General features: G+C 45.2%; 2 protein-coding genes across 2 annotated transcripts; both read left to right on the top strand.

Moving 5' to 3' along the window:
- The first annotated feature begins 12,911 nt into the window (after window positions 1-12,911).
- Window positions 12,912-39,357, top strand: WDR44 (WD repeat domain 44). Its single transcript, XM_086619611.1, has 20 exons — window positions 12,912-12,988; window positions 19,654-19,687; window positions 22,990-23,064; window positions 23,556-24,186; window positions 24,808-24,938; window positions 25,030-25,122; window positions 25,883-26,019; window positions 27,060-27,143; window positions 27,446-27,552; window positions 28,534-28,685; window positions 30,168-30,306; window positions 30,402-30,466; window positions 31,713-31,826; window positions 32,704-32,826; window positions 33,657-33,848; window positions 34,017-34,118; window positions 35,580-35,695; window positions 36,976-37,103; window positions 37,775-37,906; window positions 38,279-39,357. Exons 1-20 carry the CDS (start codon window positions 12,912-12,914, stop codon window positions 38,371-38,373), a joined length of 2,727 nt encoding a protein of 908 aa, XP_086475737.1. The 3' UTR covers window positions 38,374-39,357.
- Window positions 39,358-53,591: 14,234 nt separating this feature from the next.
- Window positions 53,592-137,744, top strand: DOCK11 (dedicator of cytokinesis 11). Its single transcript, XM_086619890.1, is given in 61 exon segments — window positions 53,592-53,693; window positions 72,935-73,051; window positions 73,277-73,366; window positions 73,768-73,850; window positions 75,011-75,080; window positions 77,312-77,407; window positions 80,590-80,724; window positions 81,986-82,163; window positions 82,612-82,691; window positions 83,431-83,514; window positions 85,517-85,657; window positions 87,352-87,561; window positions 87,912-88,034; window positions 89,026-89,108; window positions 90,638-90,760; window positions 90,942-91,018; window positions 92,175-92,359; window positions 92,462-92,527; window positions 92,696-92,788; window positions 93,192-93,315; window positions 93,985-94,106; window positions 94,558-94,644; window positions 95,887-95,976; window positions 97,466-97,584; window positions 99,804-99,873; window positions 99,955-100,080; window positions 100,651-100,722; window positions 101,107-101,253; window positions 101,716-101,799; window positions 102,232-102,343; window positions 106,446-106,490; window positions 106,493-106,516; window positions 106,519-106,622; window positions 108,591-108,641; window positions 108,643-108,708; window positions 109,406-109,445; window positions 109,448-109,480; window positions 109,944-109,961; window positions 109,964-110,046; window positions 112,056-112,167; window positions 112,298-112,364; window positions 112,861-112,902; window positions 113,103-113,164; window positions 113,382-113,543; window positions 114,184-114,299; window positions 116,304-116,441; window positions 121,258-121,440; window positions 122,118-122,231; window positions 124,252-124,467; window positions 124,548-124,605; window positions 126,126-126,232; window positions 127,190-127,312; window positions 128,204-128,317; window positions 130,206-130,302; window positions 130,305-130,351; window positions 131,813-131,942; window positions 131,945-132,022; window positions 132,360-132,550; window positions 133,214-133,314; window positions 134,788-134,926; window positions 137,463-137,744. Coding segments are annotated over 61 exon segments (6,273 nt in total). The 3' UTR covers window positions 137,586-137,744.
- Window positions 137,745-142,498: the final 4,754 nt, after the last annotated feature.

The raw sequence follows: 142,498 nt of genomic DNA, 5'->3' as shown, positions 1-142,498 counted from the left end.
AAGGTCACTGCTGTCCTGCATGCTGGGACACACAGAAAGGAGCGTCAAGTATGCTGCCTTCCTGCTGGGAAGGGCATTTCCCTCCCGTACTAAATATGGGAGCAGACATAAGTAGCTCTCTTGTTCTTCCCAGGGTCAGCTGGGGCACAGGAAAACCTGGAGGAGGCTTTTCCTTAGCCTCCGTTCCCAGCTGCTTCCCTCCCACTGCCGGCAGGGCCGGAGCCAGTACGGCAGGGAGTGCTGGCCTTTAACACCCCACTGCTTCAGGAGTTTTAATTTTCCCCTGAAGGCTCCCCTGAGAGCAAGTCTTGCCGAGATGGCTCCATGCAGAGAGCATGGTGAACAGTCACCACCAAATATTGATAGAGGATTTTTTTTCACTATAACCAATGAACGTTTGCCAAAATTCTGACCCTGCGATGCAGTAGGACCGTTGGCAGGGTAGTGATCGCTACGGGTGTGAGCTCCTACATGGCTTACAGCAAGATAGAGGTGATCGCACTGCTTCAGCAGCTTTGCTGGGAGCAGTAGCAAGGCCAGTCCCACCAATTCAAGCACCACAGGATGTCTGGGATGAACATACCACATCCACGCAAGGTCCAGGCATCCTCCATAGGGTGCATCTGCAGCTCCAAGCCACCAGAGCCTGGACCGTAGCAGGTGCTGCTTCTTTCCAGAAAGCTGGATCTAAAATGCTACGTCTCCTTCATTGTTTCTTGGCTCCAGCTTTTAAAAGTTCAAGCTGGTTTTGTTTTTCCTGGTGTTAGTCATGCACACAGGTTTGGAGCCTAACCTGTAATTCTGGCTTTGCTGCTGCTATAAAACATTCACACTGTGCTCCTCTAAACCAGGAGCAGAAACCTTTAATTTAACTCCACTAGAGGAGTTTAATCTAGGACTATGACATTTCATTTACTTAGTAATGCATATTTAACATTTAGCTGCACACATCTAAAATTAAACCGAGAGAAGGAAAAATGTTGTATATAAGCAACTTCAGGGATTTTATTTAAAGCCAGTAAAAGCTGTAAACTTAGAACAAAGATCTAAACAAGGACCTTAAAGTAACCTCTTTTGCCTATTAGGTGGCATGATTTATGGAGCTTTTTTCAAAACTAAATGTCTGAGATTTTCATTTCTCTCTAGTTTAAGATTTTTGGCTAACAAGGGACAGAAAGGTCTAAAATATTGAAAATTTCCCCAAGATGGGAAAACCATTTTTGCGGGATGCTGGTCCTAGTCTGGAGCTCACAGATGTTCCCCATCCCCAGGGGTTTGGTGCAGGAAACCACTCGGGTTTGTTCCCATTACCACCGAGGGCCAGGTGTGCTGGTTTTCAGCCTAGCAGTCCATAAAATAACGGGGTAAACAAAACGTTGGCAGATTTGCCTCTCCCACAAAAAACACAGGGTCATTGTTCCCTTCTTTGGCTTTGTCTCCTGGTATCTATAGGTCCCCTCTTGGTCTTTGGTGAGTTGTCTAGGGCAGGGTGTTTCTTGTTGTCCCATGATGGTGCAGATGCTGGTCCAGCGAGGTGGCTCATCTAGAGCTCGGCATTGCCATGCCGCAGTATGGGAAGTGCTCAACACTTCAGCTTTCTCAAGTAACTGTGTCAGTAAGAAATATCTTCAATTTTATATTCTTTAACATTGCTGCTTTCTGCGTGCCCATGGATGATTGTTTATTGCCCACTGCGAGGGAGGTGTTGGCTCCTCTATAAAGTAAGCACAATAAATCAGGATCTTTTTAGTACAGCCTCAAGAATTCCCGGAGCAGTTTCAGCTCCCCCAGGCCCATAGCATGACTCAAAGTGATGAACAGATAACTAGACTTTCCCAGTCAACCCCTGTTTCTACCCAGACATTATTGCTGGATATTGTTTGTTTTCATTTCCATGGTGGTGCACACTGGGAATCTCCAGCCTCTGGCTTAGCAGGGCATTGCAGGGGAAGCAGAGAGTCAGCCATGGCCCTGGAGAGCGCATACAGTGGGTGTCAGGAAGGTTGGAGCAGTGGGTGAGCAGGGGAGAGCTGATGAACAGCAAAGGAAACCTGGGGATAAAGGAAGAAATCCTGCCAGACTGCAGCGGTTTGGAAGCAGCCCCACGGGGGCAGCTGTTCAGGGGCAGAGGTGCTTCCTGGCTTGGGCTTCTGCACACACACTGGCCCACCACGCGCAGGACGCAGGTGGGTTTCTGCACTTCCTATATGTTTCTGAGATTATTATTTTTTTTTCAATTAATGCAGGAAACTAAGGGAGGCGAGAATGAAAGCGCAGGTGTCAGCAAAGGAAAAGCTTTGTTATTTCTCACCCAGGGCACTGCAGGGACCTGGAGCTACTGGATAAGACACAACAATATCAACACTAGATTCTTGGAGCTGCTCTTACAAATGACTACTGATGTCTGTATTAGCTTCCACAGCAGATATCAACACCTGTAGAAGGAAAGAGATTTATCCCTGCTAATAATCCGTTCTCTGCTAGCAATGGAGACTAAGTCAAACATTGTTAGCTTTGTCTAAGAATGAAACGTGTAGGCCACATAGTGCCCTTTTAGAGCTCAGATGTGATGATTGTGCTAAACTCACCACCACTGAGATAGGGCAGGCTGCTCTCCTGGCTGCCAGAGCATACAAGGAGGTTAATGTGGTCCTCAGCAGTCTTTAGAGGAAAAGTAAATACTCTCATTAAATATAATAACAGGTAATAACCTGATAGTTGTTTGCTTAATGTTAACACTGTAAATAGCAGATATTGACCCAAATGTGGGAATAGCCTTATCCAATGTTCTATCATCCACCATTAATCCTTATCAGCTTTGTGGTCGTGTTCAGAGATCTCCCTCGGGTATATTTCCTGGACATCACTGAACAAATAAATTGCTTCTGCTGGCTAGAGTTAAAAAAATATATTCAGCAGCAAAGAGGAACAAATGGCAGTGTACGACAGGAATTCACTGCACCCTGTGTTATCCTTCAAAGCGAGTGTGAAGGCAGAATAAGGCACACTCTCTGCTGGAAAGGAAAAAGCAGAAAAGAGAATGAGATTACACACAGACTGGCTACAGCCCAGTCTCTGAGGTGCCCTGGAGATACCACAGCAAATACTTTGCTGATCTGGGAGGGCTCTGGCTCATTTGACCCCAGCACCTCTGCTGTCCACTGCTGCTACTCCAGCTTTTAGTACCACCCTTCATGGGCACCTCCCTGCTACCACCTGGTTTTCTCTGCCTCTCTCTGTCCTGTGCCAACATTACTTCTTGCACCAGAGAATACAGCTCATCTCCAGGAACAGGGCAGGTGATTCAATTATTGTTCTTTTTCGTAGATTCTTTCCATAAGAGCTCAAAAGGCCCATTTCATAGAATCGTAGAATGGTTTGGCTTGGAAGGGACCTTAAAGATCATCCAGTTTCTAACCCCCTGCCATGGGCAGGGACACCTTCCCCTACACCAGGATGCTCAAAGCCTCATCCAACCTAGGCTTGAACACCTCCAGGGATGGAGCAGCCACAACTTCTCTGGGCAATCTCTTCCAGTGCCTCACCACCCTCAGAGGGAAGAATTTCTTCCTTAGATCTAATCGAAATCTCTCCTCTTTCAGTTTAAAGCCATTGCCCCTTGTCCTATCACTGCTACATACCCTTGTAAAAAGTCCCTCTCCAGCTTTTTTGTAGCCCCTTTAGGTACTGGAAAGCTGCTAGAAGGTCTCCCCGAAGCCTTCTCTTCTCCAGGCTGAATCCCAACTCTTCCATTCTGTCTTCATTTCAGACTGTTCTCCCACATCTGGCCGGCCAGGTTCACAAATATCCACCATGTGCTGTTTCTGGGCATTGGAGAGAGCAGCAATGGACTATTTCATTTCCTTCAGGACCTGGAATCCATCAAGAGAAAAAGCAGCAGAATAAGGCACTAGAAGTAAATAGTAATTATCATCAAAAGCACAGATATATATATATAAACTGGAGTTAAACTAATACTAAGGTTGAGGCAGAAAACCATGAAAGCAGAATTCAAAGCTGGGGCTGCCATGGCAACCCTGACTGACACCAGCACAGTTGGGCGTTACAGCATTTCCCCAGGACCTCCCAGCAAATGTCAATGTTTGCTGGGCATTTTATAGACATTTTATGGCAAGGTAATGGAGCTGCTGGAGAAAGTGGCTGGTGCGTTTTTGGAAGAGGTTGCAAATTGCGAGGGAAGATCTGGAAAACCAGTACTGGAGGGTACAAATACACACACTGGTAAATCTGGGCTCACAAGTGAGGTCACACATGAACTCCGGAGCCCACAGCCCTAGCAAGCTATGAGACCACTAGAAGTTGGTCAGGAAAGCAAAAGTTTTATTAGTGAAACTTGGAATACTGAAATCCCAGCTGCAAGCCCTAAATGTGAGCCAGCTGCAGCACAGGTCCTGCCAACAGAGCTACCAACTTCCAGCTCGTGCTCTGCCCAGCAGATACCTCCGTGCAACAGAAACAGTTTTATTTTTCTCCAAGTAAAATTCCTTACAGCCATTCTTCTCTTCATGCGACTGAGTGTCGTTTGCAATTGTTCTGCAGAAGAACCAACTCTAAACCAGAGAACAATAGCAGACAAAATCTCTGTTAAAAACAGTTCGACCTGCTGGTTGTTGCTCGAGAGAGTCTGGGCTCTCCCTGAGCCACATCAGAGAGGCAGCATTCAGGCAATCAGCTACGGGTTATTGAACACAGACGTGACGACCAGGAGCCAGAGAAGAAGTTTTCTTAGTACTGACAGGCTTCGTTTAATGGCATATATAAAGTTATAACTTCCAGACACCACATTATAACTTCAGTAATTTAACTGATTTTTTGAGCATTTTTAGAATGTAGCTGTTGTGGTGTGAATTGGGATCCAATACAGAAAATGTATGCAATATAATTTCTTCACTGTAATGTTATTATATTTTCTATTCCTACTTTCCTTTCAAATATGTGTACTGTAGAACCACTTTAGTAAAAGCTACCTATTTGTTTCTCATTCCACACTATTAATTTTGGATTTTTTTTGATCTCCACAAGTAGTAAATTACCTTTTCAAACCTGACAAAATTCAGTTCAAAGCAAGCTGCTCACAATTCTTCCTTAAGAGAACAGCAAATGCACCCTCTTTTAGTGTGCGTTGCTTTGATCATGACTTTTGGTGAGCTGGAATGAAGAACAAAAGTAGATCTCCAGAGGAAAGCATAACTCACAGCTCCGCTACACAGTGATGCACCAACTCTGATTCATCAACCAGCAGCACGCTTTTAGGCATTTAGAGATGGAGCATAGAGAAAACAAAAATGTAACAATCATATATGAAAGCATACGCATCCACCGAGCATCTTCAGACAAAAATAAAACATGGAAGTTTGGAGGACAGAGCATTTGCATTGGCAAAGGCTGAGGCACAACTCATCTGCACATGCAGAAATTGTCAGCATGCCAGGAAGAATGAATAAAGAGCGTGTCTGTGTAATTAAATTGGTTTATTTGTGAGAGCAGATGATGTAGCGCAAGTCAGAGCAGCAGGAAAATTCTCTGAATACAAATCCATGCGCAGTCTGTGTTTTGGGAGGACACCTCAAGAGACAGACGGGGCTTTCTCAACTGTTTCTTATTCCATTCAACAGGCACTGAGTTTGCACCTCAACTTCCATCTAGTAGCTGCGCTCCATCCTGTTTCACACTTTGGGTAGCCCCCATAAAAATAACAAGGCTATTTCACTTCCAACAAACCAGTTTGATCCTCTGGTTCTGGAAGCACGGAAAAACCCCAGACATTGCCAGTTTTACTCAGCCTGTCCTGGCTCCTCCTTGCGAGGGACCAGCCACCACTGCTGTTCAGCTCCACGCACCGTGTCCCCGCACCTGTGGGACAGAGGCAGGGATGGTGGCAGAGACAGAGGCAGGGATGGAGGTAGGGATGGAGGTAGGGTCCAGTCTGGGCTTACCCTGTGCTGGGAGAAACAGGGCACCGTTCTCCTGGCAGTCACTGACCCCTTTTCCTTGCACCTCTCAGGCCATGGGAAGGTGACTCCCCACTGCATTTTCCCAGGGTGGGACTGGCCTTTGCAGAGAAAAATCAAGCCAACAACTTCAATTGCATAAAAATACCCTGCTGAGCAACTCCGGGTGTGGGAAGTGCAGCCCTGACCACTCCTCTCCTCGTGGCTGCAGGGCTGTGCTGGGACTGCTGAAGGAACAGAAAAGTTGTATTATGGGAAAGTCTCACCACCTATCTGGAGTCATCTGTGCCTCAGGTTATGTCCTTCTGTGACACAATTCCTCTAGCCCATCACCTCAGGAACAAAGGGAAATCTGCCTTTCCTGAAGACCTGCTACTTCATCAGAGCTGCAAACAGAAGAAAACTAAAGAAAAATGCTGCAGCCTGTCTTGCTCACACAGTTCAAGGAGCCTGAACCCTCCAACATAACCAATTTGGCAAAATCTCTTCATGTCAGAACACCTTTTCCTCTTAATCACGACAGGAAAAGACTACCCAGTCCATTCAGGGAAAAAAATTTCCATATCTGCATTTCCCAGCTATGTGGGATATTTTCTTTCCTACAGCGTGACTGGTGCTGAGCCCTTCCCATGCTCCCAGAAAGGAAAGGCACATGTTACAGCACCGTGTGCTCTCTGCCAGCCTCACAGCCTGCATGAACACAAGCCTGTTTCGTCGCTGCTGGTGTAAACAGCCCAGGCACAGGTCTTGCAGCGTGACTTAGTGATCAGCAGCCGGCAAATGCCGTCGTCTCTGTTTCCACGCCTGCCACGCACAGCAGCAGCCACAGCCAACATTGCCACGTTTCTCTCCCTTGCCACACCTTCTTCAGGAAACGTTTTGCTTGATGTATTTTTGTTGGTGTGTCTGCAGCGATCTCATTTGGTATTTAAGGGGTTTTTGTCACTGTTGTTAACCTGGATGCCTGGAGAGCCTCAACTGGGTGCGAAGCACTTCCCAGAGCAGGTTTTCAACTCCTCCGTGCCTGGAGGTGGATGCTGAACCACATTTCACCGGTTGCCCCCATGTTTGCATTTCTCAGCACATTTCTTCACCCCCTTGCAGGATGATTTGTGCTCCCCCATAGTGTTTGGCTTCCTGCTCACAGGGATCCTCCCTCCCTCCTCCAGTTTCCCATTTCCTCTCATTGCTGATACTCTCCCGAAGCTGCTCGCCCCTCCTCATCCTTCTGTGCCCCTCCTGGCTCTCCTGCACCATTTTGGGTGGTGGCAATTTCTGGAGGCTCTACGACAGCCTGCAGCAACGGGGTTTCAGCATGCTAGGATAACACCAGTGAGCATCGTATCTGCTGGGCCGCCACCTGGGACCAAGGTGGAGGAAAAAACAAGGGAAGGCAAAAGGAGATACAAGGGATGGAAATCCGGATGAAAACACACAAGCACCTCTGAAAACAAGCTCTGTCCAACTGCCCAAGCCGTGCACAAGTAGTGGTTGGATGGTTGTAGCTGTGCTACAGCTCCTCATGGTCTGCTCAGCCTCTGCTGTGTCCTGCACCATGCTGCCTGGTTCCCTGGCATGCTTTCCTGGCGTGTCAGCTGTAACAACACACCATATGCACACGTGGCTGTGTACTTACACGTGTGTGTCTGTGTGCCACTATGCCTGTGCACACACACTGGTATGGGATGCTATTTGCTGCAGCAGAAGGCACAGGACACCTCTAAGCACAGGGCCAGGCTGCTGTTAGCTCAGTACATTGTTAAACCTTACGCAGTGTGACTGCCTGTCCTGGTTTCGCTGGGACAGAATCATAGAATCAATTTTCTGTTGAGAGAAGCTACCTTTCTAAAGTAAGCTGCATTTTTAAAAAGACTGCACCACCCAATTCGGTGAGAACAGAGTTGATAAGACACTTTGCTTTATTTTGTAGCCAGCCGTGGGATGTGGGTATCTGTAGTGCTCAAGGACTTTCCGACTTGTTTTTTGCTAATGACCCAGACTCCAGGAACCTGGGAGGAGCATGGTGACTGACACCTAAATTGTCAAAAAGGTATTCCATACCATGTAATGTCATGCTCACTATAAAATGGAAAGTTTGTTGGGGACAGGCTCTCTTCACCTGCTCTTGTCTCTCTCACTCTCTCTTCCGCAATGGTCACTGTCCCTGGAGGGTCTTGCCTGCCATTCTGCTCCTGAGACCTACTCTCACTCTCTTCCAGGATTGCGGTTTTGGGACTTTCCTGCTCTGTGATAGCTGTCCGGGAAAAGGCTGGACATTAGCCAAGGGGTGGTGAGCAGCTGCACCATGCAGCACTTGTCTGTATATATTATTATTGTTACCATTATTATTTTCATTTTCATTTTATTCTATTTCAATTATGAAATAGTTCTTATCTCAACCCAAGGGTCTTCTTTCTTTTTCCTGATTCCCCTTCTCGAGTGGGGAGGGGTCATTGGGTAATAGAACTGCTGGCTAGTGTTTGGCCCTGGATATGGGCTAAATGGAGACACAGCCATTCGCACAAAGCTGCCTGTGCAAGACAGCTGTGACCCCAACAATCCTCCTAGTGACCCCTCTCCCTGGGACGGAGCAGGGCTGGGGCGTCACAGTGTGACGGTTCTGGCGGTGGGTGCTGGCGGTGACTCAGTAGCGGTTTGCAGTGCTGGGAAGGAGTAATTTTCACAAACAGAACCAGAAATCATTATTTACATCAATGGGCTGTCAAATGAGTTGGCAACGACAGATGTTCCTGCATGTGTGCTCAAGGTATGCAGCTTTTCCTGTTTTCCTGCTCCTCGTAACCAGCACAGGTTTGGTGCTCAGGACTTTAAATGAGAAGGAATCACCCTCATTTATCTGACCATTGATGCCATTCCAAAGCCACACCGCAGCTCCACATAGTCATCACCTCTGGTCATTTTTTTCTCTCCCACTCTCACCAAACTCCATATCCCAGGGGAACAAAGTCACACAGATGAGGGCATCTCCAAGCTCTGTGATGTGATGCAGGAGACCTCGATGCGATTCTTGATTCAGCCACATGTTTTGGGCTTGACTTTGACGCTACTCTCTTCATGGGTGATATGAGACCAGCAGTTCTTCCAGCACATCTCTGCCTTGCCTCTCCCAGCACCCAGAGGGCATGCAGGAAATTGTCCACTGACTGTGCTGCAGGAAGCTCCAAGTTCATAGAATCATGGAATGGTTAGGGTTGGAAGGGATCTTAAAGATGATTTAGTTCCAATTCCCCTGCCATGGGCAGGGACACCTTCCACTACATCAGGTTGCTCAAAGCCTCATCCAACCTGGCCTTGAACACTTCCAGGGCTGGGGCAGCCACAACTTCTCTGGGCAACCTGTTCCAGTGCCTCACCACCCTCAGAGGGAAGAACTTCCTCCTTATCTGTAATCTAAATCTCCCCTCTTTCGGTTTAAAGCTGTTGCCCCTTGTCCTGTCACTACACACTCTAGTAAAAAGTCCCTCTCCAGCTTTCTTGTAGGCCCCCTTTTAGTACTGGAAGGCTGCTATAAGGTTTCCCCGGAGCCTTCTCTTCTCCAGGCAAGTTCTCTCTAAACATACGTCTTGCCCTTATTTTTTTTTAATGTAATGATAAAAAATAATTTTGCTTTAAAAACTTATGTCCCTAGGTGACCAGATGAATCAGGAGACTGGTAATATTTTGCAGAGGTTGCAAATCTACCCTATATCTGTTTGCAGAAAGTATATTAAGATTTAGTGGGAGCAAGACCTACCTGCCAACATCAGCACTGCTAGCAAATGAGCTAGGAGACAACTGAAAGGGACTTCTGTGCTTTCTGGGCCTCTGAAGTAGAAAAGCAGCAGCACACTCACTTAAGCAGACACAACCCTTCACGGCAGAAGTCAGTCTGGTAGTGGCAAAAGAGGAGGAAACTTCCACACATCAGTGGTGATTTTGGTAGGACGGTCCTGCTGACACCGCAGGGTTCTCGGGACAAGCTGACATGTGAGCTCTGATTCACAGGAGTCCTTGGGGGAAGTTGAAGTTCATTTCTAAGCCAAAGATAAAAACTGTCATCACCTAGTCAGGAACAGAGCAGGCACAGGGCTGAGCCACTGGGTACTGGGGAAGCACTGGGACTTGGGTGTGAAACGCGTAGACACTCTGTTGAGCAGTACCTTGAAGCCAGAAAGTAATTCAAGTCATTAAACTGTGTATTATTTTATGTTAGAAAATCCTAGCAAATGTACTATCTGCTATGCCAAAGAGTCTGCCATTCATAACGATTTTTACCTATGACCTCGTCTTTTTCCTCACATGGCTTTGAATTTTGGAACAACTGGCCCAGGGGTGATTTTAGGTATAAGTTTGAGAATTTAACAGCCTAGTTCTTACAGAGCTGGCCACCACAGCCCCTCCAAGCCCAGGCATACCACTTTTCATCAATGCATGCAAGGCACATGCTTTCAAGGTGAGACCAGCCCTTGCTAACACCCACTGCCAACTCGGTGCTCATCCCTGGGAAAGGGTAGTGCCAACCCTGGGGAGAAAACACCCAGGTCATTTGTAAACACTAATTATAACCTTTATCTTCTATCTCTGGAAACTTTGTCCCTGCTACACCCAGTTGTCCTCTTGCTGATCTCTACAAGCAGCAAAGAGAAGATCAGCCAGCCCTGGCAACCAACATTCTGCAAAGCCCCAGCAACACTCTGCAGAGTGAAGAGCGAGCGAAACCCCGCCGGCACCTGCCACCGGCAATAACACCGTCCCGCTCAGGCTCTGTCTTGGCCAGTGGGCTTCCTGGTGCTTAGTGACACTAGAGGAGACCTTCACAGCCAATATTATATCTGTCTTCATGGACAAAGGCAGGCTGGGTTGTGTCACGGTGGAACTGTAGTTATAATTCTCCTGGTCTGGAGGCTCTAACAACTTCTGAAGCCACTCTGATGCAAAAGGCAAGTGGGTTTGGAGTGGGAAGGTCAAGATCATGGCAGTTAGGCTGAATTTTAATCATCACGCAGACCTGACTAAATGCCAGAATTGGGCTTTTATTTGAATGTTCCTTAATTCTGCAACTAAATAATTTCCTCTGCCTAACAAAACATGAAGTCGTGCAGCTGCCATCAGTTACTGACACACTGACAAACAATTCAAGATGCTTTTCGGCAGCATTTTTTTCCCAGTTTCTAGAGCCATCCGCCTTCCCAGCTAAGGTTACATCATTGTTGTCTTTAATAATTTAGAAACCACACTACTTACGCTAATGCAATCGCTGTGTTTGGCTGTCAGTTAGAGCAGGAACAGTGAGCAATGAATCACAAGTCCGTAATTTTCTGTGCTACTTATTTGCCCAAATTCTTCAACATTAAAAGCTTCAGGTGTACGTGAGGCTCCCACTTCCTTGTTTTTAAGAGGAATCAGAGGAATTGTTCACGTTTGAATTCACTCCTTCCTGTCATCCCAGCCCTTCTGCTGGTTTGGCCGAGAAGCTTCATGATTTTTAAAGGGCGCGGGAGGACGTGGCCCCACGCCACGCACGTGTGCGAGGTCCGGTGTGCGGGTGCTTGCGTACGCACAGCACCGCTGTCGACTCATTTGGCAACGGTAGCTGTCCCAAATATACTAAGCTTTCACCCATTTTACAAAAATAAGTGCATAGATAGAGAGGTCTAGTTTGTGTCGCTGCTTTGGGAAACTCCGTGCTCGTCAGAAGTCTGAGAGGACACATGACAAGGAGCTGTAATCCAGCGAAGGGTGCCGGAGAGCGACGGGGACAGGAGGTCAGCACACGGAGAACACTGAGGGAAGCCTAAAATCATTATGATACCATAATGATAGTAATCAATCCGTTCTGTCACCATCACACATGTCGATGAAGGAATACTGCTTTGCCTCAGAAACAAGGACTTATCGCTGTGCAGATACTAAAAGGAAAAGCATTTCAGGTTTCAAAGGGAAGCCTCTTTCCTCCATTGCTGTCTGACCGTTCATAATTCCATGGCAGAAGAAAAATGACTGGAAGATCAAATGACAGTTAATCGGAAAGAAAATACAAGGAAAAGCAAATACAGAACCGTATAATTTAATTCCTGCCAGTTTCAAACATTCATCACAGAAGTTAATGAGAAAAAAGTCCTTTAAAAATATCCTAGCAATTCGTCTAAAAGAATATCTTAATTCTCTGTCATCCGATTCCCACTATTACCTTCGTTCTGGTTTCCCTCTATGGGCAGACTGGTGAGAGAAAAAATCAGACCTTCTCCTTTCATCTTTGCCACCGTGTATTTGCTCGCCTTTATTAACCGAGTGTGTGGACAGTGTTTAACAGCAGGGGCAAATATTTGCATCTGAGTTACCGATCTGTTTGCACATCACCTGAGGGGGCACAGTCAGCACGGGTTTGCTCGGGTAGCTTCCTCGACAGAGGAACCGTCAGAGAAGCAGAAAAACGCGCCAAGTGCCGCAGAGCCCCGGGAGCCCCGGCCACGGGGCGGGGGACGCGCGGGGCGCTCCAACAGCAGGACGGTCACCCCCCGTGCTGAGGGCTGCGCGCTCCCGCCTCCCAAAGCAGGCGGGGGGTGCTGGGGTGCGCGGCGCTGCACGGGGCGCGCGGGGTGCACGGCGTTGCTCGTCGACCCCCGGCCCCGCGCGCGCCGCGAGGTGGCGCCGCAACCGGGGCACGCGGCGAGACGGCCCCGCGCCCTGGCGTCACGTGACGGGAGGAGGCCGAGCGCCGGGCACCTCCCTCCCCTCTCCTCGCTTCCCCCACTTCCGCCCGGCAGGGGGCGGGGCTGGCGTACTCTCGCGTGAGTCGCGCGGCCCCCGCCTGCCTGCCCGCCCGCCCGTCCTGCCCTGAGGTGGCGGTGGCCGCCCTGCCCTCTCTTCCGCTGCGCTGCGCTGCCCGCGGCTGGGCCCGGCCCGGCACGGCTCGGCCCGGCCCGGCCCGGCGCCGTCATGGCCTCCGACAGCGACACCGAGGAGTTCTACGATGCGCCCGAGGACGTGCACCTGGCGGGCGCCTCCCCCGCGCCGTGAGTCCGGCGCGGCCGCCACCCTGCCGTCCCCTCCCCTCCCTCAGCGCGGCCCTGAGGGGAGGTGCCGCCCCCCCCCCTCGCCGTTACGGCCTTTGGGGAGCTCCTGGGGGGAGGGAATGGGGTCTGCCCGGAGCCTCGCGTCCCCCCGCCTGGCAGCGCGGGGCTGCGCGCTCGGGGAGCGGGGTGCCCGGCCGGGCTGGCCGCGGGCCGGCGGGGCTGCGCTGCGCTCGGTGGTGCTTTGCTTGAGCGAGCGGCAAGCACGAAAGTCAAGAGGCTGTTAAGAAATCGAGCGCTTCTCGGTGTACTTTCTAAGGCTTGTGGGGATGGCAGTAGCCATTATCTTGATGAGATCGTATCTGCCTTCCTTGGGCTGACAAGACGTAGTTTTTAGAAAAGGCGTGCGGGGATGAAAGTGAGACTGACAGAACTAACCCCTGAAATACGATAAAAGTAACAGATTTTCTGAGGAAGGAGAGCGAGCTTCTTCAGCAACAGGCTGACAGTTGCTGTGTGTAAAACAACTTCTAGCGTGCTCTGTCATTTGTTTTTAATGGTGTTGCTTCGATGCTTCTTATATTTCGCCAGTGTATGGTTCTGTGTAGTAAAGTTTTAACAGCATTTTGTAACGTAGATTCCCGGTGCTGTTATCTCACAGCTACCTGTGTCACCATATTGTTGTTAGCCAAATATGCTCCCTCTTTTTAAATTGTGAACATCTCTTTCTGGTTGTGTGCTAAACAGGTTATGGCTTGTGTCAGTTCTGTTTTTTCATGTGTCTTGGACCAAACCTCTTCCATTATTTGACCTTGCAGCATGAGGTTTCATGTAGCTTGTTCTAAGAGCAAGAAGATATGGATTGCGGGATCCATCCATTTGGAGCTTTAATAATTGACTAAGGGCTTGCTTTAATCTGTGTGTCAGTGGTCACTGGATGCCAAGAACAAAGGAAAGACTAGATCTGTTCTCCTCTCCCACACATCCTGTATCAAAGCTTTTCTGAAGTTAGCTTTTTATGGAGCCTGGTGAAAAGCGCACCTTGGCATATAGTTCCGTGAGATGTGGTAAGCCAAATCAACAGCTCTTGTGCTGAAATGAGGTTTTGCTCTGACTGCTTACCTTTCTCTGGCACTAGTGCTTCTAGGAATTGCTTTAACTCAAAGTAATTGAAAACAGCTGAAAAAATGAATAGTTTTTGCTGTTTCTAGAAGGTAAAACGTCTGGAACGTGGCCGGGTGGGGACAGAAGAGGGTGAAGGTGTGGGGTTTGTGTGGCTGGAAGCCACAGGCAGGAAGGGGGAACCTGACCTTTTGGTAGAAGTGAGCCTTTAAATCCGTCCCAGCTGCACATCCTGTCTTTTATTTGATACAGATAATGCCACAGGTCCTGGCTTTGCAGGTCTGCCTCACCTGTATCTAAGCAGAACTTAGTAATATGAAGTCACTCAATAGAAATTAAAATGAAAGATGCTTTTAATTTTTCTAGTGCTCTTCCATAACCTGTAAGGATGCATCATTGACTCAAGTCAATACCATCAGGTTGAGTCAAGTAAGAAGGTGGTCTCAGAGAACTTAATTTGCCATACAGATACCAAATCTCTAATTCAGTCTGCTGTTGAATCTTTGCTAACGATATGGAGAGTATTTTCTCTCAATAAGCTTTGAGATTTCCTAAGAGCTAATTTCACATTTGCACTGGACATTTCTTGGAAGCAGCCTTGTGAATTATAGTTTTGAGACCAGTGCATGTGTAATTGCATTGAGTTGGGACCCACAAAAAAAAAAAATCTAAACCTTCTCGTGGGAAGAAGGGCAACTGAAAACAAGTGCGTATTGCCCTCTGCAGTTTGAGGCATTTCCTTGTGCGTTCAGTGTTGTGACGATCAGCAAAAACATTTGGGAATCCTTTCTCACAGTACGTGCTATAGCTAGATTTTAGCAAAGCGGTGTAGATATATTTGCCCTCATTAAAATGTGGGTTTTGTAGCTTCCCGCCCCGAGTTCTCTGTGGGGAAGTTTAATAACTGCTGATACGGAAATTCTGAAAGTGGTGACAACTGTTTGTGTAAACTTGCTAACTTCTTCGCTGTTTATTTATTTTATTGATTTTCTTATGTCGTATAGAAGAGTGGAATTTTCAAGTTGTATGTAAGCTCCCAATTCCTCCTGTAAGTCAATAGGTACTGATGCTTAAGCCCTTCTGTTAAGGAAATCACCATGTCTGTGTCCTCAAGTACATATATAAATGGTGCTCTTTAAGAATTAATTAGCAAAAATTGCAGAACTTGTTACAAAATGTTTTTCAGATGATAATGGACTGAGATAGCTCTCCTGCATTGATGACTTCCGTAAGATGAAGTGTGTTCAAACCAGATGTTTGGAGACTATTGTATCCCCTCTGTGCTTCACTTCTGCTGTAGATCTTGCCTTTGACGTGTAATTCTACTTTTGACAGGATGAGCGGAGAGTGTCCATCTGTTAGATAACTAGGTCCCAAACAACGTCTTTCTATATGCTTTTCTAGACCCCAGAAAAAAGATCGAGGTGCCTTTGTGGACTGGTCAGTGAAGGCATCTATTCATTGTGTAGCCAGAGGAGTGGAAAGGGAGAGACAGTGTGACAGAAGATGCCCTTATTTAACCTCTGTCACTCTACTTTCAACAGACTATAACCACGGAAGAGATTCAGAAAAAGACCTGACATTTAGAGGCATGAACTGTCCCGTGAAGGAGGATGTCAATTTTGAGAGAAGGGAAGTGTGAAGTAAAGCACACTTGTTTGGATGCAGGCATGTGACAGACCCTCTTATATTTTATTTATAAGAAAAGTGATCCACCCACTCTGAAATCAAGAACTGCCAAACCAAATAGTTTCAATGACATGTGCCTGACAGTAAGGGGCAAGTTTGTTCCTAGTGTAATTGTGTCCTGAAGATTGTTATGAGAAACCAAACAAAAGGCACTGGATTCAATAGATGGTGTAGACAATGAGAAGTATCCTCTAGCACCTTCGTTTAAATTCTTGAATTCTAACCTGTGTAGTCCTATCTTCGTTGAAGTTTCTTCAATGCTTTTCCCAACGAATCAAGTTTTCTTCTGTGTAGGAAGCTAGATAACGTTAAGTTGTGCCCTGCTGACACAAGGACATGCTTATTACAACTTTTTTGTTGGTGTGTATTTTAGTAAACATGCAAAACTGATCTTGGCAGCAAACAGATGGAGTGTGAAGTGTTGGTTATGTTGCTGTAGTGACTTGCAGCACTGCAGACAAGTTTCTGCATTCTGAGTGAGCTGAAGTTCCCAAATGCTTTCCAAGGGCAGCCCAAACAGTGCACTGCAGTGATGAATCCTTGTGGTTTTTGGAGGTGTGGGCTGCCACAGAGAGATACGTCAGGAATAATTGTAGCTTCCAGGCCAGCCATAGGTTGGAGTGAGGAAGACATCGTGTGCCTCTGCAAGCTGCAGGACAGCAGCAACTACAGGTGGTGGGCTGGTTGCTGAGCCTGGATGTTCTGTGCAGTGTACTGCTGTTTAAACCTCTCTTCATCTGTTAGCACATCTGCTTTGTAACGTGTGCATCCTCCCAGGAAAGCTGGCCCTGTGGTTCTGGGATTTCACCAAGGCCAGTCATTCACATGATTGGGGTTTTTTTGATAGGCTAAATGTTTTGGTTTCTGTCACAAAACTTAGCAACAGTGTGTTGAAAATGAGAGGTTTGTTTCGAATAGGTACTAGCCTGGAGCTACCTGGTAGTGGGAATGACAGCTTCCTATAGTCTGGTCAGTATTAGGATGAATTTGACACCTGAATAAATAAATTAAAAAAAAAGTCGTCTTTTAGGAGTTTATTTGACTTTCAGATAAATCAGGCATCTGGTTATGTTTGTACAGGTGAAGTGGGATTTTTCTTTGAATTTTGTTTGATCTTTGTAGATAACCTTGAACTCCTCCTTTGTTAAAGGAGGTACGGTGGTACCATGTAAGAAAACTTGTTAGAAGTGTTTCATGTGAAATGCAGTCTGCAAGATCTATCCTTACCAATTTTTAAATCCCACTACTTACTAAACAATCATACTAGACAACAAAATTAAGTTTTTGCCTTACATTTTCTGTGGCATATCCCAGTCTTGATGTTCTGCCTGATAACCCTATAAAGCTACAGACCTTTCAAAGCAAAATCAGTATTTGATCATTGGATTTCTGTTCGTATAAATCTTTTCAGATGCTTTTGCCAGTATTTATACTTTAAAAAAATGCAAGCATTTCAGATACTGCATCCGTAAAACTCGTGGCATTACAGTAAAACCGAGGAGTGGAGAAGGCTGGTAACTTCAGGTGCTTGGTAAGGTGAGACCATTCCCGAGTAATGTTGAACTACAAGAGACTTCAGTTCCTAAACTTATTCTGTGACTGACTTTGTCTTTATAAATGTAACAACAATAATCAGCAACGGAGGGAGCAATGGTGCTTATAAACTCGTCGCGCAGATAATCTCAGGCAAGCCACTGAACTGCTTTGGCTATCCAAAAGTGGTATTATTGCTAAACAGTTATGGAAGTTTTGCAATGTTTTTAAAGCATGTAATTTCAAGGACAGAGCTTCAACTTAACAGAAGACATGTACGTGTGCTTTATCAAGCTATCAACACTATGTTATATTCTTTATCTGCTATCTCTGTAACCTTCATTACTTGAGCAGCTTTTCCCCAAGGTAAAACATGAGAGTGGGAAATAACATCTGTTTTAGTTTGAGTGTGGATTTTCCATGAAACTAATTAGCTGAAGAAGTCTGAAAGGGTAGCAGTGTCTCTTGAACCTCCTATTTTGTGTTACCAGTGGAGGAATGATTTGCCTGTGCCAGAAGTGACATGCTAATTGGTGGTAAGCGTCACAATAGGAAACTAAAGCATCTATTTGCAGTTGAGGGATTCGCATTTTATTTAGGTTCTAAAGCCTTAGCAGTGTCTCGTATGATAGGACCTTGCACCTTGCTGAAGCTTAGGCATTAGTGTTGTAATTATAAATATATTTCATTGTTAAAGTCATCTTGTGGATTTAATGAAGTGACAACACGTTTCTGCTGCTATTTCTAAGGAAATCCAAGAGTTGATAGTGGAACTGAAAATATTTGAGTAACCAGAAATTAAACACAGGCTATGGCCTTTCCCAGCAATCTATTTTGGAAGACAAAAGATGTGGTTGTTTTTTCAGGTCAAAATACCAGTTTCAGTCTTTTTTGCATGCTGGCATTAGCACCTTCTAGGAGGATTACGCCTTGAAACAATGTTACGGATATTGTGCATCTTAAGTGTCAATATCTGGACAGAAACATCTAGGTTTAGGGTGTTAAATTAGTTACAAATGATACAATCTTTATATACCAATCCACTGTGCTTTATTGTTTACTCAACTCTGCTGTATAAATGTGATTTTTTTTTTTAATGAAAAACTTTCATATAGTAAAAAGAACTGAAATTCTTAAAAATGAAATGGAAATAGTTTTCTTTTTCAGAAGATATTGTCCCTTGAAACCATTGTTTTGGAGGCAGGAGGGGCAAATTAGACAGAGATCTCTGTATTTATCTGTAATGTTGGTACAAGATGATGCTCAAAGTTGTCAAGTATCACTGACCTTGGTAGCCAGCTGGGATGCTGGTACAATCCAGGTTGTAGTTCAACTGGTAGCAAGCTTTTAAGGAAGTAACCTGTAACGTGGTCTCTGCTTGTGACTGACCAGCTAATAGAATCATAGCAAAGCCCTGTTTGGAAGGAACCTCAAAAGATCATCTGGTCCTGCCTTTCAGTGGGTTTATATTTGAGTGAGATCCTGTAGTCAGAGTCAGCAGTGTGACTCAACATTTAAATGTCTGACAGAATTATGAAAATCTTGTGGAAAATATAAGTTCAGGATATAATAAGAGTTGACTGTTCACTGGTTGGATTGAGTGGTGGCCTGAAGAGAAGTAATTATTTGATACCGCTCCCCTAAGATGCCTTGTTCTTTCATGTAATTAGTGAAATGAGAGGTTATGTGTGAGTGGACGATATCGCAAATTCACTGTTTCAGAGTATGCGTTTTGGAAAGTAGTGCAAACCTAGTTCTCTCCTGTTCAAATGTAAATACTTGTGTTTATACCGAATGTTGTGATGATAACCAAGACCTTACATTTACGAGAGAGGCTGAAGGGCAGAATGGCTGTAGTAGGGTTGACTCTGCAGTTCAGGATTCAGGCACTTGATTTGCAAGCTGCTAGAGCGTTTGTACTTCTGTTTTCTGAGAGTTTTGTTTTCTCTTATGTCCACCCTGTGCTCCCTGTATGTGCTAATTTTAAATTCTCTGCAATGCAAAATCTTTTTAAATCGGTACTTGGAACAGCATCAGTGTATTAGAAAAGGGTGATAGAAATATGACGAGTAGACGATTCTGCAGAGAAACTTTCAGGGATTGGAGAAGCTGTGGATCTATGTTGTAGACAATTGAGCACTTTATTTAGAGCCTGTTGTCTAAAAGAGTGGTGTGAAAAACATTCAGTTTGTTGCTGGTCTAACGTGTCAAGTGTGCATTCACTGTAAAGGAAGACAGTATTATAGACTCTTTAATATGAAGTTTACTGTCAAGAGATTTTTTTCCTTGGAACTCTACCTAAGCCTGTCTTCTCTTTCTAATAGGTCACCAACGAAAGATGGATCCCATGTATTAAAGGTCAGTTTTTTCTTAAAATCCATCAAATGCTTGTTGATGAACACGATCTTGAGCATTTCTACCTAAAGGAGATGTGCTACAGTAGCCCTGACGTCTACACAGGCAGGAAATTACAGGCTTTTCTTGTTGTAGGTAGCAATTGTTGTGCTTAGGTCTCTTGAAGTTCCAACTTCGCTTTTATTTAGGGTATGTTAACGCGTCTTGAAGCTAATTTTATTCTGAAATGTATATGTGAGATTTAATTGAGCTCTACTTTATTACTAGACTACCCGCTTTCAAATGATTTGTGAGTAGTAAGCAAGTCTCTGTAGCAGTTGGGTTTTGGTCTTGATTTATATGAAATAGTTGACTTTGCTCTCTTTTGTCTTCAAAATAAGAAAAATCTTAGTGTTTGCACTTCCAAAGCCTCCCCTCTAGGTTATGTGAAGATGAAACACTATATTTAGCTTAATGAGGCAGCGCTGCCACTTCCCACGCAGGTACTTGGTATGCTGCATCTGTGGATGGTGACAGTGCAGCTGAATCTGGCACACATTAAGTAAGTGAGGAGTTGGAACCTTGCACAAATAACACGTTTCCTGGTCTCAGAAGGGCCAAAGGTGGTGCTGTGCAACGCTGTTACATTTTGTCTGCAAAGTGTTGGGAAATCGTACGGAAAATAGTGTTTCTGATTTGTCATCAGCACTCTGTTCCGAATCAATACATTTTACAGTGATACTGTGTCTTACGATATCTCTTATGGAACAGAGACCTATCCCCTATTTTGTGTTCTGTTTAATATCCCTTTAATGATTAAGTGTTACATATGTAAACCTCTCAAGAAATGTCCCTCTATCATTCTGACTAAACTCAGTGCAATCAGTGAACTTCAAAACTAACTTTATTAATGTCCTGTTGACTCAGTTATTAGCTCTGAAGTTCTGTGTGTTGCTTGTAGGTTTGTTGTTTCTTTTTTTTAAAGTATCTTCCTAAGTCACTTGTTCAAAGCTAAATTTTTGAAGGTGGAAAAAGTACTTGCTTCTCTGCTTGGTACTGTATCAGTTGAGTGAATGTATGACTCATGTATAGTTTGTCTTGGAACGGGTGAGAAATATTTCCTAAGTCCAAAGTTTAACAGGTGTGTGAGTTCAATGTCAATAAAATTAGAAACTAATACAATGGGCTTCCGTAGACACTGGTTACACTTAAGTCGTTGGACCTTTGAATGTAGATTTTAGTGATAATGCAAAGTAGAACTTGCATTTAGATTAGAAAAAACTTTGTAGAAGGAGAGGGAGGAAGCATTTTTCTCTAATTGCAGCTGTCTCTGCACGCTATGCCATTTCTTGAGTTCAGAACTCTCAAAGATCGATGTCTATAAGAGTTGTGTGGTGTTTTTCGAACATATTATAGTGTGTTAGTGTGCTATAAAAGTTCCGTTTGACTAGCTGAGTGTCTAAAATAAGTCTAAGGAGAAATTTCTTAGTTATCTGTACAAAACAGTCACTTTAAATCTTGTCAAGGTCCAAAAAAAATGCAGGATCTTTTAAAATACCTAATCTCCATATTAAATAGGTATCTTGTGCATATCCAAAACTGCATGAGCAGAATTAAATTAATAGCCTAACAAAAATAGTTTATAATGCTAACAGCTAGCCTCTGGGGGCTTTAACATGGTGGGGAGAGTTGAGGCGTGCTGACCTCAACAGAAGAGTTTCGTATCTGTAGACAGGAAGGAGTAGAACAGCAGTTCTGTTTCTTAACTCAGGGAATTAGTTGAGATCTGTTTGTTTTTTCTTAATGTTTTAAGCTCGAGAACTTAATTCTTTGAGCCAGTTGTGAGGAGTTTTTCTCTTTTGTGAGACAAGTGCAGCCTTTTGTCTGCAGCTTTACTCACCAAATAGACTGTACAGAGTAGGCACTTAGTGAAACAAGTTGAACGGAGATGATGCGTGGTCTCCATCCTCAGATATAGTCAGAACCTGACTGGATGCATCTCTGAGCAACTTGTTCTAGTTGACTCTGCTTTGAGGAGTACAGAATCTCCACAGATCCCTTCCAACATCAATGATTCTATCGGATTCCCCGTTAGGTATTACTAATATATATGCTTATAGGCAACGTGATTAATAATTCATGTAGAACAGAAGGCATATGGTGAAGGTCCTACTGGACTATATTAACTGAGATTAAGGCAGACTTCTGGCTAAAGCAGTATCCTTCTGTCGTATAAACTACTTGCTTTTCTGAACCCAAGATTTGTCAGGAATTGAGGAATATGTTCACTCACAACTAGAATATTTGCAGTTCTGTTTTAAGACTTTGTATAGAATATCCATACTTAACATGCCCAAAGTGTAATCTAATTTTAATATTCCTAGGGCTGCCTATCTTAAGTATGATTTATTTAATAATTTTTTTTAAATTAAATAAGACTTAAAACTATTACAAATACTTACTACGTTATTTTGGCACACCTTGGTGAATTGCTTTTATAAATTCTTTGGTAGAATACACCAAAGTGTAGATGCTGTTTGCACATCTCAAAACTGTACTTCATAAACTGCAAGCTGACTTCAGTAGTATAATATCCTGGTAGTGTTAATTATACGTATATAAAGAATAAATAGTATACCTAGCTTTGAATATTCATGCAGTCTTTCATCCAAATGTTCTGAAAATGTTCTTGGTTTTGTATTAAATCCAGTCATTTGATTTGTTCTGCTGCAGTTTATTTAGATTTCGTAAGGATCTGCATGAAGATGACTGATGGCAAAAATAGACAATGTGCACTAGGAATAAATTATAGAATGTAAGATTCTGTTTCAGAACCTCAAAGGCATATTTGTGACCACTTGATAGATCTGCCTGACTTACCCTGGAAATTTCTAAAAATGATTCCATTATACATCGTGGTAATGCAATTCTTGCATCCTTTCCCACAAGAAAAAATAAAGAAAAAAAATATTTTAATATGGATTTTCCTTGCTGTGGATTATTAAATACGTGTTATTTCTCTAAACTTCATGCTGCCTTCAATTTTATCTTAGTTGAGGTTGAAGCTTCTTAAAGACAACTGTCTTTTTGGTTTAATAGCAAAGGCTATTAAGAATAGCAGGGTTTTTATTTTTTGTAAAATGCTCTTCATGTGTACTGTGTGCATTCCTGTTTAAACATGTATCTGACAGCAGTAATGTGTGAAAATGTAGCAAAATTCTTGTCCTTTATGCTATTTAATTTGTTGTAGCTGTGTTTTTGTTAGATCATCTTACTGAAGGACTTACTACCATCATCTTATGGTATCTACTGTCTTCTTTCCATAGGATAAAGACAGCAAGCTACACAAAGCTGGAAATGAAACCTTTGTACAGGAAATGAAACAAGACGATTCGAAAGAGGTTCGTTAAATATTACTTTGCGTTTTCAGCATCACACTAGAAATATTAAATAATTTAATAATCAGTCTTCATCCTGAAGCTAACATAGGTCAGAATTTGTCATTCGAGTTGGTAAGAGTGTCCACCTAAAGGATAAATGTGAAGGAAAGTGTTCTAAAAACATATTTAGGATTTACCAGTGCTGAATTATTTGTGTAATATACAGGGTCATATTTAGCAGTGCATGAGAACTCTGATGAGTGTACAGCTCTTGTTTCCTACCTTTCTCTCAAAGTATATTAAAAAGGAGTGGAAATTAGTCCCTTTTTTCTGTTTTTCAGTATGCCGATTTCTGCACCTAGGCCTCTAGATTTTTTAAATCAAGTATGTTTTGTATACCAAGCAACTCTTCAATGGAGGAGTTCTTGTGGGTATTGTACAGACCGACTGGTAAGTGTGCCCTAGAAATGTCTGCTAGTTAACAGTAGAATGGTTTTGGTTTTATTTGTTAGATTATTGACAGTATTATTGAAGAAAGCCAGAAGGCACAACAACTGGATGATGATTCTTTAGCTTCTAGAGGAAAAGAACTGACTGTTCCGACTTCAGATGCCAATGCTTGGATTTCTGGAGCAGGTATTGTTAGTAGTATTCCAGAAGTATTAGCTGCTAAAATATCGTTACAAGAAGACCCTAGAGAACCAGAGTATCAGAGTGTGTGTAAAGACACTGAATTGGAATCAGGAAAGCTTTTGTTTACTTCTGAGCAACAGGAAACTCATAAGCTACCAAAAGTAACAAATGCAACTGACCATAAAATGGATGAAACTGAAGCACAAGAAGAAACATCAAAAAACGAGGACGTAACAGACAAGAAAGAGGCAAATACTTTAGAACAAGTGGCTTCAGATTTATCTACCAAAGACCTTTCTACAGCTGAAGAAATGCCTCCAGCAAAACCACCAAGGCAGCTTACTGTAGAACCTGATATAGTTGCTAGCACAAAAAAGCCTGTTCCAGCACGACCACCACCTCCAACGAATGTTCCTCCTCCAAGACCACCACCACCTGCACGGCCAGCTCCACCCCCCCGAAAGAAGAAGAGTGAACTGGATTTTGAAGTGCAAAAACCTGTTTTAGAAGGCAAGTATTCTATTTTAGATGGCTTTAGTTATCTACATGGTCACTGGTTTGTGTTTTGAGTGAAGAATCATTCAGTCTTGTGATTTTGGTTTAGTTGATGTCTAAATAAGGAAAAAAATTCTTAAACTATCTTAGCTTCTTACAGTGGAAAAATACTCTTTTGCATCACAAGTGTTCCTAGTTCGTAGACTTTCTTGTAAACTAACTCTTCCTACCAAAATAGGTACTCTGTATCAAGGAGAAGCTGCCTTGTCAATGCAGAAACTAAAAAAGTTACACACTTCAGATAAAACATGTGCAATCTGTGTTTGCATAGATAGACAAGTCAAGATGTAGACGGAGGTCTCATGAAAGTGAGTAGTCCTGGGTTACTATGGAAATGATTTAAAAAAAATAATTGTTAATAAAACTTAAGAGGACTAAGTGTGAAATCATGCCTCTGCCTCCAACTAGATATGAAATATATAATTGATAAGGCAGATTTGGTGGCAATCAATGTTTAAAAAAAAAGTCAGACTTAACAGAAAGGGTGTACATGAGTATGACGTCAGGATTCTGACAATCTGGAGGCTGTGTATGGCAAGTGTTACGCTCTTCTTTCTGATATGAGTCTCTTTTCAGTTTCTCGAGAGAACTTCACAGCTGGTGGTCTTTTAACTCCCAGTGCAGTGACAGAAGGCATGCCCAAAGATTCTCAGCCTTCCTTGGATTTGGCGAGTGCAACCAGCGGAGATAAAATAGTTACTGCACAGGTATTGGGAAGCGGTTTTGAGTTTAATAACCGTAACATTTGTCACTTCTGTGTTACACTAGAGGTAATGTGTTCTGTCTGCAAAATTTCAGGAAAATGGGAAAGCAGCTGATGGCCAAACAACAAATGAAGTACTTGGACCACAAAGGCCCAGGTCTAATTCTGGAAGAGAGCTCACAGATGAGGTATTAATGAACATGGGCTGTATGTAGTACATTTTTGTGCTTGCTTTCCCAGTCTGCCAAGTGAATTGGAGTAGTCACACGTCACTCTTTGCTCTCTGAACCACTGTGTGCTGTGACCAGGGACCCAAACAGGAGTGATGGCATGCTGGCTTTGTCCACCTAAGCACTTTGTGGTCCCTGAGTCCCATGTAGTATTAGTGTTAATAACTTCCATTAATCCTAATGATATTATCGAGCTGCTGCCAGTTTTTACTTGTGTGTGCGCCTGTGTATAGCTTTTTTTGCTGCTGCTGAACATGACCAGATCATGAGACGTTCCAAAAAGCCCTTTTCCTTTGTGTAGTACTAGTTAGGTCTAAATGCTTTTTCTGTATGGGTGAAGGTTGTCTTTGACTAAATCTAAGCTACAGCTGTTAGAGTATCTGAAAGAGGAAGACTTGGAAATCTTTTAATTACATAATAGGTTTGATATCAGCATGGAAGGTGTCGGGCAGTGGCTGATATCTGTACAGCTGCATTTCTGATTTATGAAGTGAAGCTTGTGATGACATGTAATTGTTCATCTGTGTATAGTGGTTGCTAATGTTTACACTAAAACACTAAGGGCAACTTAAACTTAGTCTTTGTAAAATAAATATATAGTGAGCTACAGAATTTCCCATTAAGATAAATAATCTGTAAGATTGGTTAATTTATATTTTGCCCTAGGTTTTGGAGTCTTACCAATTCGTCTTGATTGCACATCTTTTTTTTTCCATAGGAAATTCTAGCAAGTGTAATGATAAAAAACCTTGATACAGGTGAAGAAATACCCCTGAGTTTGGCAGAAGAAAAGTTGCCAACAGGCATTAATCCCTTAACTTTGCATATCATGAGAAGAACTAAAGAATACGTCAGGTATGAACGATGACGGCTTTCAACTCTTTCCGATACTGTTGCTGTTGCAGTTTTTGCATACGTGGGGGCAGCTTTTAAGCAAGTAAAGAGTCCTAATCCATCTGTGTCTGACTAATTTGAGTTCTAATTCCCAGTTCCCTATGAACTAGGCTGTTTATTGAATTCTTTTAAGTTAATTAAAAGTTGATGATATTGTTGGAACTTGACAGGCAGGTATCTCTGAAAATCCAGCTGAACTGCAGTTCGCACTTGATGTGTTAAATGATGTCATTTCTATGCTGAGTTAAACACGGTTTATGATCAAGGACTGTATGCTATTAATGCTGCCGCCTTCTGTAGCTTTTTCAGTGTTCAGTTTAGTAGTCTTGGTGCTCTGAAGATCTGTGGTCATCAGTATAGCTGACTACTTTGAGGTTTTCTTGTCCTCAGCAAGGGTTTAGGCCCTTTTGATGTTTAAAACTGAATCTGCTTGTAAACTTTGATAGAAAAATACAATTTCTTAATGATCGGGAAATTGTGTCAGTCTAGATGTTTCTTCCAAAGACCTAGATTTATGTGTATTATGTATCGGACAATTTTAGGTGTTTTTTGTGTTGCTGTATTGTCGTTGAAAGCTGACTTCTGTAGAACTGTACTCTTCTGTGTATGAACTTCTGTTTCAGATTTAACTAATATTAATTTATTTCATCTGTGGAAAGCAAGGTATGAGAACAAGGTAACGTGTTGCCAGTTTGTAGTAATGTAAAGTGTTTTGTCTGCTCTTAGCTTTCAAGGTGTCACAGTAAGCTTAAAGTTTTAAATTTATGGAAGGGAATAATGTATCTTTGGCACCTGGAGTGTGTATGCAGTTTTAGTATCAAGATGCCTAAGAATTGGAAGATCTGTTTTATTACTTCATTAACATCATGTCCATATACTTCCAATGTGTTACATGAAGGAATAGAGATGGATCCTAAAATGCAGATCTTACTTTACTAATGTTTCATTCAGTTTAGATTCATTGTGATTTTGTATTGAACAATCACTTCTGTATTTCCTAGTAACGACGCAGCACAGTCAGATGATGAAGACAAAATGCAGACACAGCAAACCGATTCTGATGGAGGGAGGTTAAAACAAAAAACGTAAGATACTGTTTCATGTTCCTACAAAGAAAAGGCAGGTTTTGTTTTTCTACGCTGAAGTAGTTCTTCTGACTTCTGAAAAAGTTACCTTTTAAGTACAAGTGATACCTCAATTTACATAAGCCCATTACTCTGTTGTTAAACTGAAGATTACATGACTGCTGGCAAATTAAATGCTTATTTTAAGAAGCGGTAATGGAAAGAGATAATACTGCATTTCAAATCAAAACTATTGATTTGTAATAGCAAAAAATGAGAATTTGCCGGTGTTGTGTGTTGAAAAAATGCCCTTGCTTTTTAAGGACCCAGCTGAAAAAGTTCCTTGGCAAATCTGTGAAGCGAGCAAAGCACCTTGCTGAAGAATACGGTGAACGTGCTGTAAATAAAGTTAAGAGTGTTCGAGATGAAGGTCAGTGACACTGACTTTTTAATATATGTTTTTTAATAGGATATCTGTTTATCCTTAACCTTCTAGGAATCAAAGCTGTCTGAGGGACATACATAGCTGTATACTACCACTGTACAGTTGATGTGGCTTTTTAGAGTTCAAGCCTGTAGTTTGGTAGGCATTCTGAGACTAGTGGGTTGCAAGGATAAATTCTTGTAAAGTAGTAGTTGAGAGACCTTTTCAGCTAAACCAGTTGAATACTCTAATTTTTGTTGTGCTGTTAGAAAGCTGTTTGGGTATCAAAATGTAAAGCTTTTTGGAAAGTTAACTCTAGCAGAGGTAAAAGTAGGAGTTGTCTTCATTACTTTAATAAAACCAGATTGTTTTCTGATAACCAGTGCTGACATTAAAATTCTCGTATAGCTTGAGCTCCTGTTAGAAGAGTTCCCAACTACAACTGTTATATCCCCTTCTTGTTTCATCACTGTTTCTTTTAGACAGACTTCTAGTACTGCAAAAAGCCAATTTAACCACAGCCCAAGTGCCACAGAACTGCTGCACTTCAGTATCTTATGTTGCCACTGGCTGTTTGCTGGAGCTCTTTTGCAATTCTTATGCTTTGTGGGCAAATCACCAGGCCGTTTCAGTGTATTCAGCCAGAAGAAACCAATACAATGAAATGGGTAATTTTCAGCACACATTAAACTGACAGAAATCACTTAGTGCAGGATCTGCTGAATGCAAGATCTGATGCAAAGAAAGGGGCAGAACAGAATGGATAGCAGTTCTTATTTTAAGTGCTTAGTATTTGAATTCACTGCAGCCTAAAATTAATGTAGATGTATTTTCAGACCTTCATTCTTGTTTTGCTTTAAGATCTTAATATTACCTATAAAAATTTGCTAATTCAAGACTAATCTGTTACCCAAAAGTATTGGCAAATGCTTACAAATAATTAAACGTGTGCTGCAATATGTACTGCTGAATTTGTGTTCCTCTTAGTCTTCCATACAGATCAAGACGATCCCTCTTCCAGTGATGATGAAGGGATGCCATATACAAGACCAGTTAAGTTCAAAGCAGCACATGGCTTCAAGGGACCTTACGATTTTGAACAAATTAAAGTTGTTCAGGATCTCAGTGGAGAGCACATGGTAGGTCTCTCAAATGTTGTTTGTGGTTTTGCTGAATCTGTTCAGCCTGAGTTTCAGCTTTTAGTTTTCATCTACTCCAGAAATTGTTGTCAGTTTTATTCTTCTTGAAGAGCAGTTTCATTCTGGAAAATAATATTCTGGCAAGAAATGAAAATTTGGCTGGTTTGATTAGATCTTCGGAGGCGGGGGGTGGGGAAGTCTGTAGATACTCGAGCTTGAGGGATTGTCAAGAACTTTTCCTTGAAAGAGTTTTGGTATCGATTGGTACTTGGTTTCTTGGTTCCTGCAATTAAAAATTTAGGCTGAAATAGACTGTGTTGCACAACCAGAACTGGGCACAGAGCAGCAGGGTTGACCTACTTAGCGGATAAACTAGTCTGCATATTAGAGATATGAACACAAGTAAGGAACAGAAATACTAGATGGGTTCTGGAGGCAAAAGTAGGGAGAGATTTATGGGGTGTGTGGGTCAGAGTGATAAGGAGGTGAGAGACGGAGATATGTGATGTTTGCAGAGATTCCTGTGGAGAATGAGGCAGAAAAACTACCTATTGATCGCTGTTGGGAGTGTGCATGCTCCCCTGCAGAGTCTGAAATACGTTCTAGTATTCCTGACTTCCCAGATTCTTCTGATGATAGCAACTGTCTGATAACAATTGAAACAGTCGCCCGTGTTTAGGCGTTAGGCTAAGGATAACGACCTACAGCAATCAATTTGGTGACTAGAGAGTTCAAGCTTGTCATACACAACTAAAATTTCCAGTCGTAGTGGTAATCTGTCTGTGTTAGTTTCTGTCATGCCAGTATTTGACTTCTTAAAACCCAGGAAATTCCCCAAAAGCATCCTGAAAGAATGCCAGGTTGGTGGAGTTAAATGCCTAATAGCTGTTCATTAAATAGCAGGAGGAAATGGAATATTGTTTGTGTGGTACTTTGTTTTATTGACTACCGACTCTTTGGACTTTGCAATGGAGAAAGAACTGTTGTCTTCAGACTTCGCAAAAGCCTCGTGCCAATTCTGAATTTGAAAAATACGTGTAGTACTCATTTTGGTTGCCAGAATTGACGTAACCAAGCACAATTTCTATGTAGGGAAAAAAAAAAGTGTTAGCACAGCTTGTGCTAACTTTTCAAATGCAGCTACAAATACTTGCCAGTTTTACAAATCAAATAGCAGGTTTTAAGTCCCTCAGAACTCTGGCTTGCTGACTCTTAATAACCCTACTAGTTTTATGTAGAATGCTGTGGTAGTGCTGAGCTCCCAGAACTCCTTGTGGGCTGTTTCTTTCCAACTGTTTTTGCAAGTACGTTGCACAATCCATCAGTCTTAACAGTTACTCTTCAGCGTTTTGATCTACAGTTTGTTTTACTTGTGGTGTGTCGTGTATGTCCTGTATTTTGTCAGTTTACATTGTAGAGAGACTCTTTGATATGGAAAAAGGCACTTTATGTAACTTAAGTAATGATCTTTTATTTTGACAGGGTGCTGTTTGGACAATGAAATTCTCTCACTGCGGTCGGTTACTTGCATCTGCAGGACAGGACAACGTAGTAAGAATATGGGTTTTAAAGAATGCTTTTGACTATTTTAACAACATGCGAATGAAGTACAACACAGAAGGTATCTTTCTATACATTTCTAGAGCTCTAAAACACTAGAAATACTAGTTATTTGGCAACTTAGAGTTGACCATGGTGTTTCTGTCTGCGTTATAGGGCGTGTCTCTCCTTCCCCATCTCAAGAGAGTCTGAATTCCTCAAAGTCTGATACAGACGCAGGGGTACGTACAGTAGGTGTTGGTAGGGGATAAGGAGGTCGTATTGTTTGGTAATGCCAGATCTTATCATGGAATCATGGAATGATAGAATGGTTAGGGTTGGAAGGGACCTCAAAGATCAGCCCACGTGAAAGAGATCTTGGCCTGTGTCTTTGAGGCATAGACAAACCGTCTCATCAACAGACACCTTCAGTCAAACGCTGTTATCCCATGTGTGTGGGTTACAAGCCAGAAAGTGCATCACTAAACTTACTGCGTTACAAAATCTGCGTGGCTTCGTTGTGACCTGCCAGAGCAGATTGCTGAGTGAAGTGCTAAAGAGGAAAAAAACAGCATTGTTGAATTTCCTGTCTTAGTGTTTTGCCTCAGAGCATTTCTTACAGTTAACATCTGACTTGATGTCTTTTCTGAGGAAGGCCAAACTCAGAAGCACAATGAAAGCTGCTATTTTTAAATTTTTCGCATTCGTCTAGAATAAAATGGAACATGACTGACCAAAAGTATCAAAACACTCTACTTGTAGAGTGTTCAGATACTTGAGTAAACTTGCCATTAAAATTAATGTATTTAAGGTGTTTTTTTTCTATTTTTGTTTTCCAGTAGTGTAAGAAACAGATGACAAGATCAGGGTTTAAGCAAAGATTTTAGCAGTAGCATTATTTACTGTGCACTGTTTTGGCGGAGGAGCCGGAGGGGTTTGGGGGGTGAGAATCTTTCCTTACCTTAGGTAAGTGAATAGGCTTGATTAGCCATAGACATCAGGGATGATGTTTTACATGTGTGTTGTTTTTTTTTTTTTTTCTGGAGAGCTTTTGTATAGGAATTTCTAGGGGTTCTAATTTTGCACCTGTTTATTCTGAAAGAGTCTCTTATCAGAAGGTTATCATGGAAACTTTAGCTCACAGTTTATGTTCTAAATTGGAATGCAGTTTCAAGATTTATATACTTTGATTCAAAAGCTTATCTTCAGATGTTTGCTTAAATTGGTGTAAGCTTATCCCATTGAATAAAAGCTGTAGGGATGGAAAATGTAGAGCTGCTGAATTTTGGAATTTCAAGATGATGTTTCACAGCCCCTTGTACTTGAGGTTTATTTTGGTGGATTATTACTGCCGTGTTGTTTACTTTAAAGTCATAAGAGTTGTTATTCAAATTGTTATTGACCTTGTACTTTCTGTAAGCAGTAATTGCTTTATTGTTAATTTTTCCAGCTAATGTCTTCTAATGTTTCTATACGCTTCTCTGACAGATTTGCAGTGGGGTTGATGAAGACCCAGATGATAAAAATGCCCCATTTCGTCAACGACCGTTTTGCAAATACAAAGGGCATACAGCAGATCTTCTTGATCTTTCCTGGTCTAAAGTAAGGCACCATAATACAGACTACACAGTTCTCCTGTGTTTTCGTTTTTTCTTTTCTCAATTGCTGTTGGAACAATACACCTAAACAATATGAAACACTCACTGAAGTTAAGAGAAAAGGTTTGTAGGGACAATACTTATTCTAGCTGAAACGGTTGGAATAAAATGAACAAACTTCTTGGGCTTCTCTAAATAGAAATCTTCTTAAAGAAAGAAAAAAAAATCAAGCTAGTAACAATTGCAATTGTGTATTCAATAGTGAAGTTAAATTGTTTGGAGTGGGAGGAATTTCCATTGAGCTGTGTGATTTCTAATTTATGGTGTTACTGCTTTGCTTGTCTTCCATGTGCTTCAATGTTTTTTTGCAGTGTACAGATTCCAAAGTTCCTAAATACCTCTCTCTCTCACTCTTTCTCCAACCCCCCCCCCCCAGTTAGAGAATTACCTTGTGCTTAACTTTAAAAATGTTTCACAGGAAGCTTATTTGGTTAATTCTTCACATTGGAATGCAGTCGTAGTTTTAAGAACACAGTCTGGCTGAAGGATCTTAGGCAGGAGAGACTCTTAACTGTTCTCTGAAGCCTGTTGTGCTGTTTCTTCTCTGAATACTTTTAACTACTTTCCCAAGTATTCATTTCCATTGAGATTCTTCCAGAAAACTTTCTGTGACTGTGACTGAGCATCAATGCGCTGGGCTTAAGCAGAGCACCGTTGAGTAATGACAATTTGAATAAACAAAACAAATGTGTTTATGTGAAAAGATAAAATATGAATTTCATGGGAACAGAGAAATTGGTAAGACACTAGCAATCAGATTGTTTCCTGTATTTTGTTACTTTTGTGTCTGTTAATAACCATGGAATTCTCATATTTCACAGAATTACTTCTTGCTTTCTTCTTCTATGGACAAGACTGTTAGACTGTGGCACATATCAAGAAGAGAATGTCTTTGCTGTTTCCAGCATATAGACTTTGTCACTGCTATAGCCTTCCATCCGAGAGTAAGTGGAATTGCCCTTGTCTGGAGAGACAGAATTTGACATTACAGGAGTCCTCTCCCCTTTATTTTCAATTAAAAAAACCCTGAATAATAGAGTTTGTGCACATTAAAAATATCCCTATTGGATAATATTCTGGAACTTTCAAGTGTTCATCTTCATTGAACTTCACCAGGAGTGTCCATGTGGTTTAACCGTTTGTAACCACGTTAGTGCAAAAATCGTAACGAAATAGAACAGATTGTCCAGAGACCGCAGAATCCTTGGGGAAGTTTAAAACTTGTCAGGATACAGCCTGATCAAACTTTTGAGGCTATCCTTGCTATGAGCAAGGGAGGTGGACCAGAGACCTCCAGAGATCCCTTCCAACCTCTCTTACTTGATGATTTTTAAAAAATACTGTAATAAAGCTTCCTAATATGATAAAACTCAAGTAGAGCAGAAGCGTTTTTCAGTGTTCTCTGAACATACATAACTGGTAGACGTGTTGAGAACGCCAAAAGGAGCTTTCAACTCTTGACAAGGTTAGTATTTTTTCTAACTTATATTGAGAGGGTGAAAAATAACTGTGGTAACAGTGAACAGTTTTCTGACTTGAGGTATACACACCGTGTGTGTGATCTTGTCAAAAATCTGTAAGAAGTTGAACTTCATTTACAAGTAATTTTAACATTGTCTTTTCAGCCTTCTTAAACATTATAATCAACTCATCTGAGAGCTCTTGTTTGGGAGGTTCTGAAGAGAAGCTGTTTTGGAAATGGGGTGGGAACGTTTGAAGGAAATCAGGGCATACTCATAGCACAAGCAGAGATTAATGTAGTTTGTCCTCTCAGGATGACAGGTACTTCTTAAGTGGTTCATTGGATGGGAAACTCCGACTCTGGAACATTCCTGACAAAAAAGTGGCATTATGGAATGAAGTAGATGGGCAGACAAAATTGATTACCGCTGCCAACTTCTGTCAGAATGGCAAATACGCAGTCATAGGCACATATGATGGAAGATGCATCTTCTATGACACGGAGGTAAAAAGTTTTTGAGACTATGCATTATTTTTTTATGTTAAAGAACAAACAAATGTAGAAGTCATGCTTGTTTAAATATCAAGAAGCAAACCTGTTAGAACTTGAAGCAAAATAGTTCAAAGATTTTACACAATTATTTCAAATCAGGATACATTGATATCTTTTCAGCACTTGAAGTACCATACACAAATACATGTGCGTTCTACCAGAGGCCGAAATAGAGTTGGAAGAAAAATTACTGGCATTGAACCCTTGCCTGGAGAAAATAAGGTACTGTCTTTCAGTGCAACTCTGGCTCAGCACTGGAGTCTGATATTTATATCTAATGCTTAATAAGTTTGTGCCAAGTCTTGTTTGTAGTCACTGACATAAATCAGAAGACTTTAATACTGCTAACATGAACACTCTCTTTGCTGATTTAGACCAATACAATACTAAATAGTGGAAAATAGACTTTTTAAAAAATTACATTATGCTGATTAATGTAAAGGCAAGAAAATGCTTACGGATGGCTTTCAGTGAAAATTTCTTTGGCATAACTAACCTCTATTGAATTTAATATTCATTTGGAAATGTGCCTCGTACAGAAGCTGAAAAAACATTGAAAGCTCAGAAGCTTTTATCCATACAAGTGTGCACCATTCTTCAGAATCAGTCCTTCTGCTTAGCTTCAGTCTAAGCTGAAGTCTTCTGTTAAAAGGGTCGAGTTCTCATCAAGCAAAGAACATGCTGTTGAATACTAAGGTCATAATCTAAAGCTGGAGTGTGTCTCGCTTCTATACAAAGTTTTGAGGGCAATGTTGGGTCAACAGCTGGCTCTATTAGAGTAGTAGATCAGCAGCTGTTGTCACCTATGTTGTATCTTTGTCAATGACACAGGAATTACTTGATTCCAAAGACATGCAGAAAATTCATCAGTTAATAATGCCTTTGGGTTTGTGTCAAATGCTGTGCATTGGCATGTTAGATGATGTAACGAAACACAGCTCAGCATGAACTCTGTTGAAAACAAATAGGAAGTTCTGTAATCTGGTGGTGATGGTGTTCCAAGAGTTGTCACAACTTTGTTGCATAAATGATTAGGTGAGTAGGGGTCAGTACTTGACTGCTACTCTGCTGTACCCTTTTCCTAGCGTCATCTTGAGACTTATTGCTAGCCTGTACTCTGCTCCACTTCTAAGGTACCGTAAGAAGGCTGATCAGCTCGATGCCCTTACTCATTTTGACAACTCCTTCATAGACCTCTGTTCCTTTTAAGTACATTTAAGCTTCTGATCTGAAAAATGCAAAAAAGAAGCAAACTCACATCCACCAAGAAAAGCTCAGTTTGCTTTTATAGCAGTTAATGGTCTCTGAACTGTGCTTTATGACTCCAGAAATTTACCTCACTAGAATAGCTGTTCTGCTATATTATTGTGGAATGTATTCCAAAATATTCTTTGCAAATTGACTGTTCGTTGAGCACCCATTTTACTTCAGTGAAGAGCAACTGTTCTGGTTCAGACCAGTCAGGATGATCTTGACAGTGAAGTTGTCTTCTGTCCATTAACAGAATATGAGAGAGAAAAATGTCATTGTCCTAAATCGTGTTCTGTTTCTTTGGATCTATACTTTGTCTATGTCACTTTTTTTATCAGAAGAACTGCTTATTCTGACTGTTTGAACTCCGTTGCTCCTTCCTTGGGCATGTGAATGATTCCCACTTCTAAATTCTATTTATTTCTTTTCTAGATACTAGTGACATCAAATGATTCCAGAATCAGGTTGTATGACCTAAGAGATCTGTCTTTATCTATGAAATACAAAGGTTATGTCAACAGCAGCAGCCAAATCAAAGCCAGCTTTAGGTAAGACAGAATTACAGCAATGAAGTTGTTGGCTTTGGGAAATACTGTGGCTGCCGTACAGAGGGTTTTGTTTAAATAATCTGTTTACCTTGGTATGCAGCTGAGCCTCTGAAATGTCACTTGGCTTGGAATGTAAAGGTAACTAAAGGCTCCGGTCAGGAATGACAGAGCTGCCTATGAGCCGGGAGCTTCTGTGGATGAGTGAATCCTTTCATATTCATGGTACAACACGTGTCCCTTACTGTTGCTGCACACAAACGGTGCTGCAGCTGGTGGGGCTGGAACACACATCTTTTCTCTCCTCTGTGATAATAGGTTTTGTTTCCATAATTTTGTCAGGTATTGTTGCAGATGTGTCGATCACCCAGCTGTTGCCCAAGGCTGTTGGTCACTGTCAGGAAACAGTCTGCAAATCTGAGTTGGAATCCTTACTACTTCTTTCTTCATGCTGGGCTAAGATGCTTTTCTGAGTATACTACTGTGACTGTCATGGAAATACTGGGGTTTAAGGTAGTAAAAGAGAGGAAGCAGAGGAAGAGGAATGTTTGTCCTATTCCCTCTGAGTCTTGCAGAAGCTGAATGTGAAAAACGCTTGGGTATCTGTTTTAACATGGATGTTTGAGCAGAGGGGGGCAGCAGTGCTTAAGGAATAATGCCAAGTTTAATCTTGACTATCAGATGTTGGCCTTTGAAAGCACCTTTAAGGCTGACCCAGTACTTCACAGAAAGACTGAGGTTGGAAAGGACCTCTGGAGGTCATCTTGTCTAGCCCCCCTGCTCAAAATTAATTTCCCAAATTAAGTCATTTCTACTTTCAGGGCTGGAGCATAGTTAGCGTTGGAGTTCAGATCTGGAGTGTATTCATGCAGTAGGTAAATTTAAAGGAAATACTTGAGTCAGATTTGCAGGTACTGTTTTGTCTCTGTCAGTGTGCGTTAACAGTCACCTGGTTACAGTCTTGTTGAATGCCTTTCATCTTCCACCTGTGTGGATTATTTTTTTTTTACCTATGATTGTGGAACAGGAATTGTTTACAATACAATCTCAGGTGTTCACACAGGTTCCAGACTCAAACTGGTGCAAATTGAGCTTGAGTGTAGTTGTTAGACTAACCCTCTCCTACGTCGGAAGCTGCAGGAGAACAGCTTCTGTGTTCTATTCATGAGAACTTTTTTTTTTTTCCAGAGGGATAGCATGAGGAAGCTTGCATGCACGTTCATTTAAGGAATGTGTATTGAACAGCTAGAAAAAGTAATGTATTTCCTTCTTTGAATCTTTAGCCATGACTTTACCTACATTGTAAGTGGTTCAGAAGATAAATACGTTTATATTTGGAGTACATACCATGACTTGAGCAAGTTTACATCTGTAAGAAGAGACCGTAATGATTTCTGGGAAGGCATTAAAGGTAAAAATTAATTTTTCATCTTTGTTTTTTTCTGAAGTTCATATGATTTCAAAAATTAAATATCTTTATATTCTAGTTTTTATTTGCTCAGCAGCGCTGTTCATTTAGTTTGAACAAATAATTAGCAAGATGCATTGTAATTGGTGGATTTTCAATAATGGGATGCTCTCTAGAGATGCACGATTGAGATGGCAAGAGACAGAGTAGCTAAGAGTTTGTCCAGCTTCAGTAAGAGATTCTGAACTAATGTAATGTTTCTGACAGGACTTGGTTCTGTAAGTGTGGTAATCAAAATAACTAGCAATTCTTAAATCCTTTATGGAAAAGTGGCCTTGAAAACAAATGCAAAGCTTTTACTTTCATGGCATGATTTTAAAAAAACAAAACAAAAAAAACAACTCTCATCTCCTACATACACACAGTTTTTGGGAAGTGCAGGACCATATTATATCAAATGTGTTTTGGAGCTCTTGCCAGTTAGTTTTGGGCACCTACAGGAACTTCTGAGATCCCTAAGCTCATCGAACAATGACAATTGCCCCTTGAATAAGCTTACCTGATGCCACTAGCACTGAGATTCTTGGACATTTACTGAAATTTCTGCCTGTTATTCTTGTAAAATTAACAACTCCTTGAAACACGGTAATCAAAATTGGATTGTCTTTCTGAAGCACACAATGCAGTGGTCACATCTGCGATTTTTGCTCCCAATCCTGGTTTGATGGTTTCACTGGAAACTTCTGAAAAGCAAGAAGCTGAAAGTAAGGACGAAGATTCTGAAACATCAGATACCATACCCTCTGGTAGGTGTTTAAGATGAGCTCTGCTTGATACCGTGGTATGAGGAGGAAAAGATCATGAAGAATGTTTTCAGTTTGAAAGGGGGGTTTCTTGAGATGAAGAGTCCTTGCAGTGGCATGAATATGTATTCCTACCATAGCAGTTGAACGTTTTGGTAGCTTTTGATTTCTTAAAATCTAATACCAATATATAACAAAAAGTCTCTCTCCTAGAAATGTAGATGTTTCTTGAAGTATTGGCTAGATAACAGGAATGTGATGGAGAAATGTGATGGAATAACAGTGATAGCTTATCTTTTAATGAAATCTTGATTTTTTTTTTTGTTTTTGTTTTATTTATAATGAACTAACAGTTTATTCTCTTTCCTTATTAAGGAGCTTTGAAGACGGATCACACAGAAGTGCTTTTATCGGCTGACTTTACTGGAGCAATCAAAGTCTTCATTAACAAAAAGAAATACGTATCTTAGTTGTTTTGCAACTGACGGCATAAAGCTATGGTACTGTGGGATTAAAATTCCATAAATAATGCGGGCAAGAGCAAATTATCTAATATAATAACGTTACAGGCTGATTTATTTTTAAATCTTTATTTAAGGCTACTCAAATATAGGATCCTTGGAAAGCAGTGTCTACCTATTAACACCTGGGCTTGTAGAATAGGAAGGAATGTGTAAGAATAATCCTGCCAAACATGAGACTCTCAACTTTCTACGAACAGTTGTTTTGCAACGTAATTGTGAACCTGCACAGGTTTCTGCACGAAATTGTGTTCACACAGGTGTGTGCCTTTTGGTTACATGCACTAATTTGAACATATCATAAGGATTTTAGTGGTGAGTGTGGCCACTAGATGTCAGGAATGGGGATGAGAAGGGAAGGTTGGAGATACGGCTGGAAAAACGCTGAGTGATCTAGTCTGATCTTTGCACAAAATTCCATTTGAGAAAGATCTTGAATTTGTAGTAGCTGTTGTTCAGAATTTTAAGTTATGCAAGTTTTCGATGGGTCAGCAACCATGTGTAAATGTTTTTATAAATTTCTCAACTTCAGGACGTGAAAATTTTTTTGTTGTCTTTTAATCGTTGTGGACTTTAGATTCCTTTCTTATATATAATTTTTTGCACACTGGAGCACAATACTTGTGTAAAGAATTCTCTCATTCCTTATTCACGGGCACCAGGATATATTCACCTTCCAGATAAAATTAAGCTGCATTAGAAAGTTCTTATATTTTACAATGATGTAAAATAAACTGTTTACATTTTTTAAGCATTGTAGCTTAAAGTTTTAAGTTCTTGTTTGTTTAGTGCCACTGAATTTTGAAAGTCTTTGTAAATATTCATATAAAACACCTATGAAGTAACATTCTGGGCATCATAACCCATGAAATGTTATTGATGGTCAAGTGTTTCAGAGAACAGATGTATCATTAAACTTGGTCACACACTTGGAAATTGTTGCCTCTTTCTGTTTTGATTCATAAATTTGCCTTTTGTTTAAGTAGTTTTCTCCTGTTTCTCAGGTCATTGATCGTGCATGCACTTGTTGACTTTCGAGTTCTGCTTTTCCTGATCTGGTCACTTTTTTATGACAGCTTTCTTTTGAATTAATGGAGAATGGAGTACTGGAACTGGATATTAAGCAGAATTAAGAGTAGCTATATGATAGTGTGAGGAGGAGACTTCAAAAGTATGTAAAGAATCCTCTCTTTCCCATTAGTGGAAGAACGAAGACATGGAAAGGCAGGAAATGAGTCTCCTTTTAGTTCTTTTTTACTCAGGTGAATTTGACCATGACACAATGTAAAACTGTCTTGAATAAGTAAGCACGTGCAAGGAGTGTATCATCAGACAAAATAAATACAAAAATGGTACACACTGAATAAAATTACTTTCAGTTGACACGCTTGGAGTAAGTTTGACTCTCAGATTTGAAAATACCTGTATAGATGAGACAAGCTAAACTCTCTCAAGACTTCTTTGTTGCTTTGAGCTCCACTGAATTGACAGAAGTGAGGGGAAGCACAAGAAGACGTTTGGTTTGTAACTTCAAAAATGAGTTTCTGTAATAGGGTTATGTATGTAGAAGACTCTTAATTCTTGTGAGCTGATCCCAGACACTTCTGGAGCTTGCCATAGATATTCTAATGTTTAGTGACAAATGCAAGCTAAGAAGCTGCATTGTGCAGTATGAACACCATCACTTTGCTTACAGGTACCTTCCCTTGGCACATAGGACCTTCTTGTCTCTGGAACTAGAAGCCCAGACTGGAAGAAGAGGCATATGGGCTTTGCATTGTTTTTTGGGGGATATGCTTTTTTTTTTTTTTTGGTGTGCTTCTGTCCCACTTCTGCTTTTCCCATATTATACTTAAAATAGCAATTGCAGAAAATAGTAATGAGTAACAGGAGGAGGGAGCACTTATCTTATTAGCTGGTAAGAAATACAAATAAGAGGATGTGTCCAAGCCCAGCTCTTCAGAGTGACTGAAGACCTGGCTTCTGTCAACATGCAGTATTTGATGTAGATTTGGGACTAAGTGTGCTTCAGGAGGGATCCTGCAACATTAATGGCATGCATCTTGCACGTTGCTCTAAATGTTCTATGCAAACAGTCTCCTCTGTAACCTCCTCATGATCTGAATGTTTTGGGTTTTTTAAGATTTAAACGTGACTGCTTTAGAGACCTAAGCTGAACTGTAGATTCGCCTTGTAGCTGCCAGAGCTCTGTTAAGGTGGTGTGTTGGACTCGGGTGATAGTAAAAAATGGTTATTGTTATATATTTTGCTTCTAGCACTCACAGTTCTGGTGCTCCTCTGCAGTGATCTAGAACTCTCTGTGCTTTTTCCCCAGTTGAACTGTGCCGCACACTTTTAATGGTTCAAAGTGAGTGCCTCCCTCTCTCCCTCTCCTTCCAAAAGTTGCATCAGTTAAGTGGTACTCCATTCTGAGAGGTGCTGCGTCCTGTCTAGTGTCATACACTCCTGGATCTTAAGGCTTGCCTGGTACCTTACACAGGTGGGTTCTACTTTCGTAGAGCCTTCAAGTTCTCCTGTTTTGCAGGTAAATGTCAGCTACTCTGCTGAGCCTCTTCAGTCAAATGCCTTTGTTGTACGTACATCAGCTGGTGCCCTTGCACTGGGAAGTGATGTTCCCTCAAACACAAGCAAAGCATGGGTGGAGGTCTGTTAAAATGAAACACTTCCTCTTGTGCTGGAGGGTTCCTCTCTGGACTGCTTTTTCCAAGGGCCTACTTGACCTTTTGTTCTTTAACAGAAGTTGTTGACATACATGTAATCAAAATTCTGCTAACAGAATATGAGAATTCCCAGGAGGCTGAAGTGAGGAATTGCTGTTGTAGAGGACCTTGGTGCAGGAGATGTCCAAATTAACTCAGTCACTTCCCAAGAATTAATAAAACGAGCTGACTGGAGTGTCATAGATCACTTGAACTCTTCTTTTCAGCACCTAATTTCTGCTGTAAGGCTCCTGTCAGCTGGTTCTGGCAGCAAGAGCTGTGAATGGAAACGAAGCTGTTCCTCTACTACCTTCGTCTTTCAGTGCTGGGCGCCAAGCCCAGTGCATGTGCAGAGGACAAAACCAACAGTTTAAGTAGATGAATAACGCTAAAATTTGATCTCCACATGCTGCACAAGTCATGTTTTCTCAAGTTCAAAAGGGTGCGGGTGTTTGTTTCTTTTGGTTGGTGAGATTTTTGGGGGGTTTTAACTGAAAGCAGTGCTGAACTCAGCCACTGATGTGATGCTAACGCATAAATATAAGAACATTATAAGAACTAAATATAAGAACATTAGCCGTAGACATGGCAGAATCCATTTATCAGAAACAGAAAGCTGCTGTATGGGTTGGTTTTTTTTACCTGCCGTTAGCAGTTTGCTGCACACGTGTTGGGGAAGATGTTAGAAACTGGCCACTCTTCGAACTTTGTTGAAAGCGAGCGTGTAAGTGTAAGTGAACGCTGAGCTGCCAACTTCCGAAGCAAACTTGCGTGCTGCTTTTTACTGGAATATCAAGCAATGCAAATTTATTTGTGGGGTTTTTTTTTGTTAATGCCTGTTTTCTATGTGTTTTCTCTCTCTAGTTGTGTGTGATAGGTACCTTGTTTGAGAACTGCATACAGGCACGTTGCTTCATTTTGTGAATGTGGGAACAAACTGGAAGGCTGTAGGGAACTGTTGACTAGTTCTGAGGACGTGGTACTGAGAGTTGTGATTCCAGGTTCTTTATGCTAACAGCTCTAGCTACTCCTGTTTTCCTAGTGTTTTGCTAACAGCATTGGCTTGCTGCCAGGATGCTAGGAGGCTTTTCAGTTCATGTGGTTAGAAACTAGTCATTGTTTCCCCTATGTGCTTCAGTGACAATGCTTCAGGCTTCTGGGCAGAAGGTAAATGGAGCACGAAAGACTAGTGAAACCGAGTGCTATGTACAAAAAAAAAAAAAAACCACAGACAAAAGGCCATCCAGAAAAGGACTTGAGTACTTGTTTAAGCCTGTGGGTAAATTTTTCTGTAACTGTAGTGGTGAGCGTATGCTTAGAGCTGTGCAAATAAGTTTGTGCTTCCAGTAACTGTAACTCCTTTGACTTTCATAGGGTTCATGCATAAATTTAAACATCTCCTTAAGCACCCTCCTGAATAAAGGCTGTCATTACGTTATGGTGATGATCAGAACAGCTTGTTAGAGTCACGCAATATTCAAGGTTCAGGGAGACCTCTGGAGCTCTAGTCCCCCCCACCCTGTTCCACCAGGCTTGGAGCAAGTTGCACAGGACTGTGTTCAGTTGGGCTTTCAATATCTCCAGGGATGAACACTCCACAGTTTCCATAGGTAACCTGTCCCAGTGTTTGACCAGCCTCACAGTAGGTGTTTTCTTGTTTTCTTTCATTCTTTTTCCACTTACTTTTTGTGTTGTATATATGTGTCCCAATGCCATTTTTGTCTTTTTAGTCCTACTGGGCTTTGCTTACGTGAATTTGTGTCTAAGTTGTTCGGTTCTTCAACAGGCTCTGTTTTTATGGAAGTAACTGCTAAATGGTCTGACACAAAGCTGGGATAAGTGTTGATCGGTGTCTTTAACAGTCACTTATTTTCATCTCTGGCTTTTCTGTGTTTTTAGCCTCAAGGCTTAAATTCATGGAAGACCTTGCACAATATTTTCTCAAACTCAGCACTGCTGGAGCTTCCTCTAAGCTGTTGTCAGTTAAAGGGTTCAACAGTTGGAGGCCCTCTTAACTGTTACAGTATGTACTTGCTCAGGAAAAACTCTTCTAAAACTCACTACAAATTCAGTAAGTTCTTACTGAGGTCACACTTCTTGCAAGATGTCACAGGTATCCGAACTGTGTTTCCATGGTGCTACTCAGATTGTACTTGGATTTCCTTTGGGGAGATTTGTGAAAGGTGGGTTTTGAGACTGCAGTGGAGTTGTTTTCTTCTTACTTGGCACAAACCATGTCAGTATATTTCCAGTTATTATTTGGTTTCTGCTTTTAATTTCTTCTGTAACAGAAACAAGTAATAATTGATGAGTGTGTTAATTTACTTAAATTTGTTTTTCTTTTTTCTCATAGTAAACTACTGGGTATTTGTGTTCAAAGCAGTCAAGCTTGGGAAAAATGTGATTTCAAATGAGCAATAGGCTGACTCAGAGCAGAAACAGACCTGAAAGTACTTTGAAGAAAGAAAAACTCTAAGGAACACTTTCTATCAAATTTTGCTGCGTGTTCTAAAAACCGTCAAGATTAGGTGGGCTTTTTTTTTAATTCAAAAGATATGGCAGCCGATAGGAGGATGTGCTTTTGGATCTCATTGTGGTAAACAAAATTAATGGGGCACTGAACTGGAAGTTAGTGGTTGCCTGAGGAGCAGTGATCATGGCCTGAATAGATTCATTGTGGAACAGCCAGTAACCTTGGCAGCTGATACTTCGAAATGGGAACTCTGCTTAAGCTGAGGAAAACTGTAAAGAAAATTGATCGAGGGGATGAAATTGATATCAAAATGGAATCTTTGCTCAGTTCTGTCAAGCCATTGCTTCTGTCTGCTGCCTGGGCACTTCTGCTCATTTGGACCTTTCCTGATACTCAAACTCTATTCTTAAACCAGAAAAGTTTTTTTAAAAAAACAGCATTTTTTATTTTTGGTGCTCCTGGCTGTTGCCTGTAAGCATAAAGACATTTCTGTGGCATAGAATACAGTTTGTAGAGGGCAGCCACACGGGACGTGGGACTAATTCAAAGCACTAAACAGTTTTTAAGTCGAGTACAGACCCAGACAACAGGCTGGCATTGTTCTATTCCATCATTCTGTTTGGAACTCAGACTTTTGAATGACAAAAGAATATTAACCTGTGGCTCCAATGCCAACTCAGGAAATTCTTACAAGACCTTCCGAATCCAGGCAGCATTTGACAAGCCCTCTGTACTGTGCATTTAATGTCAGGCAACAGCAGGCTCTCTCCTCTAAGCTAATCTTTGATTTCCTTGATTAAGAGTCTAATCCGTGAATCTGTGTTTTCACAAACGTGACAATCCTGTAGGTAAATTATCCAATTCAGTGGGCCTTGTGCTCCTAGACACGGGTGCCTTGAGAACAACATCTGCCTACCCAATCCTGAAGAACTGAAGTAAGCATGTTGTCATCTGTGAAGCATGAAAAGTCATGGACAAAAAAAAAAAAGAAAACCACGTGAGTGCTATCAACATTTAGACTTAACCTTATCAGACCTCCTCCCATGAGGGCCGCCATCTGTGAGACACAGGTGGGAGCTGCTGTCATACCTGCAAAAGTGCTCTGCTTCACTTTGGGAAAGTGTCAGTTCTGCCAATGCCACTGAAGCAAGGGAAATTTTTGTTTCTGGAAGGAGAGATAGCTTCCTGCAAGAAGTCACTGTACTGCCTTCTGTAGGAAAAACCTCCTGTTCTGAGGAAAGATGTGGAAAGCTTGGGAGTGTAGTGAGGGTGCTGGCCAAAACTTCATTTCTCCATCTGGAGAAGTGGCTCAGGAGTGACACGGAGTTGTAGAATAAACATCAATTAGAGCTTCTTTTAGACTAGACCACACTGCAACCTGTTCTGTCTACAGTTCCCTCATCTGTGATCAGACATTTCTGAATAGTGTGATAGAGCCAGGCCTCTAAATCAACCAGTTCTTCATGCTTACTTGACCTGTTTTGCATCTGGGCTTAGTCAAACGTTTGCTTATGGAAGCATCCCCTTCAGAACAGGATTTCTGCCCTGTCCTTGTCTTCAGGGTGAAGACAAAGCATTGTTATGGCAGGGAAGAGCCCTGTTAGGGATCTAGTGTCATATACACACCCTGGAGGGTCAGGTATACCTGGTATGTGTTCCTGCAAAAGGAGCAGGAGATCGAGAGAGCTGCCCTTGTAGCTCCTTGCTTTTGCTGTCTGGAAACAGATATTCAAGAGCAGTAACACAGTTCAGAAACTTTGAAAAGGTGAGAGATACTTATATCGGCCTGATTGAAGTGCAGTACTTCATGCTGTAGAGTATATTGTGGAACAGATTTATTTGAACGATGGTGACCCCTTCATGCTGTTTTCCAGTTGGCCTAGCATGTCCATACAAGGAAACAAACATCAAGGAGATTTTACCACTTTTTTCCTTCTGCCTTTTCACACAGATTTGTCCTGTAAAATACTGGGCTGACACCAGGCAGCAATGGCATTTTGACCTCAAGTGGGATGTCCAGCAGCTGTGTAGATCCTCCTCTTAATTGCTGTTGTCTTTGTCTGAGCTAGAGAGATGCTCATGGGAGTTGTGTGGGATCGTAATAATCCTCTTGTGTGGCAGTTACTGTAAAAAAACCTTCGAAAACTTCAAGCAGAGGAAGATAAATAGGGGAAGCTGGATTCTGCTTCGTTACCACACAGCTAAGTTGAAGCACTCCCTTTCCCAGAAGGACACCATCCAGGTGCTTTGATGTAATCCAGGATGCAGAAAAAAGGGCCAACATGAAGAAGAACATGGTAAGCAGTTCAAAGGAGGTGATCTTTTCCCCTCTTCACAGCTCAGTGGCCTCCTCAGTGTGCAGTGCTGGGTTCCCCAGTACAATAGAGCTGTGGATATACTGGAGAGAGTCCAGCAAAGGGCTTCTCAGGTGATGAAGAGCTTGGAGCATCTGACACATGGGAGAGGCTGAGACAGCTGGGGCTGTTCCCCCTGGGCTGCCTCTTCTCCAGGCTGATCTTACCCATGTGTGTAAACTCTTGACGGGGTAAAGATGACTGATGCAGACTCTTCTCAGTGGTATCCAGTGCAAGGACAAGAGGCAATGGGCACAATCAAAATACCCGAAATTCCATTTAAACATAAGAAACAGTGAGGGTGTTTTTCCTGTCAAGAGTGGTCAAACGCTAAAACAGACCCAGACCTCTGCCTCTTGAAGTATTCTTGATTTACGAGAAGTGGTTCTCTTACTGGAGAACATGTGTCTCTACAATGCTCTGCTCTCCGGAGTAGGCATGTAGCCTGCCTGGGCAGTGAGACAGCTGAGGCAGCTGCGTGTGCCTGTGCTCATGAAGTGCTGGCAGCAGCTCTGCAGTAGCTGTCAGTGCTCTCCACTCTACAGTAAGCCCAGTAAGTTCCTGCTGGCCTTCACTGACAACCTTGTCCTGACCCCTCTCTCTTCCACCATCTGGGTGTACAGAGTACCTGAACTGATTAGGGAGGTTTTATCTCTGTCCAGTTCTCAGTGGCAGAATTAAAAAAAAAACCAACACAACAGTCTCTTAAGAAAAATTAAGAAAGGGGGATTTAGAGACATACTGGAGCAGCTGTCCATCTAATCTGTAGTTCTGTGTCTGAAAATAGTTAACACCAGGTGTTTCAGAAGCAACATGTATCTTGGCTTCATTTTCTTAAATCAGATTTTATGATGAAGTGTCTTATTTTCTAGGAACTAAACCTTGGAAGAACTTGTTGTATTTCAACAAAATACAAAAATCTGGTGGCCGCTGGGCTAACACTGTCTCTTTGAGGATGGTAGCTATGCTGGGGCAGTGTGATATGTTAAAGGGATTTGCCATTACGGTGGTACCTCTTAGTGCTGCTTCACTGACCCATAGTGCAAGGATGAGTCTACCCATGACCCTTGTATGCTCTTCCATGAAGGTGGATGCTGTTGGGAGCTCACAGGATGCACCCCACCAGCCATGGATGTGGTGCAGCTGCTGCGACTCCCATCCCCGGGAGCTGCGGCCGATGAATGCAAGGAGCACAGCAGCCCTGGCACGAAGCGCAGCAGCATTTGTTCCCGCTGAGTTGAGTGCTTATCCGGATGATGCCCTTCTGGGAAAGGCGGCACTTGGACTTGGCGTTCCTCCCACCTTTGGGGAGCTGTGCCCATGCAATCCTGGCTGAGTCAGTAGAGGGCAGCCCTTTGACAGCGAGGCAGCCCTGAATTAAGCATCAATTTATTGCTGCACAGCTGGAGCGTGCTCCCTTCCCGGGCACGGAGAAGCCAGCAGTAAGTAGCTACTTATTGACAGTCCCATCGGCACCTCAAGTGGTGACATGAGTCAGCAGACAGGACAGGTGGCACATCGGGAGTAACAGCAGTAGCTGTGGAGTCCAAAAGACTGTGCCTGCCACGTCCAGCCTTGCACAGTGTTTGCATCTGTCTTGGTGCCACAACTGGACTTCTCCAAATTTGCTGGCTGGTTGTGCGTATCACTAAGGAGCGACGTCTGATCAGATTACCCAAATATACAGTTTTTTCCCTTGCTTTGGCAGGAGGTATGAGGTATTAAAAAAAAAAAAAAATTGCTTAAGGAGTTCTTCACTGTGCACCTGGAGCTGTGTCTTGTCTTTGTTGTCAAGAGAGGTCAATGTGCAGATGTGATTATATCCCTTTTTTTTTTTTTAATCTTGAAATGTTTGAAATACATTAAAACACCACAGCTGTATCTCACAGGAATTTTGAAGCTGGCAAACTGAAGATGCAATGGCATTCATAATCCTCCCTCTCACCAGCAAAAAAAGCATGTCTGGATCTGGTTACTGAGTCCTGCAGGTTCACTGCAGGAACACAGGCCCCTATCCAGTGGAGTGAAGCACTAGGATTAATCACCTGCCTAAGGTTAATCACATAGTTAAGTGTTTTTCTGGAATAGGCCTGTTTGCAGGTGATAAAAAGGCCCACAGAGAACCAGTGAAGGCAGTGCAAAAGCAGGATTATTTCCTGATGCTTCTAAGTGACTCTTATCTTAGAGGGCTTGTGAGAAATTAAATCCTAAGCCTGCCACTAACCCTTGAATTTGTTTGGGAGGTTTTCAGAGCTGGTCCAGGAGTGCCTTATACATGGTTCCAGACCTTATATCAGTGTCAGCTGCAGACTGATGGATGTTAGCCAAAAACCCCTGATTCTTCCTTAATGCATCCTCTGTGCTGTAGTGTTCCTGGTTAAGCGGGAAGGATGCCACTATCAGTCTCACACAATGTCCTTTGCAAATTTTTTCATGTGGTCTATGCTGCCCACCAGATCTGGGGAGGAAGTACTAGGGGAGCTGTTTTGCCCATGTTGCCTGACCAACTTGGTGGCCTTTTATGATGGGGTGACAGCATCGGTGGACAAGGGTCGACTAACGGATATCATCTACCTGGACTTGTGCAAAGCTTTTGACACTGTCCTGCACGACATTCTTCTCTCTAAACTAGAGAGACATGGGTTTGATGGATGGACCACTCGGTGGATAAGGAATTGGCTCAATGGCCGCACTCAGAGAGTGGTGGTCAACGGCTCGATGTCCAAGTGGAGACCGGTCACGAGTGGCGTCCCTCAGGGGTCCGTGTTGGGGCCAGCCCTCTTCAACATCTTTGTCAGTGACGTGGACAGTGGCATGGAATGCACCCTCAGCAAGTTTGCCAATGACACCAAGCTGTGTGGTGCCGTCGACACGCTGGAAGGGAGGGATGCCATCCAGAGGGACCTCGACAGGCTGGAGAGGTGGGCCTGTGTCAACCTCATGAAGTTCAACCAGGCCAAATGCAAGGTCCTACATCTGGGTCGTGGCAATCCCAGGCACAAATACAGACTGGGTGGTAAATGGATCGAGAGCAGCCCTGAGGAGAAGGACTTGGGAGTACTGGTGGACGAGAAGCTCAATATGAGCCGGCAATGTGCTCTTGCGGCCCAGAAGGCCAACCGCATCCTGGGCTGCATCAAGAGGAGCGTGGCCAGCAGGTCAAGGGAGGTGATTCTCCCCCTCTACTCTGCCCTCGTGAGACCTCACCTGGAGTATTGCGTCCAGTTCTGGAGCCCTCAACATAAGAAGGACATGGACCAGTTGGAGAGGGTCCAGAGGAGGGCCACAAAGATGATAAGAGGGCTGGAGCACCTTTCCTATGAGGACAGGCTGAAAGAGTTGGGGCTGTTCAGCCTGGAGAAGAGGAGGCTCCGGGGTGACCTTATAGCGGTCTTCCAGTACCTCAAGGGGGCCTACAAGAAAGATGGGGAGAGGCTGTTCAGGAGGGCCTGTTGTGATAGGACAAGGGGTAATGGTTTTAAAATAGAGGGAGGTAGATTCAGGTTGGATATTAGGAAAAAATTTTTTACCATGAGAGTTGTAGAACACTGGAACAGGTTGCCCAGAGAGGTGGTGGATGCTCCATCCCTGGAGACGTTCAAGGCCAGGTTGGACGAGGCCCTGAGCAACCTGATCTAGTTGGAGATATCCCTGTTCCTTGCAGGGGGGTTGGACTAGATGACCTTTGAAGGTCCCTTCCAGCCCTAACCATTCTATGATTCTATGATTCTGGTGTGTTTCCTCACTGGTCACTGTGATCTGGTGCTGCTGCTCACCCTCTGATCAGCCAAGAAGGCGTGGATGCCTCTGCTGGCCTGGGAAGCAAACTCCATCTGGTCTGAAGGCTGCAATGGATGTGGTTAAGAATTTAACTTTCTAGAAAGTTGCATAAAGATGCATATGTCTCCTTTTGCAGTTATCTTGGGTTGCCTGACTATGCTGTTTTCTCTAGGAACATTGAGATTTCCAGGGTGAAAAGAGATTGTCTCTAGTGTGGCATCATCACTCCCTCCCTTTCAAATCTTCTCCTTGGCTGCTGGCTGAAGTAGCCTGGTCAGCTTTGTCCACACCTTGGTATTGTGGGTTTTCACCATCAACACATGTAATACAAAACACTGAAATTTCCACTCTTTTACTAGTATCGTGTCATAGAATCATAGAATGGTTTGGGTTGGAAGGGACCTTAAAGATCATCTAGTTCCAACCCCCCTGCCATGGGCAGGGACACCTTCCCCTAGATCAGGTTGCTCAAAGTCTCATCCAACCTGGCCTTGAACACTTCCAGGGATGGGGCAGCCACGACTTCTCTGGGCAACCTGTTCCAGTGCCTCACCACTCTCAGAGCAAAAAATGTCTTCCTTAGATCTAATCTAAATCTCCCCTCTTTTCAGTTTAAAGCCATTCCCCCTTGTCCTATCATTGCATGCCCTAGTAAGAAGTCCCTCTCCAGCTTTCTTGTAGCCCCTTTAGGTACTGGAAGGCTGCTAGAAGGTTTCCCCGGAGCCTTCTCCATGCCGAACAACCCCAACTCTCTCAGTCTGTCTTCATAGGAGACGTGCTCCAGCATTAATTCTGTGCCTGCTGTAAGGATGATTCAGGTTTTTTAAGGTCAATAGTCAAAAGTCAAAAGCTGCTACAGGCTGGGAGTTTTGGATCAGCCAAGAATTCCCTTTACCTGTGAACTCCATGTTGTTTCAGCAGATCTGTCTCTTCCTGTGTGTCCCCCCCCCCGTCTTTTTCCTTTTTATTTCAGAGTTGATATTTAAGTTTTATTGAAGTTTTCTTTTGGGTTGGGTGGCTCATAAAGCCTAGCCAGTAGTGGAGCACATTTCTATTGAATTTAATTTTTTCCTCAGAAAGAGGAATTCACTGTCCGAACTCGCTGAGTAGAGGGTGACAAACAAAGCAAAGGGGAAGAGCTGCCTGCCAACAGTCTCAGCCTGCAGTGAAGACTTTCTTTCTTCAGAGAACCTGGTGTTCATTGCAGTTCCTGTGCTTCCAATAAGTGCCTGGGACAAGGGCGGTCAATCCATCAGCTGTAGCCCATCAGCTGGAGAGCCTGGTGCTCAGGGCTCTTGATTGAATCTGCTAAAGGACAAAGAGAGGCTGCAGCTGTGTACATGGGTAGAAAATGGAAGTGATTTCAATGATGCTTATGTTTTGGAAAGGCCTGGGATCAAAATGATACTAGGGACCTCAAGGCTCTAGTCTCAACAAAGAGGTGAAAATGAGGCCGTGAGTTCCCCATGGCAGGCTGAGCTCAAGAAAGTTTGGTTATCTGAGGCAGTGTAACTCCTCAGCACCGCCAGAACGCCCCTACATGTTGCTGGGTGCCTTACTTATGCTGATAAACCATTGCTGGCCTTCCTTCCCCATGCAAAAGGAAATGAAAAAACCAAAATCCTTGCAACCTTGGCTTTGTCTTGTCACAGTGGTGCTGTGCCTGCTGTTGTCTTGCCTTAGTACTCCTTGTGCTTGAGACTCTTATTCTGATGTTTGCTCTTCCTGAGAGGGCATCACAGCTTTCTGCATGTTGTTTTCATGTGATGTGTCTTTCCTATTGCTTCTATTTTCCTTTTGTTTTCACGCTTAGCTCAAAAAAAATAAAACAACCTCACTGATCACTGGTCTTCCATGGCTTCTTAGCTCAGTTGAGTGGGATGCTGATGTGCAGCTGATCGCACACAGCCCTTCACTGGCACCACACCAAGCTCATAACCTTACTAGGAACTTTTTTGCTTCTGACTGGATAAACAAGGGGTGGGTGCTCTAGGGATGACTTTATTTCCTGTCAAGTGACCCATCACAGCACTCTTCTCCTCAGCCCCTTGGCAAACACTCTGGTTCTCAGAGCCGTTCCTAGTCTAGCAAACTGAAGGCAGAAACGACACTGCCATAAGTGTGGACTTTCCAATCATCAGGGTTGTGTTGGCTCATGCTTTCTGCAGTGCCCAGCCTGCTCTGGGGAACCGCAGGGGCTGGGGGCTCTCTGCAGGGTGAACAGGGTTACCCTGTTCTGTGACAAGCATCGCTGTGTTACCTGTCCTCTCACAGCCAGGTCAACGAGCCCCAAGTGATTTTACCTCCCAGTAGAGCCACAGCCCAGCTCATCGCAGCGCGGTTGCTGGAGCTGTATGGTGTGACGATTTGGAGAGGTTGGTAAAACCTCTGCAAGAACGTGCATGGGTGTGGGGATAGGGAAGTGAACCTCAGAGCGCTGCAGCTGGAATTGTGCATCACAACGGGTTTTTTTTTGCTTCTTAATTTAGGCACATTTGGAAAAGCTTCGTGTTTGTGAAAATGCTAATTCTCCGGCTCATAAACTCTTTTTCTTCTGTGCCTCATCTAATAGATATTTGATAATTAACAGTAAACTTTTAGATTTGCTTTGCCTCTGGTGTAAAAAACTCAGAGCAATGTTTAATATGAAATGGTGTCTGCTGCCCCTTCAGTGAACTGCTAAAAAGCAGAATAATAACTAGCTTGCGTGCTTTAGAAGTCACAAATAACATTTTGAATGGTTTGGATCATAATGGCTGTATTCATTACCCCCTACAGATTGGCTCTCATAACCTAAACGATTTCTCTATATGTTATGTGACTGACAGCATGCCTGTGATTCCAGTGAAGTCCTTGTAAATAGTATTTAATCAGCCACATGGCACAACATGTGTAAATTCCTTAAGAGTACGACTACATGGCAACTCAATCTGCTTCACTATCTTGCTGTGAGGACACAGCACACAATGAGTAAAAGATTTAAAAGTAAGGCTTCAATGTACAAAGGATCAATGACTCTCTGCCTCTGTTATAATTTCAAAATCACTGTCAAGTGATTGTCCACTCTTTTTAAGTCCACTCACTTAAAAAGAGTGGACAATGACAAAATAACAAGGACTAGGAATTAACTTCAGTCCGAAAGAACCTTCCTCTGACATCCTTACTTCTTGCTTTTGCAGCCAGGCAGGCAGATGGGATCATGGTCCCTATAATCGAAGCATTTCCCTATAGCAAACTCTGTATGTTGGAGATGCTCGGTAATAAGGTCTTGTCCTGGACCCTGCTTAGCCTTACTGGAACACAGCCGGTATAGCAGGGACACACCTTGGGCAGAGCTGCGTGGAGATGACCAGTGAAAACGGCCCGGTGCCCAGTTTACCCACTTCGGCTAGAGGCCGGCTGCCTGTGGGTGAGCCCCAGCACCGCCGTGCCCTTGCTGGGCAAACCGCTGCTCCATCGAGCTCCTGGAGCTCCACCGAGGGAGCATCTTCTGCAGCTGTGATGGGGCCGGGGAGCACCTCCCCGGAGCGGGCTGTGGCACCGCACCGGCCCGGGCGCTGCTGGCTGTGCCCCGCAGAGCCCCCGCGCTCCCTGTGCGGAGCGGGACGGGCGTGCGGCGGCGCGGCGGCACCTGCTGCGGGGACAAAGCGGGGCCGGGCCGAGCGGGGGCCCTCCCCGGCCCCGGCCCCGGCCCCGGCCCCGCCCGCCGGCTCCGGCCCCGGCCCCGCCCGCCGGCTCCGCCCGCCCCCGGCCCGGCCCCGCCGCGCCCGCCCGCCGGCAGGGAGGCGGCAGCCCGCGGCTCGGCGCGGCCCCGCAGCGGTCGGCACGGACCATGTCGCCATGTCGGAAGTGAGGAAGTTCACGAAGCGGCTCAGCAAGCCGGGCACGGCGGCCGAGCTGCGGCAGAGCGTCTCGGAGGCGGTGCGCAGCTCCTTCGTCCTGGTGAGTGCGGCGCGGCTCGGCGCGGCGCGGGGGGCCCCGCGGCCGGGACCCCGCCCGGCCCGGCCCGGCCCGGCGGCACCCTGGGCAGCTCCCGGCCCGCGGGAGCGGCGGCGCTGGGCGGGGGCGGGGAGGCGCCCGGCAGCGGCCGGGGAAGGGGCAGAGTTGGGCAGGGGATGCGCAGAGCGAGGGAAGGGGAAGAGGAAGGGGCTGGGCAGGGGCTGGAGAAGGGGCAGAGCCCGCTCAGGGCTGGGCAGAGCGGGGGATGCGCAGGGCACGGCTGGGCGAGGGATGGGCAGGGCGCGGCTGAGCGAGGCAGGGGATGGGGATGAAGATGGGGAAGGACAGGGACAGGGGTAGGATTCCTTCTTTGGGTTCCCCTCCGTAGGCGTGTCACGCCATCCCGCTTTCCACCCAACTCGCCACCTGCCGTCCCCGTGCCCGTCTGAGCGCGGGTCAGGGATGCGAGGATCGCAGGGAACCGGCACTTTTAGCGCGCTGTGGTTGGTTGGCGCTTGTGTGATGGGAGCGAGAATTAACGAGAATCTGCCCGTGCAGAGCATTGAGCAAACAGGTAACGGAGCTGACCATTTTTTAGGATGCGAGCAACATAAAACTGGCAAATAAATAGGGCAGGACTGAAGGGCATGGCCTGGCAAGGTGAGAGAGAGAGACATGGGCATTGGTGTAAGTCGGGAGCCCGATGTATCCCAGGAATCACACTCAAATGTCTGGGATGAAAGTCACGTGCTTTATCAGATGCATTTCATCCCTGGCATGGGATGCTGCAGCAGGTTGTCTTTGTTGTGCTCGCAGCTGTGCAAACCTTGGCTGCTGTACCCTGCGTGGATGCTGGGGTCACTTCCGAGCTTCTCTGGGCTTTGTTGGATGTGGTTCGCTGTTGCTCATTGAATTACTCTAGCGTGTAATCAACTTTGACCTTGAATTTGATGGAAGGTTAGTCAATGGGATATGCAGAAAGTGCAGTACGAGTTCAATGAATAATTCCTGTGAGGTCTCTACTGTCAGCGTGTGCTGTTAAATGAATGGAGGCTTTTAAACAATTCTTTTGAAACAGAGTTGTTTTGTAAATTTCCTGATTTCTGAAGCTAAAAAGCCATGGTGATATCCAGTCTGATTTACTAGTGCCACAGCTATTCCTTCCTATGTGCACTTGTCCCATGTGATTTGCTTTCCCTCTTTCATCCCCCGTACATAGGGACAAATGCTTTGTAAAAGCTGATGGAACCTCTCATTAAATATGAAATTGTTTATGTAGAACCTCAAGAGCTTTAATATCCTACAGGCAAATGGTTACTCGGTGCCTGTGCCAGGTGCCTTCTGTCAGAGAGGGAGGGGATGGGTGGGACTGCAGATGAAAATAAATAAAACCCTGACAGCAACCCAAAGGAGCCGGTGGAGTCCAGCATCCATCAGCAGCTGCTCATTTTCTGATCCTCTCCAGGGTTTCATTGCCCACACCAGCCCTGCAAACTCTCTCTCTCTCTCTCTTTCTGACAGGCAAATCCCCGGAGCTGCTGTGCTGCTTGGTGTGTTTGCAGCTGAGCGCCGGAGGAGGGTGAGGGCAGGTGTCTCCGATTCCTAGGTCTTGGCAGAGTGTCCTGCTTTCGACAGTTCAGCAGCAAGGGATAAATCCCAGCACTTCTGCATCGCTAGGAAGAGCCATAAGACACTGCAGTGTTCAGGGAGCAGGGAAGGATGCGGCATAAGCTTGTAGGACTGTCTCAGATGGCACTTTGGCCATCCTCAGTGATTAAGGATGAGGTTCATGCTTTCTGGGTTACTCCAAGAAAAAGGTGGTTCCTCGCCATCTACCATGTTGTTGTCCTTGTGAGGAAGGAATATCTACTTGCTGGTGTGCTGGCCGTCGGGAGGATGTGAAGGGCATTCCGGGAAATGATGGTGAGGAGTGGCGGAGAGAGGGAGAGTCTGATCCTGCTCCCCAGGCAAGGCCTCAGCCTTGCTGCTGATGAGCTGGGCAGCTGCAGAGCATGGTGTGAGAGCAGCCCCTACCCCTCTGCCCCCTCCTTGCCACAGGCAGAGTGGGGGATACCAAGGGCCCTGGCATGAGGTGTGTGCCAGCGGGCTGCAGTCCCAGCTCTGCCTCACCCCGGGGCAGGGCCGAGCTCATCAGTGCTCCTGGGAGGCAGGGGGTGGTCAGTGGGTATGTGGGGAGCAGGGGCTGCTGCTTGATGAGTGGATGGAGCGGGCTGGCAGCATGCGGGGCGGTGTGTCCCGGGGTGTCAGGAGCTGGGGCTTTGTGGCAGTCTGAAGCAGACTGGAGTCACAGTAGGGACCTTGCCTGGCAGGTCTCATCCCCGTCCTGCAACCTGGATGCAGCAGGTGATGTTAAGTCAATAAGAGCATGTGAGTAGTTTAATACTCCCCAGGATTCTGGGGATGCTTCCCAGAATCACCTGTCCCTTGGTAATCCTGTCAGGTACCTTCACTGTCTGCTTGCCTCGGGGTGATCGTAGCTGAGACCGTGAGGATCTGTGGTGGTGAGCATGGATGAGATGACAGGGTGGGGAGCAGAGCTCATGCTGCATGTACCAGAGCACACAGCTTCAGGTGCAAGAGGAGTGGGCACTCTAACTATAAGGCTCTTCCAATGCGTCGATTGAGCTTGGCAGTTTGGACATCCAAGGCACTCCCTCGAGACAAGGAACTGTCTGGAGTAAGAAGCCATTTGTAGTCAGTGAATGAAATACTAGTAAATGAAAACATCTTGGTGAGAGAAGCTTTTAACGTCATGGAAGCCGTCAGCTTGTATAGAGCCATGATTTGTGTGTTAAAGGAGACGCATCTCCAGCCAGGAGCGCTGTGCTGCTGCCCAGCCAGCCTGAGCGAGCGCGATGTCTGGTATGGTGCAGCTCTGACAGTGAGGTCCTGCAGGTGCAGTGAAGGTCATGGTGTGTTGTTTCTGTTCCTGGTTTTCCATTTATGCGTGTCTAGTGCCAGGAGAATATTTAAGCTTCTCTTTGGTGCTCACAAAACTGGAGTGAAGTTGGGGGGAGTTTGGCCAGTGACTTCTGGCAGAGCTTCTCTCTTTTGTACCTGTGAAAGGGGAGCGTTGGGTGTGATGGTGGTCAGACATCCGCAGCAAAGGGAGGCAGTCCCTTTCCGAGGTGTCCTGGGGTCCCTCTGTCCCACCTGTTGCCCTTTGGACCAGCTGCTAGGATTTAGTCAGTGCTGTTCCTATCATGGTATAAGTGGAGCCGTAATCCAGAGCCGTAGCAGCGAAGGTGAGCATAGGCTGTGGTGGGGAGCTCAGAGGCACTTAGGTCCCTGTGGATGGGGAAGGATGAAGTGCAACTTTCACTTGGGGCCCTTTTGTTTCCTCTTACTGCACTGGTGTACCCAGCATCCCGGGTCTTGTTCTGGCCTCGTATCATGTTCACAGATGGGCTGTGTAAGTGAGGTCTTGGTGAGGAAAAAGAGTTCAGCGGGAACCCCTTGAAAGCATGTTCAGCCCTGCGGAGTGGAGTGGGGAGCACCCGGGGTGCCGCAGGCAGCCAGTGCATGCAGGAACCCCACTTCTCTCTGTGCTTTTCTTTGCAAAGCTGCAGGGCAGATGGTATCAATTTCAGCTTTGAATGGTCCCTGATGTGTGCTACTGGTTGTAACCCATGGGTGGAGTTTTGGCAGAATAACTGACAAGCAAGGCTGTTGTTTAAATAAACAGACAAATTTAGCAAAAGCCTTAAGTTGGTAGGTGGGATAAAAGATGAAGGAAAATTTAAAGATTAGGTTAAAGAGAGGAACAGTCAAAGCCTAAGTTTGATAACTTAAAGCATTCTTAACAAAGAGATCACCTTGGGACACCAAAAGTAAAATACTGTGTTAGAAGTGCAATTTCAGAGCTGGACTACAAACTGTCAATGATACCTGGGAGGGACATCTAGGCTGGGCCTCAAGGAGAACAGCCAGGGACCTTTGGCAGCGGGTAGACATGGGTGATTTCGGCTCAGACCTTCAGTGCCATCTTCCTCCTCCCATCCTCTCCACACACAGGATGTTGCTGACTATTAATGGGAAAGTTGTGTGGCAGGGCAGGAGAGACCTGCCGCGAGGCACTGGCTGACGTGGGACTCGAGCAGCCGCGGGAGCATTGCAAGACGGAGTTCAGCCCTTGGCAGGAGGATGCACACACGTGCTCTGGTGTGTGGTCTCCTGGTCTGGCAAAGGTGCCCATACACCTCTCCTTCACCCCATCTTTGCTTTTCCCCCAAAAGTGTTGTGGGGCATTGCAGAGTTGAGCAGTTTAATAGCACACGTGTGTGGGTGAGATCCATGGTCTTGGGTCCCGTGGTGCTGCCAGGAAAGTAGCAAAGGCTTCACCTTCTGCCTCAGGACCCCAATCAGCTGCATATGGTCACTTGTTTCCCTGCATGTGTGTAAGGCTGAGGCTGAGCCAGCGCCTCCCCGTGCCTCCCCTCGCTCTCCAGGAGCGACGTGCTCGGCAGCGGCTGGGCCTCGGCGAGGAGAGAGGGCTGCGGCTCCAGTCAGTTGCAGGTTTTCCAAAGGCGTCGTTCACTGTGTTGTGACTGAGAAATAAAACGTGTGGGAGGCATGAGATCAGAGGAGCAAGGGCTTGGCAAAACCCAGGTAATCCATTTTCCCTCAGTGCTGCCAAAACCAGTCATCTGGTGGCAATTTCAAGTCTCCCACAATTACCCCAAATTTCTTTAGATCGTTCCTGGATGTGTTTAAGAATAGGGTGGATGATCTACTTGAGGATATGGTTTAATGGGGATTAGGGATGGTTGGACTCGATGATCTCTAAGGTCTTTTCCAACCTAGAAATCTATGAATCTATAGAGATTAACCGAAGATACGTTTACTGTTTCACCTTAGAGATTTACAAAGGATGCAAACCTGGAGCACCTTATCTGAGAAGGAGCAGCTGCACAGGCTTTGCCCACACCAGGTGTTGACCGGCCTGGCAGTGCGTCCCTGGGCACCCCAAGGCGCAGTTTGGTGGCACCCAGGCACGCTCACAGCTCTGGGCTGCACATCTGCCGGCACCTGAACTCCCGGCGATTGCAATGTGGGAGAACCACCGGTTGCGAACATCGGTATCGATTCTCGCTGTTGTTCAAACTCTCCCGTGCTTCGTGGTGTTGTGGGATGTGCCTCACCGTGAGACTGTGGGCAGCGTGCCAGGAGAAAATGGTTTTGTTTGATCCTGGCTGGGCTGGGCTTGTGAGTGTGGCTCAGTTTCAGGCAGATGCAAAATAAGAGATAAAAAGCTCCTTAACGGTGATATTAAGAACGTTTTGACTGGAGGCAAAAAGGCATTTTGTTCTTTCTGTGTTTTTTTTTTTGGCTTAAACTGTATTATTGGTGTCTGAATTCATACTCGTGCAGAGGAAATCAGCTTTCTGCATAGAATCCTCTTTTAATAAGCCAAATTCACTTTGATCAACGTGAAGACTGTTCATATGCAGCGTTTGTAGTGATCTTGGTGCTCAAGAGAGACACAGAATATATGCGTGTTGCTCCTTGGGTGTAGTCAACAGGCTGTATTTGCATAATTTCATAGATTCATAGATTCATAGATTTCTAGGTTGGAAAAGACCTAGAGAAAAGAGATCATCGAGTCCAACCATCCCTAATCCCCATTAAACCATATTCTCAAGTAGATCATCCACCCTATTCTTAAACACATCCAGGGATGGGGACTCAACCACCTCCCTGGGCAGCCTATTCCAGTGGCTGACAACCCTTTCAGAGAAGAAATACTTCCTAACATCCAACCTGAATCTCCCCTGACTAAGCTTATACCCACTTCCTCTTGTTCTATCACCCATCACTAATGTAAAGAGCCCTTCCCCTACCTCCCCACCATCTTTTCTCAAGTATTTGTAGGCTGTAATCAGGTCTCCCCTCAGCCTCCTCTTCTCCAGGCTAAACAGCCCCAACTCCCTCAGCCGCTCCTCATAAGTTTTATTTTCCGGCCCCTTGACCAGTTTAGTCGCCCTTCTTTGGACTCGCTCCAGGAGCTCAATATCTCTCTTAAAGCGAGGGGCCCAAAACTGGACACAATATTCCAGGTGTGGCCTCACCAGTGCCGAGTACAGGGGCAGGATCACTTCCCTGCTCCTGCTGGTTACACTATTCTTGATACACGCCAGTATCCCATTGGCCTTTTTGGCCACCTGGGCACACTGCTTACGTAGAAAGAGAGATGTGGATGAGACATGGGTGGAAATTCTGCCCTTGCATAAGGGGGTGGGAGTTTTGCTGCCGGTTCAGCTGGGGCGGGTGTTGCCCGCTGCGGAAGGGTGCCTCCGGAGTCGGCCACCGCAGCTCACTCGGGTGACTTCTGTGGAAGTGCTTATGGAGAGATTATTGCTCACAGGGGCTTATTCAAGAAAACACTTAAACACGTTCTTGAAATGAATCACATGCTTTCCTGAACTGGGGCTCGGTTCTGTAAGGGGCTGAATTTAGCTCAGCGCTGGCTGGGTGCCGTGGCATGGCCCTGGGCAGCGCGTGCCATGGAAGCGGCCGGGTTTGCTCCTGCTTGAGCGCACACGGGTTGTGCTGTGGATGAAGGGCCCTGTTTTAGGGAGAGGAGCACGGCCCCAAGTACACTATGCAGCTGTCTGGGACCACTTAGCAAATCTCCGGCATGTCGCCCACCAGTACCCAGTGCGGAAGAGATGAAGCAATACCTTGCTCCTCCACACATGCCCGTGCACTGAGGAACAGGTACTATAGGATGAGCCGTAGTCAGTGCATCCATTTCTTGAGGTTTTTGGAGGCTACAGCAAGCTTTTGATGGGCACTAAATCTTATCCTTCCCAAGGCATCGTTTAGATATACGTGTCCTCCTTCCCATTGTAGGAAGGCTCTAGGAAGCGAGCAAAGCATCCAGCCCTTACACACACCTCATATTGCATTCTGCTGGTGGTGTGAATGGGGTTTTTAGCACTTGCTCGGCAAGGTTGAGCGTGGTTTGTTCTGTGCCAGGGACAGTGTTGTGAAAATGCAGGTGTCCCTGCATTGACAGCATCTGCCCCGATCTGCCACCGTCAATGCAGTGAAACGCCTGGAACAGATGGTTGCTGGTGGTGCCTGCAGCTAATGCCAGCAATGCGGTTGGGGATTTGGTGCACTCAAAATCCAGTGAGGGGATGGCTCTCGGGCTCTGTTTCAGCCTTTTCTGATATCTGGAGATATTTGCAGAGACTCCCCCTGCCAAGGACCAGGAGCATTTGAACCCGGACTACCTGCTGTAGTGCATGTTGTAGCATCCTTTCATATATGCAGCTTGTGGGCTCTTACAGCATTTCACTTAGCCCTTTGCACACTGATTTATTATCTCTAATGATGCAAAATTACACAAAGCTTTTGACATTTCTGTGGCCTGAGAATGCAAGCCACAGTCACACACAGCAGCTGAGCAGCAGCCAGGCTCAGGGCACTCATGTGCTTAAGCTTCCCTGCTTAATTGGCCTCCTCACTCCTGTTCTGTCCAAGGAAGGAAAGGGAAGTTTCATATGCTTTTATGGGCATTGCTGTCATCTCAGAAATGCTGGAGTATATTTCCCTGCCATCATCTCCCTCCATCCCTTTCATTCTCTTAAAAAGTACAAATCAAAGCTCTCACTTGCTGGCTCCTCTTTCCTCCAGCACAGCCCTGACTTATCTTTGCAGCTTTTCCCTGCCTCCCACTGCTTCTCTAATGGGATCAGGTCTGCTCCTTCCTGACCCCGTTCTCACCCCTCTCTCCTTTCTTGCTGAAATGTAATTTTTTCTCTCCCCTATTAATATCTCCTGCCACAGGGCTGTCCCTGGGGAGCGGCTGGAAGGAGACCCTGCCTGTTCCGATCCAGAGCGCTCCCCGCTCCATCATCCTGCTCCTGGCTCTGTGCTGGGTGACATCCCCACCGCAGCCCCTTCCCTTCATCCCCAGAGCAGGGACACTACACGGGTGCAGCCAGAAAGATGACATCTCTCCCGTGCAGTGTTAGGACCTGGTCACGTTGAAGTGCCATACATTGCTCTAACAGCCGTATACGGAACCGTATTTTGGCAGCGGTCAGGAGCCTGGGATGAGGGTCGGAGCTGCACTGCAGTGTCTGCGCGGAGCCGGGCACCTCTCCCGGCAGGTCTGGAGGAGGCCACGGCTTGGGGTGGCAGCTGGCACCACGCCTACCAGGGCTCTGCCAGCCTGCCAAGCCCGCGGCTCTGTGGCTCGGCCCTTGGGGACACGAGGTCAGCTGGAGCGGGGCATGAGGGAAGCGCTCTGCCAGCTGAAAAGAGGTGGAGGGGCACAGGGAGACGGGAGGCTTAGCAGTTTGTGATAGGGGTGGGTAGGAAAGGCATGGTCAGGAGAGGAGAAAGAAGCCTCCATCTCTTGGAGGGTGGTGATGGTACTGGCTGGGATGGACTAAACGCCCAGAAAGCTGGTTTTCAGGGAGACAAACCCAGCTACCAACAGACAGCCTCTTTCTGTGGCAGTTTGAGAATCCGGGAAAGTTGCATTCGACTCGGACAGGTTTCCCTCACAGTTCAGCCTTTTCCTCTGTGCCTGGGGAGCCCTGAGTGCTCCCTTGTCCTTTGGTGTGATGCTGGAGCTTGTATGGGTGTCTTCACCCAGGAGAAACTTTGAGATGCTTCTACCAACAATCGCATTTTGACTGCGGGTGGACTGAAGCGTTATGGAGCCGGTCCGTTGTGGAGCCAATCCGTTGTGGAGCTGGTCCATCAGAGAACCCGCCCGTTGTGGAGCCTGTCCGTGGGCCCTCTCTTTGCTGGGGAGAAAAGAGTTGAACTTTGCAGCCGCTGCAGCTCTCTGCACCTCCGGCCGCTGCCTGCAGCCCGAAGACGGAGCATAGATGGGGGCTGAGACACGCAACTTCCTGAGCTGGTTACGCCACCGCTGACATCTCCGGGCTTTGCCTTCACTCCGGGGGTGGTTGCTGTATTGCTGAGACAACCCAAAACCATCTGGAGACTTCCTGCCCCGTTTTTACCTGGGGTTGCTGTATGGGCTCAAGCAAGTCGCTTCCCCATTGCCTGGTTCCTCCGGTCATGCCCCGGCGAAGCCGAGGAGCGTTTCGCTGCTCGCCTTTGGGGAGGGGCTGCGCAGTTGGCTCGGCCCCACACGCAAGTGGTTTCTTGAGTGAAAAACAAGAGTTTTTAAGAGCAGGCAGGAAAGGGAGGGGTTCTGCTTGTGTGCAATTAATTGGTTTAAGATGTTCTGAAGCTGGCTATTCTGGAACTGAATGCTAAATATAAAACTGATACTACATAAATAAATGATGAAATACCAGTGACATCTGAAAAGCGCTTTGGGATGCTCCAGTTAAGAACTTATATAAATAACATGTATTATTGCCGTTGTAGTTACTATTTTCCTTTTTTAGCATGCCTGTGCTTTACTGAATGTTTTGAGAAGTCATATCTGGCAGAAATTCAGCCGTCCCATAGAAACCAGTACCCTTTTGCCAATTTCTATTAATGCTATCATTTTCAGGGGAGAAAATCAAAGCTGTGCTGTGTTTTCATCTCTCTCATGCTCTGCGGCAGATGATGCTCAGCTGGATGCAGGCGCAGCTCCGCTGACGTAGAGGCGGCGCTGATCCCTCCCTCTGCGCCTTGTGCAGAAGGGCTGGATTTGAGCCAGGATGTACCTGTGCGGGCAGGGACATGTGGAACTTCGGGTGTTGGGACTGGGGACACTGTGGTGGTCAGTCCTGAGCTGTCACTGGTGTCTCTCACAGAAGAAGCACTTGGTGATGCTGAGGAAGGTCAGGGGACACGGGTGCTGAAAGCAACCTCAGATGCTTGCCCTAATCACCCGCCCTGTGCGGGAGCAGTGCTGGATCACCTCGAGTGTGTGCTTATGCCAGAGGTGGCCCACGCCCGCAGCCACTGCTCGCCTCCGCTGGTGCTTTTCCTGTTGACTCTGCTCTCGTTCAGGGCGTCATCTTCAGAGGCGACGTGTGAAGGTGAAGCACACGTGGACTGGAGCAGCAGCTGTGCTGCCCACGGGTTGGCTCTGAGCTCTCACTGCTTCGTTGCAACGCAGCTTCTTTCTGACGGCTGTTTCCTTTGCTTCAGTGACTACACAGGAATCTCAAGCTTTCAGGAAGAAACAGCACTCCTGGCCTGCGTTTCAAACTGTGGTCTGCTAAAGGCTGCGAAGCGTGGAGTCCACTTCTCCTAAATAGGTGGGAGGGAAATGCAGGGCCATACACTGATTGTCCTCACTTCCTGTAATTTCTAAGGCAGTTTGAAAATGTTTCAAGCCTGACTTAGTTTTATTTGCCATGCCTAAGCAGTAATGGAAGGTAAATGTTTCTATATCTACACTGACATCAACTTTTTGGCTTTCTTCAAGCCCTCTCCAAGCTGGTGTCTCACACTGATGCTACACCACTCTAGAAGACAGCACTGATGACTGCAAACACTTGCTTTGTCACTAGAGAATTGGGCATTACGTCTAAAAAGGAGACATCCAAGTTATGCAACACCCAGAGCTCAGTCAGCCCTTCATAGTGCTCTTATGAGGTTCCACTCCCACCCTGGGCCGTCGAGGCAGGAGGAGGGAGGTGTGGGTCGGTGAGACGCTCTTGCACAGGACTTGGCTGGGGTGGAGGGAAGCGCAGGAGAGGGGACAGGCTTTTGCTCTGCACTTTTGGATAGAAAGCATGAGTAATTTTCACTGCAAGTGTTTTCTTGCACGGTGCCAGGACTGTGCACCCATCCTCCCCTTCCCCACCACATGGCTTTTTATTTCTCTGAGAGCTCCTGTTAGATGCAGCCATCTCCATTTAATGCAGAGCAGGAGGAGAGAGGGGTACAGCTGCCTTGTGCTGTCTGCACTGTATTTCGGAGCTGGAGTGTGGCACAGACTGGCAGGTCACTCCTGTGTGGAGGTGGGAGCGTGGCGCTTTCACCCAGGCCCCTGTCTAATGAGCCCCCTGGAAATGATGCACTTGCAGCTGTGTCTCCTTTTGTCCAGCCTCTGGGCTCCCTTTGCCCCTTGTACCCACTTTTGGGTGTAAAAGATACAAAGTGAGTCGTGCAGCTTGTTGTGGGGGTCTTGGGGACTGGAGAAGGGAGAGTCTGCTTGCCTGGACTGCAGCAGGGGAAACATTTCCTTCCAGGGTATAGCATGAGCACTGCAGGGGAAGAAGGAGGTGCTTGATGGCATCACCTAACAACTTGGGGAGCCCATGCTGCCTGAGGCAGGATCTGTTTGGTGCTGGGAGAGGAGAGCCCTCGGAGGGCTGGCGTGCCATAGATCTGCTCCCATGTGTTGATCTGACCCGCACAGACCTGTATCCTACTTTCTTCCTTCTGCTCTGAGCTACAGAGCATCCATGTGCCGTGAGCATCTGTGCAAGGTAGCGCTGCCACCTGCGCTCTGGGATGCAGGATTTGGGTGAGCAGGGAGCAGGTGCAGGACAGGTTGTCCTGCAGCAGGCAGTGCCCATGGCACAGGCACGGTGGGGGCTGTCGGGAATGTTGTTGTCTCGGAGGTCCGTCGCTTGCTGCCCACAGGAGGGCTGTGCAGAGCATTGCTCTGAGCCACATTGGCACCCAGTCTGTCCCTGTCAGGCCCCTTTTCCTCACCTCACCCTTCATCTCTTCCTGCCTGTCTCACCTGCCTCCAGCACAGCCCCGTCCCCAGCTGAGCAAAACCCGCATCCCCTATCCCACCACCCCTGCACCACCTTGGACCAGCTCCTGACACCCTTCCCTCTCCTTGCTTCCCCTCCTCCTTCTCCTTCTTCTCAGGAGGTTTTCCTCTCAGCATTTCTCAAAACACTCAGTGTGTTTGTCCATCCTCCAGCCCATCTCTCTCCTCTGTCCCAGGTGCAGACGTTTCCCCCATGATCTCAAGCTCAGTGCTTTTGTGCCTTCAGCACAGCTGGGATTCCTCTCTGGGCATTCCTCTTGTGTTTTTAAACTTCCTTCTCTCTGGCCAGTGTAAAAATAGCTTTGGCCTGCTTATACCCAGCTTTATTGACTATTTTTCATCCTTGTGGTTTTACCACAGCCCATTTCTGTTCATCTTGCCCTGGGTCCTGCTGTTGTATCCAGCTGAGCGCTGGGTTTGCAGCAGGTTCATGGGCACAAGGTCCCCATCACCTGGAGAGAGCTGCTTCATTGCCTCCCTTCTGGTTTCCTCCCCAAATGTGGCTTTGCTGAGAAGTCCGCAAACCTCTTGGCAGCAGCAAGGCTGCGTCGTGTTGTGATGGCTGCCATGTGTGCTGACTCACACTATCTCCCCGTTTGCCCTTCCTCCCTCATTTCTGATCCACCTCTGCCCTCTCTTCTGTGCTTTTGAATGCAAAACCTTGGGGGACAGAGACTTTATTCCGGCTTTGCACAGGGTTATGGTGGTTCCAGGAGCTGGGTAGCCAAGCTCAGGGTTTCCCACTTTTCATTGTCCTTTCTTATGCCCAAGTTCCTGGAATGATGAATTACGTGTGAATCTCAGCTTTTTAAAATGAAGCTCTGCAGCCATCCTGCAGTCCTGAGTTGGAGCATGTAAATAGGATCAGAACTGCACAGAAACTGGGGGCAGAAAATGTGAAGGGTCAGAAATGTGCTGTTTAAAAAACAAAACAAAAAACTCTTAAAACCCACACAATTCGAGAGAGTCCTCCCTGACCTGAGATCTTTGAATCTCTGGCTTTGGAAAATCTTTTCTTTGGATGGAAATTCCTCAGTTCCATGTGCCCATATAGTTTGCCAAGTGAGTTTTTTCAGTTCCCATTTAGATTCTTCTGTGTACTGTCAGGTTTCATGAGCAAAATAAAAAAGGTGGAGTTCTCTTTGCTGTCTGCGAGGTACCTCTGCATTTCCTGATTGCGCGTTCTGGTGGGAAGTGCTCTGTCTCTGCCCTGGGCTGTTGCCTCTCTCCACAGTGGTGTGACCATGACGTCCAAAGGGTAGTTGTATGCTTCTTTCTCCCCCCGCCTTCAGCTTTCAATCAGTTCTGCAGATTGAATTTGTCTCCCGTTTTCAGTGTGTTTCTGGGTCCTTTGGGATTTTGGGATTTGCTGGATTTGGTCTTTGGTCCTTTGGGATTTGCTTTAAAATTTGGGCTTTGCCAGGCTTTCCGCACAAGTTCATTACAGGTTTGCAACAGATGAGGCAGTAAATAGGCTGTAAAATGCTCACTAAATTTTGGGGAACAGTTGTACAGTCTGAAGCAATAGATCTAAACGTACACGTGGTCCGCGCTATTTGCTCTTCTTTCTTTAGTGCTGCCGAACCCGCGAGTTTTTCAGCGGAAGGTGTGGAGGAAGCGTTGCAGGGCTGGCTGTGCCGGGCAGGGAGGGAGTGGGGTGTGTGTTGGGGTGTGGGTGTACCTTAGTGCCACGAGAAGTGAAAAAGGAGCATGGAGCGACTCTTGCACTGGGCTGGGGGTTGCTCCGGGCTCGGCTTCGCTGCGCGATGGAAAATGCCACGAGGCTGGTGTTAACGCAAAAGGCTGAGCAAATTGGTTAAAGTGGAGGCAAAGCAGCTGGATTTGCCCTCAAATTGTTTTCTTCTCTGGTTATTGTTTGTTTTAAATGACAGCCAGCCTGAAAGGACTGAAAATACAAAGGCTTTCTGATGGTTTTCCTTTGGCTGCTGTTTTAAAAAAATCCTTGAATGAAACATTTTTCTTCCACTTTCTGTACATTCACATCGCTTCGATTATACCTGTTGTAATTCTGGGAGAAAAGGATCTCAGAAAAACATCACTAACATAATAAAAACATTGGCGCGTTTGTATGGTGTACAAATGCAGAACTCTAGAAGCCAGGTGGCTACTCTTTTTCAGGCAATAAAAGTTTAAAATGGAAATGTCCTTTCCTGTACTTCCCAACGTGAATATCTTCAGCTGTCACTGTGAACATTTGTTTATAAAGCAAGTATAAGGAATTTTTTAAGCTTTTCAAAGGGGTACAGAAAAGAGACAATTTAATCTGACTTCTTAAGATTCCCCCCTCTTGGTAAATGGGTAACTCCCTCACTAAACCTTTCCTCCAAACCCTCCCTGGTGGTCTCTATCCGGTGGGGGTTTGTGCTGGGACTGGCAGAGGGTGGCAGGACAAGCGGGGCACTGAGGACGAGGACCTTTACTTGGGGTTTTCCCTGTGCCAGGCTCTTTGTGCTTACACTTGGCCAAAGGCAGAGCCCTGCGTTGGTGTTGGTGGCCGTGTTTCTGGGGAAGCAGTTTCACTGCATTTGCCGTTGAGCTGCCAGCCAGCTTGCGTGCTGGGGGAGAGGCAGTGCTCTCATAGACTGGCTGTTGTTTTGCCTGCGCTGTGGTCCAAATGGAGCCTCATGACCCAGCCTGGATGGGGGCTCGAGCACGGCAGACCACCCTGTTCCTCGTGCTCCGTGTGGCCCCGTGCTCAGCAGAGCCGCAGTCTCGGGGCAGAAGCAGAGGGGTGGAAAGACCAGCGTGTGTTTTTGGGAACAGGCTGGTGTGTGGGGCTTGAAACAGGTTTTTTTAAAGAGAGATGAGTGGACTTAACTAGGAGGGTACACTGCTTTCCTATTACCTCTTGATTTAAATTGTGGTTTTTTATGTTTTTCCACTGTAAGCTCTTTCCCATGGGTCTTGTGTTTGATCCTGGTGTGGTGGGCTGCGGTGCTTTGGGCTGGGAGCTGCTGCCAGGGGTGCTGAGGGTGCAGGAGGAGGCAGCTCACCCCAACCTGCTCGTGCTGCTGTTGCACAAGAGGTGGGAGGAACCGGAGGAGCATCACAATGCACCTGCTTGTCTGCCCTGGGTGAAGAGCAGCTGTGTGTATGCCACAGAACAGGATGATTTTGGCAGCACCATGTGTTTTTTCCCGTAGAAATGGGTTGGTTTTGTTCCTGGACTGGCAGCATTTCTTTGTACTTGGATATTGACTTTCCCTGTGGAGGCATTTGTGGTTTGTAAGACTCTAATTGCTTTAGTGTGATAGTTTTTCCTCTGTTTTCATGATGGCTTTGGTGGGTGCCATCTGCTACGGGGCAGTGCGGGGCCGAGCCCTGCGTGCCGGGAGCCGTGTGCTCTAACCACACTCGGCAGAAAAACCAAGGCTTTGAAATCTCATTTTCAGGGCTTAAGGCTTTACCTCCCAGCCCTGTTGGGACACTGAGCACTAGGGTGGGCCAAAGGGCCAAAAATATTTGTGATGGCTCCCTCCTTACTCTGCAGGTGTGTTTGCAGGGGCACAAGCACGCCTGGCCACGCCGGGCAGCCAGCGTGGTACGGGATGGATGGAGGCGGCTGTGTTTCCTCAAGGGGAGGCAGAGGACGGGCCATGGCCTTTCGTGAGCAGCTGCTTTGCTTGCAAACGGTCTGACCTGCATCTTTAGGCTTAGCTTTAGAGACTTGCCGTGCTTTCTCTCCTCCTGTGACAGCCTGGCTGCGTTGCGCCAGGATGCCGTGCTGCAGGTGACGGAGGGATGCTGCATGCTGGAACCGGGGGGCACACAGCTCGGGGACGGACAGCTCTAGGGACTGCATTTCTGACAGCTCTGGAGGAGAAATGCCCATCTGTGGGTGCTGCAAAGCCCATCTGGATGACAGCTCTGCCAGTGCACATCCCTCCTGGAGCTCCCTGGGTTGTTGGCCATGTGTCCCGGGATTCAGATCAGAGCACCAGTCTGCACAGCACGTTCTGTCCAATATCACTGGATCCACAAGAGTGGAAGGGCTGTAGTGAGTTACTTTAAGAAGCTTTTTCTTATCCGTGGTGGGCAGTGTTGTATGGGTTTTGAAGCCTCTCCTGCAAAGATGTGGGGTCCTTTTCAGTCCTTACCATTTAATTATCATCGAATCTCACAAGGGTCACTGCCAGGGCTTTGTCTTGCTGGTCATCAGAGGTGTCAAAGCTAGAAAAGAAATGTTATCAACCCGAACTTTTTAGAAGAACGACTTTAGAAACACAGTCTCAGCTTCAGGACTATGTTGCAAGATAAAACAGCACTAAAAATACCATGTAATTGGAAGGCCTGAGTTCTGCATACTCAAAGCCACTATTTAATGCCATAGTGATGTGAAAGGCTCTTAGAGAGAATCTAATTTACCATTACAGCTGCTGCCAGGGTGAGGTGAGACGGGGAGTTGGTGTAAAGAACGCTCGGGCTCCTGACACTGCTTTGACGAGCTTACACTGCTGAGTTTTGCTGGGATTGCCGCGGTGATTAGCAGTGAGAAAAATAAATTAGACAGGTCAGCAGAGAGCGGCGGCCACCCTCCCGCTGGCGTGCTCCTGATCTGTAGGGCCATACCTGGTCCTATGAGGTGGCCAAGCTTTGGGGACATCTGGCCCCAGACCTGCAAATGGGAGAGCACCTCGTGAATGTCCTGTTAATTCACACTAATTTGTAAGGCTTGCCAAATTTTCAGTAGTGCACAGTTATGGTGAAATAAGATGGATGTTTCAGATGGTTAACCAAATTTGATTAAGCATTTAAAGAGCGTGAGACTGAGAGAAAATGGGAACCTGTTGGGTTTGAGAGACCTCTGTTTTTCAGATGGTCTCTTTCTTTTTTATGCAATTTCCCCATCTGAGGTCCTGGATGCAGGAGCAAGAGATGCTCCACATGCAGTGGGGCTGGCAGCATTCACCACCCCATACCCCAAATCTCCCATGGCCAGGGAGCCAGACAGCAGCTCCTGGATGCTCTGGCACCTGGCATGGGCTCTCTGCTGAGTGAGCTTTGTCTTTCCCACTGGTGATCTGGTGGGCTTCTCCCGCGATGTCTGCAGTGCTTCTGCTGGTGCTGACATGGCACCGAGGCTTGCGAGGTTTCTTTCTGGACTGTGCAAGAAGGGAAGCATAGTTTCCAGAAAGTGATTAAGAGGGAACTGTTTCAGATATCTGAGTTAGTCCATGCTGGATTCCTGCAGCATGGAAAAGAGACATTTTCAATGCAAAACTGTCTGGAGCAGGAGGTATATTTTCCCCAGTCAAGAGTAAGAGCTTCTTTGTGGACAGCCAGAAACACGGCAGAGCGGGTGCTTGGTGAAAGGATTTTCAGAAATCGCTGTGCCCAGAGGCTTGCATGGAGCCAGGTGTCATTTACATTGGTAGAATGGGTCTTAATTATACATAGGCTCTGTGCTGTTCTCCATCAGAGAGATGCTGGGATGTCGTTCTGCTGCTGGAATGCAGTCCTGGGAAACGGCGTGAAAGGTACCTGCCTTGTGTTTCTGAAGTGCTGTGGGGAAAAACTTTCATCTTGATTTTGCTTTCTGAACATATTAAAAGCTCACCAGTTGTGCACCTGTGGCAGAGGAATGACCTCCGCTCAGTGGGGCCATTCCCCACTCTCTTCTCTCTCCTTTGGGTGAGAGAAGCCAGAGGCAGCTTACAAGAGGTGGCTGCCTTCGCTGCTCCAGCCCGATGGACCATCCAGGTCTGCTACAGACCCTGGATTTTTATTCTCTTTTTACCATGTACCACAGTATGGCAAAAAAGGAAAGAAATTTTTTTTCAATTCTCTGATTTTTTTTTTTTTTTAAAGATGCTGGTGTATTAGAAGATATCACCATACAAAGATTTTCTGCAACGTTTCAGGAAAATATTAAAACAAGATTAAAATATGACCATTCCTAAATAGCTCTTGCTTGGGCTGTTACCCCCTCGCGTGACAACTGCCTCCCCAAAGTCCCAGCACCAGCTCCAATTCAACGCAAGAGATGCTCAGCTGTCATTAAAGCAAAGCCCTGGCTCACGTTTGCTGCAAAGGGCTTGAAAATGTTCCCTAATGCATCCCAGATACTCCGGAGCCAAAGGCACAGGACAGAAACCCTTTGACTATGATGGGTTTTGGAAGAGCAATATTGATTTCTTGGCTTATCTCACATGCCATAGGTGATATTGGGCTATTTGGACGCTTCGTGGTGCAGCAGTTTTCTCCGTGGTGTTCTGTGGTGCTGAGCTTTTGATCCTCTTTTTGGACTCGTTTTCTCAGGCTGCAGGTTTTGCTGTCTGCAGCGAGAGACCTTGTACTGGTCTCATTTTTAACTCGAGGAGTGTGCTACGCCAGTAGTTCATCCTGGCAAAACCACTCAGCTGGGGGGTAAAGTTTGCTGCCGCTGGGGAAGCATCGAACGTTCCTCTTCTGAGGGTGGAGAGCCCCAACATGCTGTCGTGCAACGTGTCATCAGCAGAGGCACGTGCCATCCTGGCATCAGGCAGCTGCTGGAAGAGTTTTATAAGTGCTGTCTGTGGTGTGGCCAGGCATCAACAGCCTTTCTGTCAAAATTCCAAACAAGGCAAAGTTGATGTATCCGAATTTGCTTCCCCTCCTACTGAAACCATTCATATACGGAGTCATGGTGTAAAGTTGCTTTAGGTGTAAAGTTTTAATTTCCATGACTGCAGTGCTAAGTGCCTGACTTGCTGACGGGATCTGAAGCCCAGGACTGGGCAGCTGAGGTGACATGTGGCTACTTTAGAAGTTTGTGGTTTTCTCACATTTTTTTAAAGTTCTGTTTTCTAGACTTGTAACACAGACAAAAGTACTGCAATAGACAACGTAATGGAGTTCTCCTAATAGTTTTTACTCGTAACTCCAGGGATTTTGGAGAAGTTCATCTTGCTTCCCAGAAATGTAAGCCAGAGCAAACCCAGGTTTGCGCCAGATTTTTCCAGCTTTCGACTGTGGCTGAGGTGTGATTTATGGAGAGGCTTTTCCTGCCTTTCCAGAGGGATGCCGCTCTTCCTTCCACCGGATGAGATTCCTGCTCTGGAGGTCGTAGCAGCCGGCTTGCTCTCATCTCGCCAGCGGCACGTTTCCAGAGAGAGCACGACTGCCAGCCTCCTTGAGCAAAACCAGCTTCGAGCTGAGCGGAGCCAGAGCAAGAGGCCATATTTCTTCTGAGCTGTGCGGATGAGCTGCTCATGCATAAAGACACAGAACCCACAGCTGTTAGAGCTGTGGCCTGTCCGAGAGGATTTCTTGCTCCATTAAGAAATTAGAGACTGTGCTTGGACGAGAGCAGCACAGTGCTTTGTTTCTTCCCGTAGCTTTTTACCAGGCACAAATAACTTAACCCCTCATTTCCCTCTCTGTAGAACGTGCACTTTGGTGGTTGCCTGCATCGCATGAGTATCAGATTGCGGAATTAATGAGCAGTCCATTGGTAACACAGTTTGAAATTGTCAGACTAAATTAAGCACAAGATGTTAGTTACTGATTACTTTATCTATTATATATATGTAAATTTTATCATCTTCTATTTTTCCTGCAGGAAAAAACCAAAGTGGTTGAACCATTGGACTATGAGAACGTGATCCTTCAACGCAAAGTTCAGATCTACAGTGATCCCCTCCGAGACCTGCTGATATTTCCAATCGAAGATGTATCTGTGAGTCTGTGCAGGCTGTTTCTCATGTTTGAGGTTCTCTCGACTCCAGTCCTGCTTATCTTGGAAAATTTCCACTGTTAACCACATGTTGATGTTGGCTGCCCTACAGACACATAAAACCAAAACGACCCACCGGCGATTTGGGCCTGCTCCATTTATTTAAAGCAAGCATCAAGCCCTGAAGACCCAGTTTGCACTGAAACCATGTTCTCCTTTTCCCTGCAGATTTCAGTCATTGGTCGGCAGAGAAGGACTGTCCAGTCTACAGTGCCAGAAGACGCTTTAAGGAAAGCTCAGAGCCTCTTCGTCAAAGAGGTAAGGGCAGAAGTCCCTGACGCCATCCTGCAGCACTTTCTGCCTTGGGCAAGATGCTGTGTTGTAGCTCCTGGTCTGTGAGGCTGCAGATTGCTGAGTTTTTCCTGGGTGGGAAGCACTGGTCACCGGCACTGCTCCTTTTTTCAAGCCTTGGAGTGATGCAAATACAAAATTAGTAGCTGTGTGGCAGGCCAGATGCTGTGTGATTTTTATCTCTGTGCTGAAAAGGTTCCTTATGAAATTCTGTATTGCCATATTTCCACACAAAACGAGTGAAGCAGCTTGTTCGGACCCTTTCTGCTCGTGCTTCGCTCATGCAGCGGTCTGTAGCCTTCCAGACTTGTGCATGGCTTTGTTTTGCTCAGTGTAGCTTTCAAAGAGTTCTGTTGTTTTCCTTTCAGTGCATTAAAACCTACAGCTCAGACTGGCACGTGGTAAACTACAAGTATGAGGAATACTCGGGAGACTTTCGGATGTTGCCATGGTAAGTGTCGCGCTCCCTTGGAATACTAATGCATGGTCACAGGGCTGGGGTTTGTTCAGCTGCAGGAGCAGCAGTCTGCCCTTTCTCCTGATGCCTGTCCCACCAGCAGCCTCCCCTCCAGAGATACGTCACTCTGAAGGTTGGAGAGCCAGAAGTTCGTGTTATCACACATGTTGCTCAGCTGTGTCAGGGAGATGCTGACATTATTGCCCACGTGAGTCGTTGCTTCACACCCACCAGCGTGCAAACAGTCCCCTCCATGTGGGATGAGGACGGACTGCGGTCTGCACATGTGGCAGGATAAATAGTGTTGGCCGGGTCTGCTCATCCTGAATCGGGAGCCTTGTTGTCCCCCTGGGCTGTTGTTCCCTGAGGGCTAGACACAGTGTTCTCATGCTGAGCAGGTCCTCTCTGTGCCCCCTGTCACTGAGATGTTGTTTTACAACCTGGTGGAGCATCACTATTAACACTGGCCATGCTGGAGAATAGTGTGCTCTGAAATGCCGGGCTGTGCCAGTGATTCCAGCCCCAAAGCTAATCGGGTTTTTCAGACAGCCGTATCCATCTCGTGTTTCTGCTGGATTGTTGTTTTCTCAGCGGTGGCGCCTTCTCCACTCTCACTCCCCATGCTCCGTTCATGTCTGGACCCCTGTTCAGGCTGCTGGTCTGCTGGCAGCTTGTTAAATGCTTTTTCCTGTTAATTGGCTGAAGTGGGTCTGTTCTGAAGATCTCACAGAGAAGTGAAGCAGCAACGGGGCAACACTGTTGATCAAATCATATTAAAATTTGTGAATAATCTTGCAGTCTGATCTTGCGGTCTAATCTTGAATAATCTTGCTTCTCTTTTAGCAAGATGGAAGATAGACTGGCCTGCTGCATCCCTATTGCATGAATGCAAGTCAGGAAGAGCTCTGCAGAATCAGACATACTGCTAATTACATACTGCTTATGCTTAATTTCCATGAAACGCACTCAAAAGTTAGCTTTCTCCAGCTGGAAGGGGCTGTAGGTCTCTTGAAATCTGTCTTCTGCAGGAGAACAGTTCTACTGTACTCTATAGTCTGCACTTTGGCTGTTGGTTCTGGATCCAGCATCCGCTTGCTGGCTTGGAAGACCCTCATTTCCCAGTCATTAAAAATGAAACTCTGTTGTGATTTCAGCAAATCCTTTAGGCCAGACAAGATTCCAAGCCATGTGTTTGAAATTGATGAGGACTTTGAAAAGGACGAGGTAAGGAGATTTTTTTTTTTAATGGATTCCAATCTAAGATCTGTTAAAAAGCCCATTTCACAAGGCAAAGTCAGAGTTTATTTGCTAGGGATGGTTTTCTGGTGAGATGCTTCGTACAAGATGGGACCAAAACTGAGACAGTGATTTATGTCAAAGTACGACCAGATAATCTCTTGAAGCCAAGGATCTCCTCAATTATCTGGAAGATGAACCGTAATATTTCTTATGGCTTTTTCACTTGAAATGCTGCAGCAGTGGAAGAGAAAAACAGGAAACCAAACAATTACTAAGTAAAATTCTTCATGTCCAGAATTAAAAGTGGGCAGTTTGGTTTTCAACTACACTGTGATTTTGGGGTCCTCCTCTTAAGCTTTGTGCTCTGTCACATAACCTGCAATTCTTAATCAGTCCCTTCCACCCAACATTCACAGTGTGTCAGTCCCATCCTGTATATACTGCACAAATGTTCAGAGGCGTTTGTTTCCCCTGGAAGTCGGCATGTTTGTGCTCACCTCGTTGCAGGGAAGGTTTGCAGCCCTGGAGCCCTTCCATGAGGTGAGCTGGGGGTTCTGACAATTGGGACATCTCAAACCTCATGGTCGTTTTGGACAATGGAGATGCCATGTTTCCCATATTTTCCTGCATTTGCTACAAAAGGGAAGGGTAGCGTTTTTCTGTCCTAAGTGACATATGAAGCTTAATTTGCACCCATAACGTTAAGAAGTTTTTTGTTTACGGTGGGAAGAGTTTAGCCCAGCTGGTTAAAATCCACATGGCACCAAGATGCTGCTGTTGAGGAACTTACGGAGGAAAAGAGGAGATTTTTTCTTGCAGAGGTGAAGATTTGAAGGGGCTGTTCCATGCACGTTTCTGACAATTGCTGTGTATGTCCCAGCACACCTCAGGTCTGGACTGCAATGGCTTTTTCCTGAATGGAAATGTATTTTCAAGTTTGGCCTTCTTTTTGTGGCTGTGTTTTCTGTTTGCATTACATTGTTAACTTGAGCTGTCACCTGTTTAATAGTGTCTAATTTGGGCTGGAGACAGAGCTGTGCAGTATGTTATCAGTATGCCCCTGGAAAATGCTAAAGGACAAAAGTAACACTATCAAAATTTGATGGAGACCTTTTTTCTTCTGGTCAGCTTCCCAAATATTCAAACAAGCGAAGTTACTGATGTCAGTTGTGGAAGAGTATTCCCGGTGCTTTGGCAGATATTTTGGCGTTTATCTCTTTTGGCATGGCCACATCTAAAAGATTCTGTTACAGTTTCCTGATGGAGCATTTACATTAGGATTATGTAATGGAAATTCAAGTAAAAGAAATCTCTTAATGAAAAGAAGATGAAGCATTATAAAGGAGAAATCGTGGGTTGTTTTACCCAAGGAAATAAAGCATTAGAAAATTTACTTTGGAAGTTATTGGAAGTTTGAGAAGAAGAGAGTGAAAACCTGCCATTTGTGATGCAGGAGGTGATGTAAACCAGTCCCTTCATAGCTCATCAGCAGACAGTCCAGGTCCACCTCTGCTGCTGAGTCACTGGAAGTCCCAGAGTGAGTTTTTTTCCAGCAGTCTGGGATCTCATCTCCCTCTGTCCTCGTTGAAGGTCACAGTTAGGTATGGATGGAGGGCCGTTCTCCTGTTCTGGAACCATGGGACAGGAGCAGAGATGGAAGTCCCAGCTGATATGCCAAGAACAGCCTGGTTGGGTCACTTGAAACTTTTTGTTTTGATAAATGTGAAGCCAGTCAGTGACATTTCAGCTATTCCAGATTGGTGGGTTTTGCCTAAATTTAAGGTGGAGAGAGGATTTATACAGAAGGAAATGACAAAATAAGTCTGGAGTTCTGCATTTTGCAACTTTCAAAACAGACCATTTTGAAAATGTCTTTCTTCCCCAGGTTTTTGAAATGCTGCCCAAGAACCAACATGTATTTCGTCATTGCAAAATTTCCTGCAGCTCTATCAGCATAGATGTAATCTTTCTTGTTTAAAGGTTACACAAATGAGCCTGTTTTGCCTCTTTCCTGGAAAGAGATAACCCTGAAATTTGTTGTGATAACACCGTACCTATAGCTGTACATGTTACACATACATTCTACATGTTACTGCATTGCTGTAGCTGAAACTATTGCTTTCCATGGTGGACGTATCCCTTGTGTCCGAGAGGAATTTTGCATGGGAGGCAGTTCACCTGACCTCCTCTTTTTCTGATCTTTTGCTCTTTTTCAGGATTCCTCGTCCCTGTGCTCCCAGAAGGGTGGTGTGATAAAGCAAGGCTGGCTGCATAAGGCAAACGTAAATAGCACAATCACTGTTACCATGAAGGTGAGTTTGATCCAGCATTATGTTAATGGGGAACGAGGCACAAGGTTGAGTTCCGACCACATCTCTAAATCTAGCAGGAGTGCAATGGGTGGCATCTGTCCCTCTTGTAAAGTAACCCAAGGTGGACTGGAAAAAACCCAGTCTGGCAACAGCCTTTGCCCCTTCCCTCCCCAGAATATAAGACCAAGGCACTCCAGATCACAACAGGTAAGCTGAACAATAGGGCAAAGCGCGTTGGTGTTCTGAATGAGCAGCTGAGGCCCAGCAGAGGAAGGCAATTTAAATAGCTGAAACAGCTGCCCTGCGAAAAAAACTTTGTGAATTGATAGTTTCCTTGCTGGAAGGAAAGGCCAGCTTTCAACTGAAATGACAAGTCTTTACTCTAAAAGCAGGGGTGATATCACTGAGGGGATGGAGCGTTGCTGACCTAGAAGCAACAGCTGCGTTGTCTCCTGTTCTCTGCTGCACGTAATCCAGCATGACATTGCTTCGATTTTGCAATGGAGGTTTTTAATAGTTCCACTGCAGGTTTGTGCTGTGGCAATGAGCCCATGTCTTGTTCCACCACACAACTGCCTCGTTACAGCAAAGAGAATATTAGGAAGTTATGCTCAACTGTGCAGCCGAAGGATGACTGCAGTGGGGCTCGCTGCTTTGTAAGGAAATTAGTAAATCTCAAAAAGCTCAGTTGTTCTGAGGCTCGGTTCAACAAGTTATGCTTTCATGAGAAGTGGAAGAGGATAGTTCGTAGGGCTAATTTTAATTTGAGGTTTAAATGACTCCTCATGAGCTTGAAGGCGATAGACAGAACAGGGTTTTCCTATCCTCTGCTTTTCTGAGCAGTGAGGTTGAAGCCATTTCTGCTCCTGTAACTTCTGGAGGAGGGACCATACATCCTCAAAGCAGTTAGTTGGGTCCATTCTTGACTGAGCCTTTTGTGATATTGTTGGCCTCAGTGCCCGTCACCTCAGACCCACATTTCAGAGATGTTATCTGAACTACAGTGACTTCAGTTCAATTAATAAGATCCACAGAGACTCTTGTGAAACTCAGAAATCAAAGTACTGAAAATCAGTAGCCATTTTCTGAGCTGATCCTGGTCACTTCTGTGTCTTACAACACCTCCTAAGGCATGTGTGAAAAATCTGAGGACTTTGAATGTCTTCAGCCTGATCACCACTTTGAGAGGCTGCTGTGCTATTGCAGAAGCAGACATGCCCACCTTTTGAGTGCTGGTTCTTTCTTTGCTGTGACGTGCTGAGCCATTGGTACCTCACACTGCTGCTAAGCTTGGGCACAGTGTGTTTTGTGGAGAGCCAGCCCACAAGCAAACTGTAATTAAGCTACAATTGCCAACTTTTATTCCAGAGTAATCTTTCCTCTGCAGAGAACTTCCCCGGATTGGCCCAACTCTCTTACTGTCTATTGCAGTGTCAGCGTGCTGCATTACAACCACGGTGTCAGGATTTCCTTTCTCCCTCCCTCCCTCCCGCCTTCCTCCCTCCCTCCCTCCCTCCCTCCCGCCTGCCTCCCTCCCTCCCTCCCGCCTGCCTCCCTCCCTCCCTCCCGCCTGCCTCCCTCCCTCCCTCCCGCCTGCCTCCCTCCCTCCCTCCTGCCTTCCTTTCTCCCCAAATGGACTTCTCCAGTTCTCTAGCCATCCCTCTGCAATTGCAATGCTCACCAACAGTGTCTGTGGCCTGATCAGAGGGGGTGTTCCCTCTCCTCCTAGGTTTATAGTGTTCATTTCAAATGATCAGTCTTCTGACAATTATTTCTGACAGCAGTGCTTACAAGGGGGGAAGATCATAAGGGTAGTGTTTGCTGCTTCCTTCTGCATTTCCTTTTGAAGAGAATTCAGAAGATGCAAATGGTTTAGCATGAAATCTCATACCCACGAGGGCTATCAACCCTGTAATATGTAAACAGGGATCTGTCATGGATTTCTGTAGCATCCACTGCCAAAGTTTCTGAGATTGATTCAGTGAAGTGCTGAGATTGATTCAGTGAAGTGCTAAATCACTGTTGAAGCTGGCTTAACACTTAGCATAATTAGCTTTCAATGTATTTTTATGCTTTGTTGAACTAAAGGTTTAGTTAAATCTTATAAAACTTAAAGCTCAACAACCCTTGGCGCATTGCTACAGCTAACTCGTCATCTAAATGATGCCAGAGGCTGCCTTGCGAGGGCTTAGGTTACTGTTCAGAGTGCAATGCTCCCGTCCAGTTCTGTGCAAGTGCGTGGTTTTATTGAACACGTGCTAGTGTCAGTAATGATGGGAGGAGGAAATTGCTGGGATGAAAAATGCTGTGTTTTTTCGTAGATCTTCCAGATATGCAGAACAATGGAAATATAGTGCTGCTTGCCCCAGCTTCCTTCATGGTTCTCCTAACACAGATATCCAGCAACTATGAAATGCACCTGGCTCCTTACAGACCTGACAGCATATGGTGCTACCATAATCGCTGCCAGAATGTTCTCCTGAATTATAGTCCAGTGCCTTTTGTCTGACAAACATGAATGAAGATGTTTTGAAATACTGGAGAGCTTTTTTTCTTAAAAATCAGTAGCTCAAACATAGGAACACTTTTCCCAAATCTACTGCTTTTTGAGGTGAGAATTGAACAATAAGCCAAAGCCAGTTCATGAAAATAGGTTTGTATGAAAAACCAAAACAAACTCACAAAAAAACAAGCAGCTGAATGGATTACAGTGTTCCTTGGCTTGCGTTTGAGTGCTAGGAATTTCCACGTCTGTTCCAAAGTCTCCCAGAGAATTGCTTTGTAATTTTAACTGCGGTCTTTATCAAAAAGGCTCTGGAAATACCTGCTTTAGGGTGGGATGAATCTTCAAGCGATGTGCTGATCTGAATTTACTGTGCAGCATTACTTTGTAAAGATAAATGAGGCTGGAGCCAGCTGAGAGACAAGCTGGAAGCCCTTTGCTTTAGATGGGCAAACCTATAATAACAAGAAGGACATTAAAATTAAAGAGGATGACAAAATCTCTCTTTATAAAAACAAGTCATACTCAAAGGGGCGAATCTGCAACGCTCCAGGGTCATCAGTGTTTCTCATTACAGTATTTTCTCAATAGCAAGAGGGCAGATACTGAAACTGTGGCTGTGGTTTGCGGTATGCAGCAGAGTGAATACTTGCATGAGCAAGCCTTCGTACTTTTGCAGGTGTTCAAGAGGAGGTATTTTTACTTGTCACAACTCACAGATGGCTCCTATATTCTTAATTCCTACAAAGATGAGAAAATTTCGAAAGAATCCAAAGGCTGTATTTTCTTGGATGCTTGCAATGACGTTGTTCAGGTAGGTGTGCTCTCTGCGTGGCTGCACGTGGGCTTGTGCATTGCTGGCTCCGAGACAGACGTGCTGTCTTGAGGTCTGTGCTGTTGAGGGTTGAAGAGATGGATGTACAAACTAACCCAGAGCTGGTTTGTTCTGTCAGCTAACCTGATTAAAAGGCAGACAAGGCGTTTCGTAAGGCAGCCATACTTTTGACCAGGAAGACAGCAAGTGGAAGAACTGCTGTCAGAGTAAAATGGAAGCATTTAATCATTGCCTCATCTGCTGTCTCCCTGCTCTGTCCATCTCTTTTTCCTGGTTATCACAGGTCAGGTGCTTTCCAAGACACCCTGAGGGTTGAAGACAGTAGGTAATTGGTGTGACTTAGTCTTGGGCACCTTCCTCCTCTGTTTGCTGCTCATACCACCTTCTTGTTTCTTAAGTTACATCCCAATAAGTCCATGCAAGCACACAGCCCTTTGGGACTTAGGACCTGCAAAGGGCTTGTAAGGTTTTAGGAGCAGGTGTTTGTACAGGGCTTAAACCTGGGTTTGCTTTGTGATACTGAGAGTGAAGGGCAGCAGTGGATTGCTGCTGTGCCTTCTGCCCTTGCTGTCTCTGCAGAAGCTGCAAGCACCGAGTGTGGTGGAGCTGGTACAGGGCAGCTTCGGTTACCCCGGCGGTTTGCTTCAGCACGGATGAGTCAGAGCTGTGCGCTTCCGTTTCTCTCTCTGAACACAGTAAAAGCAGTAGTGCACACGCCTCAGTGATGGACAGGATGTACTTCCCAAGTCACATCACATTTGCCCTGGCTTCTGGTTGGAAAATGCTGTTTAAAGGGCAGCAAAGCTCAGAAAAGTTGCATTGAAGCCCTTGCTTTTACGATAGATGCCTCTAAGTGTCCTGGAGTGCAACATTACTTACTGTGTCAGAATAATCCAGTTCCTGGCTTCTCTGGGTAAATATTAAAGCTCTGATGACACAAGAAGGAGCTTGCTCCTGCTCCTCAGTGCAACGTCTGTGGTTCAGTCTGGCTTTCTTCCCCTCTCAGAGTAGCTGGCAACCACGGAGCTGTGTACTGCTCGATGGCAGCCATGAAGTCCTTTGTGATTACTGCAGGGGAGGTGTTGAGTTCAGGAGGGTGCTTGCGTTGTATTTCATGGTATTTCATGGTATTTCAGTTCAGGGGGCTTTCACAGAGAGGAGCCTTAGGGCAGATACTGTGCTGAGTTGTGGAGGACAGTGAAATACAAATCTTTTTTTTTTTTCTTATTTGTTTGTTCAGTGCCCTAAGATGCGCCGATATGCATTTGAACTGAAGACAATAGACAAGTACAGCCACTATCTTGCAGCTGAAACTGAGCAGGAGATGGAAGAATGGCTGGTAACTCTTAGAAAGATCATTCAGAGCAATACTGAGAGTTTGGTGCAAGAGAAGAAAGATACTGTGGAATCTGTGCAAGGTCTGTTTATACATAAACACCTACCTTCACCCTTCTACAGCAGGAGGCAAGCAGTGTGCCTGGAGAAGTGTATACTTCTCTTTCTGGGTTCATAGCAAGAATTGTGGCTGACACGTGATAGCATGCAAAGGGCTTAGTATAATGTAGATGATAGTCTGAGGAATAAAAGTGCAGGGAAGCATGACCCTTCCTCTGATGGGAAATCCATGGCAAAGTTTCAGGACTCCTGGAAAACTGGCTCTTTGCTGAAGTTCTGCTTTGGAAAGACCTAGAAGGCTGTAAGAGTACACTCTGGTACTAGTAATGGATGGAAAAATCTTACTCCTGAGGAATGGAAAATTCTCCGTAAACTGTTTCTGTGCTATTGTAAGCAAATATTGCAGGATGCTTTCTGGCAGGGCAATGCTCCTGTAGTTGCTTTGAACATCTGGTTTTTGTGTCCTTGCAGATGATGAATCAAGCACGCAGGGAAAATCGGAGAACATCCTGGAGAGCCTGGAGAGAAGCATGCATCCGGAGCTGATGAAGGTATCGTGTTTGCAGAGATGGCTCTCCCAGCCCATAGTTAGTTCTTTCCACCATGTCTGTAAAAGGGGTTTTCCACTTTATAGAATTATAGAGTCACAGAATGGTTTGGGCTGGAAGGGACCTTAAAGGTCATCTAGTTACAACCCCCCTGCCATGGGCAGGGACACCTTCCACTAGACCAGGTTGCTCAAAGCCTCATCCAGCCTGGCCTTGAACACTTCCAGGGATGGGGTGAAGACACCTTTCTGTGTTTTCACCGCTGGGGGAGCTGGACAGGCACCAAGCGCTGGTGAGGTGTCTGTTATCTCATCTGCCTGTCTCACAGATGGAGCTCCATGGTTTGAGGCTGCATGCTCCCCACCTCCAAGCGGGGAGCCCTTCAGGAAGAAGCAGACTTAGAACGAATGAAGGGCTTTTGTGGTCAGTGCTGCTCGCTCCTGCTCAGCAGGAGTGGCCATCCTGGCCGTGAGAGCAGAGGGGCAGTTAGATGGCAGCCGCCTCCTATTTATGATCCAGAGTGTGATTGCCTACTTGTGCCTGCTTTCTCATCTGGCAGAGCCACATCGCTTTACTGTCATTGCACCATGTTGGTGGCTACAGCTGAGCAGCAGCCTTGCATCCACGTATCACAAAGGAAACCTGAAAAATATTTATTTTGTTTTGCTTCCATTCTTTCCAAATAATGAATGTTTGCATCTGTGTGGCCAGGCAGTAATATCAACGCTTCCCTTTGTCCTAGTATGGAAGAGAAACAGATCAGCTGAACAAACTGAGCAGAAACGATGGAAGACAAAACCTCTTTTCTTTTGACCCAGAAGTCCAGGTAAACATCCCCATGCTTGCAAATGTGAGGTTTTGTTCTCTGTGTCCTGCCTCTCTCGTTCCCTCGCACGGCCGCAGTGTTTGCCTGCAGAGGCAGCGTGGTTTTCAGTGGCCTGGAGAACTGAAGTGCAGGCCATGTCCCTGCCAGGGTCGAACATGATGTCCATGCTCAGGTGATAGCTCAAATAAAGAGAGGACTCCCAGCAGCCCCCCACACAGCCTCCCTCCAGCTTTGCTGGCTTCTCTGTGATGCATCCTGATGTTGCTGGATTTCAGACCCGTCATGTGGGCCTCTGGGAGGCTCTCATGGTTGCAGAAGTGGTAGAAGTGGTATTGCAAGGACACCTGCGACGCTGCGTGTGCTCAGCATGTCTGGCGTAGGGAGCAGTGATGTTGAAGACCACGATAGGGGTTTACAGGGAGAGCCTCAGTCTTTAAGGAGTTTTCAAGTGTAAAAGACGTAGAAACAGAAAAAACACCCCATGCTGTTCTTATGCACTGGAGTATGAGTTCATTGACAATTGGCTTGTTTTCTTCTCGCCTTTGGCATCTTTGCTGATCTCTCTGCCAAGGTCCAAGTGTGGGATTTCAGTGGAACGAGCTGCAGTTGTCAACGCAGTTTGAGAGAATTGTTCCAAGTTATTTCGTAGTTTCTGGTTCTCTGTCTGGCATGCTTTGACTTGTTCACACCTGTGAAAAAGAACACTCTGGTTTAACAAGGAAATGTAATTACCCTTTAAAAGGTTTGGTTTTACAAAATGAACTTTTCTCTTGGCACTTCTTTAAGGTCTTTAACATGAAGAAAATAAGCATCCAGTTTCCTACATTCTAGAAAGGTAATAAAAATGGAAATATTATTCAGTGCGGAGCATATATCTCTTTTTTTTACCTAACCAAATGGTTAGGCTGAATTCACTGCCCTCCCTCTGTACCCAGAACTCTTCATTCTGGTGTGGGTCAGTTGGATCTGCTATAACACTGGGCATTCAAAATCACTGCCCCAGTCAGTGCTGGTGTGTACGTGCATGCTTGTATGCCTGGTGCTAAGAAAACAGGGAGCAAGATACCCTCAGTGTACTTTCCTTGTTGAAAGGAAATAGAGGAAACAATGGAAAGAGTTTCCCAGAATCAGATTAACAATTGCAGCCTGTTTTGCTGAAATTACTTGATCGTGAGATATAAGCACCCTAAATTTGGCATGGAGGTTTCTGCAGGATTCGAGGGGGAAAAACAAATAGGACTGTGCCAGATTGTCACCGAGAGATGTGCTGGTATCTAGGGGTGTTTGGTAGCTCTGTGTCCCCAGTGCCCTGTACGATGGGTATGGGGAAGGCTGAGGGTCCTTATCTGGCTGCTGGTATTTTGGCCACATACATGTCTGCTGTCTGGGAAGGGCAGATGTCAGGGTGCAGATCGGACACGGGTGTTCTGGGTTAGGAAGGAGGTGATTATAATCAAGACTGTTTGGATTTCCCAGCTGGCTCTGCAGACGGTCTTTGTTGTTTCTAACCACACTGGTTATTGCTGTGTATCTAGAAATGCCTTCCAGTCTAAGATGTGGTTCACGATCCCAACAGCGTGTGCCTTCTCTCTATTTCAGGCACAGGGACCATCTCTTAAACTAGTCACATCTTCAAAGTGGAAGATACTTTTCTGAGTGTAACGATGGCTTATGTTCCGCTTTCTTCCCCAAGCTCTAAATGGTGTTTGGGAAGATCCCCAGGGTTACGGCAAAGCAGGAAGGAACTGAAATCATACTGAGGTTTAGTTTTCTGTGCTCTACAAACCAAATTTCTAAAAATTGATACATCCCCATGAATTCATGTCTTGAATACATTTGTGTAACATCACCAAATGGCACTCATTGTGAATGTCTTGTACCTTTTGTACCACTTCAAAAAAAAAATTGGTTAAGATAGCATTGGCTGTAATGTGATCCGTAACATTATTCAGGGGGTTATTTTCTTTTTTAATGAAACCAGATTTGTTTGTTTGCTGTCTAGAGGCTCGACTTCTCAGGGATCGAACCAGACGTGAAGCCGTTTGAGGAAAAGTGCAGCAGGCGCTTCGTGGTGTGCTGCCAGGACTTCTCCCTCAACCTCCTCGCTCAGCTCAGCGACAGGTCGGAAGGAGGACCCACCAATGTAAGGGGAGCTCTGGTCTTTCCTGCTTTGTCTTCTTTTTCTCCTCACTGGCAACAAAACCCCTCAGCAGAAGAATCTGAATAGATAAAAGCATACCATTCTACCATAAGCTGCGATGGGACCTGGGCAGGTGGTGGCTGCTGGCCCAGGGTCATTGCAGGATTTGTCTGCCTTCGTATTGTGGTGTTCCAAATATGTGTTTGAGGAGGGGGTCTGTCCTGATGTGCATCAGCCTGCCAGGAACTGGGACTGCTGGGAAACCAGTGATTCAGAGGCATAGGGAACGGGGTGCATGTGTCTGCCACGTTCTGGGTCCCTGTGAAAGTCCTGTTGGTAAATGATTAAGCTCCATCTCCAAACCACCCACTGCTGTGTTTTATTTCATTTCCCCTAATGGCAAGGGATTTCCCTCTTCTGAAACCTTCTTCTGACTCCCAGACTAACTGTGTTCACGGACACTTTATTATATGCATTTGTTGTTGTGCCAAAGTTGTCCCTTAGCCTAAAAAGCTCTTCCTTGTATTTTCCAAGCCTCTGATGTCTGTAGACAGCTGTTATGTCTCTCCTCAGCCTTTGTTCTGCCAGACTGAACAGACCAGGCTCCTCCAGTCTTCCTCCCAAAACATAATCCTGATTGTCGTGTCCTGCATTTGCTCTGGCTGAATTCAACTCGTTATGCAAGGGTGCCGGAGCAGCAGATAGCATGGCAGAGGAGTCAGCAGCACTGGCACTGACCCATCTCTGCTGATGGTACTTTGATGCCTGTTAGAATCGCAAAGGCTTTTTTGCGATGGTCTCATGTTGGCAGCTCCCAGCCAGTACGCCAGGCTCGTTCTCCTCAGTAAACCCCAGCAGATGAATGCGTCACTGATAGCAGAGATTCCTATTGTTCGTCCCTAATCAGGCACAGAGTCAGACATTTTCAGCACATTTTTAGTATTGATGTAATGCATCCAAGTCATGCTGTAATGCCTTGGACACACTACCGCCTTATCTTCAGGCCTTTGCTTTTATCTTTACATGGATGCACGCCTGCTAGGACCTTTGAATTAAAAATGCATGGAATTGTTGCCACTTGCCTTGTGCTGTCGAGCTCAGTAGCTACAAAGGAGTTGGCAGATTTTGCACATGATATTCCTCAGCAGCGTTAGCCTTGTATTGGAGCTCCCCTGGCTGGGAGAGCTAGCTCTGCTCCTGTGCTGCCCGGCATATAGCAGCTGAGGAACGTTTTGAGGGTCTTGTGGTTGAGCCATCAAGAGCTGATTGACTTTGGACAATAAGCGAAGTGGTCTTTAGCATGTGAACATAAACACTCTTAAGTTGATTTCTTTCTCATTGCAAAGGATAAACAGCTCCGATGGATCGGGGTCATCTTTTCTTCCTAACTTCATAGTTTATCACTTACATAAAAACCCCGATGTGTTTCATTCTTTATATTTCATCGATGGTTTTAAAGTAGCTTTGTTCAAATTGGCTACATCAATATGCAAGGAGATGATGGAAAAAAGACAGTTTTACATATTATAAAGCAAATAAACATGGATTGTCTGTAAGAATTCTGTAAAATGCTGGTGTACAAAACTAAAAAAAACAAACAGATGCAGAAGGCAAACCTAGCAGGGAAGGCAATGCATGTGAATACTCTTGAGCCTGTGCTATGAATTTTTGACACGTATATTCAATCCTATTTCCAGGTTGAGCCCTTTTTCCTAAGCCTGGCATTGTTTGACCTGAAAAATAATTGCAAGATTTCAGCTGACTTCCACGTGGACTTGAACCCTCCGTCTGTTCGTGACATGCTGCTGGATAACTCTGCGTCCGGAGCGGAGGGCACCAGGGGACGTTCGCTGGGCGAGAGCCTTGTGCACGGAGTCCCTGAGTCTTGCCTGCGCTACATAAAACAGGTGAAGAACTGACTTTCTCCTCATTTTATATCTCTGTTGAGGCTGTGGCTGTTCAGTGTGTTATTATCCACTGCGTAGAGAAACTTTTTGCTTGAACTGTGGGATTTTGGTCAGTGTCTCAAGCCAATTGCCTCTTTGGACTCACTGGCAGCGATAGGCAAAGCACCAGGTAGAGTTTTTCAAGACTTGACCATGCTCAAGCCTTGTGAGCCCCCATGGCCCATCTGCAGCAGCAACCAGAGCAGCGTCTCTGTGGGTTGTGGGAAGGGATAGCGAGATGATCGGGGCCAAACCCATCAGTGCAGGTAGGGTGTCCTGCTCTCTGACAGCCTGCTGTCTATCCATTGCAGGGTGTTTTCTCTGTGACTGACCCACACGTGGAGATCTTCCTGGTGGCCCGCGTGGAGAAGGTGCTGCAGGGCAGCATTACACACTGTGCAGAGCCATACATGAAAAACTCGGATCCGGGGAAGGTATTGGATGGGGCCGAGAGAGTATCTGCTGAGCGATGCTATCTGCTGCTGTGGGGAGTAGTGTGGTCTGAAACATGGGTTGTCCCTGCTGCTCTTTAGCTTCTTTCCAGCAAATACTGGTCTTTGACCATTCTGCTACTTGCGCTGTGCCCAGGCTGGCTTCAGCTAGGCTGTCCTGGAAGATTCAATTCCTTTCCCTGGAAAGAAGCAGAGGATTTTTAGAAAGAGACAAGCAGTTGCGGTGGGGAGACCTGTCCCCATTATACTTCAGAAAGGCAAAATCTGGGCTGGCAGCAAAAAAGTGGGACGCTTCATCCCCAGAGAAAGGGGCTGCACTGCTTCATGGTGCTGCACACGGTGTCTTGGACCAGTCCCAGCTCACTCCAGCTGGGAACAGTGATGTTTTAGTAGCAGCAGAACATGGGCTTCACCCTTTATTCTGTTTGCCCTGCCTCTGTCTTGCTCCATGCAGAGTAAGATCCATGATCATATGGGGGAACTTATGCAAAGGGTGGTCAGGGAGGGCCCCTAGCGCTGCCAGCATCAATCTCTGCATGGTGGGTGGAGCTGATGCTGCCTTGCTGCAGCCAGTCAAAATTAGTCCCTGGAAAATCAGTGTATGGAACACCTGGTCCATGATGGCATTCTCTTGGCACACTTCGTCAGTCTGTATAGGATAAGCCAATTACAGTCAGTTTTAGACTAATACCCTTTGGAAAATATAATACCCTGACAGCTTAATGCAGAATCAAGAGGAGTTTTAATATAACTGTGCCCACCAGGTGTTTGCTGTTGCTTTGAAAAAGTAAGAAATGCCCATGGTGTGAAGTGACAGGGACATCTGTCGATTGCTTGGGCGGCTGTTGGGCTGCGTGCCTGGGGAGCCGTGTGCTGTGGAGTACGGAGAGTCCCCTCTCCTTGGAGAGTGCCGGGCGCACCTCTCCTTTTCCCAGGCAGTGTGGCACACTCTAACCTCTCTTGTGTTTTGCAGACTGCCCAGAAGGTGCATAAGGTGGCCAAGCAGGTGTGCAGCCGGCTGGGGCAGTACCGGATGCCCTTCGGCTGGGCTGCCAGGTTAGTCCCCACGGACTGCGCTTTGGCCGTGGCGGGAGCCACTGCTGGGAGTTATCCGGGACACGATCCGGCGAGTGGGCGAAGGGCCAAGTGTCTGAAGTCAGTGAAGTTGCAGCCGAGGGCAGAATCCGGCTCCGATTCCCAAGACAGAATGGGGATTGGCCTGAAATGCTCTATCTAGAATTAGAAACAAAATATTAAAAAGTAAACAGTGCTGGGAAGACAGTGACCTTCCCGCTGACCTGTAGCTACTGCTATCAGGGCAGAACGTTCCTGGGGAAGAATTACCCCATGCCGTGCTACCGGGGGAATCGGTGCAGAAATTCCCTCCTGGCACCAGCCAATGCCAGGGACAGGATGAGAGTGGAGGACCTCCTGGCAATCAGCTGGAGTCTGTCTCCCATCTTAGACTCTGCTTTAATTAATGTTATTGGGAATGACTGGAGATTGTGATCCCGTTCCCTCGCTGTTCTTTTACTGGGACTGACAAAGTACATCAGTGCCAACTCTCTTAAATCTCACATCAGAGGAAGACCTGAAGGCAAGTTCTTCCCTCTGCCACTGCCTCCTAGTGCTAACTTGCTGTTTGGTGCTGACAAAAGGGATGGTAATGACATGGGAACACCAGATGACTGTCACAGTAGGCTGGGATTTGGTGGTATACGACTTGCAATGTGTATTCTTGAGCTGGATTTTCCTGTGACACCTTTGAGATGGTGTTTCTGGGATGCAGCTTGCTCCTGGGAGCCAGCACACAGCCTGCGTGGTGCCTCAGCCCAATTTCAGGTGGTACCTCAGCCTAATGGTGGGCTCCGTGTGGGTATTGGCTTTGAAGGGCTTCAGATTTGTTCCTGCTGGGTAAAGAGCTGCCTTTGGAGACCAGGGAGTTGAGTGGCCAACAGCCGGGTGTGGGGAGCTGTGTTGCTCTGCATCCCTGGAACAGTTTCCTTGTGGGTTTTAGAGGAAGGCGTTTGCACAGAAGGGAAGTACGGATACTGCAATGTTCCTGCTGAACACAGACACTCACAGCCTTTATGGTCAAGGGCAAAGATGCTGGTATTCATCCAGGGCAGAGTCCAATCTTCTGCTCTGGGTTGAGGAGGAGGCTGGTATATGTCCTCAGACTGGTCTTCATTGTGCACTCTCTTCCTAGGAGGGTTTCTGTGCTCTGACCCCACATGGCATGAGCAACCAGGAAAATACTTTACTGGTTGGTGTTAGTGGAAGGAGATTGAAGGGTGTTTGTGACTGTGGACCAGGCTCGGAGCTGCGCTGGGTGTGTACTTCTCACCTGGATGGAGAGAAGGGAAATGGGTGATGGCCCATGCGTGATACAGTGGATTGCAGCCTATGTGGGGTCTGAGCAACACGTGAAATGGGAGGATGACTGGGGGGTCTGGTGGTGCTCAGAGCAGTCACAGGCCACCGCACCTCTCACCTGATAGACTACCCTTCAGCCTGACACATCAAAGACCTCAGTGTCTGCATATTTACCAACATTTACGAAATGCGTCTCTTCTTTTCTGCAGGCCAGTTTTCAAAGACTCGCAGGGCACTCTTGATGCTGACGGAAAATTCTCGCCTCTGTACAAGCAAGACAGCGGCAAACTCTCAAATGAAGATATGCTGAAGCTTTTAGCAGAGTATAAGAAGTAAGTGTAGGAGACTGGTGCAGAGGCTGAGCAGGCATTTTGATGCACATTTTTAAACAGTTAAGGCTGAGCACGAGATGACAATTTCTAAAATACTCCGAGGGTAATGAAAGGCGTTGCTGATATGTTCAGCACCTGAGTTTTCAAGGTTCACACTCTTGTCCCTTTCTCCCTAACACAGACCAGAGAAGACAAAACTGCAGGTCATTCCAGCCCAGTTGAATATCGTCATCAAAGACATCCCGCTAGACTTCACAAGTAAGGATCTTGGATCTTAAAATAGATGCTCATGGCTCTAGCCTCGGGAGTTAATGTGCTTCTATGGAGAGTTTTGCTGTTTCATTAACAAGAGTATCTTGGGGCTGCAACAATGAATAATTCAGCACAACCACTGACTTGTAAGTCTTTCTGATGGATTCTGTGGAGGGATGAGGTCCAAATGCAGAAGTTTACCTGAAGGATGTATCTGCTTTGCAGTTTGGCCATCTCATCCTAAATCTAAAAGAAGCCACCTGCCTACTTTAGCTGTGGTTATTACACCAATCTCATACAATATTTTTGACCCATAGCACCAGAGGTCTTCACAAACATGGTCAGTGTGATTCTTCACTTTGGTATTTGAAGAAACCGAGGCAGAGAAAGGACTTGCAATGTGTTCTGTGTCACCCCGTGGGCCTTTGGCAGCTTGTGTCATGGGTTCTGTAGTCCGGTCCTTTGTCCAAAAGGCTTTTCTAGTGGACTTATTTTTTTTCAATTATTCTTTGTAAAAGCCATCACTTAAGATGAACTATCCCTCATGGTGGATGTGAGTCTCAGTGAATTGGGCAGGGCTTGTGCATTGGTATTTGGAGGCAACGTAACTGTCAAACATCCTTCTGAAGGAGAATAGAAAAGGACTGATGCAGTGGGACGGATGGACTTTGAGACATGAGTCTCCAGTCATCATCTCAGTAGCGTGTCTGCTTCAGTCAGGTGGTTTGCGTGATTTATGAAACAGTAACTTAATGGGTTGAATTCCTGGAAGTCTCAAGGCACAGGTGCTATGCAGAGCAGCCATCCCTGTCCAGACATGTGTAGTTCACAAGACCCTTTGACTTTGCTCAGCGCTACAGGGAAGTGCCACTTCTGCAGTGCCCACTGGCAAGGAGAGCAGAGCGCCGTGGTGCCTGTGCACCTGACTTTTCTCAGTATTGCTAATGCAGTTGGGGACCACAGATGTTAAATGATCGAGGGGAGAATTTTCCCTTAATCCTTTCTATGGGAGTGGGCTAAGTCCTGCTGCCTGAACAACACACATGACCTTCTGGCATGAAGAGAACTGGGTGCTTGGGAGCATTGGCAGAGTTTCAGACCTACAAATTTCCTTCCCCGTGTTTGTGGGTGTGTGCTTATCCAAGGTTTCCTTCTCTTCTAGATTGTGTGACAGCTTCTTACATTCCTATAAAGCCTTTTGAGAAGAGCTGTGAGGACATTGCAGTTGAAGTGGAGGAGCTTGTCCCAGAAGTTGCAAAATACTGTTATCCCTTCACTGTCTACAAAAACCACCTCTATGTCTACCCCTTGCATTTGAAGTATGAGAACCAGAAGGTGTTTGCAAAGGTGAGCAACCTGGAGAGCAGCCTGCAGCCAGACTCGACATGGTCCGGGACGATGCTGCTGACCTGTAGAGATGGCTCATCCTCCTGTTCTCCCTCATTTCAGGCAAGGAATATTGCTGTCTGTGTTGAATTCAGGGATTCAGATGAAGCTGATGCCAGGCCATTAAAGGTGGGTATCTGCTACTGGGGCTGCCGTTTCCTCGCTGCTGTGTACCATATGCCAGCCAGGCTGAGCAGGAAAATAGAGAAGAACTGAGTTTCCATGCTGTTTTAATTTGACTGGCTAATTTAATTTGAGTGGCAGCAACCTTGAATCCAGCTTTTCATTTGTTTCCAGTGTATATATGGCAAACCTGGAGGTCACCTCCTGACCACAAACGCGTATGCTGCCGTGCTGCATCACAACCAGAGTCCGGAGTTCTACGACGAGGTAAAAGTGGAATAGTGGGAAATAACAGATTTTCCTGGATGTTACAAAGACAAGTGGCTTTTCAGGATACTTCTTTTTCCAGGGCTGGGTGAAATATGGGTAAAAATAATCTCCAGCCCTTTGCTTCAGTAGAAGGGCTCAGCAAAGCCAGAGACTTTGTCAATTTTTAATGCCAGTTTGTTTTCTGCTGTCTTTACTGTCACGCTTTGTGCCCTCCAGTCACACACCCCCATTAATAAGTAATGCGCAAACGTGGTGAAAATGTTAGCCAGGAGTTATTTAAGATGGGCAGGAATGTGTCTTGTGTAACTGCATACAACATAGCATTTGTGAACTAAATTAGAACTTAAAATATTACTCCATGATTAAAAATACAGTCTTATCTATCATGATATCATTTTAGATTAAAATTGAGCTTCCAATTCACCTCCATCAAAAGCATCATTTGCTTTTCACCTTCTATCATGTCAGCTGTGAAATTAATACAAAGGCAACATCGAAAAAGCAGGACACCGTTGAAACTCAAGGTATGTTCACTGCTTAAATTACTTCTGTTGGAGAGTAAGAGCCCAAGATAAAATGAATGTAGGGACATGAAAAAACAATTTGATTAAAATACTAGCCTGTCTGAACTTTCTTTTTGAAAGCAACCCAATACAAATTGTAGGTCTAAACTGGAATAAAACACATTCTTTTTAATGTACCCTAAAGCTCGAATTTTTGCTGCAGTCTGACAGCTATTTCTGCGCATTCTTGACTTGAGTTGCATGAATAGGCCTACTGTCAGTCAAGTCACCAACAAAAACTTGGCACGAGATCAAGGCCTCAGGGGCTGATCTGCCAATGCGTGGCATGTGTAAGAGACTGAGCGCACCCAGGTCCCACTGGTCGGGGTGCCTCTCCATTCAGCCGGTCCTTGGGTGACTGAAGGACCCTTGTCGTGATGCACAAGACTCGCACGCTGTTTCTGCCCCTCCGACCCACTCCTGATCTTGGTTGATCTGTGTCTGAATTGTGTTCACCAAGTCAACGTGCTTTAACACAGCTGACACAATTGATCTCAGCCTCATTGAAGCCACTTGCACGACTGTGAGTTGGATTTTCTCAGGGTGAAACACAGCCCTCCAAGCTTGGAGCTTGAGCTGCACGTGTATCGCTGTGCATCTGCTAACTCTGGTCGCTGGTTGCCTCCGCAGTGGGATATGCCTGGGTCCCGTTGCTGAAGGATGGACGGATTGTCACCCTGGAGCGGCATTTACCAGTTTCATCCAACCTTCCACCTGGCTACCTGGGTCTTGGGGACACAGAGTCACGAAGGGTAGGAAGGCCATTTAAAATGGACTTAGACATAAAAGGGAAAGCTGAGCTTTGTTATCACTGGAAGTTCTGGGCTTCTGTTGGTGCTCTGTTCAGCTGGAAAAATCCCTACTGCAGGGCAGCCCCCAAAGCTTAAGGTTGTTAGAAGTGGGAGATAGGACACTTTAATTCCACTCTCCATGGTTATATAGGTTGCAGGGAATATTTTTATGGCAGGCTGGACTGGGCTGTTTCATGTGGTGCAGAGCAGGAGAGTGGGCACATGGTCTGTGGGCATGTTCTCGCAGGCACCCCTCTGCCCTGCCGTGGCTCCAGTCACGTCACTGGTGTTTGCACCAGGGGGGCCCCGTTCTTCCACTCCAACCTGTGCCTTCCGACCACGTGTCTGTCTGCACAGAGCCACCTTCTCACCGCAGTCTGAAACCAAGTACTTGAATGTTGTCTGTTCGCAGCAGCCCAGCATGGATGCAAAGTGGGTGGATGGAGCAAAGCCACTGTTTAAAATCCGAATCCATTTGGACTCGACCATTTACACCCAGGTAGGTCGAGCACCTTGCTCTTGAAAACTTGCAACACCAACGCAGAGGAAGCAATTGTTGTGTCTTCATGACTGCTACGCTGTAGGTGCTGTGGGAAGGAGGTACCTGTGTTTGCAGAGCAGCACTGAGGTGCTTCTGCAGCAGCAGGTCTGGGATCACTTGCAGGTCTCTGCTCCTGTGTCCGGATGTGGTGGGACAGTTGCATGAGTGAATGAGCCTGGGTAGAGGCTGATGTTTTCTCAGCCAATGGCACTGTAACTGGCAGGACCAAGGAGACGTTTGAGCAAATGGGCTGCTTCGATGTTGCAAAAGAGAGAACTGGTGGAAATGGGAGGTTTCCCCAAATATTAGGCTGTTTATTTAGTTTAAAAAAAAAAAACAACAGTTTTCTGACAGCAGCAGACACGAGAAAACAAGAGTCCTGGTTTCCCTTTGAAACCAGTTCAGGCTATTTTACCAAGTCCTCATTTGTTCCACCATCTTATGATAGCGATGGACTTCCCCAAGCTGCACGTGATGTGCAGCAAAGATCCCCAGCACATGCTGCGGGGCACCTCCTGTCAGTGCTGCTCATGGGGAAATGTCCATTGTTGTCCTGTGCTGGATGTAATCAGCTGCATTTACATTCACAGCAACTCACTTTCAGCATCATCTTTCAGCATCATCCTGTTTTTAGGATCTTACTGATTCTATACAGCAATGAGAGCAGCACAGTAGCTCCACTCCCTAGCAAAGTACGTTCCCAGGTGCTTTTCAGGGTTAAATAACCCAGTAATTAAATTTAGCCTTGCAGCAGAAGGGACAAGAATGGGAGGGAGAGTCTGCCTTGGATGGACAGTCGGAGGTCAGGGAGGCAGATGGTGATGCAGTTTCAAAGAGTCACAGCTGGAAGAGGAGGGTTCTGGTGTCTCCAGGCCAGTGTTGGATGGGGATTGGAGCTCAGGGTAGTGCAACCACAGGAGAGTTTTAACACTTGTAGCAGGTTTTTTTGCTTCATCTTGAGATTAGTTGTGAACCAGGGGACGGGCAGTGGCTGAGTACCTTGGCAAAGGCAGGGAGCAGTCCTGTGGTCCTGGAGGTGGCAGCTGGGGACCAAGAGTGGCACTGGTAGAGACATGGGGCTTGCTAGGGTCGTGGCCCACTGCCACAGGCATGTCAGTAGATTTTCGGGTGCACGCTGCAAAGCAGGGGTTTGGCAAATATGGAGGCTGCTGCATTGAACTTGTTTTTCTTCTCTTCCAGGACATGCACTTGCACAAATTCTTCCAGTACTGCCAGCTGGTTCAGGCGGGTGCTAAGGAAGTCCCAGGAGAGCTTATTAAATACCTAAAGGTGACCAGTGCCTGTCGGTGGACTTCCTTTGTGTTTTTATGGACCATCAGTAAATACCCAGACCCCTGCCCCATAGGAACACACACTGGCTGCAGCGCTGGGATCGGTGCATCGTGCAAGATCCTTGCCTTTGCTTACTGACACTGCTGGCTGCTCTCTGTGCTGCCTCCCACCGCCTTTCGCAGCAGATAAAAGAAGCAGTCAGCATCGCTCTGCCCTGCTCACAGCAAACCCTCCTCCTGTGGGCTCGCACACTCCTCCCCTACTGCCCTACCTCTGATTCAAACCTTTATACTGTAGCACAATTCCTTGTTTTCAGGAATTTATCCATTGAAAAACAGGAATTTTTTTTCAGGCTGAAAAAAGATCTGTGAGATTATCAGTTAGTTAAATTTGACCACAAGTGACCTGTGACCCAGGCCCAGGTTTTTGGCAATCGCTCCAGCATGAGTAAGGGCCTCGGAGCAGGTCCAGCAAAGGCTTCTCCAGGAAATACATTTCTTGGCTGTTTACTGTCCTTGTTTCCTTCCATAACTGCCTGTTTTTGAGAGGGCTGCTGTAGCAACAGCTCCACTTCCAGTGATGGGGGTTTATCATCACAAAGTTACTGGGTGTGTTTCAGATAGCGTATAAATGTTTTAAGAAATAGAAATAATGGCAAGTTTTGAAGCCAAGCACTAAAAGAACAATGGTTTTGTTGTGAGCATTTTGTCAAGGGGCTGGGTAGGTCCCAGCCCTGCCTTGCCAGCATGCAGACAGGGAAACGTTTACATGCTAACCACAAGTGAGGGCTTCTTACCACCAATACCTCAATAATTTCAGTAATTTAAATACCTGGGTACAGATTTAAGAACCTTTTGTTAGATTTGCAGGTTTGAAAACTGAAACACACTGTCTTTCCTAGGCTTGTATCGTGAGATTCAGGCAAAAGAGGTCTATGAGATGGGTGGAGGGGTGTATGCACCAGATGATCTTGACCTTCACCAAGTCACTTTAAATGCCATTTCTGATAGGAAGCTATGCCCTTTGGAGAAAAGTCTCTCTGCAAGATATCAGGCGTCAGGTTTCTGTGCTCCAAAGGCATTTGTGAAAATGGGACTTAGCCGCTTCAAAAAACTGTCACAAGTGGTGAGAAGAGTTGGGAGCAAAAACTTCAGCTTTAAATTCTGGGTTATTGAGGTCAAATCATAGCATGTGACCTCTAATTAAGTCATAGCTGCCTAAGCACATCTGAGAGGAGGATTAATACCTGCCATGAGTGATTCATGTAGCTCCCTGAAGGCATGCAGCTGGGATCCATCAGCTGGACGGCAGACAGTAAGCACTGTTATGGGTTCAAGTTCTCCTGGCCTCTGGCAGGCTGAAGCCCACACCCTGAAGCATTTGCTAATGCCTGTCCTCTTGCCACAGAAATGTCTGTCCGCTATAAATATTTAACATCTGCAAAATGTTGAACTAAAAGTATCTGTGTTTTGAACATTCGTTTTAGTGTTTGCACGCCATGGAGATCCAAGTAATGATTCAGTTTCTACCTGTAATTCTTACGCAACTATTTAGAGTCCTTACAAATGTGACCCAGGAAGATGAAGTAGCTGTCAACTGCACCATGTGAGTGTCTGGTAAACCATCCGGGTTTTCTTCACTTACAAACGTAAAGCCACAAACTACAGTGCAAAGCAGGGTGTGGTTTCCTGGTACAAGGGGCTAAGTGACAGCGTTGGCTGGCCATTGCTGCTCACTGCCACGCTATGAAACACCATGGCATGTCTGGGTGGCATGGGGCAGCTTGGGGCTCTTGTCCTGGGAGCTGCGTGGGAGAAAATGTGGTATTGTAAAGATACTCCTGGTTTGCTTTTCAAAGGGTTTGCTGGTGGGGATGGCTCTAGGAGCCAAGTTATTGGGGTGTCGAAAGGCTCTAGAGCACCCGGGCACATCCCAGGTGCAGGCGGCAGATGTGGTTTCCCTGCGGGAACGACGTCCCAGGCTCATCCCTGCACACCAGTACCCTATACCACAAGTATTGCTAAAAACCCCCTGGTGCTGGGTGCGCTGTGCCGCAGCAGTAGCCGCTGTCTCCCTGCTGGCTCGGAAGCAGAGCCAGCAGCGGGCGGCGTTCAGCGGTGCTGCAGCCCCCAGAGGGCAGCACCGACCGGCCCTGGTCCCCGCCGAGCGGCTGCTGTGAGCAGCTTGTGCCGGGCCTTAAGGGAGCAAAAGGTGCAAAAGCACTTTTATCCTGCCAAGCTCTGGCCACGACACCCCTGAACTGATGGATGCGTTAAAATATCCATCTTCCTTCATGAAGTGCTGCAGCACAAAGGAGGATGCTGGATGCCACTCCGTGGAGATCTGCCTCTGACTCTAGGAGGTACCGTGCATCCATGTCCCAAAAGTATCTGGCTCCCTGAAACCAGAACCCTGATGTCCCAGAGACATGGGGCCTGAGACATGGCCCCCCAGGGACGTGGGGCCCATTGCGGTCACAGTCCTGCACCGTGCAGTGCGGGTCGTGGGGATGTCTCCTGTGCAGAGCACTGTAATCCCGCTCTGCGTGATTCACCAGAGGGCAAGGACAGGGGAGCAAGTGACCCCCACTCCCTGCTGGGTGACCAGCTCCTCCCTTCACTACCAGAGTTTTTTTTCAAAGCTTGGCCAGATGCTTTCCAGTTTGTCAATAGCTTTCTGTTTGATGACAACTGTTTTCTCATCCAGACTTTTGGAGTCATCATTATCTGATAAATGACTTGTAAACTCTTCTCTGTGGTTTGGCCTGTGGGGTCTGTGACAATGTGCAATAGTTTGTTGTTCCCTCTGGCTGGGACTGGAATGTAAATTCTCAAGTTGGCAGGGGAAACCGGGCGCTTGCTTCCTTCATCAGCTGCCTGGAGTGCTTCCAGAGGGCTGGCATGTTCTCCAGGGCCTGCCTGTTCCCAGTGAAGTTCAAGGCAACAGCCTGAAAATACTCCACTGCATGTAACAAGGAGCAAGGGAGGATACATATGATGTAAATTCAGTAAAAAAAGAGCCTTCCAGAATTAATAAATTCAGAGGATGCAGGAAGTTATCAGTGTAAGACACGGAGATTTTTTTTCCCTGCTTCTCAGCAGAGATTCTGTAGGGGTTTTGTGTTCGTTTTGCAGACTCGATGTAGTGGTATAGGGTTATTTGTCACTCGTATTATCTCTAGGAAAGGGTTCCCAGAGAGGACAGACTCAACACATAAGGAGCTGTATGGTGTGGATGAATCTGTGGCATGTGCAGAGGGGAAAGTGGGCTTGCTCTCCATGTAGCAGGTCTGTAGATACAGCCAGAGAGAGCTGGATGCAGAGTAGATTAACTTAGTGTTTTTGGTTTCGATTTATCTAACACCAGAGCATTGTTCAGCTGCCTACTGCTTACAGCAACATGAACTTAAGTAGCTCCAGGCTTTGATCCTGGCATGCATGAAGGCCAAAGAATAGGATATGTCCAAAGAATAGAATATGTCCTCTACAGAGAAATGTTCCACCTCAGCTCGTCGCACAGGGAGCCTCGAGCATTGAAGGCAGCTGGTCTAGGCGACACCTTGTCCAGCACCAAAGTGGAGAAGAGGCTTTGGCCTCCTCAGCTGTGAGTGCTCTGCCATGAGGCTGTGCTGTGGCAAGGGTGGTGCAGCCACAGGAGCTGTGAGGGATGCCAGCCTGCAAGTGCTGGCTCTCTGCAAATCTGGCTGTGCCAGCAGTGAGGCTTTTGGGGTTGAGTAGGATAGGACACAGATGGTGTCTGCGTTCATGAGCTGGAGGACCTTGCCCTCACATTGCATGCTGAACACAAACCACGTTTTTCCCCAGGGTTCTTCTGCACATCGTGTCCAAGTGCCATGAAGAAGGTCTTGATCACTACTTGCGCTCCTTCTTAAAGGTCAGTCATGAATGACACACTGCTCTGCAAAGCTCCATGCTGGGAGCAGGCACACTGCTGATGCTGTTCCTCTTGCCTCAGTACGTCTACCGAGCTGAGAAACCCAGCGTCACACAGGCGAAGATGACCCATGAAATCCTGGTCCTTTCCATGGCCACGATCTTAAAGCAGTCGGCAGATTTTCTAGCCATCAATAAGCTACTCAAGGTGAAGTATTGGCAGTACTTGGCTGCCAGGGGTGAAAGGGGAACAGGGGGTCTGGTATGAAGCGCAACACTTCCACCCATCCAAACCCACCACAGGAGCAAAGTCTCCAGGGCAGCTCCTCGCATCCATGTCCTTGAGATTCACCCCTTACAACAGAGATGAACTTTTGCAGGGAACCTGGCTGTGATAAGATTCCTGGCAAGAGTCAGCAAAGGGCTTTTCATTTTGCCAATTTTATCTATTTTCTTTAAGCTACACATGAGGGGTGGCTCACGGGAGGAGGGCTGAGTTTCTGCCTCTCTGGACCTTTGCAGGGCTTGCACCCCAGACTCTGCTGGCTCCTTGCAGGTGTGTTGGGGTGCAGAGGGGATAGAGTTATTCCCACCCCGGGACTGTCAGGACTCCTCCAGGTAGCAAAGGCATTCATGCCAAGCTGAGCTGTGCAAGCACAGCTGTGCTTACAAAATGCCGTTTGACTGTGAGCTCTCCCTCCCACACTGCTGCTTCCCCACACAGGCAAACATGTTTGATCCTGCTGAGAAAAATCCTGGTGTTCTTTGTTCATTCTAGTACTCGTGGTTTTTCTTTGAAGCACTGGCGAAGTCAATGGCAATGTACTTACTGGAAGAAAACAAAATCAAGGTAAAAACAAATTTGTTCAATGCTGCATTACAGAGCCATCACAAACAAAGTCTCTTCCAAAAGTTTTTCTGGAAAACTATGTAACTTGTTATGTAAAATACCATGACAAACTGAACAGCTAGCCAGATTGTTCCTTTTTTTTCCACTTTACTTTTCCCTTCTTCCCCTTTTCACTCTCAACTGTGATTTAAGAATCTCAGATCTCCTTACGGCTCACGCAGCCACTTTTTCTGTTACTACCTACTGCAGTTCCAGTGCTTTCTTTGTGCCGGTGTTTTAGTAGGAAACAACATAAAGAAATGCTGAAGGGACCTTGCCCCTGCGCTCGGTTCTCCGCAGCTGCGGGCTCGCAGCACTGAGCGTAGGGCATGCTTTTGGTTCCAGCTGCCCAGGGGCCAGCGGTTCCCCGACGCCTACCAGCACGCCCTGCATTCGTTGCTGCTCGCCATCATTCCTCACGTGACCATTCGCTACAATGAAATCCCCGAAGAGTCCAGGAATGTCAACTTTAGCTTGGCTAACTTCCTGAAGGTCAGCAGTTTCTTTCCTTCTCCCAGGCTTTTATCAGGAAAAAAAACTCCAAAACAATTAGAGAGAAGCAGCAAACAAACGTCTTTGTAATTTATCATATCTTTGGTTTCTTCAGTGGTGAAATTTCTGGAGGGATGAGATTTCCTAGGAAAGAAACTTTCTTTCCAAGAGACAGACTGTGATACTCTATATGTTATCTAGGGTTTTCAGTCGTGCCTAGCAACTGTTCAAAACCTGAGAGGAAATATGTCTGGTCTCATGTTAGATATTTCTGTTGCCCACTGGAGGCTTAAGTGAGGTCATCCAAATAGTTTCAGAGAAACAGGATCAAGTACATTTTGGAAAGTCAGCAGCCGCCCAGAGGATCAAACTTAGCTGCTGGCAGGACAGTAGTACGGAGATGATTTAGGATGATTGCTTTTATTTTTAATGATTGGTCACATGTTGCTGTTTTTTATCCAGCGTTGTTTGACCTTTATGGACAGAGGATTTGTTTTTAACTTGATAAATGATTACATTTCTGGATTCAGCCCAAAAGACCCTAAGGTAAGCAGTATGTTTCTTGGAAGGTGTTTTGCAGTTGTACGTATCTACGTCAGACAAAGCTCTGTAGTGATTATTTTATGCGACTCTTGGAGGCCTTTTAGACACTGCTCCTGTAGAGTCTTGTGGAGGCAGAGACCTCTTTGCCTGGGCCAGGAGTCTGTATGCAGCTAAGCTTTAAAACAATGTAAAGAGTCGTAACTAAATGAGAGATTAGTTAATGGTCTGGATGAAAAAGGTAGAGAAGTCCCAAGTGACAGCCGCAGGCACTGACATTTAGGGGAACCACACAAAAATATGCCATCATTACTGAGTTTCACCAAATGCTATTTAGATTCCCCAGCCCTTGTGCAACAAACACATTGAACTGGAAGCAGATGAGTCAAACTGAAAACATAGTTTGTGTTTGTCTTTTTTTTTTTTTTTTCCCCTCAGCTACTGGTTGAATACAAGTTTGAATTTCTTCAAACCGTTTGCAATCACGAGCACTACATTCCTCTGAACTTACCAATGACCTTTTCCAAACCCAAGCTGCAAAGAGTTCAAGGTATGTCCTTTCTCAAGAGACTGGCTAGAGAGCTATAATTTTTTAGTCCTGATGGCTTCTGACCAGATGGAACTTGGTTTGATGTCAAGGAAATTTATGTCCTGGTTAGCTTGAGTTACATTAACCTCATGAAAAGATGCTGTTTACATCATTTACATAATTTTGCTCCAGGTTTCCATAATTTTGCTCCAGAATGGTGTGCAATCATTTTTTTTTCAATATTTCCTATGTTTAAGTTTGCATGAGACTAACAATATCTGAAAGAAACTGCCCCTATTTCAGTAAATACACAAATTGTGCAAGTGTAATCCTTTGTTCCCACGAGTGTCAGTATCCCCAGAGAAGCAGGGTGTCTCATTGATCGTTGCTGTAGAGAATGCAGGTACAGGGGAACAGGTTGAATTCACTGCTCCACTGCCAGCTCTCTTTGTGTCCACAAGAAGATGATTTAGGTTACCTTCTGCTTTCATTTGGAACAAGAGTATAGCAGTGCACACACAGTGTCTTCAAGCTTGTACTCAACACTGGACTGATGGCAGCCAGAGGAGGACTTGAGCCCATGCCAGTCATAGAATCATAGAAGGGTTTGGGTTGGAAGGGACCCCAAAGACCATCTAGTTCCAACGCCCCTGCCATGGGCAGGGACACCCTCCACTACACCAGGTTGCTCAAAGCCTCATCCAACTTGGCCTTGAACACTTCCAGGGATGGGGCAGCCACAACTTCTCTGGGCAACCCATTCCAGTGCCTCACCACCCTCAGAGGGAAGAATTTCTTCCTTAGATCTAATCTAAATCTCTCCTCTTTCAGTTTAAAGCCATTGCCCCTTGTCCTATCACTACACACCCTTGTAAAATGCCCCTGTCCAGCTTTCTTGTAGCCCCTTTAGGTACTGGAAGGCTGCTAGAAGGTCTCCCTGGAGCCTTCTCTTCTCCAGGCTGAACAACCCCAACTCTCTCAGCCTGTCTTCACAGGGGAGGTGCTCCAGCCCTCAGATTGTCTTCGTGGCTCTTCTCTGGACCTGCTCCAACAGGTCCATGTCCTTCTTAGCACGTACCAAGGACACACATACTGTGGCACCACCATGTATCCAGGCTGCTCTTGCTGTCACACGGTGTCTCCTTTGGTCCTGATGCTGCTCACCACGTGACAGATGGGCTTTGCAAGGTGCTGAGCTGAGGCATTGTGCAAGTGTGGATGGCTGCAGCTCTGCTACTGATGGCAGTGCAGACCACAGCGCTGAGCCAGCAGCGTGCCTTGCTGGCCTCCTGGGATTGCTAGGTAAATACCGTAAAGATTGCCAGGTTTGGGTGCTAATAGCCTGGCCAAAATAAGTACTGGAGAGGACAGTGAGGTTTGGGATTTCCCCAAGTGAAAGCCTGGTGGATTTATGATTCTATGATTTATTCTGATGGAGGCGAGGGGATGTTTTCTTGTGCCTCAGCGTGCAGCCATACAAGTCCCAAAGTGGTTCCGCGTACATCGAGGTGGCAGAAGCAGCAGTAACTGTGACGTTTCCCTTATTTTGGTATATTTCTGACTGCTCAGAGCTTTCTGGACCAGCTGCTAATCTCTTACACTTGCATCAGTTTGGCTACTTGCCTGGCATAGTTTAACAAAGTGCACTGCTAGAAATGGCTGAGAAAGAGAAAACCACAAGCACCGTGCCTCCCCGATACTCGTTAGCGGCACGATAACATAAGGATGCTCTTTCCTGGTTAAAATTCACCTTTGGTTTGCAATGGTTACACTGAAAAGCTGTAAGAGCAACTCATCTTTCCTCCTCTGTTTTACTGACGAGGACCTACGAGCTGAGGTTTTATTTTTAAAACGTGTTTTAAAATAGTGGTAGCGATTGTCATTCACGCGCCTCTCTTGGCAGTAGAGCAGCCTCTCCTCGGGTGGCAGAAGTGCCTTTGCAGTGGGGCCTGTGCCCTGCCTGCCGTGGGGGAGACACGTAGCGACGTCTCCGTTGCAAACTTCTCTGTTTTGTGGACAGACCTGTGATTGCAGGGGACAGCGGGAGGTATGATGTGCACATCACCGAGGAGATATCCTGCTGGTGTGGCCTCACCTCTTTATCAGCTTATTCGGATGCAGAGAGGGGACACGCCCAGCCTCCTACTACTCTGTTTGTGGGAAAAGAAGGAATAGTCCCCAGGAAGGTAGATGAAGTGGGCTTCTGCAGCAAAGCTGGTGGCAGAGCACATCCCTGCGACCACATCCTGTTGAATTGGAGCATTGTGTCTTGGAAGAGTTTCTCTGAAATATCTCAATTAACGTGGCTGGTTGCTGGTCTGCATCCCCACTGTCTTGCCTGGGGACATGTGTGTCTCATCAGCCAGAGCAAACCCTCAAGCCTGTCCTCACAACCAGCAGCACAGAATGGTTTTGCAATCTTGTGATAGCAAAGAACTCGAGAGGCTGACAGAAGCTGGGAGTTAGCATAGTCTTACAAATAATGGTGAAACATGACTACTGTCCCGTTTCTCCGAGATTAGAACATTACTTATTCTGTTTATTTTGCTGTCTTTTATTTGTCCCTTTTCTTTTTACTCATGAATTAGATTTTTTTTTCATTTGCTGTGGAACGGTTCACCTCAGTAGGTAGGTCCAGCTGAGATCACTGAATCCTTTAATGTCAAATTAAATACGCAGCTTCAATCAATTAGCTTGCATCCAACTAATGAAATAACCATGATGTGTGACACTTAGGCATTTGCTAACATGACTAACAATGAAGCTAGATAATGCTCCAGATTGCTTTCTCTTTCCTCTGAATCAGACTTTCACAAACCAGTAAATGCTACTTATGAATCAACGAACTTAAAACTATCTTTTGCAGCCGTAGAGCTGATGGAAGTCTTTGGCTGGGATTTTCAAAGCTCTGTGTGTGCACCCTGCCTAACCACAGAAAAACTTTCACACCTGCGGGTTTTCAGAAAAAAAAAAAAAAGTCTGAGCCGAGCACACAGCATTTATACCCTTTGGGGGAAGAACGCTGAAGTTGGGGTTATCCCTCTGGGAGGCTTAAAGAGCATCAAGCGGTGCCTGTTGAGGCTCTGATTAGGTATATGAGTTGTCTGACAGAGATAATGGTGTCAGGGCAAGGTCATTCATAGCAGCCCGAGTGCACACACACCCGGCACCGAAATCCGTGTCTGTCACTTCTCTGCAGCGTTATCCAGGCACGACCATGGAAATGATGCCTTATCCTTGGAGCAGCCGCTCCTTTGATCACTGTATCTAGCCTGAATCTACATTGATGCAGGGTACAAGTTAAGCAAGGTGATTAGGTACCGAGCTGCCTTTCTCCTGTCAGTCAGTGTAGCTTTTAAGGAGCTATGTTCAGTATCTGCTGGTGGGAAGCTAAGGGAGTCTCATGGTTTCTGGCAAGCAGCTGCCTGGAACCCTGCCCTGGCTCCCTGGTCCTCGCAGCGGGGCTGGAGCGCCCGGCTGTGCACACTGCTGGAGGATGCAGTAGCGGTCACTTGGCACCACTCCTCCTTTATATGCCTCATCACAGCAGAAGTATTGGCCATTGCTCTCTGACCTGGCAAGAAGGAATGCAGATTTCACGGGGAATGTGGAACAAGCTGCAGAAATGGCACTGCTGGGGCTGGATGACCATCACAAACACCCCGTCTCCACTGCCTGTTACCACCCTCACAGCTGCTTGGTGGAAGTTGGCACCTCCACTGCCTGGGTAGTTTGGGGATTCACAGGATAACCCCCAGGCCAGTAAGTCGTGCTGTCTTTCCCCGTTCATCCATCTCTGACTTTACAAATGACTTTTTGGAGCACTAAGCTTTGTAAAGAATCACACTGCAGAGATCCTTCTGTTAGCTGCTGCTGAAACGGTGAGGGCTGAAATGAATGATTAGATTGAAGTGGAAGATGCCAAGTTCTTTGACATGACTTAACTCCGTGGTGGAGAAACCTGTAGCCAGCTGAGGCTTTACTGAAGGATTGGTGCACTGTAGGAGAGAAAGCGATCAACCGTACTGGTGGACTGTTGTGGCTTACATGACCGTCATGTCTTCTTGCTCTGAACAGATCCTCAGAACAGTCTCCTTAACCATTGCCTTGCTCTTTCTTTCAGATGTAAATCTTGAATACAGTTTAACTGATGAGTATTGCAGACATCATTCCTGGTGGGGATGCTTCTCAGAGAGCCTCTGTTGCCTTGCAGGACAACTACGATATCAGATATACAGCCATCTCAGTCTTAAAAAATCTCTTGATAAAGCATGCCTTCGACAACAGATATCAACACAAGGTCAGGCATATTTTGTTGGCTTTTAAACGTAATGTTCTTAAATTTTATGAAAAACACACGCCAGAGTTTTAGATCTTGCATGATGCACCAAGGATATTCTCATACTTTTTAGGGAACTGTTGTAGTAACTGGTAGTTATGGTATAACAATAATAGCCTGAGAAATAACGTCTGAGAAATTATCTAGGAACACAAACAATGCAGTCAGATAACTGCAGTGCTCTTATTCGTGCTGAGTATTTAGATAATAAAACCCTAAGCCATTAAGGAACTTGAGAGCGTCGTTAGCCAAGAGGCTGTTCAGCAAAACTAAGCAATGTCAATGCTCTTCTGGTCTTGGGCTTAAATTAATATTCTGCATTAATATACTATAATTAGGAAACAGGACTGATTTCTGTTACAAGTCAGCTGCAGGTTTTACTAATTAGTGAACCAGAGGAGAGGATCTGTGGATTCTCATGAGATGCTGGATTTCCGCTGGGTAGCTTTCAGCTTTCTTCTGTCAGAGGCTCAGCATGTGGTATTGCTGAAAGAGCCTGGAGATGGGCTTGTTTTCTGTCTTGACACTGCTTGCTGCTGACCCATATATCCTTGAAAGTGCTGAGCAACCTGTGTAGACACTACGTGTCCTTGCTCTAGGCTGAAAACATGCCTCTGTTTAGAGTTTAACTCCTCAAATTGTTCCTAGTGTGCTGCATTCCTGAGTTTTATGTGGAAAGGTAGGAGAAGCGTGACTCATATGTGCCCAGGGCTCCTGCCCTCTGCATGGTCCCGGAGCTCCTCTCCTCTCCCTCCTCTGCCTGTTCGAGGGGCTGAGCGGGCGGTGGCTTGCTTTGCTCTGCAGCCAGGATCCCTGGTGACTTGCGCAGCCTGGAAACAAAACTGCAGCCTGTGGTAGTTGGCAAGACTTGATATTTCAGGAGAGATTTGCCAGCTCTCTGCCAGGAGTGGGTCAGAGGCAGCGTGTTTCTGCTTTTCTGGGTGCCTGAAACCCTCGCCCTAAGTCAGGAGCCGTTTGCCCCCTCGGCGCGCAGCGCTGTCCATGCCTGCTCAAAACCACCCGTCTTAAAATTGTCCCGCTGAATTTTTGTACATGTGCTGTGCCAGATCTGGGCTGCATGACCAGGAAACTGCCTGGAGCCAGGGCAGGATGCTCCATGAGAGCAAAAAAAAAAATCACATCACAAAAAAATCACATCATGGGTAGGACAGGCTGCAGCGTGGCAAGGTCTGTTTCTGCAGCCTTGCTTGGCTCCATCAGTGACTGAGAGAGGTTTTCTCAACCGTGGGCTTTTTTTCAAAATTTATCTTTGTCTGAATCAGAAGAAAAAGTTGGATTCTTCTATCAGTCAAAAATGTGCTATTCTCTACACTTTTTTTTTTTCCTGTCAAATCCAGAATAATACATTTTATCAAAGAAAGAATTCGATGTACGAGAGCCCTGCGTTTGGAAAAAAATCAACCAGACCATTTTTGATTTGGATCAGTTAATCCAAATTAATCTGTTCCTATAAACTATTTCAACTAGAAGCATTTGCTATGGAGAATTCCTGACTGGAAGCAACAGCCAGCACCGGGCGAGGAGCAAATGTTTTTGTGTCATTACTCCTGGGTGGTTGCACTTGAAAAATTAAGCCATGTGAGCGAAGGCCAGTTAAAGTGTTAGGAAATCCAGGATTTAGTTTGTCACACATCCAGGGTGACTGGGAATGTTTTTCAGCCCTCAAAATCCCCAAGTGCCCCAAGCTCACTGCTAGAAGGGTAATACCTACCAGGCAGCGCTGTAAAGGGAGGTGAAAAGCCAAACCCACCCATGTCTTCAGATACAATATACTGGATATAGATGATATAGATATAGATAGATATAGATATGTGTGTGTATGTGTTTTGATTCAAGAGTTGCCCCATTTTTACCTTCCACTGAGAGCCTGGGCTCTTCCCTACATTTTTCCTCCCTGTCCTTTTTCAGAACCAGCAGGCAAAAATCGCCCAGCTCTACCTGCCGCTCTTCGGGCTGCTTCCTGGAGAACCTCCAGCGAGTAGCCAGCCGCGAGGCACTCTACTCCTGCGCGGCCGCCTCCAGCCCCGTGAGTAAAGCCCAGCGGTGCCTCTTGCCCTCCTCAGTCCTCCCCTGCCCACAACACCCCCTGCGCAACTTTCACCTGCCTGCAGCCAGGCTCAGCCTTAGAAATACGTGTGGTTTTCTCCTCCTCCGCAGCCCCCTGATGTGCTTGTTTCTTTTATATTTGCTTTTCCTGTGACTTTGTCGTCTGCAGCTCTGGGTAGGATGTCTCTGCCCTTTTGCTTTCGATCGTTTAATGTGTTTCTTTACGGTATGCATAGTGCTATGAGGTGAGATAAGTCCCTCCAAGTGCAATGAGTTGCAACAGGACTCGGCCTCAGATTCCAGCAGCTCTTCTGGGGAGTTGCCCATCTGCCTGAGGGTTGTGTGTGGTTCCCAGGGGCAGACTAGACTCACCTCCTTGTTTGGGGCAAAACAACAACAACAAAAGACATTTGAACAAAAACAATTCAAAATTTCAACTTAGAGGATGAAAAACAAAAGGGAAAAATCTGCTGTGACTTACTTTAATATCTTCTGCTATTCTTTGCACTCCTTCCTAAGTCATTTACTCCTTGTTATGGAATTAAGGAAATAGATTTATTAGTTTTTAATCTACATTTTAAAAGCTGCTCTAATTTGCTTTTTTCATTCTTTATCTCTTCTTTAAGAGAAATAGATGTTATCTTCCATTGCTCACAAAAACCTTATATTGCTTACAGGCATCCAGGGATGAATTCATGTGCAGTTTTGCATCCTCCTCAATAGATCCAGCCTGATTGCAGACAAAGATCCAGGTAATTAATTTTTCTGAACTTTAACTTCCCATCTGTTTTCAATGTAACTATTACCAGTCCTCAAAAACCATTACCAAAACCTGAATTAGTATTACAGAATCACAGAATCACAGAATGACAGAATGTCAGGGATTGGAAGAGACCTCAAAGGATCATCTAGTCCAATCCTCCTGCCTGAGCAGGACCACCTAGGTCAGATCACACAAGAACCGCGTCCAGGTGGGGTTTGAACATCTCCAGAGAAGGAGACTCCAATATTCTGCAAATGACCTCTCAGAATTAGTATGCTTTTCCTGGACGTGGTGTCACCCCAACTGTCCTTTCCAGATTAATCAGCTGCTGACACGGGGCTTTGGCAAACCCTCTCTGTGCTGTCCGAACTACATCCTCCACTCTCCATGATGCACTGAGGACCCTGATGCAAAGCGGTTAATTGTGGGTGGTTTTTGTTTTATTTTTCCAGCCTGCGGAGCAGCACTTCCCATGGCCATGTGATAAAGCGAGAGGACTCGAAAGGATCCCTGAACTCAGAGGGGGCAGCCAGTTCCCCGGATCAGAGTGAAAATGTAATGTGTCTGGGGCTAGAAAGGGCCAGCGCTCACTGCACCGGTCTGTGGGTGGTGTGAAATAACACGGAGGGAAAAGGAGTTCCCCATGGTAACGCTCTCAAAAGCCAACTTATAAATATCTCTGTTTGGAAACAAACAGATTCGTTTTTAACAGAGGAGGTCAGACTCACGAGTCTGGTGTGCTTTCCCTCTTCAGACATCTCTGAGCCAAAAATACAACTGTTGACAAATTACTTATGCAAGATGAAAGCCAAAATCCATGGGGGAAAATCTCTGCTCCCATGGTGCGTTATCTATACTCAGCTGTGCTCTGTGTGCGTGGAGGGGTCTCAGCCTGACCAGTGGCCAGCGCTGGGAACTGGTTTGTGCACACGACTGGGAAGCAAAGCACCGCAACATGAGGTTTGCCAGTGATCTCTGACCTTAAGAGAAGATGAGTTTATCTGTAGGAAAATCAGCGCAGGCTAATAATCACAGCCCCAAACTTGCAGGAGGTGACCCGCAGTCACGCCGCAAAGAGCTCTGCCCCCAGCATTCGGGCAGGGTGTGCTCACTCCTTGGCAGATTGCACACATGGAAATCAGGTATTTGTGCCGACCAGCCTCTGCTTTTCCTCAAGGCGCTTTCCAGATGTCTTGGGTTGACGTGAATCATCGATGCATCTTTAAAAACTTTGGCCCTTACAACACGCAAGGCAAAGATTATCTGGGCTCCCACTGGCTGTGTCCTGACATATTTGGAGAGGTGGGGCCTTTCAAGCTCTCCCGCATGAATCACAAAGCTACCAGACCAAGTATAGCCAAACGCTTGACGATCAAACTGTTCGTGTTCAGCAAAGCTCTGAGCATATGCTTCAACCCTGCTGGCAGCAGTACCCGGCGGGGTTTGCAGAAAGCATTGCTGCTTGCGGCTCAGCTCTCCCCTGCAGCCAGGCAGCCTTTCCTGTGTCCTTGAAGGTGAAGGTACAGTTTTCGGAGGCATTCAAAACAGCTCTTCTCTTAGGAAATGCAGTATCCACAAAACCATTTAAAAGCAATGCCATGTGGCAGAGCACAGCTTGAATGCTGCTCTACAGAGGTAGACATGTTGCTTATCGCCTGTTTCCCCGGCGTCAGTTGTATGCTGACTTGATAGTTTGGCATGGTCAACAGCAAAGCACTATATCTCTTGAATTCTGTTTTATTATGACTCACATCCACAGCTTGTCCCAGAATAAACAACAAATAAGATTTGTGGATCCCTTTCCAAACATGAGAGGCACAGCTTTAGGAGAAGCGTCATGCTTAGAGCTTAATCATATCCATTTGTCAGAAGATACAGCTGGCTGAGCACAGAGAAGGCAAAAAAAATTGGTAAAGCTTTAGAAGCCCAGTGTTTCTCACCACGCAATGCCTAAGTCTTTCCCACGCAGCATGCACCAGCAGGATTTCACTCATCTTTGCCTAAGTCACTAAGTAGGAGGAAAAACAAGAGACACTTCCAAAAATCAGGGGGAAAAAACGAAGTTCTTAGCTGAAATTTCCTGGGTTTTTAATAACTTGCATTTTGTTTTAAGTGTACGTCCTTAACAGAAAGTTAGATTCGTGCTTTGACCTGTGGCAGCTAATGAACTGTTTTGTTTGACAAGAACTGACTTCAAAATGTCAGGGAGCTTAGACGCTGCGGAGCGCGGGGAAGTGAAAGCAGGGCTGCCGTGCTTTTTGCTGGATAAACCATCATTCTCTGCTCAGACGCTCAGACTTCTTTTTTTGTGGGCCAAGAAGCGTTCAACCATGTACCCAGGATTTCCAGACTGCCCCATGGCAGCAACCCCAAGGACGAGATATCTCCAAAGCATGGTGCTAGTGGGGGTACACGTGCGGGGGGACAGGAGGAATGCTGGCACATCTGGTGCGTGTTGGATTACTGTGCCAGTGCTACGTGGTGTCTAGCCCCATGCTTCGCTCAGGTGCAGCCCGAGCACCCGTGCCCTCTGGCCTCCACGTCACATCCGTGTGTCCCCTTAGATCCGCAGGAGCTCCACGAGGAGCAGCGTGTCCCACTGCAGCCGCCTGGACCAGTTTGAGATCCGGACGCTCCTGATGTGCTACCTCTACATTGTGAAGATGATCTCTGAAGGTTGGTGGCTCTTGCTCACTGCAGGGCAGGCAGAAAGACAAGAGGCCATCACCGGCAGTTTTTGGTCTCTTAGGGCCTCTTTTTATTTTTTTTTTTTAAATCTCAGTGCACTGTTTTTTCTTTCTTTCAGATACTCTTTTAGCTTACTGGAACAAGTTCTCCCCCCAAGAGCTGATCAACGTCCTTGTGCTTCTGGAGTGAGTATCATGAGGCTGCAGATCAAACGCTGCACCTTTGTGCGGGCAGCGTTGGCAAAGAAGACGAGATGAGCGCGGGGTGCACGTGATCCTCTGCAGCACTAGAGGTGTCTGGCCAGGGTGTAATGAAATGGTCTTCCATCCTCTGATAAGAAAAGGTGTATATCAAGGGAGAAGTGCCCTGTGCTTGGTCCAGGCTGTGCAGAGGGTGTCCCAGCACCCACGGCGAGCCCAGCTCACAGCACAGCCTCCCGCCGTGACCGGCACAACCTCCGCTTTGCAGGGGATTTGGTGTGGAACAGATGGGTGGGGGGCCAGGGGTATGCCACAGGGTTTGGAACCCGAGGTGTGAAGTCAAGTACTTGTAAATACAGACCCAAACCCTCAGGCACAGAGAAGTGTGGCTGCAGCCAAGGGACAGGGTAGATTTAAATGTTCTGGATCGTTCCTGATCTGCCAGGATCTGTAACAGAGACGTATTTTATTTTCTTCCTAGGGTGTGTTTATTTCACTTCAGATACGTGGGGAAGAGAAATATGCCAGGTACTGTGTTCTTCCGTCTGGGGCCAGGGTGGGGGGCCGTCCCTGTGCTCCCTGCCGCTGCCGAGGCAGGAAGGCAGCGCGCGCACCCACGCTGGGCAAACCCAAGCAGGCAGAAGCCCGTGGGGCCGGGACTCTGCTCAGCACCACGCCACGAGCAGAGCCCCCTTGTCTTAGCACCCCTGCCCCTTCCCTCCCCTCCAGCTCCTGCATGAGACCCCCAGCCCCTGGTGCTCCGGCTCCCCCGCGGCTGGCTGCAGGTGAGACACCGGGTGACGGCTGCTCCCTGAGCAGCAGCACTGCCCTTTCATGAGCTCCAGGACCATCTGGCACAAGCAAGACCAGGGTAGCCCGGTCAGTCCCTGGGATTGCCCAAGATAAACCAGATGAATGTGTTGGAGGGAGGTCAGGTCTCCATCCTGGTGCCTCCTGTAATCCTGCGGTGATGTGGCCGCTGCTGCTAGTCCAAACCCACAGTCTTCGCTTCACCTTGCAGGGTGCACGACGCCTGGTTATCCAAGCACACAGGAGCCGATCGGAAATCACAGACGATGCCAGCGCTCCGCAGCAGAGCTGGGGGGATGCAGGTGCGGCTCCAGCATCTGGGCAGCTTGGAGACCTCCTTCACGCTCAACCACAGTACGTACAGCAGAGCGAAATGGGAACTGCTGAGAACTCCACTTGCTGCTTGCTGCTTCAGGATATTCAAACTCTGCAGCATTACAATGGTCACTGCTCCACTTTGGTGGGGGTGACATTTGAGCCAGCCTCTTAAAAGTCACCCCTGGGACTTAAGACTTGGGTGGCTTTTTTCTCTCACCTGCCTTGGCTCAGCCCCTTGGCTGGGCTGTTGTGCAGGTCTTGCCTTGGTTTGGGTAGTGAGCAGGGCAGGCAGGAGGGCAGCCCTGGGGCTGCACTTCAGCTCTGCACAGAGAGCTGGGCCAGAATCTGCACTAAGCCTCTCCACATGGATGAGGTTTGCCCCATTAAAGCATCTAGCCGTTTTACGCTTTGCGGATACAACCTGGACACCTTGTTCTCTCTCTGGCTTTGAAGACAGTGAGATTAAGGGGAAACACTGACATTGGTTTTCTCAGCTGGCATCAGGCTGAGACAGCTTCTCTGAATGAAGCTGGCAAATTCAGCATCTCGCTCCTCTTACCTCATCTCCCAAACCCAAGGGAGTGCAAGGGGAGAACCTTATCTATATCAGCATTTACATCTTGTAGGAGCTGGAGTGTTGAACGCTCTTTTCTCCTGATTTGCTTTCTGTCCACAGATGTAGGCACTTCAGAAGCAGATATTATGCACCAGGCGCTACTGGAAGGCAATGTTGCCACCGAAGTGTGCCTGACCGTCCTGGACACCATCTCTTTTTTCACTCAGAGTTTCAAGGTCAGCATTGTAGAAAAGTGTGCTGGATTTCTGTGTGCGTGTTGATTTCAGTGATCCATTCTTCTAGCATGGCGGATTATGGAAGGCTTTACAAAAGCCTATCAGTTGCAGCTTGTTTGTTTTCCAAAATGCCCAGTGTTTCACAGGCTCTCAGAGTAATTATGCACTTATGCAACCTTGCAATTTCTTTAAAACTGCAAGACCAGAGAAAATTACATGGATGTTACACCACAACTGTAGGCATAACAAAAATAGAAGAAGAGGAAATATACATCATGTAGCAAAGATGGACTAGAGGAAAGGGAAATGAAGGTCTAGCATTCTTAGAACAGTTTTCTACCATAAATTGCCGAGAAGTGAGGCCCAGATTTCTTTGAATCACTGTACATGAGTGTCTCTGGGGCTGAGGCGTTCCAGCTGTGGTTGCCAGTTCAGATAGGACCTGTAGCAGTGGTAGAAGCCTTCTCCTCCATATAGTGATTCACACTCCCAGTCATTGCCATCTACAAGAATCAAATCCTCTGTGGTGAAGAGAACCCCAAGCTGGCAGCAAAATACTGAAATAGTGTTCCAGAAAAGCTCTTGCTCGAAGTGTGGTTGGAGGAATCCTGCTTATAGCAATGTATCTTGCATAACGTCACAAGTGCAACTCTGGATTTCTGAGTAAGCATAATGAAGATTTCCTTTTTAGATGTAGTGGACAACATGACGAGAAAGGTCATCATATTCTCTGCTTCGTATCCTTTGTTCTTTTTGATACAGAGCAAAAAGCCATCCTGGTGCATAAGTAAAATTATTCCTTAATAGTTTGGCAACAGTAGAAGGATTTAGATGCTGCCCAGGGAGGGACAGGCTGCCCTGGGAGGTGGTTGAGTCCCCATCCCTGGATGTGTTTAAGAAAAGGGTGGATGAACTGCTTAGGGATATGGTTTAATGGGGGATTAGGGACGGTTGGACTGGATGATCTCTAAGGTCTTTTCCGACCTAGAAATTCTATGAAATTCTATGCAAGAGTTAAAACTTGCTTGACTTTCTCAGTTGCCTCTTTTTGAATATGGCTGAACCACAAAACAATGTGCTTTTCAAACCACAGGATAGACTGGATTCCCTTCCGCTTTAATGGGTTTCTGCTTTGCTTTTATGGTCATACAGTGTTACCACACAGAAGTGTGCTCTGTACTGCAGTCAAATTGCTGATGATGTTCTTACTGACAGAGTTAAATGAGTTCAGTTAGAAAGTATGGATCCTGAACTTGCCCTGCTACAAGATGTGTATCGGGTGTCAAAAGACCGATCTGAGCCAGCCCAAGGATTGCTATTGATCTCCTATCGATACGAGGCATCCACGTCCTTGCTGGGTGGCCATGATGCCCTGCGCAGCAGCTGCAAGGATGACAGCAGGCATAGGCAAGATAACTCAGACACCAAACTGTATTAATCCTCTCCAAGAAATTTCATTTTACCATCTCTCAGCAGGGAAGAGGGAAAAGGGAGTAAGGTTCCCAGGAGGTGTAAACTGTCAAAGTTTTGCAGAAGACAAGGAAACTGTACTGACTTACTACAGCTAAGAATCTGCCCAGTGAGAAGATGTGATAGACTTTTTTTTTTTTTCCCTCCCTCTTTTTTTGTGCTGTAAATAAAACACTTGTTGAGACAAATTAAAAGAAATGGAAAAAACAGTGTGATAGTTACGTTGCTAACAGTGAGTTTTATTTAGAATAACTCTAGGCAGCCAGTGAAAGTTGTACAGATTATTCAGTGAGGTTTTGGAATTAGTGATGCAAAACTGATAAAATATTTTTGTTTCATTCTCTGCTACGAAAATCCTCTGACCAACTAGTGTACTTTTGTACTATTTGCCACATTTATTGGTTATACTTTTAGTGAAGGCCCTGTTCCTTATCTGGCTTAAGAATTGATGTGATTAATTACACAAAATTATCTCCGTCATTTCCAGCTTCAGACACAAGATTTCTGCAAAATAAATTATCTCATGCTTTCCAGACCCAGCTTTTAAGCAACGATGGCCATAATCCACTCATGAAGAAGGTTTTTGATATTCATCTTGCTTTCCTCAAAAATGGACAGTCGGAAGCAGCTCTTAAGCATGTGTTCGCCTCTCTGAGAGCTTTCATTAGCAAGGTAGGTGATACATGACTCCAAAGGTGCAGGAGAACATGTATAGGTGTGACAGAAGAGACTAGTATGCTTAAACTCCTGTTAAACTGGTATTTTGTGCTGTTTTGAGACGTATTTTAGAAAACAACTTAACTTAAGCAGGGCTGTTTTTTATATCAGTGATCTGTTTCAACAATTATTTATTATTCGTTGGATATCAGGAAACAAAAGGAATTCCCTCACTTGCTTGGTCACAAAACTGCTGTTGAAGATTAGTATCTGTTCAACCGAAAGCTGGTGCTTCTTGAATCTTTGCCCCAAACTGTCAATATTGCTGACAATGCTGTTGCTTGAATAATACTTGTACTGACAAGCTGCTCCTCTCCCACTGTGTTTGAAAGAGGGCAGTACTTGCTGAACCTCCTTCTGCACTTCTCTGAGCCCTGCCACACAGCAAGGCTGTTTAATCCCCTGAGCTCAAGCAGCGTCGAAGCCCCAGTTAACCACGTCAGAGCAGTGACTGATGCTACTGCTGACATTTCCTTTCATGCTTGTCAAAACCTGCCGCTTCTCATATGTACATTTTCGAGACCAGATGTACATGCAAACTCCATCCCTTCCAAGCTGCATGGTTATCGTACATTCAAATGAATTAAAACTTCTCAAATCACTTGAATGCAGCACTTTATTCATGAGGTGAATCCCTGTGGTGTGAGGTTGCAGCTGGGCAGAGTGCAGCACGTGAATGATATGCAGTTGAGAGTTATTTCCAAAGGAGGTCTTGCACTAGTTGCTGAGCAAAGTTTGATTAAAGACAGAGACTGCTAAACTGTTTTTCAGAGGTGGAAAAAGTCTCTGCTATGTACAGTTTACTATAACCCCACAGCAAAGCTAAGAGCTAGTATGAGTATGTCTAGGGCTGCATTTGGTTTGTCCTAAGCAAACAGATGAGAAGCAGAAAATGCAGAAGTCTTGCTCGCTACCTGTCTGGCTCCAGACAGTGGGGGCTCCTGCGAGATGTTTTTCCATGAGGCTTAAAGCCTGCTAGATTGGCAACTGACACTGGCAGGAATCATTCAGGTTTTCTACAGGGTCCAACACATGTTTATTGCTCTAGCTTTCTTTTGAGTTTCTGCTTGCCTGTGAGCTTGCTTAGCCTTGAGATCCATCCTGCTGCAGATCTGTGCACACCCCGCTCAGACACCATCTCCTGCACGTCTCCTCCCCTTACTTGTGGAAAGTTTGTTTAGCCAGAAATATTTATTTTGTGCCTATAAGCAAATAAGAGACCTTCCTTGCCTCCCTGGCAAATTTCCTGTGGTCGTTTAAATGCGAAGCCAAACCTTGCACACCTGCTCAACTTGATCTCACCATCAGCCTTCAAAACCTGGAGCCCTGCAGGGCTTCCGCGCTCGTTTTCCAAAATGCTGACGTCAGCAATGCAGGCTGCGTGCTTGGCTGCTGCAAGGGACGGGCAGTGGGGTCGTTTTCTTGGATTTGTGTCAGCCTGAATCCACGCTGAATTTGGCATCGTGGGCCTTCAAAGATATGAAAGATTGATTTCAGTTAATTTCTCCCATTTCCCCTACGACAGGACGCAGTGTTGCTTCTGTGAAAACAAGATATGAGCCCAGCAGATGGTATCTATAAGGAAGTGTTTCTTTGCCAACTCCATAACCACGAGTCCCAAACTTCCTTTCAAGTCCTCTGGAGGGCTTTTCTAAGACCCAAAGTGACGATGAAATAGCTGGGGGGTCACTGCATTTCATGACAAGGGCGAGGATGGTGTGTTTTCCCACAAGTTTGTTTTGAAATATGAAAGCTGCTTTGTTTTGGGTTGCATATCGCTGTTAGCTATAAATTAGTGTTAACATCAAGAAAAGCAAAAGTGAGTTATACCTTTGATGCAGCTAGAATGGACAATTTGTCATTTTCAAGGCCTGTAGCTAATAATTACAATGCAAAAAATCCCCCTTATCTAGGGTCACAGCAAATGGTGGCTGAAGGGGAAAAAAAACTCCAGAGATTTATTCTGCATCCCAAAATCTGTCGTAAAAATAGCTTGCTTTCTGTGTTATTTTTGCATTGATAGGCAAAACTTAAAAAAAGAAATGTTGCAAGAAGGCGAAGAGCAAACATCTATAATTATTTGCATATTTGGTTTGGTTTTAGAATAGATCCTGCTTGCATGCATGTGCGCTGGGAATTTGGGAAGAAAGCTGTCTCTGCTTTACTAGTTAGGAAGAAGCAATAAAAGATAGATTGCTCTTGTTTTATAACCCAGATTTTCTTAACACCTAAACCCTTCTTTTCAGACCATCATTTACAGATAATTACATATTCACATGCTTGGGAATGGTCTTCAGGGTTACAAAGGAAAACATGCACAGAGGAGGGAGCTGAGATAATTTGCATTAAAGAGCAGCTCGGAAACCCCATGTAGCTGCCAGCTCTGTGCCTCCCTGTCCCTCGGAGCGTTGGCGGTAGCAGGGGACATTAGGGGATCACAAATCCCAAGCCCTGAAGGACCAGGGCAGCAGAGCCTTGCTCCCTTCTTGCAACAGCCCATTTGGGAAGCTTTTCCCTGTCTGTTAGCAATTCCTCTGACCACAGCAAGCTGTGCTTTCCCTGCCCATATCAGTGCTCTCAGGATGCCACAGTTACAGCCGCCTCTGTGGTTGCGAAGGGCACTTGGCATGTCCTGCCCACCACTGTGGTTGCCCTACCCTCGTGTCCCGTTGTGCAGAGGCCTCTCTGGGGATTGCTCGCTGCCTTGACACCAGCTCTGGCCCTGGTGCCAGGAGCAATTGCATCTGCTCGGACTTGGTCTCCAGAAGGCAGCTACCTGGGGACGCAGGTTCCCTGTGAACAGGGCACAGGTTTTCCTTCCAGAGCTGCTGCAGCATGGAGGGGAGCACACAGGGAGGGATCTTGACTGCTTCTGTAGCAGATTCCCAGGTGACATTTTTTTCCTAACATTGGGTTGTAAACATCTGAAAAGTCTCTGCAGGCAAGCAGTGGTCCTTGCTGAGGGCAAGTGCCAGCCATACCTTCTTGGGTGCCCGTGTGCTGCCTGTGCATGCCCAGTCACACATCACTGTGGCAAGCTCTGCGCTGATCCCTGGGCATGACGCCATCTCGCCATGGGAGAACAACTGCATTACAACAGGCAGCAATTACTTAATAACTCCTTTTCCAGTGCAACATGATCCTCTTGGTCCTGTGTTACTATGATGTTTATTTACTTCTTTCTTTCTCCCTTCTTTTTTTTTTTTTTTTTTAAATATTCTTGGCCAGGGACAGTGAACACCAAGTATTTGGGCAGTGTCTTCATCTGCCTCGTAACCTAAGTGGCTCGGTGTAATCCCAATGGTGTCGTCTTGCTAGCCACAGCTCCTAGATTCGTGTTTTGAGACCCTTTCACTGTGGTGGTGGCCACAGCAGTACCAACAAGCTTTTCCGAATCATATATACTTAATGCAAGGAGCAGAGGGCCATGGTTAGAGCTCCAGGCTCTGACTTGGAGGAGATGAGTGAATACTCTTGCAGTATTTACTGACATCTCTCATGGGGAAAAGGTAGTGGGGCCAAAAGCGGCTCATGGACCATGCCCTGTAAGGACCATTGGGTCTCAAATGGACTGAGCATGTTTCTAGTCTGAACAGACAAAAAGTGCAGTTGCCTCTGTTACCTCTTTGCGCCAGGAGATTCCCTGGCCCCAGTCCCCAGCTGCAGCAGAGGGAGCAGAGTGCCGCTGTGCGATGCCCAAACAGCCTCCGCTCCCCCGGGGCTGGTGTTGGCATCACCCCTCTCCAGCCAGGTCCCTGCGGTGGCTGCGGAGGCATGCGTGCCAGCACAAAAACCCTTCCTTCTTCCCTGTGCCCAGCCTGCTGCGGCCAGGGTGGAAGGAAGCTGTGTGCGGTGCCCCTTCCCACCAGCCACTGCTCCTAACCACAGCCAGACGATGGGCACTGGCGGGCTCCAGCTCCGGTGAGCCCTGCGCGGAGGCTGCTGCCTGCCGAGGCTGGGCACCTTTGCAGCCAGCTGCTTTTGGGCATGGCTGAGCTTGCCCCCACCACCATGCAGAAGTAGGCGTTCGGTAAGGGGACGGGCGTGCTGTGACAGCACAGCGTGCCCGTCTTCCCCTTCTGCTTTTCTCCACCCTGCTGCAAATCTCTGAGCCCCGCTGCTCACCGAGGTAGTTAATGCTGCAGTTTGGCTTCATCCTGTGGCTCCCTGGGGCCAGCTCCATCCTGGCGGCCAGGACAGGTCACTGTGTATTTTAGGGTCTCTGGGACAAGTGAGTCTCTTGTTTGCATTCCTGAGAGCAGTCATGATTTTAGGCTTTTTTGGGAAACACATACAAGTAGCTGTGTGACCATTGCAGGTCATGTTTCCCAGTGGGGCCAGAGTTCTGGGTGGGCTTCAGCAGGTATTCTGATGTCCCAGATGGCTGCGTTTGGTGGGAATGTCCATGGGACCTCCCCTCTCTGCCCTCCTGCTGGTGTTTATGGCTTTTGTTAAGAACATAAAACTTCTCTCTGATTTGGTGAGAATTTGCCAAAGAACCCAAAAGTTGTTGGGAGAGGGGATGGATGGACATACATGAGCACATCCCCAAGATGCGTGACAGCAAAGTTCACATTGCTCTAGGAAACATGCTTAAAAGTAAGTCCTGAATTCATTCCCACAAATACTTTCAGGCTCAGAACTCTGGCAGGAGTTATATTGAGGCTGTCCAGGCTCGAGCCCACTGTGTTGCCCCATGCCCCAGCCCACCTGAGCTCTGTGGATGTAATGTAATGGTGTATTTTTTACCATTTGCATGCCTCCTGTGAAGTTTCCCTCAGCATTTTTCAAGGGAAGGGTGAACATGTGTGCTGCCCTCTGCTACGAGATCCTGAAGTGCTGCACTTCCAAGTTGTCCTCCACAAGGAACGAAGCCTCTGCTCTTCTGTATCTCCTGATGAGAAATAACTTTGAGTTCACCAAAAGGAGAACATTTCTGAGAACTCATCTTCAGGTCAGTGGCTGGGGAAAAGGCAGAGAGCAGGACACCTCAGATTTAATGAACAGATATTTCAGTATAACTGTGTCACCTCATATCTGCAGAGGACCTTGCCGTTCTTACATGGACAAAAATCCTCTTGATTTCCATGCCTTGCCTTATTCCTATTTCCAGTGCTTGGCCCAGGGCCCTTTGTGTAAAATACACTGCCATCAAGTACTCCAAGTTGTTGAGTTGTTGCAATCACAGACACAAGACATCTCTGCCCCGGAGACTGGCTGAGCTGGAGTGGAAGGGACAGCAAGAAGAGATGTGTCTTTGAGGCGGGAGGAGGAATTTTTCTGGAGCTGCTTTTGCAGCGTTGCCTTTTTGAAGTGAATTTAGGTAGCTAAAGTCACAGATGAAAATACCGTCTGGGATGTGATGAATTACGGAAGAAGATAACTAATGTACAAACAGAGGTTTGTATTATGGTTGTTACATTGTTAATTCTGTGAACCTGCTGTTCAACAAAGCGGTTTGATCCTCTGGAGGATATTTGTCCTTGGGAGATGTGACAGCAAAGCCACAACAACCATTGCTTATGTTGTGGGAAAGACCTGATGTTTTCCTATGAACATTTTATGTAACTGTGACAATAAAACTCCGCTATTAGCACTCGTTTAAATAAAGCCCCTACCCTGTCCCAACAGATAATAATTGCAGTGAGCCAGTTAATAGCTGATGTGGCACTCAGCGGCGGGACGAGGTTCCAGGACTCCTTGCTCATCATTAACAACTTCGCAAACAGCGACAGGCCGATGAAGGTAAGTTGGAGACGTTAAATCACATCAATCACATCACGTGCTATCAGCCATTAATGCAAGGCTGGGGACACACTCAAGGAAATCATGTTTAAGGGTAAGGCTAATGGTTGGAACTATGATGTGTAAGCTTGTACAGGGCTGTGTTTGCTCAGTAAATAAGTATTATGCCAACAGCAATTAGGGCCAGCTGCACAGGCAGGTCATGCTCCATCCGTGAGGCCTCCTGCCAAGAGGAGGGAGCTCTGCAGTTCAGGTTACGCTTTGCAAAGTGTGCTGCTTGCAGGGGTGTCCAAAGAGCTTTCCAAGAACTTCCAGCTTTGAGAGGAATGACAAGGGAGGGCCTGGTACTTCTGGTGCCTGAAGGTAATAATTAGCAGGAACTAATATTAAGAAAACACTTTTAATGGTTGTATTTCTTTGGAAAATGATTGTCTGTCTTTGTGCTAGAATTAACAGGTTCTACCCAACCCATTGAACAATACATCATCACTGCAGCTTGCTCCATTGCACACAGTGTAGCTGCCAAGGGAGGAGAGAGAAAAACGGGAAGCATTTTTACAGTTCTCTGATTATTCTATGGCATAAAGGTGGAATGGGAACCTCAGCTAGGTGTTGAATTGTGCTATTACAAAGTTACAAAGTAGTTAAGATATTTTAGATATAGTTAGGACTTTTTACAAGAGTGTGTAGTGATAGGACAAGGGGCAATGGCTTTAAACTGAAAGAAGGGAGATTTAGATTAGATCTAAGAAAGAAATTCTTCCCTCTGAGGGCGGTGAGACACTGGAACAGGTTGCCCAGAAGAGTTGTGGCTGCCCCATCCCTGGAAGTGTTCAAGGCCACGTTGGATGAGGCTTTCAGTAACCTAGTGTAGTGGAGAGTGTCCCTGCCTGTGGCAGGGGGGTTGGAACTAGATGATCTCTAAAGTCCCTTCCTACCCAAACCATTCTATGATTCTATATATCTGGCAAAAACCTCAATTCTCTTCTGTACTCAGGTATGTGTAAGGGTTTCACTGAGCCATACTTTGCTGATCATATTTTACATCACAAGACCATCATTATATCCAGTTTATGTGTTATATAAGTGCAAGAGTACAAGAGAGATTTCAGTACACTGGAAAGGATGCCATGCTCAGCCACAGAGATAGCTAGGGAGCAGGAGCCCGAGGAGTGGGAACGTGAGCCAGGCTCATCATGGAGGAGAGAAAACTGAGGAGGTCCTAACTGCTGCTTTCCACTACTGAAAGGGAGGTTGTAGAGACGAGGAGGTCAGGCTCTTCTCAGAGGCATGGAGTGGCAGGACGAGAGGCAATGGACATAAGTTGCTGCAAGGGAAATTTCAACTTTACTTAGAGAAAAAACTATTTCCCAAGAGCATGGGGCAGCCCTGGGACAGTGTCCAGAAAGGAGGTGGGATTTGTATCCTTGGAGATTATGAAACTTGGCCAGGCAAGCCTTGCTCTAACTTGATGATGGCCCTGCTCTGAGCAGGGGATCATGCTGAAGCCTGTGTTTCTTTCTGTATTTATTACATTCTTATGGTGGGAAGCTCTACAAATGCCTTTGGTGCTTTAGGAATTAAAGAGTGACCACATCAGAGACTAAGAAGCCGGATGTTGAATGACATGAAAAATACTTCAGGCATGGTTTATGGTCCCATCCTGGGACACTCGCATGCACAGAGCACGTCTGTCTCACTCTCACACCAGCCCCTCAGGATGTCAAAGTACCTGTAGCATGGGAACAGCCAACCTGGCATCCTGCACATGGCCAGGAGACTTTGGCCCTGTGCACCCCCAGGTTGAAATGCCTCTAATTGCATATGAAATACTGTACACTGTATGCAGTGTGAGTTCAATAAGTAAAAACTACGGTTATTCTTATCTCCTGTGTTCTTGGTGATTTCACATTGGCAGTAAGTGGTGTTGGCTGAAAGGGTACCAGCGGTGTTTCTTTGGCAAAGCCTGGAACACCATGTATTGCTGTATTTGCTTCTAATTAGATTTGTTTTCTGTCAGGCAACTGCTTTTCCTTCTGAAGTCAAAGATTTGACAAAGAGAATCCGTACAGTGCTTATGGCTACCGCTCAAATGAAAGAACATGAAAAGGATCCAGAAATGCTGATAGATCTACAATATAGTTTAGCCAAGTCTTACGCAAGTACCCCAGAGCTCCGGAAGACGTGGCTGGACAGCATGGCAAAGATACATGTGAAAAACGGAGACTTTTCCGAGGTAATTCATGTCATTCAAAACATGGTGCACAACAGACAGATGTGCAGATGACATTTTAATTTTCCCTTTATACTTTGCAGGCAGCCATGTGTTATGTTCATGTAGCAGCCCTTGTTGCAGAGTTTCTGCACAGGAAAAGTAAGTGAGTGCTGTTTGGGAGGCACAAGGAAGGCGATGCACTGATGGGGTTGAGGGGGGATCAGAATCTTTTCAAAGACAAGTTTCTCTCAATTTGGTGAATGATTATTTTTGAAACAAGCTTAAAAGGAAAAAAAAAATGAATGCAGTGGATAAAGCTAGAAGAAGGAGGTTGGAACTAGATGAGCTTTAAGATCCCTTCCAACCCAAACTATTCTATGATAAGTATTTTTAATAAAGGAATTCAAGTGTTCACACGTAGGCATTTACTAGGCTGGCCAGGTCTGCTTAGACAGTCATGTTGTCATGTTGCCAAGTGAAATAACAACTGACACATATATCTCAGTTTAAATGTTCAGTTGTATTTTACATTAGGAAACGTGCTTAGAGGGGAAGCCCGTGGTAAAAAATGGCTGTCAACGTGTTCAGCAGAAGTATCGCTACAGGCACTACAGAAATCTGTAGAATAAAGCAGTCAAAATTCAGTCAAAAAATGAGACTATAGCCTAACTAGACAAATATGTAAAGAACAATCAGAAAAAAAGAGAGCGTTGTGGTTTAATGCAAAACAGGAAGGAAGGTCAGACTTGTGTGTTCTCAAGTAACACCACTTTGCAGGTTTTCTTTTAAATATCTGTTCCACAGTTGATATATTGACCCTGTTTCTTGTTTCCCTGTAAGAGAGTAGTTTTTGAAATGGACACTTCACGTTTCAGAAAGTTAAGGCTGCATAAAAGCTGATACATGCACTGCCTTGGCTGGAAGGGTCTCAGGTGTCTCGTTCGTGGGGCTTGGAGTCCCTCCAAATTCTGTACTTCGTGTTGGCTAAGTGGAAGAAACAAGGACTATTTTTTCTGATACGTATACACATTTCACGTGGCTACAGAGGAGAGAGTATTTTAAGTTGGAAATTCTTTATTTGTACCCTGGAGGCTTCTCACCACAACCAGTAGTAAAGGAGAACTTCTGAAAAAGAAGAGGAACAAATCCAAAGGAGTATCAAGTGAATACATCGACTTACCACCGTCACTCATTACATATACATAGGCTGGAAGGGTTCAGTAAAGGCTGAACTACTCAGAGTTCTGGAGTACATAAAGAACTGTGCTTTCTGCTAGGAGCATACAGTCCTGTTCACCTACTATCTAGTTCTCCAGCATCTGGCATTAGTTTTCACCTTGCATCTTCTGTGCAAAAATATACCCTTGCCCTTCTCCTGATTTTCATTTGGTTGCAGCCCGTTAGGTTGGTCAAAGCTGACTTCCAGATGGCACACTGGGAAATTTGTTCTGCTTGGTGTAGTTAGTAGTTAGTTAGACAGTAGTATTAGGAATGACGCCCGTGGCAAATGTCTGGGGAGGTTCTCACGTGCTTAGACTCATCTAGCAAATCAGTAGCAAAAATGAGAGTCGAGTCCTCTGCTACTTGTAGCTATCAGCTAGACTGCTTCCCTGGCCATTGAAGCATGACGCATTTGAGGTATGCTATTCCACTGATCCATTTGCTTTTGTCTGCTGCAGAACTCTTCGCCAGTGGATGCACTGCCTTCAGGAAAATCACTCCCAACATTGATGAAGAAGGTGCAATGAAAGAAGATGGTGGGATGATGGATGTGCATTACAGTGAGGTGAGGTCCTGTAGTGCAGACTACGGGATATTTGATGGCTGATTAGGATGATTTAGTTTTAGACTTTGTTCACGTGAGCTCTAACAAATTATAGTTGTGAACTGGCATCTGTAAGGATGACTGTTGCGCGGCAATTTCCCAAGAGAAATCTGCATTGAAGGACAATTCAGATAGGTAAAACTGGTGTAAGTTCTTGGTTCCTTTGAAAGGCTTTTCTAGCACTGAGACTGAAAAAGCTACACCACAATCTTTGCCTGCCAAGTTATGCAAATGCTGATTCTGCCAGCACAGGACAGCGCAGTGTGGTATTTCCAAGGAGAGACAGAATGCAAGTCAAGCTCTGCCAAGCAAGAGGTCAGCTTAGGTTCCCCTTGAGTTAGGGCTGTGCTGCAGGACACCACGTTAGCAGACCAATCCAGAAACCATAGCAGGGCACTGGGGAAGTGGGTAGATCCTCCGTGAGTCATAAAGTCTCACAATTGCTTCTGCACCATCCCTGTACAACTGCGTTGGTTGGGCTCTGTGGCTGAGCGAGGTGGCCCTGCAGCCAGGCTGCCCAATTGCCCATTCATAAAGACTAGGCTTGGAGATCCTTGGCATCACATCCCACTGCTATTGCATACATGTTCCTTGGATGTGTTTCTTAGATATATACCTCTGACTTCCAGTGCTGTCATCTCCATACCCTCACAGAGTCTTGGGGAGGTAGCTAAATAACCAAAACATACTTGCTGGCTATTGTGCTAATGATATAAGAATGAATGAACTTTTAAAAAATAACTTCTCTTGGTTTTTTCCTTCAAAATTTAGAATACCTTTGGAAAATCCAGGAACATACAGGGTTTAAACTTATCTAACTATGGCTACAAATACTGGGACCTGTTAAAGCATCTGTTGTTAAGATAGTTTTCTCTTCTAACTTTGACTATTAACAACCCCGTTTGGCTGCTCTCATAGGAAGTCCTGGTGGAGCTGCTGGAGCAATGTGTAGATGGCTTGTGGAAAGCAGAACGTTATGAAACAATTTCTGAAGTTTCCAAACTGATCATTCCTATTTATGAAAAGCGGCGTGAATTTGAGGTAGGCATTTTGAACTAGTTAGGATCTATCAGGTAATTTCCTAGATCACAAAAGAAAAACAGGAGGCTTATTTATTTTTGAAGTTATGAGTTAATGAATTGGTGTCAGTAAAGCACACACTGTGCTGGTCATTAAACAAATTAGTGAAAGCAATGATCTGGAAGGTAGTTATTAAAGCTAAAGACAGAGAAGACTCATATTTAGTCAATAATTCCCACCTTCCCCTAAAATAAAGCTGTCAGCATCCCATATGCTCATCAAAGCCAGATTGTTTTTGAGACTTGAGCATTTTAAGGGTTAAAAACAGAGTGAGAATTGTTCAAAGAAAGGACTAGATCTGCAGGTCAGTCAGTGGCAAAGTGGAGAGGAAGGAAGCAAGCCATTACAAGCCCTTCACCTTGCTCCTTCCCAACATTTGCTGTGACCTGTGCTTCATGGAGGCTGCTCCACTGCTGAGTAGCGCTCCTCTTGCCCTCCCTCTCCCATGACCCCTCCACATCAGGACAGCATCCAACTATGTAATTGAAACTGGGGGAAACTTTGATGTATTTTTCCATCGTGAAGCTGGTTTTAATTGAAAAAAGAATTTCTGGATAAAATAGCGCAAGCTGCTATGCTCTTAAAGGCTCAGCCAGGGAACACGCTGAGACCATAGGCTCAGCCTTCACTCCGAGGCTAGTGGTGTTCTTGCAGTCTGTGTACCCTTCAGACCTGAACCTGAGCATGTGCTTAAGACTGAGGTTTTTCAAAGAAAACTGCAGGTGTTCAACCTCTTTAGAAATTTCGAGTTCTCCAAAGGATTGTGTTCAGATACCTCAGTAGCTTCCAGTGTTAGCTAGAATTTCCTGCTTGCAAAATTCTGCTTTGATGATGTCAAGGTTTGATTTCCAGAAACTTACTCAACTGTACAGAACACTGCATGGAGCATATGCTAAGATATTGGAAGTGATGCACACAAGGAAGAGGCTTCTTGGAACCTTTTTCAGAGTGGCCTTTTATGGACAAGTAAGTATATACACCAGCTCGACAGCTACCCCTCATCAGGCATCCTGGCCCCTAAAGCTGCTGCTCTGCCAGACCTTATGCTGAAAACCCTGCTCGCTCCTCTGGTGCAGCCACGGACGCACCTACATGAGCATTTTGGTGTTGCACCCTTGAGGTGAAGGCTTGTGCCTCCTCTCTCCAGGAGCACTTGATTTATTATAAAAGATTATGATTCTGCTGGTGGGATTTTGAGAAAATAACTCAGCAGTTAGGAAATGGCTTAGTGGGTTCAGAAAACACTGGGGTTCTTTTTGTAATTATAGTTATTATAGTTACACAAATATAATTTAGTGTGTATCGTATGTAACTGGTAAAAGTATATAACCACAGTATATAAACAGTAGTAGTAACAGATGTTCTCTTCTACAGACAATTGCTGCTCCTTTCTAGATATTAATAGAGTAAAAGCTTATCAGAGAAGCTGGAAGCAAATATGTATCAGTGTTGATTACATACTTGTAGAGATAGATAGATTTTTTGGTAGCTGGAAAAATGGACTCTGGGGCTCAGAGTCCCAAGAAGGAGCCTGATCTTATCATATCTGATGGTGTGTGTCTTCTGAGCCTGAAAGCAGTTGTGGTTTTAATTTTTTTTTCCAACTACAGCATTTAATCTAATGAAGTGTGCTACCCTCATCTCCCTTGTGTCTCTGAACTATTTGCTTCTGCTTGTGGACCCATAACCACAGGGGAGATGCAGGACGCCTCTTTAGAAAATGCTATGTAAATTATATTAGCCCTGCCTTGCCTGGTTCCTTCTTTCAGAGGAGATGATGAATACCCCTGAAACCATCTTGGGTTTCTACCTTTGAAGACCACAGCCATTACACACAGAACATCTCTGAGCATTGACTTTGGCTGCCACAAACATACGTTTTATTTTTGCCCTCATCTTATCTTCAACTTTGGATATGTAGAAAGTAAATACCGTTAGCGATAGATAAAAGGAAACAACTGCTAGCTTAGTTTTCTAAAAGCTGTAGAAATAACTGGATCAGTCCCTAAAATTACGCAATGTGACATGTCATCCTGACAACCAGTCGATCCATTGCACTTGAAAGCTTTCTGTCTTATATGCCAGCGACACTGTCACAACTTCTGACTGGAACAGCTTGCCAAAGCATGAAGCTTTCATGCTGTTTCCCAGTTTTGCACTTGAAAGCTTTCTTGTCTTTATATGCCAGCGACACTGTCACAACTTCTGACTGGAACAGCTTGCCAAAGCATGAAGCTTTCATGCTGTTTCCAGTAGGGGAGGACTGGTGATGCAGGCATGGCCTTTAATGCAATTCATCTCTACAGCAATACACCGAGTTCCACTTCCCTGAACACAAGAGAATCAAAGCAGAGGAGACACATTTCGTGATTTATTGGTTGAAGTCTCTTTCAGCCTACACAAAATCCTTCTCTTTAATTTTTCTTGTGGTTCTGCTGTCAGGGATTCTTCAATATGCATTGTCTTCTTACAAATATATGTATACACTATACTCCTTCTCTGTGTCTTGGTTTTGTTTTTTCTCCTGCTTGCCTCTTTCCAGTCTTCCTGAAAGTCGACCGCTGTCCAAAACCCTCTTCCACATTATTCAAATTTCTCACTGGTCATACTCAAGCCTTTGTGCTCAGCAGTGACATGATTGTGTTGGTTGAGAAATTTTTGATTTCTTACACAATTTTTGAAGGAACCTACTAGACAGGCCAAGTTCACTCAGACTTTATGCAAGCTGTAGCCTTCTAAACCTTCTTGAGTTTCTGAAATGTTAATAGAAAGTTGCTTTCAAAGTAGCAAATCTAAAATAGTTTTCCAAGTGAAAAAACCCAGCTATTCTTCATTACTTGTTTGTGAATGCTAGACATTCTTTGAAGAAGAAGATGGGAAGGAATACATCTATAAGGAACCCAAGCTGACAGGCCTCTCGGAGATCTCCTTCAGACTTCTTAAACTTTATGGAGAAAATTTGGGATGGAAACTGTGAAAATTATCCAGGATTCTAACAAGGTAGAGTTAAACTCCATGAACAAGCTAACAAAATTTTTTAGCAGTGAACATCAGGGCCACATACTGGAGAGTGCACTGAGGAGTGTGACAAAAATATCAATTGTATTCTAATACTGCTCAGGGCCTGGAACCGCATTGCTTCTAAGCACTTTACAAGTGGAGCAGAGAAGGATGAGCTTTACTCTGTGGAGCTGAAGATGGGAGATGACAGAGCATCCCTTCCTTCTGCCAGTAGGGATGGAGGAGAGAGCCCTGTCTTCTGCCCTCTTACACGCACTTTGCTTCCAGTTGCCACTAGCATCCTCATGCTCCTGTGTGGTTGTGCTGCACAGCTCGTCAAGTTTTGATGCTGATCTGGCTCCCAGGCGGAAGGAAATTAATTAGGAATTATGAATGGGAAATTGCAGTCCACATCTGACTGAGCCCTGTTGTTGGGAGGCATGAGGAACCAGCACAGCAGAGCATATGGTTGGAAGCGAGGTTTTTTGTTGCTTTGACATTGAAAGTCTCAAAAAAATCTTTTGTGCCCTTGCAGCCATAGCTCCTTCCTTTTCCTATTGAATACCCATTTATGTTCCCTTTAAGGGCTGTTCACACCTGTAGGTTGTAACTGTGGATATGTCTAGATTACTAAAACTATACTGGTGATCCCAAAGCTTGCTTTGGGCAAGCCTGCAGATTTGCGGCCCACAGCGCAGTACTACATGAACGCTAGCTCGTGGCCTGGAAACAATATGGTCATATAAGAAGGACTGTGAATACAGATGAGAGAGTTGGGGTTGTTCAGCCTGGAGAAGAAGGCTCCAGGGAGACCTTCTAGCAGCCTTCCAGTACCTAAAGGGCTACAGGAAGCTGGAGAGGAGCTTTTTACAAGGGTGTGTAGTGATAGGACAAGGGGCAATGGCTTTAAACTGAAAGGGGATAGATTTAGATTAAACATAAGGAAGAAATTCTTCCCTCTGAGGGTGGTGAGGCACTGGAACAGGTTGCCCAGAGGAGTTGTGGCTGCCCCATCCCTGGAAGTGTTCAAGGCCATGTTGGATGAGGCTTTGGGCAACCTGATGTAGTGAAAGATGTCCCTGCCCATGGCAGGGGGGTTGGAACTAAATCATCTTTGAGGTCCCTTCCAACCCAAACCATTCTATGATTCTAGACTAAGTAGCTCAGGCACGTGCATCATTGATGGTTAAGGTAATATGGCTACCTGTTCTAGGTGCAGCTTGTTTGACCCAGATAAAGTATTTCTTGTGCCACACCTCATCGTCTTGTGTGTCAGCTAGCGCCTGGTCTAGACACCACAGCTGAGGTCAAAGGGAGTGTTTTGTGTGTCATTCACCTGCATGCAATAGGGCTGCATCATCAGGGAATCAGTTTAAGTCAGATCCCAGTAGATAAATTAACCAATTATAAGTTAAATTATTAACGTTTGCTCTTCTAGTGAGTAACCGTCATATTTCACAGGTCAACGTTAAAGACCTGGATCCTAAGTATGCCCATATTCAAGTGACTTACGTGAAGCCCTATTTCGAAGACAAAGAAATCTCTGAAAGAAAGACTGAGTTTGAAAGAAATCATAACATCAACAGATTTGTATTGAAACTCCTTACACTTTATCTGGAAAAAAGCATGGCAGTGTGGAAGAACAGTGTAAAAAAAGAACCATTCTAACTAGTAAGTACAAACACCTGAACATGAGGCAGTTGTATCAGCAACCATTTTTAGACTATTTTAGCTCATAAAAATATCCCCAAAGAGTCAGAAGTTCTCCTAGCTACTTAATCAGAATTGTGATACAATATTCTGGTTGGGAGGGGGAATTTACCTTATATTTCTTTGTGCACATTTTTACAAATTAGTAAATCATGCTGGTAAATTATGGCCTTGTTTGGGATTTCACACACCAAGTAAAACCCTGAGGGTGAGGATCTGCCTGTGTATGTTCTATGAAGAGCGTTCCCATTTGCTGCATGACTTTCAATCTGTAAATTTCTTTTGCTGTTTCTGGTAGCTTTGAACTCCTTTCCATACGTAAAGAAGAGAATTCCAGTCAATTATGAACATCAGGTTAATTTAAAACCAATTGATGTTGCTACTGACGAAATAAAAGACAAGACAGCGGAGCTGCAGAAACTCTGCTCTGCTGGTGATGTTGACATGATCCAGCTGCAACTCAAATTGCAAGGCTGTGTGTCTGTGCAGGTAAGGCTTGATGTCTGTTCAAAATTACTTTTATATACACATCTCAAAGTGAGTCATCTTTCCACGATGCCACGCGTTTACTTTGCAGAAATCATTAACTACCTCGTTTGCAGCGCTGCAGCCATCGACCTGCCAGCACAGCTCGCCCTGCCACACACAGCAATACACGAGGGTGGCTCATGGTAATGAGCATTTTGTCCTGGTTTTTTTTACAGTGTCAAGTCCAAGTGTAATTGCACATAAGTTGGCTATGGGTGAATGCTAAAATATACTTAACTCTTCAACATTTTACTGTACATATCAGGCACAAATAGCCTTTTGTGAGTCTGGCTTCTCATGCTGGATAAATGACCTTAAGACTCAGACCCTACTGCTTTTTCAAATGGAAATAAGAGGAAAGTATGAGGAAACAGATTGCATCTCTCTTTTTATCTCCATTTATCTTTGGTCTTAAAAACACCTAGATAGAAAACTAATACTCAACTTTTGAAACTTCAAGTGCCTCCGGTGACATTTGTAATGCAGAGTTGATGGCATTCAAATAATATGCTAATGTTGGGGTGTGGTTTTCAAAAATTGTTATTCCCTTCACAACTTCCTTTAGCAGCTCAACAGAAGTTCTAGCGTTCTAGCGTAAATGATCTCTTACGTCTTTGGTTCTAGGTTAATGCTGGTCCCTTGGCCTATGCCAGAGCTTTCCTAAGTGACAGCCAGTCCAGCAAATATCCTACTAAGAAGGTGAATGAGTTAAAAGAAATGTTCAGGTAGGATTTCTAAAGTAAAAAACTAGCCAGCTGGCTGGAAGATGGTACTTGCTTTGCTTATATTTTTGTCTGTCTCTGTAATCAGCAGATATTGAATGCTTAGATGATGTATCTTACAAAGATCCAGGTCTTACAGGTTGTGGGTCCTCAAACATATGAAAAAAGACTACATTAAGAGTTTCCAAGCTCAGGGCCTGATCTCGATGGGGCAGTTTGCCTGAACACCATCTTGAACGGTTTGTGTGGGTATTTGAGATTATCATGTGAAGAAAGTATATTTGAAAACCAGAGTCTGACAGTCTTGTATTCGTGAATCTTTCATATTGTTTCCCAGTTCATTTGTTTCCCAATCCTTCCAAAGGGACTTTTTACTAGATAATGATGAACTTGAAATATTTAAAGCAAATCCCTTCCCAGCTTATGGAGGACCATCGTTCTTGTTTCTGCTGCTAATTTTTGAAACTGTGTGACTTGCACGGGCGTTTTTCTAACTCCTGTCCCTTAGGGTAGGTTTTACCTCCTACTTGAAAGTGTTCCCCACGGTATAACCAGGCAGCTCCTGCTTCACCTCAGGATGATGAGTCTTTGCCACACTATTTTCTGGACCTCTCAGGAGCAAACAGTTGCCCACCAGCTGCTGCGTTCATTACTGGGTGCTGGTGACTCCCATTTCACCCATCAGTCACTGTATGGAGAAGGCAGCATTTGAGCCAATCCTATTTTCCTTCAATGTATTGAATAGCCTAGCAAACCACTGAACTAATAAGGGAACAATCCCTGCAAACCTACCACATATGGACACAGAACAGAGAGAAGCAGTTTTACCTTCCAACCTTGCAGTGCAGCCAGAAGGACACACACAATCTATTTCATGCAAAATCCTGGAAAATCCCACTCGTGCTTTTATTTTTTTGTAGTCTATAAAAAAGAGGAGAAATATGCATGTGAAATGAAGCAAAGAAAATGAGTAACAGTAACCAAGAAAACAATATTACAGATCCCCATGATCTAAATTTCTTTCTGAAGGATGTGTCTGCTGTTAGCAGCTTGACCTGTCTAGCAGATGTGCTACATCATACATCCAGATGTGTCAAGCCCTGTACGATTGATTTCTCCTCTGTGCCTGACTGTGGCCTCCCTCTGTTTTGTGACTCCATGTGCAGCTGGTGGGGCTTATCTGGGATCTGTGAGCTGCATGTGGTCCTACAGGTTGGGGTGAAGGTGCAAGACCACTGTGTTGCACTGCGGGTGCGCGTGTCCCATCTACAGAGGATCCAGGCTAGAAGGAGCTCCTGCAGAAAGCCCAATATCTGTGTTGCAGCCCTCCCCATTCCCTGATCAGGGGATGCTTCTAGAATGTGACTTAGCTCAACGTTGGAGAAAAGGGGAGAAAAAAATTAGATTTGCCTATCTGGTTGTTTGGTAGAAGAATAGGCTATTGTAATGCCCGAAGTTCATTCCTTTCCTCCCCAGGAAGTTTATACAAGCCTGTGGAATTGCTCTGGACCTCAACGAGCGACTCATTAAGGAGGATCAAGTGGAGTACCATGAGGGGCTGAAATCAAACTTTCGGGATATGGTGAAAGAGCTTTCTGACATCATCCACGAACAGGCACGTATCACATATCAAGAGCCCACAGAGGTGGTTCTCTGTGCTTGAAAACTAGCTAATGCTGAAAACTGACTGAAAACTAATTAAAAACTTGTTCCCTTTTCATGTTACTTAGCTAATTATAAAAGATGAGTAACTGAACACAAAAAGTAAAAATACACTCGGTGGATTCCTAAAACTGGTTTCTGTTGATTAAAAGTCTCAGCCTAGTGTTGGTATATAGTGTGCTTCAGGGTGGAGTCCTTGCTGACACATACCATTAATTTCCCGGCTGCCGTGGTCATCAGAAATCCTGTGCCATGTTCTGCCTCATGTTTTTCTACATTGTAAGAATCCTGTGATAAATCACAAGTAGAAATTCTCTGGCAAAATTTCCATTTCCTCAGCTATATCCAGCTTAAGTTCCTTTTTTTCAATAATTTTTCATTAAAGGATGTTTTCTTTTAATGTTGTCCTAATGCCAACACGCTATTTATATGCACTGTTAAAATATTTGTGCTAATTTATCTGACCTATGTTTTAATGTTTTCTTGGATCTTTCTAGGAAAATACATTTAAATAGTAGCATCAGAGAGGTGAGAGATTCCAAGAACAGTTGCACTTCTACCTAGTGTCATGCTATGAAATTAGATGAAAACTGGCTTTCTGAAGTAATCTCCGTACCTCTGCTCTTTAATTATAGCCAAAGAAAGCTCATTGTAGATTTATAGTATCAAGCACATAAAATGAATGATACAGGCTGCATTGTGATTCACAGTACTTGAAATGTAGAAGAATGCTTTCAGAATCGCCCATACCGTCCATGTGTGGCTATTAATTAAAATGCAACTTTTAAGTCCCTAAAAATATGCAGGCAACAGTTGAGCAGTTGTTCAAACTAATGCAAAATGCGCAAGTGATAAGACAATACAACTGCACCAGACTGCTATTTGGAAGTTAAGTTTATTTACAATAAAATAATGTTTATGGGAATCAAACAGTCTTGTTATGGAAGAGTACATTATCATTTCAGGGAAACAGTCTCACGATGGGGCTGCATTTTGTTGTAGGAGTATAAGGGAGGATCTGTTTGAGAATAAGCAACTGCTGCATCTCTCTTGCTTTTAATAGCTTTCCCTATTCTGCTCATGATCATCATTTTCTTCGTGTGCAAACTACTAATTTTGCACAGTCAGCACACTCGTTTTTTTCCTCTACATTACTGACCATGTATACACCACTGCTGAATTTTTCTCAGAGGTGTTTGTTCATAGGAGTTGCCACCTGCTTACTCTAAGCTGTTTACGAATAAACCTTTCCAAGATATTTAATTTGCATGCAGCTGCTGGAACTTTTGTGGTTTCAGAATTCTGCAATAGTCAAATCAAAACCAAATCGCTCAGTTCTGCACCGTCGCAGTACAATTGTTAAGATTATCTTAGAACAAAGAAGCATTGTTAAAGCACACTCCCTTTTGTCTTGGTAGATTTACAAATCCACAGTTGTGTTGTCTTTGGATAATGGGCAAAATATTACAGCAACTGAAATGTCAAAGTGAAGGGCTCACTGGGAAGGATATACTTTTCACTTTCTTCTTGTATTAGATCAAAAGGCAAATTAAAAGATCATGTTTACGAGCACTGTTCTTTATGGTTGTGCAATGTTATGTAGGTAACTGCTGACTCGAGCTTTGTATTGCCATCACATGACCTAATTATCTAACAAATAAAACTTAATGGATCAGGTTTTCCTCTTCCGCAAAATGACTCAGTTAAACGTAAAAAGTATATTACATTAATTTAGGCTTCTCATTGCAAATAGCATATGCTTTTCTACTTATTGTCAGTGCCCCAAAACAACACAGGCAGTGCACTTGATTTGAGGTGGCTGGTGGATGCGTCAGCCTGTGACCCATCTACAGGTCTTTTAAGTGAGGGAAATGTAAACACAAACAGTTGATAAACTGCAGCTGAGCAGGTACAGGAAGCCTCGGAGAGTGGCAGAAAACTGATGTCCAGAAGCTGTTTATCATGGCCAATGATCTCAGTTTCACTAATGTAAATTCAGGCTAACTAACTTGTTGACTAGTGAACGGGATGAAAAACAAATATAGAGTCAGCTCTAGAGCAGCTCTACCAGTGCAGTTAGATCCTGTGCTGTAAGACCATCCTTCAGGCTATAAAGTACAAAAACTCCTCACATGGCACGGATGTTGTGAGCATTTGGTGTATTTAGGTGCAGGTACTCCCCGTGCTTACAAAAAAAACTATTAGAATTCTGTTACTGCTAAGATACAATAAAAAATGCTATTCAGAAAATTGTTTCTTTCTTATACTGGATAGTTGTAACTAAAAATGACCCGGTAATACAAGAACAATGTATATGAATGCTACAGAAATTGCTAAACTACTCTCTTTCTCATTTCTTTGTTACGCTGCCTTTGCGAAACAGCTTTGAAGACAAGGTTGGATATCTCTTTTGCATACCTTTTTAAATGGCTTGATTATAATAATGCACAGAAACTTTTACTGAATTTGTGATTTTTTGTTTTGTCTAGATCTACCAGGAAGATACCATGCATTCGCCATGGATGCATGACTCCCTACATGTCTTCTGTGCCATCAGCGGAACATCTGGTGATGGAAGTTACTGTTCACTCAGACCCACTGCTGAAATATAAACATATCAGTCATATTTTACCGAGCTTTCTCAGGAATACTTGGAACTGTTAAAAAAATCCACGACAAGCAAAGATTCAATTTTTTTTCCCCAAGAGTTGCCATGCTTTCAAACAGGGTGCTTGCTAATTTTGCTGAGCAACATTGAAAGTGCCTGGACATTGCACCACTGTGCTCGTTTTGTACTATTTTTTTTTTTAAGCTAAATATAACAGGACATGGAAAGGCAGTTACCTAAACATGTATTGAATTGCTGAACCTTGAATTGAAATGATAACGGTACTGTGTAAAGTTGTACAATGGAATATATAAAATGTAAAACTACTTTGTAAATAGAAGGAGCATAGAGTATATAGAAATTAGCATTATATATTTGCTGCTAAAGGCTTTGTTGGACAGGGAACATGAAGGAGAAATTATAGTCACCACTAAGAGACCTTCTTTCTAAAAAGTGGCTTGGGGTCCAGATGCCCCTGTTGCACTCAGACAATGAGAGTAAATTTGCCTTAGTCTATAACTAAAACTTAAGTCAGAAATTATAATTTTAATACATCCTCTGAGCAGATAATTTTAAAGTCACCTCCATGAGAGCTGAGCTTACTATAGCTGATTTCAATTTTGGCTAATCTTTCCCAGCTGCAGGAGGATGGATTGTAGTCACTGAGGACAACCCAAGAGATTTGTCATTTGATACAAGTTTTTTCTATTTACCACTTATGTCTCACACAAATATAAACTCTGAGGACACTTAAATTGAGTTGGGAATTACAGAGTGCTTTAACATGTTTCAGAAAAAGTCTAATAATCTATGAGATGTACTTCAAAAAAAAAATGCAGCACATCAAAATAACTCATACAAAATTGAGGGTTTTTTTTAACATCATATGACATGCATGTTGCCCCTGTTAAACAGGTCCGTTTTCTGAAAGCCTGTGTTTTTGTCTGACAGGTGGTTGGAGAAAATGTGTTTTCCAGAATTCTTTTATTCCTTCTTCCCCTCCCCAAAGCTTTAATACGTTATCTCTGTCTCTTTTTAATAGGACACTTTCAGATGCAGGAAGAAGAAAACAGATCAGTAATTCTTTTATCCAGCAACATTTTAACATCCGTGTTTCTCAAAATCCCATCAGTTGTAAATATGGTTCCAGTAGTTCATATGGGAAGGGTTTTTTCAGGGTATGTAACAAAATGCCGTAATAAAAGGACTTCAGCTGGGTATTTAGCTTGGCTATAGTGTCTATAAAATGTATGCTTCTAATTTCTGTAACAAAAATTATCTTCAAATAATAACTGGACCCCACTTCAAAATGTTTATTGTGCGTAATTCTAAATACCTAAAATGAGTTGTATTCTGAGAAAATAATGTTGTGATCCATAAATTCACCCATTAGCTGTTGGAAGCAAAATACAAATGTGCCTGTGTAACAAATAACCACACTTCTGCTTGTATTGCTTTTATGCCAGCAGGCTCTAAATTTAGCTTACAAAAGAGGAAGAGAGACTAGTATGTTTAAATATGGTTACTACCTTATTGATTTTCATCTTTCAACAAATAATATTTAAAGGCAGATAGTAAGAGTTTTCCAAATTACTTTACAAAAAAGGTGATGAAGCTGTTTAATAGTGAATATGTTACAGGGTTATTTTTGGAGCAAATTAAACTCTAACCATCAGTACTAAAGGCGTATCTTAAATGCAATCAGCAATGATTAGATGTCGACGTCCAAAAGCTCTTATACAATAGCTCTTTTGAATACTACAGCTAACACCTAATAGTTTTCCTGGAATTGCAGTGAAATTCTTATTCATGTTTTTTTGATGTCTTTAATGTTCTGAAATAACATTTTGGGTGAATTTTCAATTGCTATTCCTTATTTTGGCTGGAATTGCAGTGAAATTCTTACATCTTTGGGTGTCTTTAAGTGGTCCAAGATTATTTTTTTTTCTGAATTTCTCAATTTATTGTTGGTATTGTCCTGTCATTTCAATTTAATAAATGGAAAGCTGTCTTGCAAAAAAAAAGAGTATTTAATACCAGTCCAATTAGATATATACAGTCAGTACAGTTCAGAATACACACTTAATACAGTTTTGATGAATATCGAAAGTGATCATGCCCTAGGGATTTGCTGTCTGTCCTGCAGGTAAATAGTTCAACTGGGTCTTTAACAGAAAAATCTCAAATGAAAATTTGTCCTTTTTAGATGGGTTATAAAAAGACTAGTAACAAACCAGCTTGTTTTTTCTTTACATTTTCACCAATCTAGAAATGATAGGGAGCGTCATTAGATATTTTACAGCTGTATGTGGACAATGGTGCCTAGAGGGTGTTCATATTTTCTCTTCCTATCCTTCTCCTACATAACTGTACCAGTTTAAAGCAGTCCTCCAAATTTTTCCTTATTTCTGGTTGAAATAGTTTAATTGACAGATATAGCTGGGAAGCGTACTATATGTGCCTGTTTTATGTAGCTGGTACTCACATTGTGTGGTTCCTATTTGCTGTCTTTTTTGGAAGAATAGAAATGTTTATTGTTCTTTAACACTTTGTTGTTCTTATACCACCTGAGGAATGGTGAGAGTTTTTGGTCTGTAAAAATTACTAGACATGTTTCACATTACAACCTGCCATGCACTCTTTCTATATATCCACATAGCTACACATACGTATTTTATATACTGCTCTAATTCCTTTTGCTGCAAAACTGCTGTATAACACGTCAAGTCTGCAGAAGAGATGCATTGGTAGTTGTGCAATCACTCAATTATTTGCATAAAGGAGAAGACATAGGATAAAGTATCTGTCAATGAGGATTAAGAGCACTTGGCTACTCTCAGTATCAGGTCTGTTTTGGATAACCATATGTTAGAGCCAGATCGTTTGCAAATAGGACATATAAAGCAACACAGAGTCTGCCTGCACTTCATGTACAAGAACAGGCTTTTAGAGATTATATACCTAGACAGAGTAAGCAAAGTGTGAACATCTACTGTCGACTTTGACTTTTCTCTCTGCAGAGAGAGTAGAAAGTAGTATTTTAAGACAAATAACTTCAGAATTACATTTCTTTCCCCCCCAAAAAAAAAACTGGAACGCAGAATTTACTGAAGTCAAGGATATGTTTCTACATACTACTCAATGTTCTAAATTTCTTCTGATAACAGAAATTCTCATGAGATAGGCCAACAGATGGAAAATGGATGTGAGAATACCTGTAGTAACATGTTTATTTTTTTCAGAAGCCCTTTGAACATATGCCACATGGTATTTTGATAAAGAATAAGAGCTACCTAAACATAACACCTTCTGTCTCAAAGTAGATAAAATATGTTTCGTTTCCCTTCCTGTAAAGACAGAGCCCCATGGACTTCACAGCAGGCTTCAGAATAATGCTACAATTTGACATAACAGCCCAAAAGAACTGGAGTAATCAACATAAATGGAAATCGTGAGCTCAAAAGTCTCATACAAATTAAACCACATCTTACTAATTTACCCACTGGAGGAGAGTAGCATGTGTTCGTTTGATGTTCACTGAGCTGAGTTGTTCTAATTAAACAAAGGATTCTTACTGGATTGAGGGATACTATGTACAGCTAATTATTGCACAACCACAGACTGTAGTACTTAACCTTTAAATAACATGCTTGTGTCAAGCAATGGTGTACCAGTTACGATATACACATCATATTTCAGCTATTCTGGTTGTCGTTCACTCTCTTTTCATGTAAATTTAACACCTGCTACTACATATTCATAAGAGAAGTGCTTTTGTAGTGCATGTTGTATATATGTGTTGTACAAGCCCTGTTTAATCTTCTCTGTGTGACAACAGAACGGTACATCCCATTTGCCTTGGTCGTTAATCGATGTGACACCGAGTAATGCACAACGCTGCTCTGGAGCTTTCTGAGACCAGCGATCCTATATTGCTCTTTTTATTCTCATTTTCTTTTCTGGAGGAATCAATAATTTTGAGAAGAAGCCAGGGCAAAATCACATTCCAGTTGATCAAGGTAAAAGAGAGTTTATTACCAGGTCAAAATAAAAGACTACAAAAACAAGAAAAACAGGTGTTGCAATAAACGTGTTTTGCTTAGGGTTTTTTTTATTCCTTTCACAGAACAGGATGATGATCTGAAGCTAATACCAGTGTGAGATTCACGGGACTAAATCCTAGTCAAACAAGCTATCACACATGCTGTGTGAAGATTATACAGAAGATTACTGTATATAATCTTCAAATACATAAGTACACCAAATGGAATTGTTAGCATTAAATTAAGCAGTGGCACATAAAAGATGTTGATTCAAAAATACTGAAGGAGCACAAGTGCCACACATCCAGCCTGGAGGATCCCCAAAACACAATTCATCAGGAAACCAGAGATAGACATAGAAATGCATAAGAATTTATAACTAGAAATACGGTGTGAATCACAAGTAAGGAAATGTCCCAGCAAATCACCCTACTTTCCTAAAGAATATTCAGTAAGTTTGTGATCAGGTTTGTGCTCTGTTTTGTAGCTCCAATTTTCTAATGCTAATGCTCTTTGGGAGTATATTTGTTATTGCTCTACTCCAGCTAACTCAACCAGCTGGTACACTAATATATACGCCAAGCTCAGGCAGTTGCATTGGCTATTCCATGATGTAGTGGAAGTCATGTGCGACCATTGTTACTTACCTCTGTTGGGGTTTTGGTAGCAGGGGAGGGGCTGCAGAGATGGCCCCTGTAAGAAGCTGCGAGAAGCTTCCTGGGCTCCAAAACCACTCGAACCGGCCTCTGGCTAGGTTGGACCCCCAACCCCTCTGGCCAGGGCCAAGCCATCAGGGCCTCTGCGAATGTCCTATTTAAGTCGGGGACAAAGGAGCCCGAACTGAGCTGGACCTGCAGTGAGGAGAGGGGGGGAG

This window comes from Tauraco erythrolophus, chromosome 13 (genome assembly GCF_009769465.1).
Source record: "Tauraco erythrolophus isolate bTauEry1 chromosome 13, bTauEry1.pri, whole genome shotgun sequence".
In the NCBI taxonomy this organism is placed as follows: Eukaryota; Metazoa; Chordata; class Aves; order Musophagiformes; family Musophagidae; genus Tauraco; species Tauraco erythrolophus.
The sequence above is the reverse complement of the archived record's forward strand: the minus strand, read 5'-3'. Positions and strand labels throughout refer to the sequence as shown.

What these genes read in the sequence shown, in the direction of transcription:
- WDR44 (XM_086619611.1), top strand. Translation starts at nt 12,912, where the DNA reads ATGGCCTCCGACAGCGACACCGAGGAGTTCTACGATGCGCCCGAGGAC. An exon ending in GCAAAAACCTGTTTTAGAAG is followed by an intron (nt 24,187 to 24,807) that starts GCAAGTATTCTA and finishes GTCTCTTTTCAG; the next exon opens with TTTCTCGAGAGAACTTCACA. An exon ending in ATCAGATACCATACCCTCTG is followed by an intron (nt 37,907 to 38,278) that starts GTAGGTGTTTAA and finishes TTCCTTATTAAG; the next exon opens with GAGCTTTGAAGACGGATCAC.